Raw genomic sequence first — 144179 nt, 5'->3', positions numbered from 1 at the left:
AATACAGAAGTGTCTAATCTTTCAGATACATGTGTTAATCACTAAGAAGGCTAAGAAGGAGTTTTTTGTACTTCCCTGACACTGGATTTGCTGCTATACCCGTATTTCACTATCCTTGTCAGGAGTGTTTTTCCGGTATCAGCAGCACCTTTTCTTCCCAAACCTTGCTTTCCCTCTGTGGTGTGTGCATGGCTGCAAAGTGCTTGCGTGACAGCAACAATCTGTCTCCTTATTCTTAGATCCTTCTTATCCTGTCATGCACCCAGCAGACATTTCTGCCACTGTACCTTATAGCCATAAAAGATTTGCATTTGGCCTGTCAGCTGCAGTGTCTGTTCCTCTGTCTTTCCCTCCTCTGCCTTTTAGGCCACAAAAGGGCAAGGATAGCAATGAGCAGGACCACAAGTGAAGAGTCAGTGATAGCAGAAGTTATCCTTAGCAACTTTAGAGACATGCCCTAGCAACTTTAGAGACAAGCCTGCACAGTGAAGAGTTTTCCCCAGTCATCCCAGGTCTCAGCCCCTCAATCCTAGTGTAACCCCATGCACCTCTCCTCGTGCCAGCTGTCACAGCTCATTGCTTGCTGATGCATGATCCTGTCCACGAGGTATCTTTCTGTAAACACCAGAGACCACGTAGTAAAACAGTATTTACCATTTCTTTGATTTGTAAGACAGTTCCCATAGGCACTAAGACCTTCTGCTCTTAAGGGTGTTTGTGGTGCAAGGTGTGGACACAAGCTGAAGTTCACTGTTGTTTTTGTTGAAAAGATAAAATAGTTATGGTAGAACTGAGGCAAAACGTGGGAGTTGTGCACATCTATGCTAGAGATGTGATGTTATTTTCTATGTGTTGTATATCTTTATACAACAGAGCTTGTTATTTGTAGCTGCCACTTGAGACAGACTTTACAGTGAAAAAGATAGTACCCCAGCTCCCTCAAACTATTATTCTAATTCTGTATTTATTTTTCATAAGCTGAGGCAAGAGTGAGATCTGCTATGACAACATATGAGAACATAGCTCTCTTAAAACTATAAGGAATGGAATGCTTTATGTAAATACTAATTCTTGCTAGCTCAAAGGGAGAGTTAGGAGGCAGGAACCAGCCCTACATAAAACAGGCTACAGAGACCTGGCTGTGTAAAGTTGAAAGAAATGTCCCAGAAAAAGAAAAGCCAAGAAATGCCTAAATGTTGAATACTAAAAGGAAGAAACCAACAGGAATGAGCATCACAGGGACGGACTCTGAGCTATGAACCTGAATTACTTTGTGAGTGTTGATACCACAGCACTTCCCCTTTATTCATAACACTGTAGATTTAGCTCCTCCCTAGTATTTTTCCATACAACTCATTTGTTTTAAGATTTCATAGTCCCCCCTCTAGTGTGAGATGCAATGAGTGGAACTATTGTATAGGTTTACGGTGCCCAATCAAACAGTTCTTGGTTTTCAATTTACTGGCTGTTTTTCAGAGAGGTGTAAAGCAGTACCTCTGTATTAGATCCTGAAAAGCCCTCTGGTTGATATTATATAAATGCAAAAATATTATATTATTTTAAAGCATGCTAGGACTGGAACCCAGAAGGAAGAAGACATTTTTGTTTTTATTTTCAGTGGAAAAGAAACTGAAGCTGAAAATAAAATATGGTTCCTGGATAGCTAACCTACTGTATACAGAGGATGGGGAAACTAAATGAAACCCATTCACAGTAGGTTAAAGTTGGCCACAGGAGAAGCTGACAGTGGAACATTACTAGAGAGACCATGTTGTTGCGAGTTTATTGATGGCTTCATGAACAGCAGAAACAAACAGAGCACTGGGCTTTAATTTTAGGGTATATTTGTACCCTACTAAACTAAAGACCCCAATGACGTCTGTCTCCAGTAACTGGCACCTGGTCTGTTTTTTTAAACAAAAACTGATAAAAGCTGATTCAGCACTGAGGAGGTGCACCATACAGCATGCATGTTGTCTTCATTTAAGCTATCAAAAAGCACTGCTTTCAAGGGCTGATATAATCTTATTTATACCTATTTTCATTGCATTTCAAATAATTCAGGTTTGAAAGTAAGATGTCCTCTCCTATGATGGCAGTCTAAAGATAGACTGGCTGAATTCTCCAGCTTCCTTAGCACTGTACCCCTGCAAAGGTTAGCACAGCGCTGGTGAGAACTTGGTGCATGGTTATAGCATTTTTAAACCATAATAAAGCAGAGAGTAAGTGTTGAGAGCACTTCACCTGTGCCAGATGGATACCTGTAATCCAGTCAATGCCAATTATGCTTTTTTCCTGAAAGTGCTACCCTTCCTTGGTTACTACAAGGAGTCAGGATGAGGACTTCCCAAGCAAGAGCCTGGCAGCACAGAAGAGTCAAATTGAAGTAAATCTCCTTTGCAAGTGTTTACACAATTCAAACTGATTTCAATCTTTAATTTGAAAAGTAATTGTTAAATAGTCAGTTTCTTGTAGCTTCTCATGCTATTTAATTCCAAACTTGCTGCTTTTGGCTGCTAGGCAGCTAAGTCATACATACAAGGTTAGCCTGTCTCATGGAAGATCTTTATGGATTTATTTTCTTCTACAGACTAGCCACAAAACATGAGTGTTTCACAGTGTGGTCTTCCCCCTGCCCTGGACATATGATCTGGAATACAGCTCATTCAAGTATACTTGGATACCTGGTAAATACTTACCTTAGTAGCTATGGTCTGCTGGGGACAACAACTGATGATCCCTCCCATTCATTCACCACCTCTGTCCTGCATCACCGAACACAATCCCAGAGGGCAGATCTCCATGTGCCAAAGAAGATATTCCCACAGTGGCTGTCCTTGTCTTGACCCATGGAATGCAACTGCATCAGTTTTGATGCATTTCTTTGCTTGAGAAGAGATTAATATCCCTTTTAAGCAAACCTTTTAGGTAGCATCTTCAAGCTACTTGGTTTAACTGGGTTTTGTAACTCAAAGGAATGATAAGAATACTTATAAGCAGTTTATAAACATAAATAAACCATGCATAGTTAGCAGGAGTCAGTGCTAGCAGTATACAAAAACTGATGGTAATGATTCCAGCAAAATTTCTTTTCCATAATGAATTCTTAGCATTATAAATTCAGAAGTAAAATAAACAATTGCTACACAGAGGAGGTACCTAAAGCCAGAGGAGTTACCTAAAGCCAAAGTGGCATGTTTTTGAATAAGGGAACCACATGAACTTCTATAAAGAAGCTGAGGTTCACTTTTTGTATTATGATCTTGATGGGAGAGCATTTACACAGACAGAAAGGTAAGCAACTCAGTATATGCAAAAGGATCAAGTATTATTATTGTATACAATCCCTTTTTTTCCACAGATTGTCTGAAAATATGAACTTGCTTTTTCACAGTTGCCACCTTCTCCAAGCACAGGAGAAAACTATACCTCATGCCTGGTGTACCAGATCTTTTAACAGGAAAAAAATTATTTTAGTGTAAAACTGCCAGAATTAAATTTGTCCACCTGACAAATCTCCTCTCCACAATTCTGTCAGAGATACCTCACTACAGGATATTATCAGACTAAATAAAGACTTTATTAGCTAGAATAGAGTAGAAATGTACTGAAAAATATTTTAGAGAAGGAATAAGGTAAATCATTGCTTTAGACATGGGTTATTCCAACAAGGCCCAGGTGGGATAGTGTTTTTGTTTAGAAATATTCCTCCTCAAACATCCATTTTCCCAAATGAACCATTTACTGTCTCACATACCAAACATATTTTTCTGTTCATCTAGTGTTCATTAGTTAATTGTAATTTCCTTTTCTTATTCATTATTCACCTATACTTCAATTTATTTGACAAGAATTTCCCCACCAGAGATTGATCATTCATTTCAGTCTTAGATAATCCAAATTAATTCTGTGTTGGTTAATTGTAATTATTCTGGTATGTCACATGCTATTTTTCCTGAGTGAATGAATTTAGTGATTTCAATCTGAACAAAGGCTTAAAGAGGTCAGCAGAGTTTGAGTTTCCCAGGAACACGCATTCATTTAATGAGCAGTTACAGATAAAAACTGCATCCTGAGGATGCTGTCATCACTGTCTTAATGGTCCATGTGGGAAGAAGCAGGTCTGTTTCATTCTGGCACCTTGAAGGAAAATAATCACTTACACACCAGGTTGCATTTTAATGTCTATGGACCTCGAAACAGATGGATTAAATTTTTTTTGAACAGGGTAAAATTTCTCACTGAAGCAAAGCAAAGGATGTCAGTATATATAAAGCTGCTTTGAATTATTATATCACAAATTCAAGGCCATAAAACAATTTTGTTTCCTAATTTCATATCTTTTGATTATTTAACTTAGAAGTTCAGCTTCTGAATTGCATTGGATAACTTTTATATTACCTGATTACAATTATATGGTAAAAATCTTTACTTCTAGCTGTAAAAACCTGAGGGGTTTTCTTTTCACACATCTCTTTTTCTGAAAGCTAAACAGGTTGTTCAGAATCTTGGTAGAGTAACCAAAATTATCATGTGGTGGCTGCTACTGTGTTCTGTATGTGTTTTAACCATTTTAGTAACCTACATGCTCAACCCCATCATATTCTAGGCACTTCTGGAATATTAGTCATATTGGCAGGTGATCTTTAATCAATGTTTAGCAGAGAAATAGTGTCTTTCAATTTCTTTTCTCTTTCACATCTAATAAAGGAACTGTAGACTTCTGAGTCCTTTGGTTAAGAGTATTTTTAAGCTTATGGCTGAAGTCTCCTTTACGTCTGACACAATTTAATCCTTAGCACACTGTTAACTTTCTCCACATAATAATAATTTAAGTATATTAATTAACAAAGGATCCAAAAAATTCTTTAGTTAATCTATATTGCTGTCTTCCCAAAATCTACTGCTTAGCTTCTCCAAGAGTGAGAATGAACTTGAAAAAAGAGATATTGACAGGTTATGACAGACTGTTTCTTTCTTTAGCTGTGTGTCAACACAGAAAGAAGGGCTGCTGGCACAGATAATTTTTTTTTTTTTTAATAATTCTTCCAGGATAATCTTTCTTAAATGATCTGTGAACAACTTCTGGATTCTCAGTACATCAGAAGGTTTCTGGGAAATGACAAAGTCACACATTTACACTCAGGAAGCAAGCAAGTCAACAAACACAATGATGTAAAGAAATAAATGCATGCCCAAAATTTAGCTTAATTTTTAGCTGTAAAAGACAAAAAAGTGACAACTCTGCAAAATATGTTACGTGGGGATTTCTGGAAAGGTTAGACTATTGCTCAAATGAAATTGTTTAAAAAACCCTGCTCTGGAATGCACTGAAGATTAGAAGAAATTACTACTCATTCAGACTTTTTTTAAGACTAACTCATAGAAACTGCTGAAGACATTTAGTTACCTTTCAAAAGTTCATTTTTTTCCCTTGCAAAGCTCTCATCTCTGAATTTTCACAAGGAAAAGTCATCCACAGGGTTCCCAGAAGTTTGCAGTAATACTTAAGTTTTCCAAAAGATCTGTGCGCTATCTATTTTTGTGCTAGTAAATTTTTAAAAACTCTTTACAGAGAACCTTGATGAAATGTTTTCACTACGTAGAGAAAAACTAAGCTTTTCTGTTCAATGTTGTCCTTTAATTTTCCAATAGTTCTAATTACGCTGGATGAATGGTGAAAACAACATTAAATTATTAGCCTGAGGCCTAAATGTGTGATTTTCTCCAATTTTTATGCTTTTTTCTGGAACTCCAGTTGTTTTCTGGTTTTCAGATTCCAAGATTTAACATAATTTCCATTTTTTCTGTATTTTGAGTTAGATTTTTTCTGGTCAAAGGAGGAAAAATTATTCTATTGGTTAAAACATAATACCAACAAAAAAAATTCTAAATATAAATCATCAGTGCTCAGCCCCAGGCATATAATAAAAGTTTAATGTTGATGTTCAATATTACTGTGCATAACAAATATTTCCAGAGAGTGCTGTACTTCCTCTTCTTTCTTTCTAAGGAAAGATATGATGTTCTTTGACCAGACAACTAATACCATCTTCTCAAAGTCTTCTTTTAAAATTATTGTCTGGAACAACCCCTCAGTTCCTAAAATAAGTGGTTTTCAAACTATAGCCTAGGGTCCCTGGAGAAATCCCCTGGACCACAAGTGATCCACAGAAGGTAACTAATAAAACTATGCCTACTGAAGGCATTTACCAACTTGAGACCTGCTTCCTCAATGGAAAGATATCTATCCTTCTGATATCTGAGGTTGAGCATGTAGATATCTATCTAGGGTGTGTTTCTTGAAAACAAAATCTATATCTAGGCAACCTAAATTTTTTGTAAATAAATATCTGGATGAAACAAATTTATGGTTTATTTTACAATATATTCCCATAAATATCCTTATATAAAGTACATTAGCAAGAAAACACAAAACAAACACACTGTAAATAAAGACTACATTAAACTTTTGGTTAAGAGTGGATTGAGCCTTACTGGTCAATGTTTATAATGCTGATCTGTGCAGGTAATGAATTCAAAGACAGCTTTTGCAGAATACCTTGCCTAACTAAGCGTAAAGCTTAAGGTCATTTGACCAATATTTGGCTATATGTAAATAAAAGTTCGGATCTTGAAGAGAGAATCCACATCCAGGAATTAACCTGAATATGGGTTCATAAATTAAAGCCACATGACAAAAATTCTAAATTATAAAAAGAAAATTAATCCCATTTTGTAGCCAGTACCACAAAGAATTTCACTGGGTACCTTCTGTGATTCAGTAGTTACGATGTCTCCAGAAGTTCATCTGAGTGCCTCCAGAAATTCAGTGTTAAAAACTGAATCTTAGTCACAGATGACTTAACTTTTGTCATCCCTTGGCAGGATTCTGTTACCACAGAGACAATCAATTTGTCTGAATCAATGCAGTCTGAACAATGGAGTAAATAGAAAACTCTTCACAGCAAGAAATATTCAATTTCATTCCTGAGCGAAGACAACTGAGATTGTCTATTCTGTCTGCCAAGCAATACAATTCCATTGTTTGGGACTTAACAGGCATTGTGGAAAAGGACATGAAAACTCTTTTTGTTTCCAGCAATGCTAGGGCACAACCCTCTGAATCATAAATCTCAATAACTATTTTACATTAAGCCTTGTCAAACTTGGAACATAATATTTTCCATCATGGCTCGGTCGCATCTCTTCACTCCTATTGTGAGAAGTATCTGCGTTTTGATATTTCTGTGCAAAGAAGCTGAGAGTAAAGTATTAATAACATTGAATAAAAAACCAACAATAATTTTCTTTTTAATCACTGAGGAATCTTAGGGCCTGATCAATATTCTTTCTCTGTTAAAAAAAAAAAAAGGAATCCCTGCTTTTATCTTCTTTCCCCTTCTAGCTCTGTCCTTTCACCTATTTCCAAAAGAAATTGTATTTAGATAAGCCACTATTTGCTCCATCCTTAAACACAATTATGTAACAATATTATTTATGAGTAAAAAAACCCCAACATATCAATAAACAAGGATTGTATTTTTTCTTAATAAGCATGAGTTCACTGTTTATAAAATTCATGACAGTCATCCATTTATTTTCAATAACTAAGTTTTAGACTCTATAACTCTATCACTCTTTAACACCAAACAATTTTTTCAGTTACAGTAAATGGATGAAATAATATTGCTTTGGAGTATTAAAGAAAATTGGCGTGAAAACTCTTTTGGGTTATGTTGCTTAGATCTGGCAGAAAGATTTGCATGCTGAAAACAGATTTTCTTTTCTTTTTTGGAAAGCGCTACATTTTCCTTAGATATATAAGTGTATTGGTTAAACTCCATTCCACAGTTTTTGTTCAGTTTGCCTTATTTTTGAAGGCAGATTTTCCTATGAAAAGGCAACTACAAGGCTGAAACGACTAAATAGGTGTCTGAAATATATTCTGGTGGCTTTCATTTTTTGAAAGATACTACGGTGATCCCAATAGAGTTTAACTAATGGGAGCTTTATAGTACAATATTCATCATAGTTATTAAAAGCATAAAGTATTGAAAGACATGAACTTTACCAGAGCAACATTTTTGTGGGGAGTAAATCTTTTACTTTTGAAAAATAAATATTTCTTTAATCACATATTACAGACATGTTAACCGCAGATTTCTGAACAGCACATCTGTTCCTATATCCACAGTGACGCATCATGTGGTAACATCTCCCATCTATTTATGTCAATTAGGCCACTTTACATCAGTAAAACACCATGCTTGAGAGAATAGGGAATTCTTATAATATAAAGGAATATATACATAACTGGGAATATGCATGTTTCTGTGCATCTGCCAAAAAGAAAAAAGAAAGGTCTTGGATCCAATTCTGATTTCAGTGGCAGTTTTGGCCTGTCAGGCGCAGGATGTGGACTCATGAAGGAAAAAATATGTGTATGTGGTATGAATGCAAGGGACTTACTGTATTTTATAATGGAAGTGCAGCAAGTAAAATATCTACACATGGAAGGGGATTGATGTCTTCCTGTCTACATTTAATACTACTGCCCCATTATATGTCTGATTTTGATATCCAAATTGTTCTAGTTTTTCTAAGGGAAAAGCTGAGATTATTTTAAATGTGATCTGCTGTTACTTGTTTCCTATTTGAGATGCTGGATTTTTAAGTGTCTGGTATTTCTGATTTCTTGGAATGTTTTCAAATGGTTTCTGGCTCAAAACCAAAAACCTTGGCCTAAAAATATCAAATTCTTTTGAGTTCAGTCAGTAGTACTGATGGTTAGTATCACTGAAAAGTTTTTAACAATGTGATGGTTTATTCATTGAAAGTCAGACAATACAGAAAAGAGAGACTAAAATCAGCTAAGCCTGTATAATATTAACTACGCACTGCTCAAAATGAAAAATCAATTATACAGATCTAAAGTAGGCAAGAAATTTCTCAGCCTATAAATGAGTGATCAAGAAAGAGAAAAAAGCTTATGGCCTCTTAAAAATTCACCATTTAGTGTTTCGGTCATGGCTTAAATAACAACTTGAAATGCTGTTTTTCAGACAGACATGGCAGAGTAGCCCAAAAGTGAAGTAGCAAGAGGCTTTGATAATACATGCTGTAATCTTCCTTCCAAACTCAAATAACTTTCTCAAATGTAGAAGTGAAAGACTGTTTAAAGCTTTTTTATAAAGTGACATACACAGCAGAAGACAACCTAGCTATATAAAAATGTAATAAAACAAAACTTTTTCACATTGGAGATTAAGCTCAGGAACATCAGCTTATTTTTCTACTTGCTATGTTTATGCATGTTTACCTTCAAAATTACCTCACTGTAAACACACCTAGCTCTTGCAGAGTTCATGAGCAAATTTTAAAATATGCATAAAGTAACTTAAGAACATAAATTCTGCCCTGTAAGACCCTAAAAGTAAACAAAAATATTTTGAGTTTACATCAAAGTTTGCCAGCATAAACAAAATTGGCACTGACAAATTCCATCTCTTCTATTCCGTGAACTTCACTGTCAGAAGAACGGTTCCTTTTGACACTCATTTACTTCATCACAAAGTCACTATAAAACTCTACTTTTCTGATAGTAATGTGCAGGTACTTTGTGCAAAGCAGATACGAGATTATTTGGATTACATTAGGAATGGATTTCCAGATATGCAACCTTTTTCTTCCTAAAGTATAAATTCATTTGTTAAAGTAAAATACAAGATTTTATTGTATTGTATTCTTGAGAGGTACACATTAAGTTCAAATTCAAGCTTAACCAAATCTTTCAGTTTATAATGTACCTGTAAGTCAGCAACTTGTGCTGTATTTGGAGCTTCTCAATTTTTTCTCAATTTCTGTCACAAAGAATTTGGCAGATTTCAAAAGAAAATCTTCTGCTCTTATGTCCTGACTTCTCAAGCTGCCTTTTTTAAGGCTCCATTATTTTCAAAATTTTAACCAGGTGTAAAGTAATTGTAATTATACAGGCAGTAAGAAAGGATCCATTTCCAGCCATAATCACAAGGACCTGTCGTATACCACAAAAAGATGAAAGTTAAATTTTCACTTCAGTGTTTGAAGACTTGACATCTATGCCACAGCTGGGCCCCAGTTATTTCTGCTTTTATCAAAAAAATCCTCAAGCTTTGTTTAATATTCTTCAGCATTTGCTTCTTTCTTTTACAAGCTATGTTAGATGAACTTAGGTGAGTTAGCAGTGGTCTATCTGAATATAGCATCAATGGACTATGAAAGATCTGTTTTCTAATCTAACCCATATCAAAATTTGCCACGTGTATTTTGAAGGGTCCACTGGAATTATTTCTTCTGTGAAGCAAAGACATGGATCAAAGGCACTTCAGAGGTGACAGACAGCCCACACCTGACCATGGAATTGAGAATAGCAAAAACCATTTATGTAGCACAGTCATTCAACCCACAGGCCTGTGTGGCAACAATGAATGCAGCTAACCTGTCATCTACCAGGGAGACACTGTCCCACTTTGGGATGTTCTGAACAATATCTAGAATAGCAAACATAGAAAGCAATTATTGTGTAGAAAGTAGCATTCTTCCAGGAACTGAAACTCAGCAAGTCCTACAAAGTGAAAATTATGTCTAACAACTAAGAATGAGTATTACATGAGTACAACATGAGCATAAATGTAAACAACTCATTGGAATAAGTTTATTGCTAGTCTACTATCAAGCTAGTAGAATATATTCAGAATTCCAACAGTTGTCTGCTCTGGGTGCGGTCTATTTTTCATTAGGGACATAGATGGTGAAATAGAGAGCATATTTGTTCAATTTACAAAAAATACCATGCAAAGACAACCCACAAGCATTTGGCAAGGCAGGATTTGAATTCAAAGTTGTCTCAACAGAAGTGGATTTTAAAAAACAGGATTCAGTTCAATGAGAGAACCAGGGCTACCCCTATGCTGGAATAAATATACAATGAGAAGAAACTAGCTAGTCAGTGACAAAGAGGAGGTTTAGAGGGAGTACTCACTGAACGTGAGACATCAGCACTATATCCACTGTGATAAAGTTATTATCCAAATTCTGTTAAAATAAAATAATGTCTTTTAGAAATTTAATCTACTTCATTAAACTTAAGACATAGTCACCAGATAGGAGAGCCTCAAAGTGGAGTTCAGTTAGCAGCACTAGCAGGAAACTTCTAGAAGAATGGTAAGTTACCTGAAAAATACGGTACATTGACAAAGATACAGCCAAAGAGCAAAAGGCATAGGAGAGACATAAGAAATATCTCCAAATAAAAACGTGACCACCATAGAAAGAAAAGAAATTACTTATTTTCCATGTTCATTGGTTATAAAAGGTAATAGATATAATTTAACAGATGACATAGGACAGCGTAAGAAAGAAAACCAAAACAACTCAAAGAGATGGAAAGAGTAAGCACAGGCAAAAGCTCTTCAGGAATATTGCAATGTCTCTATCAGAAAATGATGTTTACTTGGGTAATCTATCCTGGTTTAAGAAGGGAAAATGGGCTAGACAAGGACTCATGCCATACTGAGAGGGTTCTGTCAACTTTCAAAATATTGCTCAATATCCCCTAAATTCCTAAAATCTTGTGAACAGTATTATATTGCAAATATTGTATTCATAATGGTGGAAATAATCACTAAAAGCAATCTCATAGCAACTTCCTCATTGTGGGCCAATATCTAGCAACAATATCTTTCAAGTTTTTTTATGATAAAAAAGTCCACTCTGAATTTTAGTCTAAGGCTGCTGGTGCATTTACTGCACACATGAAAGATGGTTAGGAGGACAGTAGTAGCTCCCTACCATAATCACAATACAGTTTAAAAAAAAAAAATAGGTGCACTGTGTAGAACTAATTTCTCCAAGCCCTCAATGGTTTCATCTGAGCCTCACTATGCAGCAGTCAGCATCTGAATTCTATTTTCTACCTAGATCAGCTACGTTTGAGACAGAAAGAGATTATGTTGCAATTCTTCAATGGTTTGAAAAGTCTAACTCAAATAACTATTCTGTTTGGAAATGGACCCCAACAAACAGGATAGATCAAAGCTGGAAAAAAAAATTTATACTGATGATTGGAAATGCATCATGTAAACAAGAGTGAATGAATAAATCATAGGTAAAGATATAGAAATTAAATGCTTCTATCAAAATGTGTCAATATTTACCTGGTTTCAAAGACAGAAGAAATACATCCTCGATACTGCTTTTCTTCTATAATATTGGTTTTTTCTATTTTTTCTTCACTAATGTTCAGAACTATAAGCAGGTTAGCAGGTTTTCACTGTCTCTTCAAAATTTTGTGTCACCAAACTGTAAATCCATAGCTAAAATATTTTTAGCCACACCTATAATTTAATAAATCTTCTCGTGCATGCAGTTGTTGAGAAAACTGTGAAGGGAAACATACACTGAAAATGTCCTGTGTCTGTGTTTTCATTCACTATTTATTTGATTTTTGCTAAACCTTACTAATGTTTAATACAAATTGCCATAAAAAAAGTTGTAACTCCAAGTATTTTTTCCATTACAATTTGATATTTTATAGCTTTCAGAATCCCACTTACTTTTTTATATGGAAGTTACATTCAAAATAGTCTATGGTCACGTAATTGAAGTGTTTTCTCTAACCATGGTGGCTAAGCAGTCAAACCCAGATTTGTTTAGTAAATGGATCAAAAGCTCTAGGGGATGTGGCGTGCTATTGAAGCAAGCCAAGAAATGTTGGTTGGACTCTTAGTAAATATTTAAACCACAAAAACTGGATGGGTTAAATGATTTTCCCTTCAGGCCTGTTTTTGCTATTAAACTGAAAGGTAAAAATAAAAACCAGCAATAACAATAGTCAAGAATCCTATTCAGTGCCATTCAAATAAACCCCCTAAGGAAGAAATAATAAAGACTGATCATCTCCTATATGTTATTGCTACATTGTCCTGAGCAATCAAGTATCACTTGGATAAAGATCTCCCCAATTATTCCCCCAAAATTACTGCATTTATAGATTTTTTTAAAGAAACCAAGGCTATGAAAGAAAAATAATTTAAACAGTAATCTTTCAGAAGTAAGATACTAGAAAAAGAAGTAAAACAGAAAACTTCAGACTATATTTTTACCTTTTCTGATTGCTTTCATTAATTGTGAACAATATGAAAACTTTTACCATTACTACTTAAAATATATTTAGTTGTCAATTCCTGTGGCTCCTACTGACCTTGAAACTGAAAGTGCGCTCAAGGAAAGATCATTCCTCAATGGAGACATCTCTGCCTAAGCCATAGTTAATCACAGGCTCCACTGAGGCACACATAGAGCCAAAAAATGCATTAAACTCTCAAAAAAACTGTCCATTTAATTTCTTTGCACAACCAGCAACTGTTGTTACCATGCTTTTTATCAAAACCAGTGAGCAAGCATATGCAGGAACAGATGTCCTAGGAATGAAGTGCAGCTTACTCTAAAACATTATCTTAATTAATCTCAATTTTCTCTAAAGGGGCATTAAAATGTCACTTTATTTTTGGTGTCATTTTACATGATGAATAATTGAAGCTTCTCATCTGAATCTTGCAGAATTTTTACCTTTTATAAAATGGCCCAAAGAATTACGCAGAATATTTTCCAGAGAAAATTATTATTTATCATCCATCAGTTGACAAACCTATCAAGAAGCATTTTCAGAGAAGTTTGCAGTATAATATCTTGGGGATAGTCCGCATTATGTGCATTATCATGAAAAAGTAATCAGATAGATATCACACATTTTCATATTACCATTTCCAAAGCAGCTGTAACTAATCCAAGGTAAGTTAGAGATGAATCAGGACCTCTAATTTTAAATAAGTCATCATCTTGTTTATACATAGCACTTTATAAACTGTACCTTCTTTTATTTATGTCTCACAGATATGCATAATGTGCTAACTTAACATTGCTGTGGGAGTCATAATTTGGTTGATAAGTTTCTGACTTGTGCTGTTAAGTTCTCAACAAATCTCATGACTAATGTTGCATTAACATATTATTTGCACAAAATTCCTTAAAAACTGTGGTAATTGCACATAAAATGGAAAAGCATTCTGTGCCTCTTTTGAGTGTGTGTAATATTAAAATGTTAAAAAAGAGATAAATCCAGCAAGGGGAAAAAACACCCAAACAACTTGCTTGATTGCAAGTTGATATAAATGCATGGAGTAATTTGTTTCAATGTGCAGTGTGAGATTCAAATGTGATAATATGCATCCACATGACATTCTGCTCAATGCTTTCTGAAATGGCTGCACACTGAAATAAACGTGATGAATTTCAACCTAGAGAATAACCTTTCCAGAAAGTTATAAGAGCTTGGAAATTGCTGTTTGGAAAGAATATACCTTCTGAGCCATAGCAGCAGACTAGTTCATCTGAAGTTTCTGAGTTTTATTCAGATCAATCAAGAGCTACAAAGAAAGAACTTATTTTGACTGCTTTTTAAACAACAAATTATTTAAGTTTTTTATACTGAGGAAAGGAATTGAATAAGCAAATAAAAATTACAAAATTCGAAACCAGTTTTTGGGTAGCTATTTGAAATAGTTTGGGGGTTCAAGCAATTAAGTTGCAAAAATATTTCAGAATCCTAAGTTTAGATCTCTGCCAATGCAGATCTCACACTTCAAGCTTCTTTTATTGTGAGGAACTTCCACAGCAAAACATTCATGATTCAATACTAGAGTCAGTTTGCTATAGTCTTTCCAACTATTTTTGCACATTCACCTGAATCTCTTTGCAGAGTTACACTTCACTTCTTAACCAACACAGATGGGGATTCTGAACACAACCTCTCTTAAGAAAGAAAACATAAGAAGGCCCACAGACTCCTCACATCATCATCGTCATTATACTATAGACTTTCCAGAAAATTACTTCCCCTTGCAGAATCCTGAGTAATTCCATCATAGCACTTTATGTTCCACAGATGTCAGGTGTGGTGCTTTTTCTCTCAGAGCTTTTAAATAGTACTTCTCAAATAATTTTCTCCTAGTTTCATCACTGTTAAATGCTAGATGAGCCTTATGGATTTCTCAGTGGAAAGCTGCAAACTTTTATATTGACAAAACAAAAGTAAGGAGAGTTTCATGTGAGGAGAAAAAAAAAAGAAAGAAAATAAAAAAGGCATGCTATACCACCCTGAAATCTTCTTCAGCTTCCTAGCAAACCTAATAGATCATGTTCATAAGATGAACAATTTAACTAAGTAAACAAAGCTATTCTAAAGGCTTCATGTGTTCATTTTTGTTTCAATAGATCCTCTCTGAAGCAGGAACACTTTTTTGAAAGTCTGAAGGAGACAAACTCATTAATGTTCTTTGTGGCAAAATATCTTGAACCTAAAGGTTATGTTGAAGTCTGTGTTTTAACAGCAAAGTAAGTACATGCTTACATGGATTACAAAATGAAAGGTGTTTATGCCCATGCTTAAAGGCAAGTATGCGCATAAACACTGCTGAATGATAATTTTATGATTGCTCATTGTCTAGAATAATTGCTCTTTTAGGGTGTAAGATTCTTATGTAACTCCCATTTGCTTCAGTGGGAGTCTTTTATTAGCTTCAAGGAAAATTGGAAAGAATTTGGTATTTGCATGCAGTTAGACGCTACCACTTCCCTCATCACTTGACACTCAATTTATGCTAGAAGAGTGTTCCTAATGAGGAGAGGAGATACCGTGGAAGGGGAGAAGGAGAAAAACTCCATTAGTTTCCCTGTTAAATCCATGCTTGGAATTTTATGAAAGGACTCAAAGAAATAGTAATGCAATATTATCCGGTCCTCACAGCTATTTGCTCCACAGCCAGTGACAGGTTCAGATGATGTAATGCTTCTAGGACGTACATTGTTACTTAAGTGAGTTGCTAATTAATACCATGCTGAAAGAGATTTGGTTGGGTGTCAAGCTACTCAGAGTTGGTCTCTGCAGCTTAGGGAATGTTTCTGCTTCAGCTCCCTCTGCTCTTAACTGTGCACAGTCTTCTTTAAGCAAGTATTTTGTCCTTTTTCAGGGTTGTGTCGTTTGAGTTCCCTCCCCTCTATTGCCTCAGGGCTCTTAATTGCTACACACACAGCACATTACAAATGCTGTTCCCAAATGATTCTACCAAAATGAAATATCTTGTGTGTCCTGGCAAATTATCATTAATTTATTGACACCAGAAGATCATTCTGGCAGTAGTTTTCTAGGACAGGATCTGGACTGTAAGAAGCAATTTTAAATGGAATGGAAAAGCCATTTGAGAATGATCCTCTTAAAATATCTGTGAGAAAGCATGATGCACACTTCATATGCTCTAGGGATACATGTGATTTTTTTTTACACGCAGCTGTTTTTCAGTATTTGCTGTGGGAAGCAGCTGTAGTGATTAACTCATATGCTAGGAATAAAATATATGTCCAGAGCCTACAATGACCTTGCTAAATAAATTAGACAAGGCCTTCAACCTCAGTGATGTTTAGAGGCCTAACACCTACACACAGTTCCTATTTCCAACTGAAACAATAGAAGTTAAACATATACCTAAGGACCAGTCATACAAATATTTTCAAGAAACTAGTCCTTAGCAGCTTCTTACAGTAGCAATACTTAATTTCTTAGTGGTGCTTCCTGATAGGCAGTGAAAATTAATATTTTGGGGAATGGAACTGGAAATAGAATATACAATGCATATAAATAGAATCTCTTATGTATTTCCAAAAAGAATAATTATTCTCTGAAGTGATGTAAAACCAACTGTGATGCTCAAGCTTTTTACTTACAAACCAGAGACAAGTATATTTATATCTTTCTGCTTTAGGTAGAAGATTTATAAACTTTAGCAAGGATTTTCTTTATTTATTTAAATAAAGACAAAACAATAAAGAATGGACATTGAATTACATACCTACTTCTCATTGCTGAAGTCACTGAGCAGAGTTAATATGAAATAAACCCTTATTAAAATGTATTCACGGAGTTAGAGCTGTCTCTGTCTGGGACTACCTGCTCTCAGAGGTATACAAACACATCAGCATGCCTGCATCAGGGCCACACTTCTGTGCAAGGCCTGGCACTACATCATAGGTTACAAAACAAAGCTTCCAGCACGCACGCAAACTTTTTCACGGATCAGCTCCAGACCGTAATACACCTAACTCACTCATTGAATTAATAATTAGATATATCCATTTGTAGTGCTGGAATTTCATTCAGGAATTCTGCCTTTTTTTGACAGTTCAAAGGAACTGACTAAAACTCTGCTTCAGCTTAGTTCCTATTCTCTTGCAAAATTAGCTGGACCTGGGACACATTTCAATTAATTACTAGAAATTCTAATATTTCACTATAACTACTTCAACATTATTTCAAATAACCCATTCATCCCATGTATTGGGAGAGAGATCATTGCCCCTAAAAGAGAGTAGTGTAAGTTTGGTGAAAGCCAGCTTCTCTGAGAGAGTTATGAAATATTCCCAAATGCCAACCAGATTTTCTACTGGAAGTACAGCACAATACCCTGAATGCCATGCCTATAAAATGGCAACAGAAAAGCTGCTTCACATAGTTAATCTATATGGTGAATTTATGAAGGCTATGAAGGTTAATCTAAGGCAATCACATACAAGCAAACAACCAAAAGTCATACTGTATTTATTGCATTTTTAGCTAAAATTTGGATTGTATAATTCTTGAGCAATAGAGTATGAAGGGTGAAGCAGGGATTGACAGAAGTCCTTGGTCAAAATGCTTGAATGTCTTAATGGTTTACAAAGAGTAAGATTAAAATTATTTCAGTGAAAAAGTATGCCTGTGTCCCTAGCCAGATTTCTTGTTTAGAAATACTATAATTCACTAGGGGGCTTTTTGGCAATATTACTCCTAGAGAGGGCCCTAAATGCATTAGCAATAGGTCCAATCTTGGGAGAAATAGCCAAGTGGCAAAATATCTGAATTAAAACGCATATGTCATTGCATCGTGTCTTGACAGGGTTGCTGTCAGGATGATTTGTTAAATGCAAAATCAACAGGCACTCCATAGAATTACATCTTGGCAAAAGCTCCAGGTAAGGTCTTTGTGTTATATATAATAATGACTTAATCAGTGAAAGAAAGCATAAGGAAGGCTCAGATGAAGTTTTCTTATGTTCAAGCTTTCAGACCTAGAAGATACCAAATGCTGATATCAAGATACTGCTTTTCTCATATTTAAAAAAAATTAATCTTCAGGTACTTAAAGCTAGAAACTTATCCTATTATGCTGGTTTATGACAGTTCAGAAATCCTAAAGCATCTAAAAGCTCCAGACAGGTTTTTCATATGGAAGTTGGCAGAAGTACAGAATTGTCCTTAAGGGCATTAACGGTTTTCAGTACACATGGATAGATTTTTATCCCAAAATCCTCTAGCAGATGACTGGTCCTTCCTCTGGACAGCAATATAGATATGCTGATACATTACACAGATTTTCCTCCATGTCAATTCAATGCTTTTCACTTAATAGCCTAAAAAAACTTGAAGAAAGTGACACCAAGGTTGGACTCGATGATCTCAGAGGTCTTTTCCAACCTCATTATTCTGAAATGGATTCTATGATAACATTAGTTCATCCACAATGAGCATCTAAATCTGACTTCAAAGGCATGAGACATAAATGCAACACTTGCATTAGTAAACTACATATGGACCCAGGTTTAATTCTCTAGCACTGAGGGCATGCTGCACAACTCAGCCTGAGTACAAATACTTTCCTGTGTTTTCTAAATATGTATGTCTTTCCTCCCAAAAGATCTTTTCTCCTTTCTCATTGGGAATAACCTCTGGACAATTATTTTCCCAATATTTTGCCAAGACAGTATCTAAAAAGGTCCTATCAGCTGTTAGGAAGAGCAATGCTAGAGCCCATGACCTGGCCACAGAGTATCTACACCTGTGAAAATAGTACAGCCTTCTAGTAGCATATGCCATCTGGAATATAACAAGCATATAATACTTCTGTAGTTTATATAGTAGGTTACAATGAAAATAGTGGTAGATTCAGGAGTTATGGGAGACTCTCCACCTCCTCTTCAGGATGCCCAGGAAGCCCAAAGTATCCTAAGTGTCACAAAAAGGGAATGACTACACTCCTTGGGAACAAGGCAGTAGGTGTGGCCTTGGGGTGAACTACATCTCTTTCATGGCTTTATTAAACATATTGATGAGTTCTCTGCTGCTTGTAGTGGGACCTGGCATGTATGCAGAAGTCTCCGTATAGACACCTAAGTTCATGTCAGTTTAATTTAATCCAATACAGAATTAGTATAAGGAATATCTGGTTTGTGCCTAAGACATCAGACATGAGGTTGTCCTTCACAAAGTAAGGAAAAACAGAATGATACAGAATCCAAACACTGTTTCATGTCTTTCTTAATGAAAATAGTGAATGCTCTGTTTTTTCCAGCTCTTCAAATCCAGCTGGACAGGTCTGGAAATGAAAACAATCTGCAATCATGCAACACAAAAAAATATTTTTCTCAAGAAAGCATCCATATTTTTTCAAATATCATTGAGTTCCTAGATTTGGCTGTTTCTAACTTTGGGATTTTTTTTTAATTAATATTTACCTGAAAATTATATATATATATAAAATATTGTCTATGATATATATGATATATAAGGTGTAATAATATATAATATGGCAGAAAGCAACACTGATCTAGATGTGCCCCGATTCTTCTAATGAGACAAATTATGCAATATGTTCAGAGGTTATGAACTATCATAACTTTACTGGCTTTTGCAATTTCTTTAAACAGTAGAGATGCTGTGTTTGACCCTGTTTCCCTAGGTTGGAAGTGCTAAACACTTTAAGCATAAGCACAAGATCCTTGGTAGGATAATGCACCACGCCCATCTAAACCTGATGGAGTACCCAGTTTTAGTCCAGCATTTTTTCGTAGAAAATACTTTCACATATCTGGCAGGACAAAGTGATCAAGAAATTAAGCAGTAAAAACCATTGATAGTCTTCTGGTCTAAACGGTGCAAGTTTTTACTATTGATGATTATTCCCTGAATGGGAATAGAATAACTAATGGAAGGCATGTAGTTATGTAGTGATAACAGCCCACAGCTTGTGTGAGACTTTGTGTACAGTTGGCAGCACACAGTAAGATTATTGTTCATAATAGAGACTAGTTATTAAATGGTGTCATAAATTAGAGGACATCCTGAATGGAAAAATGCAGACAATGGGATAGACTGAAGCCACCGTATCAAGCCAGTTTAAAAGGGAATTTGCCAGATGACTGAAGACAAACTTCAAATGGTGGTTTCAAATGGCACAACCATTTGTTCTCCCTGCATATATAGATGTGAAAAGCAAAGGCAGTCTGCAGTTGTCTTAAATCAGCTAGATCCCAAACCTGATCAACTGAGAGAATAGTAAAAGTTCTAATTATTTCAAGTATCATCCAGTTTATCTTTCCCTCTATCAATGAAGACCTTATTGAATAGAAGGATCAACAGACAATTTTTAAATGCTCTATTGTATGACAATGCTGTCTGATTCACTGATTAACCCCTTTTCCATTTTACTGGCTTTTGATTCCACTATTACTTATGAAAAGGCAAAAATAAGTAAGAAAAAGCAAACAAAGAGTCCTATTTTGGTTTTAAAATTTAGGAAATAGTACTGAAAATTTTATTCCTGAAACTTACTAAATTCTCACACAGAGTGCTTCCTAGTAACTGACACCTCTGTTAGTGTGAAAATAAATGCACAAGGCTAAGACTTCTATCTTAACATTCATGATTAATTCCAGGTGGCCTTATGTCCTTAGTCTTTGACAGAGGCATGCCAGCTTTGGGAAGTTTTTGCCCCTGTCCTATCTGCCTCTCAAATCTCTTTGATTCCAGTTCCTTCCCCCGCAATTAAATGCAACTCCCCTTTATGCCAGGAAAGCCTTTCTGTAAGTCTGGGGCATGAATAGAATATTTTTAATGAGACACATTTCAAAAAGATGGTGTTCTGGGGTAAGGGACCTGGAAAAAAATCTAATCAGTATCACTGGGTAGAGTGTACAGCACTGACTTATAGGACATGTCAAACACCTTTTCATGACAAATGGGAGATCTTTCCATGAAGTAAAACAAGCAGGAACATATTAACATAGAGTAAGACAAGATTTGCCAACATATTCTTCTGAAGAGGGGAAACATTTGGTAGATCACCCATCTGGGGAAATTTCTGTCTGAACTACTGTGCTGCTGGATCAAGAAAGGAAGTGGGAGGAATCCATGTCCCTCTGAATCATGTACCTTTGCCACACCTGCCGTGGAGAATTAAATAACCAAATCTATTGTGAACAATCAGCTTCATTGCTTTAACTCTATAGCAACAATGCCATCTAAGGTATTAAAAAAGTGAAAGAAGATATTTTATGCTTGAAAACATGAACAAAGAATTAATTGGAAAAAATTCTTTAAAAATTTGAACAAAACTCTTAAACATTATTAGCTATGTAGAAATAATTTGAAAGAATTTAATATATTTTCAGATAGATTAACTATAGGAAAAGGATGGATTGAAAGGAAACATTTCACTACCATGACACTTTGCTGGTCCTTGAAATCGTTGGGTGGACAAAATGAAACTCAGTCAAATGTGACTGACAAGAGGTGTCAAGCCTCACACTAGCATGTAAATCTAGCCAAGGTTTGGAGAATAGCATAATAAACTGGGAATCAGGAAATGTAGTTCTATTCCTAACTGCACTGCTTTCCATATGTGTCACACTGTAATATGAAAAATTTGCTAATAACCTAATTTGCAAAATCTTTTTATTTCTCTTAATCTCAAAGTTGTCCTTCCCCCTTTCCAAAAAAAAGAAAAAAAAATAAGAAGCTAGGTAGCATTACTGATATTCTTAGGTATTGTTACTAAAATACTTTAGCGAAGTATACTTGCTAGATACTTTTTAAAGTATCATACACAAAGTAATATGTAGGAAATTTTGAGGAAATTCAGATCTAGGAATACCAAACAATCTTTCACATAGTCACTGATCCTTCTTTTTTTTCCCTTCATTTTTCATTCCTTTTTCTTCTTTTTTCATTCTTTTTTCCTTATTTTTGCTTCCTGTTTTGTCTTTCCACCCTAAACACAGACATAAAACTGAATAAAACCTCAAAAAAACAAAAAAAGAAAACAAATCACAAATTATTTGGGGTTTTATTGATTCTGTATGGTATGTTTCCTATTGATATGATGAGCAGTACATAGACATTGCCTTCTGTCAGCTGAAATAAGGAAGAAAGAATAAGACGAAAAATACCCAAACAGTTCTTCTAAAGGAGGCTCTTAAAGATATGGTCTAAGTGTATTAAAAAAATGTAGAAACATATAATCATAGAATGTGTTGGATTGGGAGGGGCCTAAAAGATCATCCAGTTCCAGCCCCCGCTGCCATGGGCAAGGACACCTTCCACTAGACCAGGTTGCTCAAAGCCCCATCGAGCCCGACCTTGAGCACTTCCAGGAATGGCAATATCCAAGCGACTGATACTGATTCTTCGTAGCGGCACAGGCGGCTGCAGCTACTCTTTGTCCTGAGGAGAACAGCTGTGGTGGTCAGCAACCCAAGTTTAGCATGTAACTTTCAGTCATGGTGAGAACTCAAGATTCCCTTGTTTGGTCTTTTGGATGTTTTCCCCTGATTGGTTAATATTTTGTTGCTTTGCTTTATGTATGAAGTTATGTATATTCACTTCCCTTCTTTAATATCTATTCGTTCTAGAAAGTTCCTTGTTCCTCGACACCCCATTGGATCCTTCCCTGAGTCCCTCCTATGTGTTCTTCCCATTGGTTCCCTTCCTGTCAATCCCACCTGCTTGTCTCTATCCCATTGGCTGAGATCCCTTTCCCCACCTATTCCGTACCCAGTATAAGATCCCTGGACCCTCCCACCAATTGGCCTCTTCATCTGTGTCATGTCGGAGGAATAAACCTGTGTGGAATACGTACAGAGAGTCCCCTCTCTTTACTTCTTTGCCTTCGCCTGCGTGCCTGCTTAACAGTGACAGAAGGATGCAGCCCCTTTTGGGTGAGGAGCTCTACCCCTTTTCATTGTGTGTTGGGCACTGAGTGCCGCCTTCCAGAGGGGTTTCAGCGTTGACCTCTGGGCTTCTTTGTGTCAGCACACGAGGGGTAAAACCCCTTCTGCCAGCTCCCAGTGGCTGAAAACCCCTCCATTGTTGATTGATAACATCTGTTTTATGGCAGAGGAAATTGGTAATTGACAATTGTAAAGGACACTTCAAACATTAGATAAACCTCTTAAGCCCTTTTTGCTTACATGTTACTGCAATTCAAACATGATTCTACATCTTGCCTATATGTATCTCGTCCTGCAAAGTTTCATATTTATTCAAATGTTGGTAAAGATGTTCTAAGAACACGCATGTGCAGTTGTTCAGGTGCCTCTTCAGTTGGTTACATGCATGTGCAGCATTCTTCAATTCATCTAGATTTTGTCAGGTTAAGTTTGGGGTTTTTCCCCCACATACTCATTCTGAGTCTCTAAAGAAATAAAATGATACAGCACAATAAACCTTTTTGGGCAGCAGAAATTCTATACCTTTTGTGAAGCTAGATTAAATCAATACCAATCTCAAACCAATTATGTAAAGATTAATAGATTGCCGTATGGGTAACTGCAACAGTTTCAACAGACATAGCAATTATTTCTCTTACTGGGGATACTGAGCACATTTACAAATATGGTATGAGAAGTATGGCTTGCTATACATGTTGCTTTGGGGTTTTTTTAAATTATTTTATGCCCATAATAATGAAAAACTATTTAAGACAATTAATAGATAAACCAGAACTTGTTTAAAAAGTTAATAATTAACTACAAACCTCTGCATTAATTCTCCATTATATGTATGTGGAGACCGTTCTAATATGAAAATAATGACATCTATGTCATACATCAGATCCTTAAACACATTCTTTTTTAATTGCAGTATTTTTTTTATTTCATGGTTAAAACTGTGAACAGTTCGTTACATAAATATTCCTCATAGAAAGCTATTTAAGAATGAAATTTATGGCAATATCATTTTCCCTCTGTATAGAGAAAATGTATGAGGGTGTAGATACACAAAAGAAATTCATCATTTGGAGTTATATCAACATTCATCACTGTACCAAATTAGTCTAAGACCAGTGAAATACTTAAGCCCAGCCTAAGAACAGATAATACAAGGTAAGTGGCTTTGGACACTCACACATTTGTAGATAAGGGCAAATTTCATGCACAAATCTAAATATACACTGATTTTGCCACACAGTCATTTAAAATGTATAATAAATAATCTTCAGAGAATACAGAAAAGAAAACAACTGCAGTGATTTATGAATGGAACTTAAGTCTTTACCAGCAATACAAAATTAGAGACAGAGGCACTCTCCAAGGGAATAGATAGCATAAAAATTCCAGAAACAGACAAATGAAATGATATAAACTAAACGATTCTTTCTTGCTTCCCATACAAAAATAAGAAAAAATGTTTTGAAATAAAAACCTGTTTTAGCTTTGGTTTTTTTGTTTATATAAAGGCTTTCAAACAGGCATGCAAGCAATCACTAGGTAAGGATTTAATAAATGTAAGTCTCACAGAGGGCACTTAAGTTTTAAAAATATATTTCTTACCACTTTTCTTTCCTACCCTAGAATCTGTTTAGTCATAGTCAAAGAAATACATAAAACGATGAAAGACTGCTTTTGTAAAATTGTCCAGTGTTGGGTATTGAATCATAGTATTTGTTATGTCTTTTAACCTTAGCCACAGCACATGAAGAGGCAAAGTAGATTCATGAAGGGAGATTTTTATATTAGTCCTTTCATTCTTCTTATGGAATGAATTAAGATTCCAATGATGTTTTGGTATATACTTCATTATTATAAAAAGGGCAAGAGGCAAAGTTTCATGGTTTGATTGTCCTCTCCAATCAAAATGTTCAATAACTGCAATGAGGTGAATTCTACTAACACTGCTCACCTTTGTTCATGGGACAATAAAAGCACCACAGATGATTGTATTGCTTATTAAGTCCAGTAGTGAAAGTAATGCAGTCTTTACACTTGGTGTCTAAACGGGTGAATTCCACCTGCAGGCAACTTTGGCCTTTTGTACTAGCAATTATATTATTATAAAATATGAATTTTAGAGATGAACTAAATCCCATCTAGAATCTTGACCCATAAAAACCAGCACTGCTGTGCCTTGGTCAAAATTTTTCTATTCCAGAGCTGGCATCCAGGTGTGTACTTGAAAAATATCTTTGATTTTATATTTACAATAAGCATAACACAATTTTAAAGCATAGATGCCACAGAGCTTAATTTAGAAACTGCTGCTTTTATTAAATTTAGCTACTTTCCCCCTGCAGCTTTACATCAATATTGACTTCAAAGTGCTAGTAGCTTTCATTAAATTGAATTACTTTCTCCTGTAATTTGAAAAGTAATGAGGCAGCTACTAAATGAAGCTGTTGACAAGACAAGAACAGAGGCTATAAAAAATTACATGGCAAAGTGTAAGTCATAAACAATGATGGTTAGTGTTCAAGGGTGGTTTCTGAATAAAATTACACAAAGTTCACAAAACAAGCAGTTCTTCTAAGTCATCTCCTCTGTGCATCTGCGAAATGTGATTAATTATTATATTTCTGTTCTGTTTCAAACAGGTTCTATAATGATGTCCTGGTCATTGTATCTGAGTATCTTCCAGTTGTGCATTAAGTGATACAACTGGTATCTGCTATGACTAATTTCTGGTTTGTGTCTGTACTAGTTTGAAAACAAACCAGTGGGAGGCACCAAGTCAGAATAACAATTTAATGGGGAAATTAAAGAAAAGGAAAAAAAACTAAAAGAAAAACACTGGTTCAAACTGAGAGAGTCAAGATACAACCTGAGTCCCTGTTAGTCAGGGTGGTGGTAGCAGTGTGGTAGAAATGATGGCTGCAGTCCTCTGAAGTGGTGATCCTGTAGAAAAAAAAAAAAGGGTCTGCTCTTCCTCCGGTCCAGTGGTGGCTGTGTAGCTCCTGTCCTCTGGAAATCCAGTAGAAGGGATGTCTCTGGTGTTCAGACTCTGAGATTATATCCACGATGGGATGCTTGGTACCTCCTTCTGGGTGGAGCATCTCACAATGGGGTAATGAGTCATGAGGCCAAGTGTTGATTAGGCTCATTAACAGAGGATAGTCCGGAGGGAGTTATCTCTGAGTCATGCACAGGACAATGATGGGCCATTAACAGAAAGATAGTCTGGGGGGAGGAGGTAAGGAAACACTGCCCCACCTGATTTCAACAGCTCATGAGGATGGTAACAGAATACACTGCAACCCAGGACAGTGTCAATAGTTCTTTTACTAAAGGTTGGACTTGATGATCTTAGATGCCTTTTCCAACCTAATGATTCTACAGTTCTGTGATTCTCCCCAGAGAGAGAAGTGGAGTTTGTTACAGAAGCATTTTTTCTTTGGAATTGCCTTTCCCTTTTCCAAGGGAAAGTTTCTCAGATTTACAGACAAACATGTAAATATGATGTTCTATAAAACTGATTAAAAGTACTGCAAGAAATATAGGAAGAGGATGAAGTACAGTGTACCTTCTGTATTCTTCAATGATTTACACATAGCAGCATTCACAATAACTGGAGTTTTCCAAATCCTAAGACCTTCATGTCTGATGATTTTCTTGGATTCTGTAATACTTTCAAAGCTGCAGAAATGGGAAACTGAGTCCTGTTTTACCAGGTCACAAAGAATTGCCCACTCAAAAAGAAATAATCTGAGAAATAATCTTTGATCTTGAATCTTGAGCATATTCTCCTTTGATCTTACTTCTGTCTTGCTTTTTGGTTGCTAATTTAATGCAGAAATTGACTTTATCTTTGCAAGTGGTCACTTGATTGTGGTATAGCAGTCCAGTATGATGGAGCTTTGTACCAGGAGCTCATGATGAATTGAACCAAATGGAGAAATTCCCCATCGGCACTTTGGATGTCTCCCTTTGCAAATGGTGCAGACAACAGGTTTGATTTCCTATGATCTGTAATGGTTTCAAGACCAAATGTCTATATCACATTTTTGCCAGCAGGGAAGTTTCTGTCAGTTCCCAGTTCTATTTCACACCATATATTAATAATGAGAAAACTGATGAAAAACTTTACGTACACATTGGAAGCAGGGCACTCTAGATAGCACTTAGGTAGACGGCTACAACCTTGTTTCCATCAAAAGGTGCATCTTCAGGGCAATACACTTCAGAGTATTCAGAAAGATTCTAAGCCGATATACAAAGCAAATTCACACCAGACATAACCCTTCTCTGCACTCTGTCACTAATATAGGTATGCCTTTTGTGAACATTCCTTTTACAAAAGCTCAATTTTATCATAATATATTGTCTAAATGATTAATTCTGTTTCTGGAGACCCAGCATTCTTCTATAATCAACTCTATAATTAAGTGTGAAAAAGAGGTTTTAGAGATTAAGAGTAAATATTTGCCCTTTTTGCATGGATAAAAAATATATTTGTTGTGGTCAAGAACTACTGTCCCCTGGGCAGGAATTTTGTTTTTGTGAAATTCTAGTGCCTACTATTTCGGTGGCCAGAACTTAGTGGGAACCAATGGAGAATGCTCCTCATGCAAAGCAGGGCAAGGGCAGCAGTGGCCTGACCAGAGCTGGTTTTATTGCCCAATAACTTTAGTGCAACACATCACCTCTCCTGTCCCGAGTGATCAGCATAACTGATGGACCCCAAAGCAGTGAAAAAATTCCTCGTTTTGGTTTGCTTGTGTGGCTTTTGCTGTCCTTACTAAAATGTCTTTATCTCGACCCTCAAGTTGTCTCACTTCCGCTTTTCTGATTCTGTCCCTTATTGCAATGCAGGGGAGTAAGTGGCTGTGTGGTTAAACACAACATATGCAAAACAAACACAAATTACAAAAATCAAAGAAAAATAAATGTTTATTTAGATTTGCTCCCTCTTTATTTGTGTTTCCATAAAAATTTAAATTCACAAAGAACCCCCAGTGCTCAACAGCAGTGAATGTTGAGTTAATCACTCATTTGCCCAAGAATGCATTCAAACACCTCATTTTTGACATTTTCTTTAGAAAAGGTAAGATTCTGTATCTTGCCTTAAGAGTTTAAATTGAGGTCAATGTCTTGCTCAAAAGAAAGGACCATCTGGTGCTTTTCCATTAACTAGTGCTAACTAAAATATCTAAGGGAATCAGCTCCCCACAACTGCCTCCACCCCAAGTATTCACATTACTGTTTAAAGGCCCAGTTTAGTAATGTGACTCCCACCTCAGACCACTCAAAAATATTTGAACTAAAGGCAGTAAATGCTGTACTATTAACTAATGCTGAAGACCTTGTCTGTTAAACAAGAAACCAGTCCATGACTTCTAAATAAACTTATACCACAAAGGGGTCTTACTAGCAGGTATTGCATGCTTGGCATTTGTCTCTTAAAGTTCTCTGAAACGGGCACTGAACACAGTAGTCAGTAAGTATGCTTATTTGCTAGGCTGCATGGAGGAAATGAAAAATGGTTCTTAATTGTATGTTTCATGGGTGATAGCCAACCCCACTATAACTAAATGAATGTATATGATGATATTATTGACTCTTCTTTCCAAAAGACCATGTTAAATGCTTACTGTACAGCCCTGTACCTGTAAAGGGCTATGGATCTGACAGGAATTTCAATGATTTTTCAGTAGCTGGCTTGTTCTGAAGCACAAAGCAATAAAGCTGAACACAACTGGATGCCTGTTCAATGCATGCTCTACAACCTTAGGAAAAAAGTACCAAAGAGGGGAAAAGAAAATGAGTAGTAAAGTGTCTAATCTGTCTCCCAGTTACTTCACCACTTCAGTGTAATTTGATAGTTAGATTTATTTATTTACTGAGGTTTCGTCAGTATTAGAGGGGATTTTAAGTACCAGAACATAAAAGTTTTTTGAGCAACTTTACTAAGAAGAGAAGCTCTACATTCAGTGACAACTCAACAGGCATTTAAAAAACTCCACCTCTTCTGCTAGCTGAACGTGACATCGGCAGTAACTGGTTCTCTTGAAGAAGGGCCTGGTTGAATACTTAACAATTTACATTCCGATGAGTAACTGCATCTCTCAGGGCATAATGCATTCTGCAAAACCTAACTCTTCGTCATATGTATCCTCCCTATTTTTTAATGTTACAAGTCATAGGACGCTAGAGTGTAGATAGAATGAAGAAAAGAGAAAGGAAGGAAGTGTAGCTTTATATATGGAAAAATTTTCTTAGTCTTGCATGAACTACAAGAAGATAGTAGAAGGTAAATATTAATAATATACTTGGTTCAGTTTCAGAACAAAAACACTTTTCAAGGGACTCTGTAGGAAAATGATAACCTGCAGAAGTTGTAGCAGATAGAATGGGAAAAGTCAATCTCCAAAAGCAAAGCACTTACTTTTACTGAGTAATCTTAGGAAATTCCTTATGGCAGAAAAAATAATTAATTCTGTTTTAGAATTGATGCATTTTGAAACTGCTGCAGCCACCCATCAGCTTGTTGCTTCTTTGTGGTCCTCCATCTTAGCATAGCTTTAGGGCACAGCTGAGATCCTTTTGTAGACAGCTTCAAGATCATTGCACCTGCGGTCTGATCACAGCAGATGAAATCTGGCATGGTGCAAGAAGCTGAAGCTTTGCAGCCTCACTGTGACCCTACCCAACAGTCTGAAAGACCAGAAGTTGATGATTTCCTGGTGGTCGGATAAAAGGGAGTGGTTAACATCAGTGGCAGCCTTTTGACCCACCACCAGTGTATGATACCTTTTCTAACCGGAGGAGTTAGGCTCCTATAAGGGAAGGTGTGTCCTCAAATGACACACCTGATGGACATACTTATCCCTGCCCAAGCTTCTTTAAAGGTATTGGTTTTGAAGTTATTGATGGTAATTTTAATTATGCCAAATTCAGGAATCTCATTCTCAGATAAGGGTGGGAAAAATACATTAAGATACTAGTAATTCAAATATATCAAAATAAATGTTTTGTTGTAGCCAATAAAACTTTGCCCAGGCAAGTTTCAGTCGAATGGTAATTTTCATTTCAATAACTTTTCTTCCTCAATAGCAAGTAGTGGTTTATGCAGGAACTGTAGATTTCTTTTCCTTCTGTGTAAAATTTAAGGGGTTTAAAGAGATTATTAAAAAGGCTAGTGTACTTCCTGGCCCCCCCCAAACATTGTTAGAGATTCATCTTACCCCATTTACAAATGATTTTGCCTTCATTCAAATTTGCCTATTTGCTTTTACTTCTCCTATTAATACATCTGCTTTTGCTGTGCATGCAAACTTGGTAGCTCTGATTTTATTTTTACTGAGCCTGGCAACAACAAAGTCAAAATTATATTGGATTATTATGGATTGCTTATGCATTCAAATAAAAAGGAAACACTGCCAGTGGGGATAGAAATAATCACATGCAATTTAAACTACCCCTTCAGGACCCTCCAAATATTGAGGATGTTAATAATGTGTGGACAAAAGACTGTGTGAGTGATGACATTTCAGAAAAAGCAAATGTTGGCATGGGAGTATAGTCAGTAATGGAAAAGGAAATAAGTAAATTCTATTTCAAAGTTGATCATGAGCTCCCACTTATTTCTCAAGCAGGAGAATTTTCAGTTTTGCCCCTTGAAAGTGGTGGTGTGCTGCATATATTGTTTTCCATCGCATGTCTGCGTTAAATGATGGAGCACTGGCACAGGTTGCCCTCAGAAGTTGTGGAGTCTCCATACTTGGAAATATTCAAAAGCTGTCCTGGGCAACAGGCTCTAGATGGCCCTGCTTGAGCAGAGAACCAGAACACCTCCTGAGATTCCTTCTGAGCTCAGCCTTCTGTGATTCTGTGAAATGTGATGTTAATAGTGCTTATATGAATTACAGTATTCCATGTAAAAAGTTATTACTGAAATTTGACAACCATCTCAGCAGATAATAGTATAATATTTTTCCAGAGTTCAAATGGTTTAATTTCAAAGAAGTAAACGCCAGGCCAATTTTTAGCACATTTTACTTACTGTCTGATTAGAAAATGGCTCTGCTTATGCATTCCAACAGAATGCAACAATTGTCACACCTATTTTAATACAGAAATAATTCTTCCAGACTATAAAAGATATATTTCCTGTTTTTCTCTTTTTCTCTTATTCTCTTCCTTTCCCTACTCCTTAATATTTTCTGCATATTTACATACGTATATATGTACACACACATATGCTGGTTTGCTAAAAAGCTGATGGGAAAAACCAAGAAAAATATGACTATCATATTGTTTCATAATGTAGTTTAAATATGTTCATGATTTAGTAGCTATTTTTCCCCAGAATTATGTACTGAAATGATTAGGTTTTCAAAATACCTCTGATCTGATCTAGTGCCTTCTACAACGGATAGATTTTCCAAAAGACTAGCTGCATTAAGTATTGATTTACTCTGATTTTATGTACCTACTTGTAGTTTCTAACCCTGTACTCCAGAAATCAGATTTTTAAGAAAATTTGTCCATAAATGTACAGGTTATATACCAACAAACACATATGAGTACCCCTATGTACCTATTAAATAAAAATCCACCATTGTTACTTCATTCAGTTTCACTTAGGACCCTTTGCATTATTAGATTTTTGCCCTGATAAAGAGAAAAAAAAGAGGTGCATATATTTTGCCCTCTGAGTGTTCCCTGAAGCAATGCTAAGGAGGAAAGGTTTTGGTTCTGCAATACCATACATATTCATAGGATGTAATCTATATTCCACCAAATAATACCAGACTAAATCCACACAACTAATTTAAAGAGGTTCTCGTTCAGTCTCCCTGAGTATTCACTAGATGCAGAGAAAAAAAATGAGAGCACTCCCATGGGATTTGGCACATTTTGGTGCCAGGCAAAATATCATCTGGAACTGGCTCACCAGGACACACTTGTAAAAACAAGTACCTATTAGTTTGTATGAGACTGCTCTAAACACCTGGCTTTCTACATTACCTATTATTTTTACTGTGCTTAGCTTAAATTCTGGGTCTGAGTTCAGCTTGCATAAATAGGTTGTGTGGTGGGGGCTCTGCAGGGGTTGCCAAAGGAGCTTCTCTGTCAGTCAAAGGAAATTAGTGACAGTAAAATTACTTCATGGTGCAGGCTAGAGTTTCTGTCCCATCCATGCAGCAAATCCAATTGTCTCCTGCTTTATTTCCTGAAACCTTCATGCTGGAAGAGATATACTCCATTGTATAACTAGATATTTATGAAACATTTATTTCAACAGCAGTAATTTTTTAAAAATACCATCAATTTAAAGAGAGTTTTGTTTGCTTCCTGCATTACCATTTTGTGATGTTGACCAGGAAGTGAGCCTGGGAACAGGAAATCATGCATGCTCTGTTGTGTAAGTTTATGGAAGTGACAGACTAAGAAACCAATTTAGATGTCCTTTTAAAAAGCTTTGTCAAAGTTTATTTTCTGTTTGTTTTGAAGACTGTAGCTTTAGAATTCTAAACTATACCATTAGCTCAGGTAAATTTGCAAATTTTCCTTGAAGTCAAGATAGCTGGCCTTACTGACACCAGTTGAAAATTTGGCTTGAGATTTCAAAAATCACTGTGAAAAAATGTTGGTGTTGTTTTTCTTGACTAAGATTGTTTGCCAAAGTGGAAAATGAAGCAAAAGCTTCAGGGCTAGAAGAGTTTCAGCTATGCATCTCAAAGACAGCTGGGACAATGGGCCATTACTGGCAGTTGTTTCTTCCACATGACAGTAAAGTTAGTCGATCCTTTTTTTTTTACTAAATCTGTGTCCTTTAAACCAGTAAATCCTGCTCATTATGCCAGGGCATTTACACCCTGGCAGAAAGAGATCAAGGGAGCTGTTAGCTGTTTCAAGCACAGAGATTGTCTGAAAGCCAAAAGAACTGTAACTACATCTCCAAACTTGGCACGCCAAGTTTGAGACCAGCCCACATAAGAGAAGGCAGGGAAGCTCAAGGCTTATCCCGGGCAGACAGGCCTCTTGCAATGAGACCATTCCCCTGCCTGTTTTATACCTTGGGTTGAAGTAAATTGTACCTTGCTTGGAAGAAGATCTTCCTGTGTCTTTGTGTACTATTCTTATTCACAGTAGCAGAGGGTAACAACATTACTCAGCTTGCTGTGCAAAAAAGCTGGCATACAGAGAGATACACCCAACTGGATCATAGCATAGCACCCCAGAAAGACATACAGGGTCTTTAAGAGTGTTGAGAAAATGTGTGTAGTGGAGAGAAAGGAGCAAGATCTAAGATTAAGCCTCCTCATGGAATTATAAACACTTCTACTCAAGCTGTTTGAAGTAAAATGAGAGTTAGTCATTCTCGTGCGATGGAGAAGCAAAGTATTTTGAATAATCTGTACACCTCTTTGTTAATATTTTTTTTCCTCTGAAATAATTTCTTACTGTTTTGAATGTTCTATAATTCATGCTACTTCCTCAAACATTTCTAAACCAAAGTACTTCACTTTCTCTGTTCCACATAGAGCTGTTCTGGTGAAATCAGATAAATAACATTTTTCTTAAATCAGTTCATTCATCACACTCAAATCTCTCTGCTTAATATATGGATATAATGTAGGAAAAACATTTGCTTTTTACAGAGTTTTGTCTTATCTCGTGGTACTGCAACACTTCCCACTTCTACATTGTCTTCTCAGTTGTGCCTTTAGCTGATGCAAATAGGCATGAATAGACTGACACAATGCTTCAAGTTTGAATACATCTGTCAGTGATTAAAAGACTGAGTAACAGCCACCTGAAATAGCAAAACTGGTCATCACTTTCAGCCTATTGTTCCATTTTGTAAAGGACATGTCCTGAGGTGGGTATTTTGGGCTCCTGACAGTGGAAATCTGGGACACAGTTTAGAGCTAGATGAAGATCACAGACATACATCCACCTTGAAGAGTCATATGATGAGACTGAAAGGGTTTTTTAATGGAAAATAGTATGAAAATATGACTGCATGTGTATATATATAAATATAGTGCTTGCCAGTGTCTGTAGACTGCCCCCACCTAAAGAATGAAAAGCATCAACTAATCCCTACTAATCCCTGCATTAAGCTTCCTGATCCTGCAACCACTGGTTGAGCAGATTAATTGCAGACTAGTAAGAAGCACTAGAGGCAAGGCATAAAGAGGATACTTTCTGTCAATAGATCAACACTGCCTCCCTCAAGACCCTTGCAGAGAAGCTTAATGAATTACAGCCTTGATGAGCAGAGTGAGGTAGATTAAAAACTGGATGAATAGCAGCATCCAGAGAGTTATGATCGGCGGCACAAAGTCTCATTGGAGGTCAGTGTTCTCCAGGCATCTGTGCTGGGTCCAAGCCTGCTTAACATCTTTATTAATGATCTAGATGAAGAGGGACAGCATATTCTCAGCAAATTTGCTGATGACACAAACTGGGAGGAGTGGCTGAAGTGCCAGGTCATACTTCATAGTCCTACACTGAAGTGGAACAACTCTATGCACCAATATATACTGGGGGACACCCAGTTGGAAAGCAGCTTTGAAGAAGAGAACCTGGGGGCTCTGGTGGACACCAAGTTGGACATGAGCCAGCAATATGGTAGCTAAGAAGGTTCATTAGGAGAAGTGTTGCCAGCAGATGGAGGGATGTGATCCTGCCCCTCTACTCAGCCCTGGAGAAGCCACATATACAGTGATGGGTCCAGTTCTGGGCTACTCATTGTAGCAGAGACATGGACATACTAAAATACCCAACAAGAGGCCACACAGATAATTAAGGCACTGGAGCTTCTCTCCAATGAAGAACAGCTGAGAGACCTGGGACTCTTCAGCCTGGAGAAGAGAAGGCTCAGAAGGATCTTGTCAATATCTATGAATACCTGAAGGGAGAATGCAAAGAGGACAGAGCCAGGCTATTTTCAGTGGTGCCCAGTGACACACTGAAACACAAGAGGTTCCCTCTGAACATCAGGAAACAAATTTTTACTGTGAAGATGACTGAACACATGGGTGCCCAGGGAGGCTGTGGAGTCCCCATCCTTAGGGACACTCAAAAACTGTCCGGACATGGTTCTCAGCAACCAGCTCTAGGTGGCCCTGCTTGAGCAGGGGTCTGAACTGGATGACCTCAAGAGGTACCTTCCCACCACAGCCATTCCCTGATTCCATGATCATGCTGCACTTGAAGGTCCCAGTGAAATGGATTAGCTACCTTTCTATAAAGGTCTCTTCATATTAAAGCACCTATGTAGTGGTTTGGTCCAAAATACTCATTACTTACTTATTTACCTTCTGTGAGATAAGAATTAGGAGAAAGCAAAGCAGGCACAAAACTTAAAAGAATATAAAGAAGTTTCTTAACAGACCTAAAAGAAGAAAAAAATCAGACCACACCTTCAGAACACTTCTCCTCCCCCCACCTTTCTCCCTTCACCCACTGACAATGTAAAAAGACAACCCTTGAGATTTTCAGTCAGTTTACCACTTCTATAATAACGTTTTTTAGTTCACTTAGGGAGAGGAGTCTCTCTTGCTCATGCTTATGGAGACATCTCCACAAGAAATTCTCTCATGTCTTCAGTATCACAAGACAGCCGCCCATGTTGGTTCTCTGCTCGCATGTGAAAGTCCCTTTCCCCAACTTAGAAAGGTTTTCCCACAACTGTTTTCGAGGGTCCAATCTTGACCTATTGGGGTACCATTTTAAGGTTGAGCTGTTCAAAAACAAAAGTTCTCTTCACCCATCTCAGGGAGCATCTTCATCTCTAGGAATAGAGGCCCTCCCCCTTCCCTGGGAGCAAAAAGGTCCTCATCATCTTCATCTCTAGGACTATCTCTGGGAGCATCTCTAGGAACAGAGGTCTTTCTCCTTCTGATTTGCAGCAAAAGGGTCCTCATCACTTCCATCTCTCCCTGTTCAAACTTCTCATCAAATTACAGCTGCTTCAGCATTTGCTTATTTCAGCACAGGTACTTTTGCTCACAAGTACAGTTTGAACGCTCCAACCCCCCGTGCTTTCATGAAATTACAACGGGTACTCTGATGTATCATAGTCCATCACCACCATAGCTTTACAACAGAATTTCAGCTTTAAGCATCTCCTCTGTCTCCTCCCTCAGGGTTTCAGCTCTTCTTTCTTTACTTAATGTCTGCAGGTTTCATCTGTTCTGGAGGAAGCTTACAGCACTAAAAGGGTTAATCTCACCCGGGCCTTGTAGCTGAAGTTCGCTTATCGCTGTTGCTCACAGGATCTTTGCTGGGCAGCGGGGCGGCTTCAGCTGAATCTTTGGCGGCACTGGAGGCGGGGGAGTGTGGAGCCAGGCTGCGCTGTCTGCATGTAACAGGGATGTGGGGGGGGGGGGAGGGGGGGCTGTGGATGGAATGGGGCCACACAGCTCCAGGATGGCTGTGTCCTGGCCCGCACCCGCTGGGCCCCATACGGGCCCAGCCCAGTTACCTGTCCCAAGGCCGGAAGCAAGAGAGCTTCCTGAGGTTTGTCCATTCTTATATGTGGACCACAGAAGCATGTCAAGCTTTTTAAGTGGCTTAAAAAATTGTCAATATTCAAACTAGCCAGTTGATAGGCTCTGTCAGATCATAGAGGAAGCTGTAAGCACCTCTTTGCAAGAAAATCACTTCCATAGCTATGCTAACCCATGATAACCTAGAACCAACATAAGACATCCTTCAGAAAAGGCAATGCTGACTCTTTTATTAAAGCGCTTGATCACTTCATAATACTTTTTGCTAAATTTCCTAGTGCACAAAAACTATCATTTTTATTACAGTGCTGAAGATACCTTTGTTATCATGCTTCCTTGTACATGTTCCTGCTATGGCAGGACTCCTTCCCTCCCTCCCTCTCTTCCTCTCCCTGTGATTTCTCATGAGCATTTCCAGTGACAGAGCCCTGCACGGAGTCTGCCATCCCTCCAGCCCTGCTGTGCAGAGTGATATCACTACAGACATCCATCCTCTCAAGATCTTCTCATCTTTTGAAACTCTCACCTTTGACTAGGAAGGAAAAGAGGCATTTATGCTCTTGCTGAGATACAAAGCAGCTGGGTTAGGTGGGAGGAGAGACACTGCATCTATGTCACAGTCACTTCTGTCACTAGGCATGAGTTATGAGAGTTGGGTAGCAACTTCAAATGTGCAGATAACTTTTTGTAACTCTGGGGTCAACCCCACAAGTTTGACTAAATAACAAGTCCTTCACTAACACATATCAGTTAGTCAGTAGGTTGAAAGATTTACACTGGCTTTTGGGAGAAACCAACTCCATTCCCCAAAAGCAGATTACTTTCCTTGCACTGTGAGGATAACCCACATATTATTACAACTTTTGTAACTTTTTACCAATGCATATTCTCTGGATTTTCACTCCTAACACACTGCTGCCTAGAAATACCTATATCAGGAGAGTATTTCTGACCAAACTGGCAGATACACAGTGAACTAAAGTTGAGAAGAACAAGCAAAGCACAGAGTTTTGAGTTGAACAGACTACAGGAATATACATTCATTTTTAAGTTCTTGTGAATTATTTAAAATAAAATTATGGTTTGGCACCTTTATATCTACAAATTTAAATAATTAAATATATAACTCTAGAAATTATGGGATTGTTCAGTTTAGAAGACGTGAAGATGTACTTGCTAACTAAGCTAAGCAATTTGGGAAACCTATTATGGCAAAATTATAAAACAAACAATCCTCCATCCCATCTTTGGAATCCATCACCTCCTGACTCTTAGAACAGTTCTTAAAGGTGAAAGATGCACAATAGTCTTTATTTCATCAGAGAATACTGAGAGCTGTAGCTCTGTATTATAAGCAGTTTCAAGGCATAAAGAAATATTTCTGAAATACAATGAAGGATATTTCTTATTTCATCTTACAACTATCACTAAATGACTTTCAGACCCACATTTGTTAAAATTAATTGCAAATCAATTTCTTCTGCCAGTCCTACAAAACAGGGAAATGTAACTCAAATGGATACCCATTTAGGTGTTTTGTTGGCAGAAAGAATAAACCTCACAGGAAAACTGTTTTCAGAGAGTTTGGGTTCCTGTGAGTGGACTTGAAAATTTGCATCAGATTTTTGTGCATCAGTATACCTCACCAAGTTCTTATCCCCCTACCAGTCAAACTACAGAAAAGTTCTCATTCTCAGGCCCCCTGAACTCAGCATGTGCCTAATTTTACAAAAAAAAAAAAAAACAAACCAATGAGCTTTGAGATGTTACTTAATGGTTATTTGGTTTGGAATAGTAAACAGACAGTTTTAAAGTATTGAGATCAATCTTTAGTAATATTTACTCATTGTTTTGTAGTAGCATCTACCAGTTCTACTCATGGATCATGTGATACATGCACATAAGTTCATCTCCTAATACATCAAAGTGTCCTGCTTTCCTTAAGAGGCATTTGTCACATTCTCTGATATCTCAGCTATTCTAGCTTTCACTGCAAATTTGTCTCACCTTTCTTGTTAAACCTTTTTCCATGCCTTTGACTTAAGTAAGAAGCTGGGTTGGAATCTCAGCCTTCTCAGGTGTCATAGACTTGACATTTTTATAGGAGTGGTTCTGAGTTGCTGTTTTGGTGCTGTACTGATGTGAGATAAATAAGAGCTTACTGTCTTCTGAGAGACTTTGGCAGAGATGATGATTTTCCTCAAGGATATTTAGGTGTTTTGATTTGACTGTACTTCTCCAGGAATTGTAATGAAAACTACAAATAGAATTGAAGCATTAGCAGAAAAGAAAGAACAATACTTTTATTGTGCAGTAGATGCAACAGCACAGCTCAGTCAAGGTGTGACTTCCTTATTTCTACAACAAACCTTTACACATTACAAAACAGTAACAAATTAGAAGTTAATTGTGTTTTAACTTTAGAAAACTGCTTTAAAATGCTTTAAAAGCTGCCAGAGAAGTGTCCAAATGTAAATCCTTTTAATACTAGTGCCAAGCAAAAAAAACCACAGCATCTGCACCCTCTGCGTGTCACTGAACATGTTTGGTATAACATGCATAAACCCTCAATCACTTGCAGAAGAGCATGTCTTTATTAATAAGCCACCAAACACATCTGTCTAGCTATTTCTGTTATTTAAAAAGGCAAACTGATCTACTCTACCCCACAACTCTTATTGGATAGGAGAGAGGGGCTCAGAGTATTTCACAAAATTACTCCTTGGCTCAGTTTTATAGCTGTGCTGGAATAGGACTATCACCTCCTGTACAGTAAGTACTAAATCAATTCATACAATGCACTTCTTTGTGTACTGAACTGATCTAAATCCAAAATCTGAGACTAAGTCCTTTTGCATAAAATGATTGCTCTGTTTCTTTGTTCAGTGCAGCCTGCAGCCCCAAAGGTCTTGGACTTGTTCTGACACAATGAAAGAAAAACTTATTCAGAGGACATGATCTTCAGTAAGCAAACAACCACCAACAAGAAACAGATGGATTTCAATGGATAAATACGGAACGAAGATTGAACTGACTACAGGGAAATTTATTTAGCAACTGTTTCCAATTTATCTTTGGGATGTACAGTAGCAGCAATTCATAAGAAGTCAGAGCCAGTGTGATATTTACATTGCATATAAACAAGCCTAAGTGAATAATTAAGCCACTGAAGTACCTGTTTTTCAAACTGTGTAGGTTGTTTGGAAGCCTTACTACCTCCTAGCACTTTTAATTCCTTGAGGATCCTAAAAATAATTAGCATTACTACAAAGTCTTATGAGTTTCTCAGCTTGCAGATATGTGAGCAAATCTAAATGCAAGCTCTTGTATTTATTCTAAGATAATACTCTTAATACAGATACTGTCATAGAAAATCATTCACTCAGAAATAACTGCAAACACATCAAAAAAAGTTTTTTATACTGCATAGCCAGACTCTATATTAAATAGATCTCAAGATTATTGCTAATATTGTTATAAATGCTTATGCTTTAAATTAAATTTGGAGATTTAAAAGCTCAAGAGTTACTGATATTGGCAACTGAAGTCTTTTGTGTGCCTACTAAGACATAGTGTTGTTTGGCCAGCATATCTCAGTTTTTTAACCAACAGCTTTGCTGCCAGCCCTCAGACACTAACCCCGTTGTTAGCAAAGACAAAACCAATATTGGATAGAGCGCTGGGGGCAGATACTGAACTGAGTAACTGGGGTGATTATTGCAGGAATCGATGCAGACAGTAACACAGAGGAGCATCGTGGCTGGCCATTTTTGTTGCATGTTCTTGACTTTCCTCCTTTGGTCTCTTATATTTTCCTATGCTTTATCATACCAAGCTGGTCTGACTGGGGGTCTTTGCTACCTTCTGAATATTTAACAATCATTATTAGCACTTTTTACAAAACACTATGATGGTTTAATGATGTAGGCATCTGTCTCCTAGCAAACAGGCTAAGATGAACAAAACAGTGCAGATCATTGAACAGCTGATGGCAAATTTCAGATGTCACGTTATCATCCTATGCTAACATGGAACAGGAATCACATTTTATTGTATTTTCACTTGTCATGTCAAGGACTTCTGCTTTACTAACAATAATATCAATAATATAAATAATGACCGTATATAAAATACTATTTCCATTATTCATTTCTGACAGCAGAGACAGGCTAAAGCTAAGACTGACAGCATGGCTTCTTTTTCCATATTCACAGTGCATGTTTTTATAAAATCATATGCAATTTTCTGAATGTTAAACTGTGCTGTCATTTGTATATCTAAAGCTCTCTAAGATGCATGTTATACACTGAATGAAACAAAAATCTTCAGGCTTTTCACTCCTTGTATAATTCCCTAGAGTTCCACAGATGCTATAAAAACCCTTAAGCCATAGAAGTGCGACAGTACAGTATTTCATACCGTATTTATATACATTTCTGAACAGAATATTGCACTGTATGAATAATGTTTGCAACATATTCCAAATATTTATGTTTCTAAATCTTGCCCTTTGTATGACTACAGAAATTGCAGGAAATAAACCCTCCCTTGTGTATTCACAGGAATCTGGGTTATCTGACTTTTAAGCCAAATTCAAAACATACTTCAAAAGCAATTGCCACACAGAAGACACTGTTAATGTGAGTAACTTAGTTACATCTCTGCCATGTGAAGTAAAGGCTCATGCATTTTCCTGAACATACATATCAATACATATAAAAAAAGCTGATGTTATTTTCCTCTTTCAAATTCACTGAGAATCCATAGACAGCTGACACTCTTTACATTTACATAAAGCTTGAATCTATGTCTTCAGTTAAAAAACTGTGAACTTACACACAGGTTATCCCAACCTGTGTTTCAGGCTTGATTTCAAAATCAAATGTAAAATTTTTAGATCAGACTGTCCCCTATGCAGAAATCAGACAGAAGGAAGTCTGTGAACCCTTTAACAAAAAATCCTCAGCATCCACATTTTAGGAAATGTTTTTTATGTCCAGCTAGTACTATGAGTCCCAAGTTCCCCAAAGCCAAAGTACCCTCACATAGCTCTCAAAATGGTGAGCAACTGTTGAAAGAGTTGTCAGTTTGGGTCTGACCAGTTTAGTTATGAAATCAGTTACTTTGGCTGGACGGGACGCAGCACAGCAGAACAATTCATCAACTGGTCCTTACTGAACAGCTCACCAGGCAAATGACCTATGCTTGACAAATGCTTGACTCCTCTCCAGATAATTCCTATGCACTTCTTTGGAAAAGATTCCTCATGAAGCAAGTCTTAATGGGAAATACCAGAAGACTGCAGGAAAAGGTGGATATGTACCCTTTGCTGCTCCATACATGCTTTTAAGCAGCTGCTCATATATGCTGCTCATATATGCTACTGTATTGACCAGGCTTACATTTCCTGGAATTTTAGCCCTTTCAAAAATTATAAATGGCAAATATTAGAGTATTAGTGTATTAACACATTAACAATTTGTATCAATGTATTAATACATTTTTGTTACATATAAGTTACATTCTTGTTGGCTATTTCTAGGTCTTCCCTGAGAGGAAAGCTAAATATTACGAATAGCATTAATTAAGCTTTACTCTCTTACTGATTATCCTTTTTATTTCAAGTTCAGACCACAATTTTGTAACCGCTCAGTTAGCCAAAAATTCTTCAGAATTTAAAAATTGACTTTCTTGTATGTTTTTTCATTAGGCAACAAATAAGATTTCCAGTATCGTTAGTTACTCTTTCAGGCTTTCTGTGAATTAGTTGTGAGCATTTGGCCTAAAATTGCTTCTGCTGCAGACAGAAATACCAAAGTGTAGCTCCCACTCTACAATTGTCTGGAAATGTCTACTCATTGACTAATTACTTACAGTAAATACAGAAGAATATTTCTCAAGAAGCCAGTGTTAGCTGAAATATTTAGATAAGAACAGGATAGTCATTGCATGTGGGAAAGCAACAGAACTCCAAAAATCCGGGCAACACAATATGTGAGGAGAAAGGGTGGTGAGTAACTTTCTTCATGTCACTCTGTTGATTAGTAGAGCTGCTCACAGCAATTATTCATACATGGAATGTTGCAGGTATCTCTCTTTCTCCTCACACCAAGCACAAATTTTATTGTTATGGCCCCAAGGGTTCACCCCTGCCTCATTGCACAGGAACTTCCAGGAAATGTAGGCTGGACTTAACAGATGACAGAAAAGAGGAAGCAAAGACACATAGAAGAACAAAAAATGCCACCAGAAAAAAATGGAGGAAAAAGACAGAAATTTGCAATGGCAATTGTGTTTCCATGTATGACTCCATTCACCCACCAACCCAAAGCAAGGAAGTTGTGGTTATGACTGAAGGCCTTGCTTTTTCCTCCCTGCAGGCTCGGCACTGCCCACAGGAAGGGAAATGCTCTCCTGCCTGGTGCATGGACCCAAACTTCACAGCACCCCACAGGCTTACCAGGGGCTCTGAGGAGACTGCTGGGCATCAGATGCCAGGCAGGAGACACGGAGAGCTGCTGGATGGCAAGGCCAGGTTGCAAAGAAGCATCCTGCCTTTTTGGACAGGGACACTACTGTTGCAGTCAAAATGTTTTGTTCTGAATGCCTCCCTCAGTAGTTCTGTGTGTCCTTAATTTCAGGGGTGGCCTTACTGCATTTATGTTCTGATAATCCCAACTGCAGGTACTGCAAGACCTTTCTGTGTTACTGCTTTGGTGCTTTTAAGAAAAGGTGGTGCAAGTCTATCACAAGCCTTTGACTGACTTGGAGATTCATCACAGTCGAAGTCTATTTGCACTTGGGTTTCAATCCTGAGAAATGGTTAATGCCAGTATTGCAAAATTTGTATGAAAGCTTCTTTCAGTGGCCACCATTTACAGAAAAAAAAGGGTTTTATATAAAAGACTCTTTGTCTCTCTCATCGATTTGATCCCGGTCAAAAAATGAGATTTATCCATAAGACTTCTGATGCAATTAGTGGAAGTTTTGTGTCTAAAATGCCTTTACAGCTTTTAGAACCTCAGACTATGGCTGCTTGCAATATTCAGGTCAGAAAACCAAAGAAAGACATACATTTTGGGTGGCTGTTAATTTTTTTCTCTTGAATCAGGACAAACAAAAAATAAAAGCCGTAAAAGGTATTCTTACAATGTAAATTAATTTTATTCAAAACAGATTAAAAAAACTAACAAAGCTTGCCTAACTACATGAGGTAGTACATGTAGCAAAATAGAAGGCAGAATATAGTATTCTGAAAAATGAAGAATATGAATAAGTTTACAAGTTGGAGTGAAATAAATTCAACAACAGAAACAAAATACATCAAAAATAAAGTTTAACAGCTTTTCAGTCTTAAAAGCACCAATATACTTTTCATAGAAAGAAACACAGTATCACCACTACATGTTCTTCATATACCATAATATGGTAAAATTAATGCACCAAGCTGTTCACCATAAATGAATTCTTTAAAATTGTGAAGCAACAAATGACGTAATTGTCATTGGGCTTCATACCACTATACTTCCTGGCCTGCAGGAGTATTTGCCAGGTCACAAGGAGCAAGGTTAGCCTTTGTTACCATTTTCTTTGGTTTTTTTGAACATTTACCTTCATATTAATGTGTAGTATTTTGATAACATTTATAGCTCAAGGCTACAAGCTTGCAAATTTTTATGTATGTGTACAATTCTACATTTTTTCTGGACCCAAATTTAGGTAAATTGAAGTAATCACATGGCAAAAATAAAGCATCTGTATGTGCAGAACTGCAGGCTTATTCCTTAATTTCAGGTTACTGCACTTCTCAATACAACAATTTTATCAGATCCTTCAAGGTTATATATGTCTGTCTCTCACACACCCATCCCAAGACAGTGGAATATCTGTGAAGGACTGAACCATAATGAATTATGGTTATTTGAACTAAAGAGCTTACCAGCATCCAATAAATATTTTATTAATCTATTTAAGAAATAATAGACATGAATGGCCCAGTCTCTTAAAAATATTTTTTGGAGGAAAACATGATAACATGAACCAGGGCTTCTTCCTATATTTTGTATTTCCCATTTTACTTCAAAATAGGTATTTTTACTTGTTATGGTTAGTGTGAAATTGAGAACAATCTAGATCTTCATTTATGCTTGCATGGCTAATGCTACTATAAATCATCAAAAAGTTATATATGTTTTTATTTTACTTTAAGGCATGATTTATTTTATCAAAATATTGGGATGACTTCTTTAATGTACATTGAAAATAAAAACTCAGGCCTCCCTAAGGCATAGTTTTAAGGTTACTGTTAGTGGCATATATAAAGCACCATATAATAATATATTCAGATGAAGAAAACAAGGAACATTTGTGAGCTTTGAATTAACTGTATAGGAGTAACTGCTAAGAAAATATAGCAATATTTAACACAGGATTCAAAGTATTCTTATATATCATTATAGATTTTCAAATGAATTTTTCTCCCATGTTTATTTTTACAGATTTTTTCCATTAAGATTTATACGTAATTTAAACTTTTTGGTGGAAAGCAGTATACATCTTCTGTACAATAATGTTACAGCTTTATACAAATTTTAGGAATTACAAGAAATGGCATGTATTAATCTTTTCCAAGTGCTCTTGTTTCACTTGCCTGTTTTATGTTTTACTTGCTAGATTCAAACAACAGCAAATACTCTGAAAGCCTTGCTTCCTGGAGGATTCTGTAAACTGGAACATAAAAACATTGCTTACGTTATTTTTAAGACTGTAACACTCCAGTAACAACTTTTTTTAAATTTTAATTGTTAATTCTAGTATCCTGCAGCACTTCTTGTGACAACTCATAAATTTAGCTATCTAGGATTTCTTTAAAACTGCTGCAAATAAAAACTACATAAATTTCAGATTTTTTTTTCCCTAACATCTTATTAGGAACAAATCACAATATAAAAAAAATTCAAATAATCCTTTGTGATGAGGGATTCTAGATTCTAGTGTAAGGAATTGAAGCAAAATATAAAAAGTGTTTTGGAAATAGAGAAAACATACATCTTATGCTTACTATTCTAGCAACTGTACTTGGAGAGAACTTGCAGACCCAAGAGATTACTTGTTTGTTAGTTGCTTATACAACGAAGCGTAGATTTCTACAGAGACCTAACATCTAAGAAAAACAAAGGGAATTCCTTCTGAATGGATAAATATCTGGCTTCAAAAGAAAAGAAACAAAAACACCCAACTCCAATGAAATTTTGATAGGATAAGTATTTTTGCCTTAAGTTGGACCAGCATGTCCTATTTAATGGTCCATTGTTTTTTCTTTAGCAAACCCTGTCTGAAGATTATCTGGGAAGGAAAGGGAAATGGAGGTGAAAGCAAGGAAAGGCACAATGGAACAGGTTGGCTGCAACAGCATTAGAATTCATCATCTTCTGCTTCACAGAAAACTTGCATGGGACTCTTCTCCAAACTGCTGACCTCCCAGACTTTACCAAGATGATTTATGTGTAAATATATGTGTATTTATACATATTTTAAAATGTATATTTATAGATATTATATAATACATATATTAGATATAAAGTATAAATAATGATCAAATTTGCAACATTCTTCCTGTCTGCATCTCTACTCGAAAAGATTTATATGGAGAGCAAAAGTGTCAGTAGGGAAGCACTCTAAGGAAACTGGGTGATCACAGAGAAAAGTAAAAAAATATGTGAAATAAGTCATCCATTGAGTAAAGAAAATCTGTATTTTACAAGCTTCCAGATTTGTTGAAAGGTCTGAGAGAAAGAGAGCAGACATTCCCCTACCCCCAATTAAAAGCAAGACAAAAGTACTCAATATTTTCCTATTTCTGGGTTTTCTAAAGAAACTTTTTGAGGTTTTTTCCCACTCAGATTTCTCAGAAAGACTATAGTCTGGGTTAGGTAACAATCATTTTTAGTCTAAGAAACATTCTTAGCTTTAGAGGATGAGAAGAGTGGTACAATGTTTTTAAAGTAATTTCTCTTTCTTCCTTTAGAACTTGGAGAACCCTTTCAGGGATTAAATTTAATCTGCAACATATTAGCCATGTGTTATCATCATACAATGCACAAATACACTCAATACAACTAGTGAACTTTCACAGCATCTCCATGTCTTTCAGAAAAACACTGTTAACAAATTATTAAAATAAAGGTTCAATGATTGTGAATTTTCATGTTTGTGACTATTAAGTATGATTCAGGATCACTGGTTCGATACCATGTAAATCACTAATGAACAGTTCATCAGGAACCAATGAAACTGCATCATTAATGTTAATTTTTAAAAAATCCCTAAGGATGTAAAGGCAATTTTCTTATCAAATATTGTGTTAGTCGCTACAGAACCAGCAAAGCAAACAAGAGGTTTACTTTATTTCATAAGCAGCTTTTCAGGGTACTGTTTTATGAGCTTAGAGGAGGCAGGCAGCTCCACTACCACAGCTTCTCCAAAGTCACCACAGCTGTTACACAAGCTCTGTAAATCACCCCTTGTTGCCTGTTTGTTTGGCTTCTAGCACTGCCTCAGGTACAAACAGACACAATGCAAGACTGTGAACCTTATCGAGGTCAAGAGTAAAGTGTAATCTTTGCAAATGGGCTCTGTACCTTTCTGAATATATCCCATTTTGAAAGGAAGCAACATAGACCTTTCTTTTGTCTACTGGCATAACATCAACATAACCGCCCTGGTTGCGGACCACACCAGCGTGCACTGCTGCCCGGCAGATACTGGAGATCTGAGGAGGGAAGAAAAAGATTAGCTTTGCAGTCATCCTTTTATTCCATAATTTTTAAGAAGAAGACAAATAAAGGTATTTAAACCAAGTTTAGGAAACATAAAATAATTATATTTATTGCACGACTAGTTTTAGTATTTAAATCTGCTTCATAGGAATTAGGCCAATTTACAGGAATACAGACATTGCCTTTCAGGTCACTTTCACCATGATGTAAAAATAATTTATTTCAGGCTATTTCTTTTCAAAGATCAGGAACGTTTGAATTCTTGAGCCTTTCAAAATGAAAGAATCTATCAGCCAAAACATCAAACATCAGTGAAATGATCCATATTCAAAGGGAGAATCACAGTTTCCTATCCAGGCATGGGTAAATACTAAAAGCTAATTAGATGAAAGGTATAATGTGAGCATGAGACTGAAGATAAGAGGTCTAAAATGAAAATTGTCTGTGAAGTTAACAGCACCTGCAGTTTCCTGAAACCTCTATTCTCTGGTCACTAATTCCCCTCATGAACCCATGAAGAATAAACTATATCCACAGAAGCATTCCTCAGTGACAATCTTGTTAATGTTAATTTAAATAAGTGATTTAATCTTGCAGTACTCTGTTACTCTTTCAGCATTTTAAAAATTGTCAGAAGAATGAAACTTTATAAATATTCCAGAAGGTAGATCCCAATCTTTAATACATAGCATAGCAAAGTGCAGTTCCAGCTACAGTGAATCTCTACTTGGAGACAAGCTTTTTGGTGGAAAAAGTCTTAAATGCAATAGGTTTCTCCACAAGCAACCTTAAAAAACTTAGTCAATATAAATATAAATAGCTGGTCAAACAGGCCACTATTTAAACAAAAATTGCATTTTTTCCAGTTATAACTGGAATAATTTATACATGTTATCATAGCCATTTTGCAATCTCAATGCTATATAAAATCAGGAATTTAAAATAGCAATGATTTTCCTACTGTCACTCTAAGTGCAGGACTTGCCGGGTTCACCCGTATTTAGTTAGTCTTTTAATGTTCCAATATTTAAAGGAGTAAAGATCTGAAATACTTCATGCAAGTAATCTTTTGCAAAGATACTTTAGAGGATTTTTTCCACGCTGCTGGGTGCAGTTTTAGAACATGCCAGCAAGAATGCCATTTAAACCCCTCTGTACTTTTCTTCCTCCCAAGGTTGTAAAACTTTTGTTATATCCTGAACACCAACAGATGCATTATTGCTACGATTATAGCATCCCTTATTTATCCATACTGTGGAGTAACTAATCATGTGCAATTTCAAATACCCAGGGGGAAAAGTGGCCTCTGCAATGCAGGATTACAGTCAGAAGAAATAAAAGATGATATTCACAAAGCAGTTAACTACACTCAAGAACTAGAAGAATACTATTCATTCTATTCATTCCTAGTACAATAACACAGCAGTAACTTTGTTTTCAGTTCCCACTAGAGATATAAAAAAAGGCTAGAAGTACAACTGGGGAAAAGAAAGATCAGCTTTTTCACCTCTGTAACAGTAACCAAAATGCTACACTTTTTACACCATGAGATAGGGATGTACCTTCATAATTACAGTTGAGGGTAGCTAAGATACTGGCTGTTCTCATGTTATTTGAAATTTCTAGTCAAGTAAAAAGGAAAGAAAAAGTCAAGGGATGTAGATTTTGACAGAAGAGGCTGACTAGTTGTTGGAAATGATCTCCAGCAAGGGATGGGGCCACTGTTAGGGCTGGTATGACAAGTGGACCAATCAAGTATGGCTGGGCTAATGCTCAACATTTTAAAAGTGAAGGCAAGACATGGAATATGTGAAAAAGGAGAGGTCAGAAGACTGGGGTTGATGAAGCCAGTTCAGAGGCTATTTTCAGATGAAAAATAAACTGATATTCTGATGCTACATTCCAGATGAGACTGGACAACAAATGCACATACTTTTTCAATATATGAACAATTAAATGAGTATAAATTCATAGTTAAGAACTAGTTTGTAAGAATAGCTATGAATATATGTATTTAGTTTTATAAACACATGCAGAATACATTTTTTTCAGAAAGTATTATCTACCCTTATTTCTCAAGAACTTCTTGTCTTGGAATGAGACTATTAGACATTCATTTAAATGGAATCAGATTCCAGAAGTGATGCCACAGTGTTTCCTATGTTCAATATTATGTCATCGAGATCACACTTCCTTGAACCACTAAGGTAAGCCTCCTGTTGATTTAAGCAAAACAGGATTTCACTATGTCTATCACAAATTTCAGCATATTTTTTGTGGTTTACATCAGCACCCTTGTGTCACTTTCTGGAAGACTTCAAAGATTTGGGGTTGTTTCTTTAATTTTGATGAAGAAATTCCAAAGGATATATAAGGTAGTATTTTTAAGTTAGTATAAACACTTCATACAGCATTATATGGCCGTGCTTCATTGCTGTGTTGTGAACACTCCTAAACTTGTTAGTATTTTTAACAGGTCATAGGATCTGAATACCAAGTTGCCCAATTATTTCCGTTCTTTGGGTACTCCACAAATACCAATATCTACCACAGCATATCATTACTCTACAAAGGCATTTAAACCACAAGTGTCTTTAGCATACCATCATAGGAATATGGAGCTATTTAATAGCTTTCTACATCATAGTCTCTATATTTTACCATAGCAGAGAATTATGAATACTCTTGCAAAAGTTTCAGGGAATATTTCCATATACAGTTACTGAAACAAAAATCAGTATGACCAAAGCCCTCAAATGGTATAAAATTATACAACTCCATCAAACTCTTTAAATAAAAGATATTTGTTGCTCTCTAGCCCCCAAAAGAAGTTAGGTAGACACTCTGAAAAAGTAAAATTAATTCTGCTCTGCAGATACCTATTTATCTCCTTTACCACTCTAGTCTCTGTACTACAAACTACTACAAGCATAATCTAGAACAGCACCTTCTGTGTAAATATCTACCCTGACAGCATGTGAAGTTGATAAGATTCCCATCTCTGGATTCCAACCTGTATTTATGTCCATTTTTTCCTAAAAGCACACATTTCTATACAATGGAGATGAATAATGAGATAGTACACCTAAAATAATTTTAAACTAATTAAATTCTAATTTAAACTCTGTAAAACTAATTAAAGTCACCTGGGACTTCTCCTGCCAAAGAAAATACATATTCTGAGATTTCCTCCTGTTAAACACATGCATGTCTTCTTTCTCCTCAACAGTCTCTTCTAACTCACTGGGAAACTTTGTCTGTAGCCCTTAATTGCAACCACAGAGCTGAAAGAAAATCATCTTCCTCAAACTGCACTTGCATTGAGTCTATTTTCACTGCCTCTTTTATACACATTAAGGATCCAGCCAACAAATCAATTATCTTTCTAAAGTGGAAGTACTATTCACACCTGTGACACTACTTATGGACAAGAACGTTTTCAGGACAACACACTCAGGTAATCTAATGGACATTAGTTAGTTTCAAAATACTGATGAGTAAATATTTGCATATTATTTTCACACATTTCAAAGAACTGGAAAGTAGTGAAAATCATCATCTGACCCAGCTGGTTGCCATACTACTCTTTATGGCATCCATAAGACAGTTAAACCATAGAGTTTACTGCCAAAAATGTGAACTGCTTTCTCTGCCACTACATCCTGGCTTCTCCATAGAGAGATGACAAAGGAGGGGCATAAAATAGAAATCTCTTTTCAGGTTTTCTATCCACCTCAGAACTAAACATGTTATAGAAAAGACAGGGAAAAAACTTGACTAGCAAACAGAATGACAAGAAAAAAAGTCTGTTAAAATAACATGACAGTGTGAGATATTTTATACAAAGAGATCAAAACTCTGTTGCAAATATTTAGCTATCCACACAGATAAGAAATATTCAAAGTAAGAAGACTGTGGACATTTATTTTAAGAATAATATTTTTTCGTATAGTCTGACAGAAGTTAAGGCTGCATCAGGATCTAAAGTGAAAAGGTTTAAAAAAGTATACACTGCTAATGTTGAACAGTGGGATTTTTGATAAAAAACTGAAAGTGGGTCCAGAGACCAGTGAAGCCTACAATGAGTTTTCAAATAACTTTCCGTATCTTCAGCAGGTGAGTACTGCTAACTTAAATGGGAACCTCTGAAAAAGAACTTTTGAAAAGATTGTGTGAAAAATCAGCATACAAAAGAAAACTGTATATCAATATTCTTCAATATTCTATCTTATAGTTACATTATAATTTTTTTCATAGAATTTTATATCTCATTATATAACACAATGTAAATCCCTGTACTTACATCAGAATAAATTCGTGTACCAATTACACGAGCGTAGTGTGGATTTGCCTGCATACAGTTGTGAGGACAATACACCCTGAAAGATCAAAAACAAACCACATACAGTTAGGAAGAGTATGAGGATTAATATATCATGTTCAATGACAGCATTAGTAAGTATAAATCAAGTTGATTATCTGTACATATGGGTCTATAATGCTATTTAAAAGCTGTCAGTTTTTAAGGCTTTGACCATACAGTTGAAAGCATTGCTAATGTGTTAAGGTTCAAAATGAAGTGCTTAAAATCATACTTTAACAAGTTTGGTCTTCTTTCCTTTCATAAGCAGATGGTGTTCTTGCTCAGCATGTGAGGCAAGTAGAAAACTCAGTGAGAAGAGAGACTGTTCATTATTCTAGAATATATCTGATTCTAAGCGCCCTATACAAAATGTACAGTCAGATATCTTCACAGAAGAGACAGATCTGAGTGAGGACCTGTTATGATACTGATGACTGGTGACACAAGCCAATTTAGCAACTTATAATGAAGGTGAGCATTGGCATCTGTGGTTAGAATGAAAAACTTTGGAAAGTAGTGAGATTCCTAGCTGATTCTGGGAGATCAGAAACCTACCAAAACAAAGACTGTCTTTATTAACTGCATTTTGTTAACCTTTGAGGAAAACTTCCTCTGTGATTCATGTCTTCTATAGCTTCAAAATGCACAGGAAAACCATGTGGGAAGCTAAGAGTAGTACAAAAGGTGTCAGCATCTTATTTGCTAATTGTGATATGCTTCAAGCAAGAACCATGATTCAACTCTAGGACTAGTCTGAGTTATTTCATTTCAAAAATGGAGCCACCCTACATGGGGCAGCCCTGAGCAAGTGCTATTCTCCAAGATGTTATCCAGGCTCCAATCGGTATTTGGCAAGTCACATCACTTGGGCATACTAGAGTCTTGCCAGATGGGTAACTAAAGCATGTTGATAGAGTCAGGAAACATACTTTTGTCAGAAGGAAGCAAGAAGTCAAAGAAGCCTTTTGAAGACCTGCTGATTTATGAGTCAGGAGTAAGAGGGAAAAATGAGGTTGTATACTCAATGCCATGGCTGATTACTGCTTGTAATTCCTGAGACTACATTTTCAGAATTAAGAGCATGCACAGAATCTTGAATGAATCTCTGCTTTTGTGAATTTCCTTAAGTTGACACATCAGAGTGATGTAATTTTTAACCTTGTACTTATTTTTTAATTTTCCTAAAGACAAAACCTATTTTTCTCTTAATGAAGCTAGCTTTAGTTTTTAATAATGAAGAAAAATAGACAAAGATTGAAGTATGAGCTTGTACCCATCCATTCCTGTGTTCTGCTTCTTACTTTACATCTTCACATCTTCCAGTTAGAAAGCCAGGAGTCATAGCCAAACACCAAGTAAGTCCATGGACCCAAGTGCTGCATGAAAGGATGTTTTACTAGCAGTTTTGGCTTTGTACTTGTTTCCTGTGTTGGCTGTAGGATTGCTATGAAAGTAATCCTGTGGATATCTCCAGCTTAATTTGTGGTAAATCATGCTACAGTGTATTTACCTTTGACTCATCTATGGTTTTAAGAACTGTTGCCGAATTCCTTTGTAAAAATATTGCAGTACAGGCGCCTTTCAAAGAGTTAAAACACAGTCTTCAAAGAAATGGCACAGCTATTTAAAGCCAACCTGCAGACCAGACATATTAACCAGATATATTTCAATTTTATTTTATCGAGTTTCTCCGGAACTTCCAAGCAAATTGGTAACTTCTACAATAAATATCTGAATTTTATCCTCCTATTGTATCTGTTTTACAGGTATATAAATTGAAATAAAGTGTACTTTGCCCAAGGTGCATATATATAAAAATGGACAATGAAAAATAAAAATACACTTTTATTCACAGTCTTTAGTCTAATGATTTCACTAAGATTAGCAAGAGGATCTTAATGAGTAAAAGAAAAAGAGACTTTCCTAATGAAAAATCCTGCAGATCATCTTTACCTCCTTCTACTAAGACCAAAGACTAAATATCACTTGAACATTTCTGACTTCATTTTTACAGCTACCGTTGTCGCCTTTCTCAACAACTTAAGACAACTTAAATTAGTAAATGGCAGAAAATAGAGCAGCACTTTAAATTAATGACATTTTATGAATTTTACCTTGGACAGTGTGAGGCTGGTTTTTGAAATGGGCACAGCTGTTCCACTGTGGTTTCACAGGTGATAGCCTGAACTGAAGAAAATAAAATAGAAACAAGTAAATGTGTGCTATTTAGAAAAAAAAGAGTAGTGCTGAGCTTGTAAGAAATAAATACTAACCTGTTACTTTAGAGACAGTGAAGGAGTTAGCAGATTGGTATTTTCTAAAGAACAAATATTAGAAATTACCAGTAAATAACATATTTCAGTGATTTCTTTTAGCTAGAATAATTTTTATTAGACAATATGGAAATAAACCCAAGACAATGTCCCCAATCAGTTTTTACTCACTGCACCCCCTTCTCCCCAGTTGGGAGTCTGTTTATTGCAATGACACATTTACTTTGTACTCCCAGTGAATCTGTTTCTAAAACAGGAATGTGTGTTAAACTCTTTCAGGAATTTAATTTGCTAACAGAATGTGCGGTAGATACCAATTATGCAACATACTGCTCCCTCATAGTGTAGCATATGGTTGCTCAGAAGCTTTCATCTACCAGAAGAGATCATTCACTTTCTGCTGAAGGTTCATTCATATAAACAGCTCCAACACTGAGAAGAGTTTCTCCTAACAGCCTTTCTGAAACATTTCATTAAATTTTTTTCTTGGATCTTGCATCTCCTCTTATCATGAGCATCATTAAAAACCCAGTATAACATGCAAGAGTAATTTTTTCTCAGTAATTATATGGCACCCAGATGTATCTGCTTCCTGTTGTTATAAAAAATCAGGTATATAGGTTATGTAGCTTCACTACAAATTGATGAACGTTTCTATTTTACTCCCCTTATCTTCTGTTTTCCTCGTCGTTTAACTCCTGGGATATGCCTCTGATTCCGATATTTTTCATCTGTAACAAAGCTGATGATGCTTTTGGCACCATAAAGTTACTTATTAAAAAAAGAAAAACAAACCAAGGAAATGATTCCCTATTCACCTTTGGAGCAAATTGCTCCAGTGGACTCTCACTGTTTGCCTGCATTGGTTTATTTACTTGTATGACCCATCAATTTCACATTGCTCGTTTATTGGATTCCAATTTGTTTTCACTGAGGTAGCTCATACTTCTGTTGCCCTAGCATTGTTGAACACTGATGTAGGAATATGTATTCTATTGCTGACTAGCTTGTTGAGATACTGAGAACAGTACCCTATCCTAAAAAAATCCAACAGCTGAAAAAACATTGTATTAGCAATCCTGATAAGAAATCAAAGGAGCTGAAGATTAGGGCATTTGCTCTATGCTGCACTGACACTTACTTTTCTGTACTCTCTATTCTGTTTTGCAATACACAGAAAAGGTGAGATCCACTTTATTTCATCTATTCTTGAGTAGGTATCTAGTTCATGCAAGGCTCCATCTACAGACACTGGTGAGAGTCAGGTAGCGGCAAGGCATCCCCGGCTTTATTGATGGGCCTTTTTGAAAGTTTGAATCTTTGGTAAATGATCTTTATTTATTCCATAGCTAAAATACCTTGCCCTGAGTTCCAGTTCTCAGAGGATAGGTGCTAAATACACTCTCTAGGCTGGACACTCATACAGTTTTGTCTCATATAGCACAGAAACACAGATTTCAACTCATGGGAAATCAACTGATTCCAGTTTAAAGACTTTTTTACAGGTTATCTACTCCTACATTTGTAAGAAAGCTGGCTCCTAATATGTTAGTATTGATATAATCAAGATTTACTTCCCTGTTTGTATCAAAGTAAGTAAAAAAAGAACTATTTGTCTGTATCTTCATTCTTAGGCAGGTAAGTCAAACCACAGTCAGGTCACTGGATATCCAAAGAAGGTGATTGATATCAATGCCTTAAGTGCTACCCAGGTAGACCAAATTATACACCACTGAATTTAGTCTACCAGGTCAGTGCTCCTCTCTATGCTGGATTAGACATATCTGTAGAAAAGAGAAATTATGACAGGTGTCATAGCCTGTGTCATTTGTTTGCACAGTACAGAGTGAGAGCACAGCCTCTGATGATTACCTATCTCCTTGACTCTTGGGTTTACACCTGAACCAAATATCTCACTCAGAAAAATTCTGTTTTCTTTCAGCTCAATATTACTCCTATGAGCTATACATACACCACTATTACACGTATATTAACTATAGACAGAAATAAGGACAGCAATTTACAGTTCTGAAGAATACATTATGATATAGTGAAGTGTAATTTGCAAATACTAATAATATCTTAGATTCAAATATACTAATACTGATTATCACTGGATAATTACATATGAAACTGCCAAGCATTCTTCACTTCTATGTGTTGCTTTTCTGGGTTTTCCTTTAGCATGTCTACAAGTATTTGGAGCTGTTTTCACATACCAGTCTTAGGGAAGGCACCTCAGCAGTGCAGTACACCTCCAAATGAAGTTTCCACAGTATGGAATATTATTCCATCACTGGCCAATGCAGAAATAGTGCAAAATATTTGTGCAAAATGTAGTATGTAGACTGTGGAACTGTGCTGAAATTACCGAACATACTGGAAGAGATGTATTTCTTCTTGGTTCATATGCACACTAAAAGAGGCTTATTTACAAACACAAACTTGTAATATTATTGCTTTTTTAATTGTCATAGATTGCTCTGCTCATGTCCAAAACACATAAAACAATCTGCCAGTATGTACTAGTTTTCGACAACAAATAGATACTCTTACCAATTAATTAACTGAATACTCTCAATATTAAGATTATTTAACTACAAACACTAACTTACTGCCCAAGTGACTCTGTAAATTATTTAACCTTCTTTTGCATTATTATTGTGCCGACTCTCTGTCCACCGTTAAACGCTGGCTAAAGTTTCAGAATGGATACAATACCTCTATATCCACATGCCTTTTTATAGCATTTTCATATTCTTTATGACTAAAAGCATAGCAAAATGTTATTAAAAATGTGATCTATTTTGTATGAAATAAAAATAAACAGGTGAAAACCTTTTCATACATTTTAATTTTAAGAAAAAGCTTACCCAATTGACTGAACGCCATTTCTGTAAGACTTAATGAAGTAATTTTTCCTGCCTTGCCTAGTGACATCAACCCAACCACCTTCATTGTCTAGGATGCCATAATGTATGGCAGCTTTACAAATACTGGATTGCTGAAAAATAGAGCAGGAAAAGCAGATCCATGTCAGACAAAAAACAGGTTTTAATTACAGTGTGCATTAAAAACTTAGCAGAGAGTCCTTTATGTGTGACTTGGTCTATGTAGGTGTTATTTCAAACAAATAAACCACCACTTTGCCTTACTCAAAGATAAACTATTCTCATTTACAGCATACTTGTTCACAGTAGGTGTCATTTCCTCTACTGTTTTCCAGTTCTACAGAGTAAACGATATACTCTCAGCTAGTATTAAGGTTACACAAGCAGGCCCATCTTACTGAAACAGTTCATGCAAGCATACTCACAAAACGCTGTATTTCTCTTTTAGTTGCACCATCACATATTTGCACGTAAATATGTGGACACAAAAATTCTACTTCTGTGTATGTGTGTGAAGTACATTTGTACAGTACATACAGAAAAGCAGATGCAAATTTAGGTCATCTGATGCTATCTTAAACATTTGGTGTAAGCTTTTACTTTTGGTGAATGCTGACATCCTCAAAATCCATTCTTAATACGATTTTAACTAGTATGCCAATAGAAAAGACATTTCATTAAACACTCTACTGGTACAAAATCTAATTTAAAAGTATTTACCATTTCATAATGTACACTTCCAATAACTTTGGCTTTGCTATCCAAACAGCCAGCAGGACATTCATACCTAAGAGAATTAAATACAACTTGGTCTTAAATCCTGGGATTACAAAAAGGGAAAATATTCCAGCTCACATACAAATATAGCCTTTGAGAAAAATCTCAAAATGACAACTGTAAAATTTACCATACCTATTGCAAGTTGTTCCTTTGCACTGATCTCTTAGCCTTACTTCACATGAAACAATCTGAGCTAAAACAAGCAAAAAGCAAATTCACTGCAATGAATTTGATACTAGATAATTCAATTTTGTTGACAACTTGCAAATCAGGTAAATTCCTTACACATTTGCTGTGTGCTTATTACTTCATTTTTCTCACTGTCGTCAGTGCCTGTGGAGGCTGAAGGTTGATGTGTTCTTGGCCAGCTTTGCACAGTTGCATCCTGGGCTTTGGATCTCTGACGTTCGATCTCATTAGTTTCCTCTTCTGGTTCATGGGGGGAATAAGGTCCTTCTGAATCCTCTGTTTCAGAAAATGGGCAAAAAATAAAAAATCTCAGAAAAAAAAAATCAGTGTGGAATGTAAATCCCTTACCGTGTTTCGGTAATACGGCTTTGTTCTCAAAAAGTGGTGGACAAAATGCAGAAAGCAAGGAAAACTCTCCACAGCTTCATAAGATGGAGAATTCAAGATTAATAAAATACCTCAAGTGTGTTTGTGATAGTGAGCAAAGATATACTCCTTTTTCCCAGCACTCACAGCACAATTGAAGTATGAAACTGCTCTTAACGCTCCTGTTTTAGTATCTTTATGCCATCAGAAAACCAATGGAACAAAGGACAATCTCTCTTACACATGGGCAGAGTTTTACCAAGTTCATAGATAACTTGCAATTAAAGAACCTTATTTCATAGTAACATACACCTGAAAATGAGGCCCTTCTATTCATACATAGTGAAAATAATTCTGAAACACTCATAACTGAATCTACATTTCTTACTTAGGCAAGAACCATAAGGAAGATATTTGGGCACACACATGCAGCTTCCATATGGTCCATACGAAATCTCAGAAGTTATTAACAAAAATTGCTAAATGAGTTGTTCACAGAGTAGAAAAAAAGAAGCAGCAGCTTCATAATATGCTGTGTTTCAATGCTATAAAATATGAATAGCATTCCAAAAATTTCAAGAAGTTAATAATCATCCTAGCTGACATTTTCTTTAATTACTAATGTCTTCTAGCTTTGTTACTGATTTTTCACACACCACATGACAATGTCACTGAGATAATGTTTCCCTATAAACAAATGACTGCATAGAATTCCAGTGTAATTACAGAAAGGCATATAAAGAGCACACAATGAGTCTCCATCTTTGTGTACTAAAATCCCTGAACCAGCACTTACCAGCAGGAGTTCAGTGCACTCCATTCCCTCTGGTGAGGCTCAGCCTCACATATCACAAGTACATGCTCCCATTCATCACAGTAAAGCAGGGCCCTAACTGGTCTTTGGGCACACACATAATATATTCTATTCTACTATGTTAAAGTACAATGAGGAAAGAAATCAAAAGAAAAAAAAAGACATTTCTATTCCCATTTATAGTTGTAACAGTGAAATAGTACATACCTCTGTAACAAAGATTTTCTCTACAACCTCCTCCAAAACTAGGGGGACATGCAGAACAGGGGCGGCCAGGTTTATAAGGAGCATGACCCCACCAGTTTCCTCTTTAAAAAAAAAATTACAAAAAAAAAAAAAAAAAAAAAAAAAAAAAAAAAAAAAAAATCAATCAGTGAGCACATTAACATTAAACAGTACTTAATATGTCAACAAATAAATTATGAAAACCAGAGGCATATAGACCATAACATTTTTCTGATATTCCCAAGTTACAAGCAATAGGATGAGAGGAAATGGCCTAAAGTTGCACTAGTGGAGGTTTAGATTAGAAGCATTTTTTCTCTGAAAGGGTTGCCAAGCACTGGAATAAGCTGCCCAGTGAAGTGGCAGAGTCACCATCCCTGGAGGTATTTAAAAGGTATGTAGATGTGGCACTCAGGGACATGGTTTAGTGGTGGACTTGCCAGCATTAGATTACTGGCTGGAGTCAATGATCTTAATTGTCTTTTACAATCCAAATGATTCTATGATTCTACACCAAATACACAGAATATAGCTGAAAAGTTCATGAAGAAAAAAAATGAAGAACTGACATAAATTGCTGTAAGATCTTTTCAGACTGGCATAGCACATAAGACTAAATTCCTCCACTTCATGAGAGCAGGCTCCACTCTCCTAGATGGAATATCGTACAAAATCTGATCCTAACCATGGGCTTCCTGTTACACATTTCTTTATGTCACAGTGGGGAGATACATTTATTTTTCAGAAAAATATCACACTACAATAAAGATCTCTGATGCTGTATATGTACTAAAACACAGGCCAGAAAACTCAGAAGAATATTTGTGCAGAGAAAGACTGTTTGGGAACAATGCTCTATTTCATAACAGTACAAAAACCAGAAAATCCAGACTGATTTCCTTGCAGATTATTTCCTGGACTATAATAAAGTATCTCGCCCCCTCAAGATATTTTTGGGTGTCAATCTACTTACTTAGGAGAATAATTGCATACAAGATAAACTGCTTTTGGCCAAATCTGCCCCCAGATGTTCATATTATGACACAAATTAATTGCACAACCGATTCTGCTACTTGTAGCCCAAACAACCTACGGAAAAGAGGAAAACATGTGAAAACCAAAGATGATCAACTTAAAATCAAAACTATCTCCAATATAAAAAATTCAAATCACCAAAGCAATGTATTTCCCTCTGTTATAAATGGCTTCAAGTGACCTAATTACAACTGTCAGAAGGCCATTCAGTTATACCCTTATTAGAGAGAAAAGCTTTACCTTGATAGAAAAGATATGTCTCTCATTTTATACAAATGCTCTAAGCATATATTTGAAAGTGTAGCAAAACATTTACTAAACAGGATCTGAAGAACTGGTTCTTAGAATTACAATTAATAGATAATTGTGAGTTAGAAGTTATGTTCCCATGTGCTGGAGTTCCTAAAGTACAGCCTAAAGACCCAGAGGGGTTTGGATTGGTTTGACTGAGACAACAGAATTTTTCAGCAGTAAAAGAGGTAACAAAGGATAAAACCATTAACAAAATCACTCATATAGTGAATAGACCCAAGTCTAACGGATTTTAAATGAATATGCTTTCGTGTCATTGCAATCTAAGGTGGCTGTGCTCCTGTATTCACCTTTCATCGCATATCTCAAAAATAATCAGAATGATGAAGTCTGAATTGTTCAAATGAGACAAATATGACAGGTGTTGAAAATGTATTCATTCAAGGTAAGCCAAATCTGTAGATCCAGCAGGATTTAAAATTTGAAAGAAGCAAGTACTATGAAGAACTAGTACCACAAAAAAGCTGTATATATGTACTGATCTTGCATGTAATAGTAAATGTAATTACAGGTACTTTCATAGAAATGGTAAATAAGAACATAGAGGTAACTCTACTTTAAAATTAGATACAATTGTAAATTATGTCAGTAAACAGAAAATTAGTGTTCAAAGAGCAATAATTTTTAAGTTTTCCATTATTATGTCAAAAATTATATGTGGACTGTAGTATAATCTGAAGATTATGTATTTCCCATACACTGAAAATACGCTGATAGCCTTCAGAAGAAATTCAGTCTGGATACACAGAATTCAGAAGTATGAGGTAAATAATCTCTATGCTATCTTAAAATCTTCCTGAAGTTAAAACAAGGTCTTAAAAACTAGTCTGATCTGAGGAATTCACCTAAGAAAACTTTTTTTTTTTTTTTTAATGAGCTGTTCCTGCAACATATTATGGGAAGGACTATCTGGATTATGCAAAGTGCACTGAGCAGTAACACTCAGTTAACACTGGGGTTTGCGACCTTTTTCCTCATCCTGCTGATATTTATGAGGATGAAATCTAAAGATTTGTATGACAACCCTACTTTGTGACTGATACACCCAGTGGTTGTAACTATGGAGTGTAAATAAGCCCTTGCTGGGCTTTTGTGCTGTGGTATCTACTGCAAGTTTAGTGTGCTCCAAGTGTCAGACAGCAACCTAGCTGGAAGTCTCTGCCATTCTTTCCCATAGCTGATAAAAATCAAGCACACCTACATACCTGTGTGTAATGTGTACAAACAGGACCAGAGCATCTGTATGGACAATATGGGTTGCATTCATGAGGATGAGGATATGTGAAATCTCTCACTTCATCATACCATGCTTGGACATGAAATGTTGGAGGTCTGTACCTAGGGAAGCCAGTAGCAGTGTATTAGATCATTCAAAAGTTGTAGCTTCTACCATTGTTCCTTTAAGTAACAAGCAAATTTTGTTAGATTTTAAAAAATCTCATACATTACATAAAACAGTATCTTAAATTACCTTCCCCAGTGTGCCCCCAGATTCTGTCCAATTGATGGAAGAAGGCTTGCTGGTCCATGTTCCCAGAGACAGGCTTCAGCCCATGACTCTGCAGATCTCTCCAGCTCTGTATCCCATGTCTGAAATTTGAAAGGCAAGAAAGGGAAATTCTTAGAAATATTTGGTATGTATCTTGTTCTTAAAAGAAAAAAAAAATTGTCCTTTTTTCGAATTTTTGAAGTTTCTTTTACTGAGGCAGAAGACTGAAAAGTAAGACTTGAAAAAATGTCTGCTGCATTTGTGTTACGTAAGAAAGAAAAATGTTTTCACCAAGAGAAAAAAAGTTTTAATCCCTTCACAGCATTCCCTTTAGAAACCATGTGCAGCCATGCTGCAGTGAATAAAGCACAAATATGAAACTGAAAGGCTTAGTTCAATTTTCCAAGCGAAATTAAGTGCATTTTCTGTCTCGTGAGCTTTCTTTTTGGTAATGGGCATTTTTCTTAGCCAAAAGGGTATTTTATCCAACCTGCTTTCAAACAAGGCTTTATTTACTCTAAACTAATAGTTTATGTGAAATGAATGCAATTTCCTCTTCCTTTTCTATAACCAGCTTTTGTTGAAATAATGCACAATTCAAACACAAATTATGAAAACTAGAGTAAGGTTGTCGTTCCTTGATTTTATGGCCAGGTTGGCAAAAAAGAGACATTCATGATAGTAAGAGGCATGCTTAGAAAAGTCAAAGAAAGATTATGAACTGTTGTTTATCCTTAATTTTTATTCTTTTAGGGAGATGGAGGAATAAGCTTGCAGCTGAAAGGCAAATCCAAGTTTCTTTCTTTCAAGAGCATACTAAGACACACTCTTCTTGAAAAAAATCATACCATACTGTGTATGCATAGTTTTTACTGCAGTAAGCTGGGATTTGCTCAAAGTGGTCCATGGCTCTAATGCAACGTACCCATACTTCTGCTTGACTTTTGGAATTTCCTGATAGCTGCTGAAATAGTTTCCAGATACTTGACTCTCTAATACCAACACTCAGGTTAGGAAACTAGAATATTTCCAGGAGAGAAACACGTCTTGATAGAACCTCAAGTCTTTCATCATACGTTCAGAGTAAGTTTTATAAAGTGAGACTATGCTATCTAAATAACAGTAATTCAGTATTTCCAGATCCAAATTCCCATGCAGACACTGGAGATCATGTCTACTAATTTTTGGCACAGATAAAAGGTAGAAAAATCCTTAACACAGCCAAAAACTACACAAATATAACAGACAAATTCCACATGCTAATATTTATTTTTCTACTGATTTTGACATGCAGTTTTCAAATTATTAATCAGATAACTCATTAAAAACAAGTATGTCCTTGGTTATACAAGACCATGATTATGTAAAGAGTTTATTATCACTCAATTTAATCCTAGAATATCTGTTCTTGCTTCTCTTCTTCAGAAGTTTCTAACATATTGGACTGCATTTGGTCTGTTATTATTAATATTACCAGCAAGTAAAATACTTACAGGGTACATTTTGGCTCCCGAAATTCAATATTTATTTTGACAGAAATACTCAAAACAGTATAATAATGGCAGAATAAATCTTTTAACCCACCTATGGATACGAAGACCACTGACTTTAGAGAACAGTATGAATTTTCTATTCACCATCCTAGGCCATTATTTCTGTGTCATAAACAACAATTTTTTTTAATCTCCATAAGAAAATATTCAAATCTTAGACCAGGAAGTTTTATATGACAGTTTGTATAATTGTTTTTCTCCTCCCTTTAGTTGTCACACCACCATAAAATGTTCTTCTCGCTATTGTACCCATTGTAAAAACACATGAAGGTTAACATACTTCCTCCATGAGACTTCTACTTTGGTCTTATAGACTTTAGTACAGTTGCTTCATCTTCTACCACAAAATCACAAGACCATAATATTTTAAAATAAAAGCCACTACAGTTTGTCTTTGTTGCATATATTGCATGATATTAAGTCACCTCAAAATCTTACAACATGTAGATTTAGCTCTTGGGATGAACAAATCATAAAGTTAACACATTTGCCAAATAACTGCTATTAAGAATAGTTTTGCCAACTGGACTCTGAAATACAAATTTAGAATAAATTAGACTTATGATGGAGCAAAATTTGGGCACCTGCTCAGTTTTAGAACTTCCTACCTCCAAGGCTAGTTACCATTTCTTATAGCTCTTATAGCTATTCAGAATATCAGAAGATATTCTCTTGTAAAGCTTCCCCCCACATTTTCAACTCTTAAAACAGCAGTCATGGTTAAAGGAATTGTACTGTTTTTCTATTTTTTTCACCACACAAGGTTAAAAATATTTTATGCATATATTTTAACTGAAATAGTGATACTTTAAAAAGTTTAGGGCTAGGCAATCAATAGTAGCTGCTTGAATCAACTCTTCAAGCTTGTGAAGTAGTTACCTTTAACAAAATTTTCTTTAAAGAGTGATGAAAGCTATGCGTGACAGAGCCATCCAGAACTCTGCAAGAACAACTTTTTGATGAAAAACTTAAATTCATCGTTAATCCTCCTGACAGATGGACACCCACACTCCAAGCGCTGTTGAAATTGGATATGGTCTTCAAAAAAAGTTCTGTCTTCTTTAACTGTTTCTCTGCCTTCATCCACAGTATAAAATATTGTCTTTACTCCCTTTACCCTGCCTAGCCAGAGATAAGCACACTTCCCACTTTCTAGGCCTCATCATAATACATCTTCCTTGAAGCAGCTGCATTTATGATTACCAAGATGAAACTTAATTTCTTTCTCATTTTAATCACTAAAGTATATTTTGAGATGTGATGGAGTAAATAGCAAAAGCATTACATATTCAGTTGTAAAAAAAATCAGTCAAGTCTAAATTGCACTATAGGATAAACCCTCCTTAAGTGTAGTATTAATGTTCAATGGGCTCATTTTCTCAAAGCCACCACTTCCTGAAATGTCTTTAATGGAAGTTAAAATTAAAAAAAACCAAAACTCTACTAAAGAACATCAATTTTATGAAACATTCTGGAAGAATTTCCAAATGTCCCAGTTCCAAAGAATTTCCTAGAGATTAACTTTCTTGATTACCACAAACTTCAGAGAAAAAGTAGAAATAAAACACCACTTATCTCCTACAGCCAGTAGATGAAAAAGAGATAGAAGAGCTAGAAGTCACAGTTGCTTGTGTCTCCAAGGCCTACCAAGACAGGAGCCATAAAACACAAACCCAAATCAATGTAGAAATGAAAAGGTTTCCCAATCTCCAGGATCACTCTAATGACCTTTAATAAAAAGAGGGAAACTTCATATTCAAGGACAATCTTCTCCAGGCTCAAGGATGATGCATCCCGATGAGCAAGAAATCAGGCAAAGGCATCAAGAGACCTGTGTGGATGAATAAAGAACTCCTGTCATTACTCAAGCATAGCCAGGAAATACACAGGAGATGGAAACAGGGTCAGACCACTTGGAAAGAATATTGAGAGGCTGTCAGAGTAAATAAAAATGAGACAAGGAAGGCCAGGGCCCTTCAAGAATATGGTGAAGGACAACAGGGACAAAACAAAGGACTTGTTCAAATACATCAATAACAGAAGGAAAACTAAGGATAGTGTGGGCCTGCTACTAAATGGAGAGGGGATCTTGGTAACAGGACACAGAGAAGGCAGTACTGAACACCTTCTTTGCTTTGGGCTTCACTGACAAGACCAGCCCTCAGGGATCTCTGATCAAGGAGAGTACAGTAATGGAATGCTGGAAGGAAGACTTTTCCTCAGTCAAGGAGAACTGAGGAGAACACCTAGCCAAACTTGACATCAACAAGTCACTGGGCCCTAACAGGATGCATCCACAAGTGCTGGGAGACCTGGCAGACACAATAGTGAGGCTGCTCACAATCATGTCTGAAAGCTTGTGGAGATCAGAGTGGTGCCTGAGGACTGAAAGAAAGTAAATGTCACCCCAGTCTTCAAAAAGAACAAGAATGAGGACCCAGGAAATGACCACAGTCAGCCTCATCTCAATCCCTTGAAAGGCAATGGAGCACCCCATTCTGGAGGCCATCTCTACCAACATGAAGGACAAGGTGATCAGGAGTAGTAAGCACAGATTCACTAAAGGTAAATCATGCTTGACCAATCCAATTACCTTCTATGATGAACCAACTACTTGGCTGGATGAGGGGAGAGCAGTGGATATCATCTACCTTGACTTCAGCAAGGCTCTTTACACTGTCTCGCACAGCATCCTCACAGGCAGATTCAGGAAGCGTGGACTGAATGAGTGAACAGTGAGGTGGGCTGAGACCTGGATGAACAGCAGATCCCAGAGGTTTGTAATCAGTGGCACAGGATCTATCTGGAGGCCTGTCACTAGTGGTGACCCCCAAGGTTTAATAATGGCCCCAATATTGTTTAACTTTTTATCAATTACTTGGATGAAGGGGCAGATGTCTCCTCAGGAGTTTCATTGATGACACAAAGCTGGGAGCAGTGGCCGATACCCCAGAGTGCTGTGCAGCCCTTCAGAAGGACCTGGACAGGTTGGAGAGATGGGCAGAAAAGAACCAGCTGAAATTCAACAAAGGTAAAGGCAGGGTCCTTCACCTGGGGAATAATAAGCCCAGGTACAAGGCTGCCAAGAGGCTAGAGCCAGGCTCTTCTCAGTGTGCCAGGCAACAGGACAAGAGGCAATAGGTAGAAACTGATGCACAGGAAGTTTCGCCTGAACACGAAGAAGAACTTCATTGTGGGGGTGACTGAGCATTGGAACAGGTTGCCCAGAAAGGAGGCACAGTCTCCCTCACTGGAGGCATTCAAGAATCATCTGGATGCAATCCTGTGTCATGTGCTCCAGGATGACCCTGCTTGAGCAGGGAGGTTGGACCAGATGACCCACTGTGGTCCCTTCCAACCTTACCAATTCTGTGTTTCTATAAATGGTATCCTAATCCTTGATGCAACCACTTGGAAAATGATCTTAAATATATATCTGACTACTCCAGTTATGCAAAAATTATACAAAAGTGCTAATAAAATTATGAATAAATATGAAATTTCTGAAAACAAATTAAAAGTTTGTACAAGAAATCTGTACGATTGCAATGCCATATCACAGCTCACTCACAGAAAATTAAGCTTTAAGGTATTTTTAAAGGCCAATTCTACAGCTACATGTAGTTGGAATTTGAAGAATTCAAAAGATTTTCTACTGAATTATCAACATGCCTAATCATTGCTTCAGAGATGGGATCAGAAACAGGAAGGAGCCTCTTTACATTTTTGATACCACCTTGAATTTTGTCCTTCTCTTTCAGTAGTTAAAACAGGAGATCCAAATTTCTCTCCTAAACTAATTATTCTAACTGAACTTATATGAAAAAAAACGGTGTATCTTCATTCTAAGGATTAAAAGACTGTTTATTTTGAAGTTTTTTCGTACCAATCCTGTCAGATTAGTTCTAAATATAGTGCATTTTGTTCACAAAGCAGGCTAAATGAAACAAACATGTAAAATAATCTGCCTAAGTATTTAAAACATACCTCTTTACTGGAATAGGAATTTTATTCCTGTGCTTTTAATAGCACTCCCTTGTTTCACTCACATGATGGCAAGCTTTTGGCTTCAAACAATGAAAGCATCTTCATATACAAAGAAAGATAAACACCTATGTTTTCATGTTCACTCAGATCAAGTTACACAATGAAGAACTTCAAACAAATAAAAAACTAATTAGTGATCTTTAAAATGCCAAGATGCTTGGCATTTTAAAAGAAGCCAGAATAAAAATAGAAGAATATGAAGAGTCACAGCAACCTATTTATTTTACATCCTACCAGAACTAAGCATTTCTCAAATTTTAACCACAGTGTCTTTAGTGATATTAAAATCTGGCTACTGAAATATATACTGATCTGACCTGAATTAAGCTTTAAGCTTAACTCAAAAAGTTCTCCCATAATACTCAGAAGCAGTTGGCATTTTACAGATTTAAACTAAGGACACTTTTAAAACAACTCTTTGAAACAAATGGTAAAGTTAAAAAGAAATCGCTGCATAGCTATAGGCAAGGGTTTTTTTGTTTGACAAAGGATGAATTAAATCTTCAAACACCATTACTTAAAAATATAGGATATTTCTTTTCATAAAAAGGGAGACTATAATTTTTTGAAATGTAGGTGTGCACAGCATCTGATATCTCATCCACTAGTTCCCTCATCCATGCTCTGACATGACCAGGTTTCAACAACTTTGCTCTATCAGATTTCTTTGGTCAATACAGGGTACTGAAAGGAGCACAAGAAGATGAAAGTGCAACAAGGCAGCTGATTCCCAGGTCTGACAAGCACTTTGACTGGGAATTGTTTGGTACTACATGCAACGTAATTCAACTTGTTTAATCAAGAAAAAGTATTGCCCACATTGTCAGAAAACTACATGATGCCTACCTTTTGGATAAGGGCTCATCATCAGGGTTGGCTTTCTACATTGAGACAGGCACACACTGAAAATACCACAAACTGCTCAGAAGTATGAACCTCCTTGAAACTATTCCTTTTGTTTTGCAGAACACTGCTAGAGTGCACTTTGAAGTTGTCCATGGGTATTCATTCCACACAGAAAGACCCAGCAGAAAATAACCCCCCTGAAAAGCAATTAGCATGAATGTCAGGTTCTCAGCATCAATTCTTTTGCTCTACAAACCTGTTTCAATGGCACCACAACACTTGTCAACACAGGCACTTCTTTCATCAGTATCCTGTTAAAACTAGTGCACCATCAAAGACACACAGATATGGCACTATTAGTGTTTCACAAATGTTCTCAAACACTACCCTGGCTGAAGCCAAAATCCAGCTGTGCAGGTTAAACTGAATGGTAGCAGCAGTTACTGCTTCCAGACACTGACTCTTCCTCTATCCCAGAAGATTGCAAGACATTTTGCAGCAGGTATGTTGCAGACAATATGGATCTGACTGCTTCTGGGTTACAACATATCATATTAAAATAAACCACAGCTAATGCCAGTTTAGTTTTATAGACTAGACAACAAATTTGGAATTTAACCTCTCTCAACATGGGGTTCAGGTAGAGTGTAGACCTAAACCCATGTTCTGTTTATTGGAGGAGCTTCTGTTTCAGTGAGGCTATCTACCACATCTTAAAATTCATCAACAGCCAAACAAATTACATGGGGTGGGATTAACCTCCCCTGAATTTATACAGCCTCAAAACAGATACCAACATCTGAGCTGTTATCTAAATAACTTTTGCAGTTACATACACAAATAAGCATCTATAGGGGAAGATAATTTTAGCTACCCACCTTTAAGTGAGATAAACTGGGTGTTGGAGATTCTCATTTTTCTCTACTAATTATAAAGGAGACTGGCTCAAATGCAGACATCTACACCACAGACATCAGAAGCTCAGAGAGATGAATCCCACCATTTGTGTTGTGTAAGTGTTAAATCAAAAGTGTACATTCTCATCCAAGCCACAGCAGCATGAGTCCACCTACTACACCAAAAGGTATTGCAATAGAACTGCAAAGGCCAGTAGCTCAAAAAACATTTTCCAGTAAAAATAATTTTTAAATGCCCTCAACAGTGGTTACATTTTAATTGGAGATACTTTCTCCAATACATATGTTGGAAGGCAGAAAAAAATCATATGGACTGGGACTATATGGAAATTAAAGAAGAGCTAAAATTTAAGCTCAGTAAAGATGGAAAAGTAAGTACAGTGGGCACCACTGAAAGTAAACATTTACCATGGCATAGTATAAATACCTCATTGCTGTATACATTCTAAATATAGGGAAAGAGTGGTAAAGTAAATACCACAGTACAGTATGGGTATTTATTTACTTTTTAAAAGAATCCACTGTATTACGACTAATGACACTGAGATGGAAAAAAAAAATGAAAGATGAAACACAGAATGAGAAATGCCATGAGCAAATATGCCAGAAATACAGTTGAAAACTAGAAATCACCTGCACAGCACCAGCACGGAAAGACAGAAAGGTACAGTTAAAAGTTACTTCAAGAGACTGATCCTGACTATACCTAGCCTTTTCTACTTAGACAAATATATGTGTATTATCCAAATTTTTGTAACTTAAAATTAGTAATAGTATTTTCAGAATAATATTTACTTTCATTTTCTTCTGGATTTTAATGATTGTAAGAGTAAAGAGGATCTCCTTGTTATGCAACCTAAACCTCCTGCTCTACAAATGCTATCTGACGTTTTATTGCCACAAAAAAAGAAATCTCTCTCATCTGTAACTACCCTTTTTATTTCCCAGATTAACCAAATTCAGCTGCTTCATTCTTTCAAACATCTCATAAATCACATATTCTGTCTTAATAATCAACCTCATTAATCTCTTTCATTATCTCTAGAATGGGTAGACCATTCTTTAAAAATTACCAAAAATGGATGTTGTATTTCAGACAAGTTCTCATCCATTTCACACACAAAAGTCTCCCTTCACACACTGGTGCCGCATATTATTTTTTAAGTCAGTAGAACTCCTGCATCTTTTTACTGCATTTTTACCTCTACATTTTATCCCTTGCATTTTACCTGTTTGATTTCTGCCTTATTCCATACCTTGCAGTTTAGTTTCATCATGTTGATCCCCGACCATTATTTCTACTTCTCAAGTTCTAATTTTGATCGTGTTCTCTAAAACAATCCCATCCTGTGCCCACATTATATAGTATATATATATATATATACATATACACACACACACACACACACACACACACACTGCAGTTTTCAGGTGTACTCTTTGCTCACACAAGTCATAACATAAATGTTTAACCAAAACAGAAGAGGCTCCAACACATCAACACCTTCAACCTTCCACCTATTTAAAAGGAGGTTATGTCAATTTTCCCTCTCTCACAAAAACGTCAGGGTAGAGAGTGTCAAGAACTTTCCAGAGTCAAAATATGGCACCTAATACTTCCCTAATTACTGGGTCATTCAAAAATAAAATGGATTGGTTTGACAAGATCTCTTCTTGATGAACAGACATTGGCAGTTTTCATCAGCTTGTCTTTCAGCCTTGCTTCAGCGAGGCAATCTCATCAGTACAAAGTTGCTGAAGGAAGTCCATGAAAACTATTGATAATTAGCACATCTGAAAAGTAAGTAAGTTGCACTCAACTGAGATGCTTACCTCCAGTCATTTGAGTCAGAAAAAAATGTGGCCTCCCCATAGCCTGAGGTCCCTCACACAGCAGTGACCACAAAACCTCAGGAGTACTGTAACACCAGGCAAAATTCCCTTGAAGATAAAAACCCAACAATACTAACTAGTAGTGATATAGTCTTTAAGCACAAAGAGAATAGCTAAAACTGCCAAACTTTCCTCTACTGAGAAAGTTAAGACAGGCATTTTCTGCTGGAAAACTACTACCTGGCTAGAAATGAAATGGTAAGGAACTTACATGCTACCGTGTGGCAGACTGGAGTTTATAGAGCTTTAAACCGGGCAGAGATCCCTGAATAGACCTTGAGGTTTCGGCTACTCTTTTGGAAAAGAGTGAAAAGCAGGAAAACTGTGGCTTTTGCCTGGAAACAGGAAAGTAGTATAAGGCCAAAAATATTGTTCCCAAACACTGAAAAAATTGCACCAATATTTAGAAGTATCTCCCTATTACAGCTTCATGTGTTTGAGCTTTTTGTGTTCAAGAAGTAAAACCAGGAATAGGAACCAGCAGACATGACTAATCACGTTTAATTCTCTGTGTACTCTAAGCATATTAAAAAAACCTTGCTGGAATATTCAGCTTTCCAAGGTGTTTTTAAACAGTTCATTTACTTAGCTGCTTTTAAAAAGCAGTGCATTAAGACTTTCGAATAGAACATGACTAAAAATCATCTATTCACTTCTATATTCTAACAGGAATGGAAGCGAAGCAACAGCACGAAAGCCGATCTTGATTTCTCCAGTTTGTCCATTGTCAAATCATGAATTGCACACATTCATTACAAATAGCATTCATGAATATTTATAGCTAATCACAAACTGACCAGAGCACAAGTCCTTACCTCAAATCCTAATAGTGATTAGCGGGTTAAACTCACTGTAACTGATTGCTTTCGTACAGCAGTTTTAGAGATGCTACAGAATTTCCTGGACTTTGAACAGGAATTAGCCGTGGTATGTCAAATATGTGTCAAACTAAATGCTTTTTAAAGATGACCACTGTGATTTGACATAACTGAATTGAACTTACTGCCAGAGAGCATCCATTGATCATATGTGACCTGGCATTACTGTCAGAAATATTTTCAAACAAAATCTCAAAAAAGCATTGAAAAAATGTATTGAAGGAATTCCTGACCATTTGAAGATCCAACAGGGAATTCAGGACAAATCTATTGTGATATTTATCAGGCAGCCAAATTCTGGATTTAACAGCCTCATTTTAAGAAACTGTTATCTTCTTTCATAATGAAGTGACATTTGTCCATCTTTAAATGGACAGAGGATAGTCTTTTGAATGAATCACACTTTTCCTATGACAGTCACTCTACCTACGCCAAATCTAAGGCTGATTATATTTACATATAACAGAATAAATTCATATCTAGCATTTCAATGAAATAATATTAAGAAATAAGGTTTTTTTCTCAATTAAAAGTAAAAAAATAAGGAATATTTCGAGGCAAACATCATGAAGATGACAGGCAACAGGGAGCTACTTTTATAAATCTCATTGATCCTTTCTGTGTTCTGTTCATATTTTGTACTTAAGCTTAGATTCTCCTACTAGTGATTAATATTTAATGGTCTTTTTTTATATGAGGACAAAGAAGTTCTCTGACAGCAAAACTAAAAGATGAACAGTGTCTGTCCTGTGTTGCTAATTATTTTATTTTGGGAAGGCTCCCTTAAACTTTGAGACAGTGAGCCTTTTTGCTACTTTACACTTTCAGTTTCTTTACTTGGAGTTGCTTAGTTGTTGTTGGCATTACATCAATAGAAGTCATACCACTTTTTTTTCTTGGCCACTTCACATTGCACAATCCTTTGCTAGAACTGCCAGGGAGAATAAGAGGATAAGTCAACGTCACTGTGTTCTTTGATGCAGAGTCAGTAGCCTTTGAGCACAGGCAAAGGAGCTGAAGCACTTCTACCAATCTTTGAAGAGGAGCAGAAAAGTGGAAAACCAGAGGGAAAGCAGGCAGGTTCACTCTGAATAGAGCTGCTCTGTTCTTGGCACCCAAAGTGCTCTTCAGCCACTTAGGGAATTCCATAAACCAAAGCCCTCTGCTCAAAAGGAACAGGAATTTTTTCTAATCAGGCATCCCTGAAGAGTTTTGGCAAGATGGGTAAAATACACTAAACAGAGACATCAAAAAGTTTTGTCAGAAAGGTCCAGGAAATTTAACAGGGCACTTGGGAGCAGAAAAATTCACCAAAACATGTATGTCCACTACAAGGTCTTCCTTTATGTTTCCTAATGCTGTTTCAACTCTCCTAGTAATACTATAAAAAAAAAAAAATAAAACCTCAGCTGGGAACTTACAGATACCCATAGAAAAAACTGCTACTCCCAGACTTAAACTGATCATAGGACCTACATGCATCACAAAATAGCAACAAAATTTACTTCAATCCTTATTCAGTCACTATGATGCCATGAATGACTTTTTACTATCATGCAAGAGCTATATCCACTAATGGGTTCATATAATCCGAAGTCCAATGGCTTCAATTTAAATATAACAGAAGATTGCCTACTGAAAAAAAATTTAGAAAAATCTAAATGAGCAATATTTCTTAATTTTTTTCTTCTGAAGTGCTCCTGAAGCTACTGAAATGGAGAGGCAAATCTTCAAGCCTCCCAAAATATAAGGTCCCATAGAAGTTATGAATTAGTCATGGTTTTGAAAGGAATTATATGGTATCAGCACTTTCAACACATCACTGTCAAGGTTTTCAAAGACCTTCAGAGGTAATACACCAACACAAACTAAGAATAAAAATATTTCTTTTTTCCCCCCCTCTGTAAACAAAATACAGGTCCAATACTGCTGCCAGATACCCATCCACAATTTTCCTGAACAACCACACAGCTATACCAAATAAATATTCTAATCTGAACTGTTTTAAAAGCACCTCTAGAACTTGGTATTTTCCTCACTAGTTTTCCAATATAAAACTTTATAGAAGGAAGGTATGGGCTTTGCAATGACACCCCTAGTATTTATTGGCAGGATCTGTCCAAAAGAGTAGAGATACCAAAATAAGCAAAGACTTCCTTGCCCTAGAAGACACTGGTGTCTCCAATTACAATAATTATAAAATGCAGTGCCTGGCTCAGGGCCAAGAAATACCAGGTTGAAATGCTCTGCTATCTATCAAGCTGGAAACCTGAATACTCTTAAGTACAGCAAAGGCACATGCATGGAATGAGGATCTCACATGAACCATTTGACTTCTTTGTTTGGGAAAATAAGTATGAGATCAAGGAATGAATACTAAAAGAATGGTTTAAAATAGAGTGCATTATGAATTCATTAATCAAAATTACTTTTGTGAATATTATCCTTGATGAATCATTTCATTTTGCAAACTACAACTGTTTGCAATATAGAGGAATTAACAACTTCCATTATCCAAATAATAATGACTATTTTTAAAGTCTTGACTGCAATAATCATTAAGAAAATCTCAGTTTTCATTAACATATTCAGATTTACTAAGGTGCAATGTTACCAATTAAATTACTGGGAAAAAAGTTTTTGAAATTTCAGTTCATGACACACAACCAACACTTCCAAAGGAAAAAAAAAAAAAAGATTAGGAGTTCAGGAAGTTTCAGGGTTATGGTGTGGTGCCAAAAACAAATAATTTATTAATATGCAGCAAACCCTTTCTAACTGAATAAGAGAATAAGGGGACTATTTCACATAAATCCCCAACAAACCATTGACAAATATATGACAATGCACGATGGTTCCCATTTTTTCCTTAAAGGATAGGCCTTTGGCAAGAAAAGCTGGGCAGGCACAGGCAGCTCCAGCACAGTAGAGGACCAGACAAGGACACCTGAGCAGCTGCAGAGCAGCTGAGCCACAGCTCACAGACCTGATCTGGTCAGACTGAATATGGCCAGCAGCACTTGGCTGCAGTTTCCAGTACTCGCTCAAGCATCTCTTTCATATGGATGTACCCCAAGCGCATACATGGCGTGAGGGCCACGGGGGGACATTTCACACAATGCTCTTAGCTCTGTTCAGGTGCTTTAGAAGGGGAGCAGGGAAACCTCATTCCTCTCTCCTCTCCTTCCAGTGCTGTTAAATTCATGTGCGCAGCAAAAATGTTCCTTACACCTTTCTTTAAAAGGAAACAATACAGGTAAAAAAGTATACAACACTCATTTGCTGTGCATTTTCATAACACACTGTTCATCATAACCTCAAAAAAAGATTTTTCTTTTTCCATTTAAGTCCTCATGTCAACAACCCAAAAACTATTTCAGCTTTGAAGGAAGAAGTCTAGGAAAGAATGATCCAACATGCAGTCATAAGGTCATATAAAGCCATTGCAGAGGAGTTTAATGAATTTTTGCAATACTGTTCCCCACAGAGGAGCTTATGCATGTTCTCACACCAGAATTCTTCTATACAGAAAAAGAGACAGAAGATGAGGTGGAGGATCCATAACAGCCTCAAGAAACAATAGCCAAAACTGAAAATATTGAGAGTAACAAATTGCCAGGGCCAAATAATATCCTTCAAGAACCTGAAAAAACTGGTTCATAAAACTTCTGATTACTGTGCATTACACTGTCTCTCTTAAAATGACCTTGTTACCACATTAACAAAACCCAGCACATTGTTGATAATATTTTTAAAAGTTTCTAGAACATCCTGAGAAACTGCAGACTAAAAACTGACTTCCACCAGGATGATTTTATAGGAGAAGTTAAAAAAATATGAAATACAGAGGTAATTACTCCCGAATATATTACACCCTGAAGGTGTCAACATGTGGAAAATAGTTAAGTGCAGTTAGGTTTTCCACAGAGTTCCTAAGTTACTTAAAAATCAACACACAAAATTAAGATATCATAAGGTAAAGAGAGAAGTGACAAATGACAAAAAAAGGTTTAGGAATACAAAATAATTTTTCAGATTCCCGCAATACGTTTCCATGGTCTCTGCAGAATACCTTCTTCACAACAGCCCAAGGAAAGAGAATGCACTTTACCTAACTTAAGCAGGATTCACTACTTAAGGTAGGTAAAAACAGGATAGGAAAAATAAAACATAAAGACAGGAGATTCACTAATCATAAGTGATTAGAAGACAAAATGATTGATAGCACTGAATGTGAATACATACAAAGTAATAAGGACATTGCTGGAGATAATAGCCAACTCTATATACACAGTAGTGTATATAACATCTCAGTAGTAAATGACAGCACATTAAGAAGATCTTGAAGTCATTGTGAATAGCTCTATGAAACATGTCAGCTATAGGTCACTAAGTCAAAAAGTAAAAGAATGTTAGAAATTATTAGGAAGTGAAGAAAATAAATACAATTGTAACAATTTGCAGTATACCATGGCTATACTTTCTTTGTTCCCTTTGCATTAAAAGGCAAACAGGAGAATCATAGCAGATAAAGACCAAAATTCAGACAGAATAGTTTTCAAGTAAAGGAATTAGGATTCTTCAGCTGAAAGCCTTGTGATCACGAGGAAATTATTATTTCTCACAATAAAGAAAAACAAGGCATCAAATAGAAGAACAAGTTTAAAGCCAAACAAATACACTTTTTTACCCACTGCATAATTTAATTTATAGAGCTCTGCAAATTGATGCCATGGATTCAAAAAATATAAGTGGACTCAGAAGCGTTCAGATTCATAAAGAAAATTCCCTCTGAGACTTTTCTATCTGATGAAAAAAGTGCAACGGCAGATTCAGGAAGTCTCTAAGCTGCTGTTTGCTGAAAGCTGGGGTGCTTCATTGCAGAAGTTTCTCTTTTTACATGCTCTATTCTTATCCTCTTATCTTAGGAATTCATTACTGCTTACCACCAGAGCTACAATACTTGGGAAGATGAACTTTTCATCCAGTAAGTTCAGCCAGACAACCATGAGAATACTTTGTTCATTAGACCTATCTACTGTGAATCTTACTGCACTGTAACTTTAGGTCTCTGAACTATGACAGCCCAGTAATGTTTTCTTTTTCAAAGCATATGGTAAGAATATACAGCTCAGTAAAGCAACTTTTTAGTTTTCCTTGGGGTTTTTTTTTGTTTGTTTGTTTGTTTGTTTTTTTGCTTTTAATACAACCAAGATCTTATATGCTGGAGAGCTTATCTCAAAGGTAAGGCTGGACTTTTTAAGGAGTAATAAAACCAATAGCTCCTACCCAATGTGGTTCTCCATCCCACCCATTCCTTATTTATGCGTTCCAATGTTCTTTTATCAGCACTGATACTCATCTGATTCTGCTATGTAGGGAGAGTGTCATGTCTCAGAATGAAAAAAAACCCTAAAATTACATTGTTTAAAATAAAATCTGATTCTTTAACTACTTGGATCAGTCTCATCATCAACTCAGGTACATTCCATTGGTAGGAGCAGGTAACCTAAGGTAACCTAACAGTGCAGTGAGAGCATGCAGCCCCCACGCACCTTCTCCCAGCTCCAAGCACTCCTGGAGATCTTAAACTTCTCAACTATACAACAGATATATAGAGACACAGGTGTATCAGTGAGGCATGTGGACCTTGATCATCTCCATTCAGGTTCAGTGAGACATACATCTTCACTCCCCCAAGCAGGACTAGCTCTAATCACAAGGAAAGGGTTTACTAACACAAAGGGCAGTTTATAGGGACATGACTGTGCCCATAGCACAGCATGTCTATATTAATAAACCAGCGTGTGTATATTAATAAACCACAACAAAAGTGGACAAGGTATTTCAGCTGCCCTTACCTAGCTTCCTAAACATCAGGCAAGCATTTAGAGGGATTTTTTCCCTCTTCTGGAGCACTGATAATCATCTTTGGTAAGGCGTTGAAAGGAAAAATCTCTAAGAGTACCATAAAAATATATGTGCAAACAATCAGAAATCCTGTCCTTTCCTCCTTCTGTTCAAGCAGCGTGTGGTTCCTACTGTCTTCTAAACCATCCTGTCTCCATTCCCAATACTGACTCTCACCTGATTCCTCCAGATACAATCTTCCTCCCTACTTACAGGCTTAGATTTTCAAATAGCCTCTCTTCACAAATTTCTGTGCTCTTAACCTCCTTCCATAAACTTCTGATCCAAATCACAGTCACAGGTCTTACCCTAACCACATCTATTCATCGAATGCTCTTTCTCTCCATAACACTGATTTCTCAACATCTTCTTGACCACTCAAGCTCTCTCCATGCCCTTCTCATGGATCCCCGTCCCTCCACAGGTAACTGTCCCTGACCACATGCTTTACACAGACCCTTTACCTTCACAAATCTCAAACTCTTGCCTATCCTAATCCCTGATTCCCTTGGATATTATGCCAGAATTGAGTTCCACCCGCTTGAAAGCTGCTGCCCTATTCTGAGTAACATCCTTGATGTTAAAACTGGGTAATTGCTTTTCCATGCTACTTGTACTCTGGCTCAGGCATCATTGGAGAGCATGGAAAAAACAACAACAAAACCAAAAAAACTTGTTCCAGATGTAGACCTAACACAGAGTCCAAGCCCAAGTGTGTGCAGTGCTGGAGGAATCTTTGAGTAAAGCTGTCAAAAACCTTACTTCTTTGAGTATATCCAAATTCTTCTTTCCAAGATATGTAAGACAGACAAATTTAGTATGGCATTAGGAATGGAAAAAAGTGCGTAACTACAAATCAGCTAGGCTTTCACAGAATCTCAAGAAAAAGGCTTGTGGTATTTGAACCTGGGAATACAACAGTCTTCCCGATTCTTCTTTTAAAAAAAGACTTAATAGCTTTTTCTTGAGCTTTCCAGAAAAAAATCAACCTGAGTGACTGGGAACAAAATGTTGACCTCTACTATAACAAGGTCAGAAAAAGTCACAACAGAAAACAAAGTTTAAGGATATATGCAGACAATTGTAACTGAACGGGTTGAAGGGGTTTCAGGTATTATCATCCCTTTTTTTGGAGATGATGTGTGGCAACATATCCTGTGATTCTCTGAACTAATTCTCTGATGGCTCTAATATACTCTAATACAGTAACACTCACATAGATAAGTTAAACTGCCTTTAATGGGGCGTGGACTAGAGAACCTTTAAAGGTCCCCTCCAACCCACACCATCCTATGATTCTACTGATGGTTTAAGCAAGCATGGTTTTTCCAGGACATATATATGCTCAGTTCAATTAGATCTCCAAGCTGAGAGACACCACTCCAGTCTGGGAAAAATATTTTCATCTGGAAATGTGTTAATATAAACCTCTGTCATGGCAAGTATCATGAAACGTGTGCAATATTTGATATAAACAGCTCTATCTATACCAATGCTATTTCTCTGGTGCATGAACAGATAAATCAACAATACACCATGTGAACACAGGAAGAAGGTGCAGAAAAAAGAAAAGTTGCCCGTTCTTATCAAACCTCTAGACTTCTTAAAAGCTCTAGTGACCTGATTTCATCTACATAGCAAGGAGAGGTAGAATTTGCCTCGAATTATGGCAAAAAAACAAAGTTCAGAAACATGGGACTTAATGCCACTAATAATAGTCCAAATATTAGAGGCTTCTTAAGGAAAAAGAAAATAAACAGAAATTATGCATTACATTATTAATCTGAACACAGAAATATACAGCCCTCTAGTAATACATGCCAACTTAAACAGAAGGCTTTCTTGTTGTAAGACCCTCATTTTGCTTGGAAATTCCATCCAACCTAGAAGCATGGGAAAGAATACATGCATGCTATTTTGAAACTTCATAGTTCAGTACTCTTCTTAGACAGTAACATTTTAGGCCACGGTTACAATCAACTTTATTGAGTACTGCAATTTTGGAAGTTCGCCCCTAACACTGAGGAACTGCCACTTAAAGGTAGGAAAGCTATGAGAAATTAAACACATTAATATTAGTAGAGCATGACACTTGATCCACAAACAGGCATTTTTATCTCACAGCTCATACCTGTACAAAAAAAAAAAAGACAAACAAGTGACAAGTTCTGTAAGTGAGAAAACAAGCAAGCTAAGACTGAAAGTATGCTGTTTTATAAAGTGATAGCAACTATTCTAAGAACATTTTTTTCTGCATGTCACTATCCGTTTTTTCTTACCATATATTCCATATTGGAAGCTGGTGGATACACCTGACCCCGTAATTTATTATGAAGATCCAAGATACTCTGCATATCACTGTCTGTGATAGCCCTTTTCCCTCTCTGCTTGGCGATCCACCACTCACCATCTTCATCCATGTACTTTTCCAAAAGTTCCTCTAAGAGCGTGGCATTGGGAAGAACCATTGCAGAAACTGCTTGAGCTATGAATAGCAAGGTAGTTACTCTGAGCCATTCCTGTACTACATACTTCATGATGAATGATCTCAAAATGCTCAGGAGTTAGCTCCAAGACAAAGTCTTTCTTCCAGGTTTGTTGGCTGTAAATGCATAAGAGAGAGTAATGTAATTTGTAGACTGAAGGACTGGCCTGTATGAACTTACTAAGCAACAAAAACTCTAGTTCATACAGAGTTTGTAACTGTTGTTCTAGGGGGAGAAAGCAGATGCTGCATTTTTTACTCTGGTAAGTGCATACTGTTGATTTGGGAAGATAGCTTATCTTCAACCTTATGAACTTCAGTTTGTTCAAGTGGTTTTATATATTACATTGGCATGCACATTTCAGTGCCTGCATGCAGAAAGCATGCTTTTCATATCTACATAAAAGGAGCCAGACATCAATGAAGATTAGATTGTAGATAAGGTCTTCCAGTATTGGAACTTAAGAACAAAAGAAGGTTAGAGGCTTGCACTCATTGCCAAAATGTAAACTGAAATACACTATTAACTTGATACAATATATCCCCTCTTGGTGCATTTCAAAATATGACCTTGATTAAAGCTTTTGTTTCATGATTTCCAAAACCCTCATGAAACTAAAGGTATTCAACTCGGACACGAAAACGGGGCAGACGGGGTTATTCTAGTCAGCAAACAAAGGAAAGCACTGAAAACTCTCAGAAAAAGTAGTACCACTTCCAAGAATGCGGTGTTTTAACAACTCCTGCTACATGACTGAGTGCTTTAGGTAGGAAAGCCGAGGTCAGTCCTTCACCCTGGGTGAGCACGCGCGAATCCCGCCACACCGGACCCAGCCGCTGGGAGGGAAACACAAAGAGGCGCACGGGCAGAACCGAGTCCTCCCCAGCGCGCCGCCACCGCCCGCACCCGGCGCCCCGGCCCGGCCCCGCTCTCTGAGGGGCAGCCGACCCGGCCGGAGCGCACCGGCCGCCGGGCCTGCCGCCGCCGCCCGTCCCCCGCCGCCGCGGGGAGGATGCTGCGGGGAGGATGCTACCCCCCGCCAGTGCCCTTACCCCTCCGGCGGCGGCTGCCTGCTCTCCCCGCAGCCAGCTTCGCTCCGCCGCCCGCCTCCTCGCCACGCCCGCGTCGGGCCGGGGGCACAGGCACGGCCTCGCCCCGCTGGCTGCGGCGAGGAGCCGCGCTCGGAGCCGCGCGGCGGGCGCGGACGTGTCCAGCAGCGGAGCCGCGGCGCGGGGCTGCCGCCGAGCTCAGCCGCCGCGTCCCCCGCCCGCCTCCGGGTCGCCACTACCGCCCCGAAGAGCTTCACGCTTCTCCTGGCGGCCCCCGCCCCGCCGGGCATTTATCGCGGGCGCCGGTGACGTGCGGCGGACACCCCTCCCCGGCACCCCGCGGGGCGGGACGGCCGCGCTCCGGGCACCGCGCCCGGCCCCGGCACCCGTGCGCTCCCTGGGGGCGGTGGAACCCGCACCAGCTCCCGGGGCGATACCTGGAGTCCGGCGGGCAGCAAGGGCTCGCTGGGACCGCAGCCTCAGCCAGAAGCTGGCCTCGGTCCTGCAAAAGTTATGGCCCAGAAAAGGTCGAGGGGGGCCCCGTCGCCAACCGCCTCCATCCCTGGCAGGAGGCAAGAGGATGCTAAGCCGGCCTGCTCCTGCTGAGACACAGCAAAGAGAAAAAGCTGTGAGCTCCGCAAGAGTCCAGAACATGTGAATATGGCTGGAGGTATCAGGACAGGAATTTTATTGTGGATTCAAACCAGCCACATGAGACTTCTCTTTACAAAGTAGGATTCAAAAGTGTGTAACCACTCATTTCTGTGCCAGGCAAGAATAGGCATCAGATACGTACTTTTTGTTGTCTTCTAGCCTGAAATTTTTTTGCGAGCTGATGGGGTTGACGTTTCATTTACTTAGTATAATTTGTTACATTGAGCTACCGGCAAGATTGACTAACTTCCAGTCTTCATAGGACTGCTGTATCAGCTTCCAAAAGTTTTCTGTATTTTCATTTTCTGAAACTGAGAGGCTGAGGTTAAAATCCATCAGCATCCAGCTGGCTTCAGACTGGCTCTATAAATGCTTCCAAATTTCATGGGCCCAAGAGAAACAATGCCATGCAAGTAACACACTGCTGCTTCTTGTGCTCTCTCTTTCTTGGTTTTAGTTATAATTTCCCTAAAGACTTTGGAACTAAGTGCAAGATGCTATAGGTACTTTGTTACTTACACGCTGTGATATGAAAAAATTCTCATGTTCTATATTGGTTGATCTTTATAACTTTTTTCCTTGCAGTGCTGGAATTGGATTTCTGCACTCAAGTATTGGGCAGTAAACATTATTTATGACAAAACTATGTGAGGTAAAATGCTACTGTGCAGCTGGATACACAGACTACATGCAAGTTTTTCAGTGTTTATGCACCAGGATGACTTATCACTTGTTATTTTGGGTACAGAAGAATGAGCCATAGCTACAGACTGGCCATGCAGAATAGTTGGAAGAAACAAGAAGGAAACAAAAAGTTAGAAGAACTTGCTGGAGTCTATGTCAGATCTGGATTTTTTTAATACTCACATCACTTTTGTATTGCTGTACCTTGCTTCTATCCTCTTTAGGCCTCCGGAGGCTAAGATGCAGACTCCGTGCCATCAAGGCATACCTTTGCATTATCACGTAGTAAAGAGGATGTGTCATTTATTCTGTGTACAGGCACAAGTGTTATTTCATTATAAAGCAGCCGAATAGCTTTATTATTAGACCCAGTAATGGTTGCACACAAAGAACTGAAAAGTTTTGAAAGAGTGAGGATATTTATGGGGTTCACATCAACTGGAAATTGCAGTATTTACCCCTTTCCATCAGCACTGGATACTTGCTGGGCTTCAAACAGAATATACATCAAACATCACCTACTGTCTTTCATTTTGAGTATTCATCATTCTTTTAGAAAGCACTTGATCATATTTGGTCTTTGTCAAATTGAAGACATTGTTTTATGATGCAAGTTTAGATCATTAAAATAAATATTCATACAAAAAGAGATAGGCCCATTGAAATTGATTTTTTTTTTGTTATCAATGAATTTTTCAGCAAATGAATAAACCCTTTGCACTCCATGACTGTGCCTTTTGCGTTTGGTTTATGGCTGTCTGGTTTGTGGCCACATAAAAGTGTTACAATTTTGACAAATGATATTTTGACACATCCACTAATTTTTGTGTATTAATATGATTAAATATTGCTGGATCTCTTTACTTAATTAGCTTGGGGGAGGCCATTTTCTCTTTTTTTTTTTGTTTTTCTGGATTGGTTTAGACCTTTGCCACTGGAGATGTAACTGCCACCCATAATTTAAAATTATTATAATAAACAGTTAAGTACCATTGCATCTCTTGAAACAAAAATTAAGTATCCTTCCTTACCAAAGGCACATGAAGAGAGTGCATATGCAAACTGATGGACTGAGTAACTGTTTTCTGAATAGCTGTAGCAGCAACAACAAAAATTGCAACCAAAAACCCACTTGAAAGAAATAAGTAAGAGGTCACCAGGTACGTGCTGCACAAGCACAGAGAATATGGCACTAAGAAAATCCTGAAAAGGAAGATTTTAGCCTGAATTTTGGCTAAAAGAGATTTAAAGTGTGAAGGAAAAAAGCATCTTCTGCTGTTTGAATCTTCCTGCATTTGATGAGAGGAAGTTCCAGCAGTCATTATAAATAAACAAGAGTATGAATAAAAGATATTTTACTTCATCATCAATTTTTTTTCCTAATAGAAAAAATACGTGGGGTATGCAAATATGGATAATTGGGCTAAGAAAGAGTGACACCACCAATTAAGGAAGACAGACTGTAATACATATAAAGCATATTTAACAAATCTGCTAAATTATAAGAGCTGGGCTTTTAATTGAAAACTAAAGGGAGAATCGAAATCCAGGCTATTTTTGTGTTGATTTTAAATGTTCTTAGTTAATCCACCTTGTGGTTTGCTGCTTGATGTTATAACATCACAGCACTGTATTGACCAAAAGTAGCCATTAAAAAGTCTGATCCATTACAGCAATTTGGGAACATCTTACTTTTTCTCCAAAAATGAGACTCGCAAAAGCAGTATTTAGTTGTTACCTGGTCCTTTCGGTGACTAAAAGGCAACTAATAATCATGGGAACGTTTTTTGCCAGAAAAACCTGCTGTACACCTGAAGTTCAGCCCCTGGAGGTGTACATTACTGCGTATATCACAAATCTGCTGTCAGACACATGAACTTCAGTGACTCCCAAATCAGGACCCCCATCTGCCTGTGTCTACTAACAATGTGGCCAATTTCTTCAGACTCATACAAAAATGGCCAAGCAGGAGACTTTTCAGGAGAATTGTCTGTGAGGTGGGAGACCACTTTTCAGATATAATCTCTTCCTGACCTGGAGTAGGTTCCTGAATTCTCCTTTGTTGAGATCTAATATGCCTGCCATGTTGCTGAGTGGTCTGAATTGATTTTGCTTTTGGTGTCTTTTGTTTAATCTGTTCTTGTTCTTTTTTTTTTTTTTTTCCCCACAATTAAGTATACTTAGAGTTAGAGAAGGTAAATATATCCATGTGAAAGTTGGTGACTAAAATGAATGAACTCTGCTCAAAGCCTTGCTTTAAGCCTTTGCCCAAACAGTCCCAAACTGTGGGTTTTTTTTATTTTCTGCTCAGATTCAAAAAAAAAAAAAAAGCAAAAGACTTACGGAAAGGACAACAAATGAAGAAAAGAGATGATGGGTGTCAGTATTCCTGCTCTTCTGGGTGTAGTTACAATAATGTGCAAGATTATTCCAATGCTGCAAAATCTTTTGATAGATGGATTCTTTCAGACGAAAATGTCTTGGCCACATCCATTGTTGAGGACTTTATGAGCTGTTTTCTTCTTGAGAAGCACAACTATATTGGTAATTCAGAGACAGAACTCAGGGGAAAAAAACAAAAAACCACACACACACACAAAAAAAAAAAAAAAGAAAACAAAGCCAAACAAACAAAAAAAAACCCTATAAAATAATAGGGCATAGCTTTCCTTTGGCTAGGTTTATCAGAATAAAAGATTCCTTAAGATGCCATACCATCTATCAGCAGTTGTGCAAGTGCCTGGACATATTCCATGTACCAGGTAGCATTTCCTTGCATTTTCCTTTATCTTCCATGCTTTTCCTTTTGGTATTACTGCACGTTCCCTAATAAAGTTTGTGCTACATGATGTTCATTCAAGTGGTGTAGCATCATAGAGAAAATTTCGTATCCATTTCTTTTGGTATTGTACCAGAAGAGTTCACAAAGATCAGGTTTCCCATCAGTCTCTCAGAAAAATATTTAAAAGAACAGCATTTAACAGATACTTGTAGCACTTCACAGTTCCTGGCCTTCAGGAAAAGGAGCTATATCTAGTACCACATACTATCCATTGCTAAGGTAAAGAGCGAGATTGGCAGGAATGTTTTTCTGCACCATTCTCAGCAGCTATTTCACAAAAGTAACTGAAAAAGTAATCATAAAATTCTGTAAAAGTGAATAGTCAAATATAAATTGTTATATAAAGATACATGAAATCTATGAAAGATAGTCATGCAATGATTCCTAGAACAATAGTTAAACAACTTTTTTATACTTGTTATGAATAGATGGCATTAAGCTTTTGTATTTTTGTTACTAGTTTAAAATTTTCATTTAAAAATTTTAATACAGTGATTGCATGAGTACAGAACTATTATTTTATATCATTGTATTACTTTGAAAAAGGCATTCTTGTGTATTTAGAGGGATTGGAAGCAATTATTTCTGCTAAGGGGAGGTACTCCTCTGCTTCTAATTGAGACTAAGAAGAATTTATTTTTCTAGTTTCATTTTGTCTAAGATCAACAATGAATGAAAGTTATCATCAATTAACATTCTTCAAGTGGTATGAAATCCAATAAAGGTTTTAACCAATGGAGAAATGTCAGAGCTGCAGGCCACTGGGGAGCTGGGGCGAATGGAAGGCAGGATATCATTAAAAAGAAAAATGTCATTATTTAAATTACTTTGAAGATACATTTTAAATGAAAGATACAGGAAATTTTTCTGATTTCTGAACTGCAATTTATTGTAAAACTGGTTAATTTGCTCCACTTGCCTCTTAAGTGCATCAAGATCAAAAAGTATTTTGTTTACCAAACAAAAAGCTCCTGAAATAAAGAACAACTGGACTCTTTTGAAATAGTCTCTGACATTATATTTTAGCACATAGAATCATTATTTCAATATGCTTGTTCATAAAATATAACAAATAAATACTGCCTTTTCCTTTACACAGTATCACAAGAGATAACCAGCCAGCATCTGAAGGAGTAGGTTTCCATTTCCACCCCTCTCTAAAAGAATTTGAACCTGAGTGCCCATGATTAATTTCCCCAACCTGTACATTATAGTGAGTCAGAAGAACATTCTCTCTGTCACTTCTATTGCATAAAATAATCAAGTATACTTTGAGCCAGAAAGATGTGTAGTAACACTTCTGTAACCCAGTGATGAGGGCACTTCTGGTAAAATGAAGTCACACTGAAAACCAATATTTACATTTAATGTGTCTGAAATAAAGTACTAATTGGGGGAGGTTTATGGTACTGTATATATCTTCTTGGTGTAGTCTCACTTTTATGCTCACTCTCAAGCTTACAACCATATGCTTTTTTTGTTTGGGGGGAATAGGGGACTTATGAGCATGTTGTGTTTTTCTGCCTAGACAGATATATCCAGACAGTTCCAATAAATTCAAGCCTTAAGCTCAGAAACACTTTGTTCTAAATCCCTTTGCCGCTGATTGATTTGGAATACAACTGAGAGCTTTGTTGGAGGTTATTGTCTCCAGCTATTTGTCCTGTAAAATTAACTGAATTAAATGTTGCTCTTGTGCCCAGTGTTGCAGCAGAGAGAGGACTGGAGCATTTTGCCCAAAACTAACTTGTATTCCAGGAGAGGAGTTTTGTCATAATAAGTTTGGAACAAAACCTAATATTAAATTTCATTATTTTTCTTATCTTTTATATGAAATGTGGATGAAAATTTAATTACATATTCATAAGTATTACTCACTTGACTTGCATGTATGAGGAAGCAAACTGAAGTTTGAATCCCTTCCTGCCAGTTAGAACACAGCATTTAACGATGCTGTGGGATAACAGTTTAGCAGTTTAATTGTAATTGCCCAGTCTTGTCCAGTTTGACCCTGTGAGTTTCATTAATTACTTGTTTACTCTCTGGAAAAGAAATGGCTTGTTTTAGCCATATCAGACTTACTAAAGTAAGGTAGAAATATCAGTAATTTTTCAATACCCCTGTTGAAAACAGAATCTTTATCAATGTATGAATTACAGCCAGGAGTCAAAATAAAAAGGGAGAAAAAATGTTTACAAATGAGAGTTTGTGGAGAAGCATGTCACTGGACCAAGATTTTTGCAATGAAAGCTCTCAAGGTTGGGGTTTTTTTCCATTGTTTGGGTTTGGGTTTTTTGTCCCCACCAAGCAGTGAATTCCTTCTCCCCAGGCATCCTAATTGCTTGTCTGAGTTGGCTGGCACAGAAGCAGTATTGCAGAGATGCTGTCCCTCTAGCCCTGTACCCTGAATCCAATGCCAGCCACAGAGGAGGCTGTGCAGGGAGGTGTAGGTGTAGGCTGTGTAGGTGAGCCAACCACTTTCTGCTGTGTTTCTCTTGCAGACTGAGGTGCCAGACAGGGGTGAAGGACAAGCGCTGCCCCACCGCCTGTCTTCACAGCATGGCCTTCATGGCAGCACCTACTGCCTTGCAGGGGCCTGAAGGGGGAATCAAACATTTACCATCTTAGCTGCTGCAACCACTGTCACTATTGCCAGGAGTGATATCTCCTGCTGCACCCAGACTCCTCAGTTTATGTGCCCTTGAAAAGGAAATGACAGAGAAAAATCCTTCCTGTTGGCTTCTGTCTTTTTCCCACCTTGCTTCATCTTTCTCCTTTGTTCCTTCTGAGTATCTCAATAAATTTAGTTTGTTTGATTGCTTGTTTGGGGGGAGGTGATGTTTAAAGCAAATTTTTACCCTCATTTATCCTGTTTTCTTGCCCCAACCTAAGACTCGCACAGACATTGAGGAGTAGATGTGGTGATAATTCTCTAAAATAAAAAAGAAGATGGTCTTCTTTGTGTTGGGGAATAAGACCCTGACATCAGTGGAGAAGGAAATTTCAGCATATACTATCACAACCTCCTTCGAGTTTCTATGGTAATAAGTAGTCTTCATCCCTCTTCTGCCTTTCCTCTTCTCCCTCCTCCATGAGGCCCTTGCCTTCTACCACATGCTCTCCTTTTGTTGGCAAAACATCATCAAAGGCCAGTGGTAGCACACAGTGTGACAGAGCGAAATAAGAATATTGTCACCCTTTATCAAAGAGAACTATCACTCAACCCAGTGAACGGTTCTGCAAGAGCAACTTGCCAGAAAGAGATGTGGTCTCTTTGGGGAGACTTCCAGCATGGCCTGTACAGCTCAATCTGTGCACAGCTGTGGCACACACAGTCTGCAAGTATGAGCCTCACACGTGTTACCCATGGTGATGTCTGCAGGGCCTCGTCTCTATTCTGTTTTGAAAATTATTGGGAATATTGGAGGACAAATGACTGGTGATCTTTACTGCATGGGAAAAATGATACAGGTCTCTGTACCGAGCTACTTTGGCCACTGAACAAACTAGAGGGTCCGACTGACAGTGAAGAAGATGCTGTGGGTATCTAGAAGCCACCATCTTGGGATTCCAAATATTATACTGCGAGCAATTCCATGCTGACCTTTACTGTGTGACTGCATATGAATTATGCATTTTGCTATCTGGAAGAAAGGTGAAGATGCATTGGTGTCAGACTAGATGTCCTATTAATGCTTGTGTGCTTTGTCCTTCACAGTAGCAGTAAGGCAGATGGTGACAAACTGTAACTTCATGTGAAATTGTCAGATTTCAGCAGCACTATTACCCTGTCTCTGGGAAAAGCAGAAGTTACACAGCACTGGAATGACCAGCACTATGAGGTACCTTGAACTAATATCAGTGCTCCAAATCCTGCAGGTTCAGAGCTCTTGTAAGTAAGCTGGGAGAGATGCATGGGTGAGGTGATGAGAAGTATAGGAAATATCACTGCCCTGCCCCAGAGCTAGAAATGGTGCAAGGCATAAATATTTCCTGCTGACAGAAATGCTTGGGTCTGTTTTGTCCCTGTTATGTACATACTTATAGAATCATAGAATCATTGGTTGGAGATAACCCTTAAGATCATCGAGTCAACCGTTAACATTGCGCTGCCAATTCTACCATTAGAACATGTCCCTCAGTGTCATTTGTTTGGTTTTTAAATCAAACACGTATGGAAAAGGACCTATGGAACTGCTTCTACATAGGCTGCTCTTCTTTACTCACAGTTTCCTGCAGCATGATTGGAGGATTTCAGATGTCTTGACTGGTCTGGAGTAATCTGTCTCTAAAGAACATATTTTTGCCCTGGGAGAGACTCTGCCATGTTTGTGCCCCTATCTTGGATTCATCTTCTTCTTCCCACGTCATCCTGGTTCTTAAAATCTGTGTGCCATGGTGAGGATAGGAAGTGGAGAAGAACCAGCCTACTTACTTAGGTCAAACTTATGACTAGAGGAGAACAACAAACTAGGCTGACGGTGACACCAGTAGAGCCTCTTCCTGTGAGAAACATGTTCAGGTGCCAATACAGAATCATCAGCATTGGCACCTATAACATCTTACACCATCCATGCCACCCTAGTAAGCGTCTCTTTGGCAGCAGCCTTTCTCCTAGAGATCTCATACATCCAGCACCTCTGTGTAGGTACAGATATTCATTATCAGATCAGGCAGTGAAAAACAGTCTGATTTACAAGTCTCAGGCCTTGCTTGATCTGAATTACATGTCTTTTCAATGTGGGCAAAATCAGTAAGAATATTTAATTCTGATTTTAAGTTGCCATGGATAAACATGCTAAGTCTTCTATTACAGGTTTTTAGTAATGCTTTTTTTTCCTTCTATATAAAGCACTCATACCCTGCTGTGCAAAAGAGGGTCTTTATAAATTATACCAGTATGGGCAGTTATGGGCAATTTATTAAGAATTAATTTATGTCATCCTACATATCACCTCAGTTTCCAATACCAACTCATTCTAAATGACAAAAATCAACACAATGTTTAAAACAAAGATTTTAATATTACTAATTTTTGTTATTATTGTATTCCCTGTAAATTTCCAGATAAGTGTAATTAAATATAAGTTTCCACAAGCTCATGAGAGGAAGGAATGGTTTAAAAATTGATTCATAAAGGAAGTTTTAATTAGAATTATGAAGGACAATGAAAGCAATGAACTTTGTCAGTAGGAATATGCCTGTTTCATAAGTAGATCTTTGAAGAAGGTGGTCATTAGCATATTTCTATATTTTGCCCAGGAGCACTTCAGCCAGACTTAGTCAAGTTTCATTAATATTTTAAAATTTGTGGCAAAAATGTAACTTTAATTATGGGGTTGGATTATTTGAAAATTAAAATACTGCCTTTAGCTGTACTAAAAGAGCACTCAAAAGAGACCTTGTGAGAATCTTATTTCTCCTTAAATCCCACAAGATGGAATCAATTTCTATTTTAATTAATAGCTTATTTGCCAGTCATTTACAATTCAGTGCGTAGCCTTGACTGTTAGCACCTCTAAATACTCATTCCTCATGCCGGGTAAATTATTTTCCAGCATCAGGAAAAGGTCTCTGCTGCAGTGTCTTTTTTGAGGCAATGATGGCTTTGGGAATTGATCCATGTGGCACATTTGGTTGTATTAAGGAGTTACAGATATGAACATGGAAGAATAAAACCATTGCAAGGATACCATGATGTGGATGGGCTGCCACCCTCAGCAGCAGCAGCTTTCAGCTCTGTGCCTCCAGTGCAGGTGGTGCAGGAAGAACAATTTTTCCCTCATTTCTTCTTTAAACTAAACAGTGTCAAATGTTAATTGAAAAAAATCAGTCAGTTCTCCTCTCTACTTCCTTCTGTCCCAGTCCCACACTTCCCCCACCCTCCACATGTCTGCTGTGTCCTTCCACCCACAAGCAACCAAACTCTGTACTCTCTCACAACAAGACCCAACCCTTTATTTTATGCCTCTTCAACTTTGTTACTGCCTTTACTTACCTGCTTCATATTGGGAAATCTCACTACTCCTCAGGAGCAATGTCTTTACAATTCCTTAACTTCCTACCTCACCACTCAGAATAACTGCGCACGTTTCTAAATAGATATTCCATTTGTTTACCACCTTTTCTACCTGTATAGCAAGGCTGTGCTCTAAAAAATCCTACATTTGGCAGCAGTATGGGCCTGGATATACAAGTGGCTGAAAAATATAAAGGGATGTTTATTGGAAAACTGCTTTTTCCTAAGAATCTTTCATTTCATCAGTCTTCCATATTCTGCTGTTCTGCATCCCGTAATCCAAACTTCCTCTTTCCTCTAACCCACTGTTAAAACAGAGCACCACAGCCAAGGACTGGGAAAAATGCTGCATCCACAGCTGCTGCAGTGGAAGGCAAATCCACAAAACTACTGCTACAGCTACAGAGGGTATGTGAGGATTTGAGTGCTGCTTTGAAGGAATAGCACCTTTAAAAGAGTGCAGGATATACACATCAAAATACTGACCTGTTTATGTTATAAAACATAATTAGTTGCTTACAGAATGTGGGGCCCCAGCAGAGAAAGTTCAGGCAAGCAGTATAGTATAAGCTTTGCAAAGAAGCTTTCAGGTTTGCAAAGTCTATTGGTGCTTTCCAAAACAGCGTCGCCAACGTCAGCCAGGTAGGTGCCACTGCAAACACCACCAGGGTAAATACTGAAAGGTCAGCTCCCCTTTTGTGCCAGTTGTGTGTGCCTGTTCTTCAGCTTTTTCACTCTAAACAGACTGATATCTGTATGTGTGCAAATATTAAAACATACATTCTTACACTGGTGCCAGTGTCTGTTTTTCTTAAAGAAGCAGTATTCATATGTGCAAACAAGACAGTTACAGAGGGCATGGGCTGCAATATTTACACACCACAGTTCCTTCTTGCTTTGAAAAAAAGGGGAAAAGGGACAGGTCTTTCCTGATGAGGAGAGCTTTGGGATCTTGGCATCTTTGCAGTAGTACCTGACCAATCTGAGGAAAAACTTCATGAGCCATATGGTCTTTTGCAACTGATCTTTCAAAGGATGCTATAAAATTCAGTGCAGCCAAGTGGAAGCAACATAACAACATTTACTCGAAGTCCCCTTCCTTTGGGAAAGTAATTTGATGTGGCTTTATTTTAATTAGTTTGTACTATTTGAGAGAGGATGTGTGAAATGTTCAAACTGTGGCTGGACTGCCGGAATCACAGTCTGGATCCTGCAGGAGACAGAGGTTTCTAAGGCTTCCTCACATCATCCTTTTGGCACACATCAAAGAGGTTGCCGAGGTGTCTGTGCCTGTCACAGTATGATTGTGCTATGGAGATGTGGTAATATCAAGGAGCTGAACATTTGGGCTACTTGGGGAAGAGATCACAGTCTGCTGCTGTTACCACTAATGAACCAGATCTGCAACTTCCTCTCATGTGAGTGCATGGCTAGAAAGGGGAAGGTTTGATTTCTTTTTTTCCTCTGTGCAAATCATATTGACTTACTAACACAGGAAAAAAAGGAGCTATCCCTCACATGTTGTTGATAGTATCTCCTTTGCAGTTAGCAAATCAAAATTCCGCTGTGTTTGTGTTCCTTGCTATTGCTTGTCAGTCTCAGAATAGCACAAAATTTCTGGTCTCTGGTCAGTTTTTAGGAAGGTGAAGTTTTAATACTTCGGGGTTTGTAATATATTCTGCAAGAAGTGTACAGCAGTTTGGTTTGGGTTTGTGCTTTTTTGAGTCTCATCATAACACTTTGAAAAATAGTAAAATGGTAAAATACTGCCACTTACGTGCAAAGTTGTCAGGGTGCATATTATATTAAGGAGGTTTTCTTAAAAGGTGCTTATGCCTGGGTTAAATACTTCTCAGAAAATTCTCAGAAGTTAAAAGTTATTTCGGAAGATTGTGAAAACTGATCCTTGTGGTTTTGGTGAAAACTTGTGGATGACATTTTTTATGTATTGTGGTCTTTTTCTCCTAAATAATTAACATCACATGAATTTACAATGGAATTACTATGTAGGAATGATAGCGTATCACATACTCAGAATAATACTATCATAATAAAAAGCCATACAGCATTAATGTGGTGACCCACCTGCCTCTGGGCAGATTTTAACTCTACATGTTTTCTCACTTCAGCCAGGTTTCCCTTCGCAATCACTTCCTGACATCAGGACCACCCACTCATTGACATATGATAAGGTTTTGAAAAATGACCTGTCAGCAAGACTCACATCTATACTTAACAAATCATGATAAAAATAACTGAAATTTCTAAGGTTCCCAAAATACACACTAGAAAAAATGTTCTGAGGGAGGTATATAATGCATTATTTCCAGATGTATAATAAATATCATGCTTCTTTAAAAAATGCTAGGAAAGCAGTTTCTTCCAACATTTAAGACAGCTTAAGGTACAAAGGCACATAAAGTAAACAGCATTAAGTGCAGAAAGATGTTTTGGAATTAGTAATGTCTGTAGGGATTTCTGTAAAGAAACTAAAGCCCAAAGTCCTCCTAATTTTAAAGCTTGTAATAAGTAGCTTTAATTATAATGTATATATTCCCATGTGTAGAAGAGTTATTTAAAATATAGTGAAAATATTTCTATTATATTTCACATTTCCCACAACCAACTGCTTATTCAACTTTCATACCCTTCCAGGCTGCTGCTCTCAGTACAGTGCCTTTGTCAGTTCTTAGAGGTGCCTCCATGCCTACTCACAGCCTTTTCTTCTGCATGAGATGCTACTCCCAAATCTCTTTGGGAAGCCTTGATTCTTTCTTGGACTGTAGATATACTTGAAACCGAGCTTTGGACCTCTGCTGGTTCAACATTTTCCTTAATCTCAGGGTACATTTGGTACATTGGTACAAGCTAAGGCAAGCTGCACATTACCAACTGCAACTGCACCTCCTATGAAGGGGAAAAGTATCAAGTTGACATGGAGAACGCTCAGGAAGGCAAGCTCCAGTTCAGATCTTATGGACAACCATCTATCCTTGATAGAGCCTAAAATATGTCTAACCAGGACTGATACATTTTGAAACCTTTCCAGAGGACTTGTTTGAATAACACATAAACAGCTACATACCATCTACTGAATACAAAGAATCCACTAAGTTTTACTGGAATGCATTGATTGTTTTGTGTGTGCAGCATTTGATACTATACCCTATACTTTGTGTGCTTACAACTGTCTTTTTTCATGTTCTGTATTTTGATCCAGTTAGCCCTTTTAAAAATATTTCCCACAATATTGTTCCACCTAGTTCTTGCCTGCTAGAAGGAATTTTCTCAGTCTCTTTCATTCCATAGTTTTGTTTTACGAGCCTGAACTCTTCCATGTTGCCTTTCTTATGCTCACTGTCTTTTCTTTTCATTCTTGGAACAGGGCAGGCATTTGGTTTTTTGTCTCCCTTCCTTCAACTCCTCAACAACTGTTTTCCCTTTCCTTGACTTTATTTTTTCATCTTCTCTCCATCTGTCTTTTCCTTATACTCCACCAGCCTGACATGGTAGGTCAGGCTACACCATTGGATAAGACCAGGAAAACATGTCTTCTCCTGCTGTAAATGCCAAATACATCAATGACAGAAGACAGCTGGCTTCTGTTCCACAGATAAGATTTTCAGAAAAAGTTTGATCATTAAATGGCAAGTGCCTGTGTTTTCTTTTCCAATGTCTGCTTTTATCTATACCCTTAAAGTAGCAATGCAGTACAATATCAATTTAATATCACTGCTACAAAATAGTTAATAGAACAGAAATAGAAGCTGCGTAGCATGGAGGGAGGATATGGAGCTGAACCAGAGACTGGGGCAAAATGGCTCTCCTTGGATTAACTCCGTTCATTATAAACTAATTGTTAGACTCACACACACCTCCATCCCAAATTACCTGCCTTCAAGGTACAACCGCCCTTCCCTGATGTTGGGGTTTTTAAGAGTTCTCCTAGATTTTTTTTCTGTTAAAGGAATTTTCCCCCCATACTGTTTCTAAGAGGACAAATCGCTGGATAGTTCAGGAAAAGAAAAGAGCTACCCACTGAGGGTGGGGTGCAACTGGCTACTCTTTTGTTTCACCTGGGTGTGTGGGCAGTTCAGTTCCGAATGCTGGAGAGAGAAGCTGTTTTTCATCGGCTGCTTTTTCCCTCCCTGCTGGAGAAGCCCTGGGATCCCAAGCCCGCCTTCCCTGCCACACTCGGAGCCGGACCACGGCCACCCTGCCCCGCCGTTGCTTCGAGCCTTTGCTACGTTGTAACCCTGCTCGACCTGCCTGCCCCGACCTCCGGGGGGTTCCCTGTTTGGATACACCTCGTCTGCCATCCGAGATTTGTGCTCGTCCCTGCTGTTCCAGCCTGCCGTTCCAGCCTGCTGTTCCCGAGGGTCCGGCGGACACCGGGATCGGCTGCCCAGGGGTTTGTGAAGCCTTTGTTCCATCCCTTCCCGGGATCCCAGGGCACCGGTGCCGCGTGCTCCCCGAGCTCGCTCCGGAGCGCCCCCTGCAGCCGCGGGGGAACCATCGCACCTGCCCTGCTCACCGGGAGCCGCCAGCGCCCCTGCCGGCTGCGAGCGGAACTGCACCCGAGGGGAAAGGGCCTGACAGCTGAGAAGGCTGGGACTGGGTTTGTGATTGTTCGCTGTTACTGCCAGAGTTATTGGTGTTTGTTTGACTGGTTATATATATAATAGTAAAGAACTGTTATTCCTATTTCCCACATCTTTGCCTAAAAGCCCCCTTGATTTCAAAATTATAATAACTTGGAGGGAAGGGGGTTGCATTTGCCATTCCAAGGGAGGCTTCTGCCTTCCTTAGCAGACACCAGTCTTTCAAACCAAGACACCTGAGCATGTGCTCTACATTTTATTGACTGTATCTTTAAGAGTGAAATGAGATAATTTTACACCACTCAGTAAAAAAGGTATGTATGACTAGAGCCACTCAACCTCCAACTAAACATAAAGAAATAGTATAAGAGTAAGTTAAGAATGGGGAGAAGTTAGGGAAGACTCCATCATAACTTCTGGGATCAGTTGACAGGCTGAACCTGTCTTCTCCCCAATTGGGATGTCTATCGGGTGAGAACCATATTCTATGCTTGCTAAATTATTACCTCCAGCTAACTTTTATTGGTGATTAGAGCATGTATTTCTATTGCTTTGAATACATTTTTGCAGTCAGATGCTATCACTGGCAGTTTTGAAACCTTAGCCAGTCACACTTTTCTATTAACAATGTGTACATAAATAAAGGTGTTATTCCACACACCGTGGGTGTTCACGGCTGTCGCTGGCTGTGGCTGACATACTCACTAAGAGGGGAGATTCTGGAGGGAGTGCCTCTTATGCTGTCGGGTGTGTGTCCCTGAACATGTTAGTCAAACCACCCTCTGATCCAGCAGTGGAGCGTGCCCATAACGGGACACAGACAGACTGGTCAGGCACAAAGGTCTCAGCTTTCCTGGGGCGCTAACAGACCAAACAAACAAAAAGGATTTTAGGAAGGTGCCCCCCTTTCATGTGACAGTCCCATCTCTTCAGTCTCTCACTTGGCTACAGAATATAATATGGACCCTGACTTCAATGTCCTTGATTGATTGATTGATTGATGGTTATTAGACATACTATGGAATATCAGTGAGTGAAGAACTACAGCAAGCATTTAACTTTTCTGCAAGGAGCTGAAAAATGTAGTCTACCTTGGTTTTTTCACAAGTTTTCTCTTCCTTGTCTGAAAGTATCTTCAGTGATTGTACACAGATAGTAGCAAACTGGTATGCTTGTTATAATATTTCTACTGTTTTGAGTTTCAGGTGTGCCATTTAATTGTAACCATTTCAAAGCTGATTTGTCTTTGAAGAAAATCCCTAGATGTCTGACTAAGCTCTGAAAACATGACTGATAAAAAATAAATTCTTTGGTAAGCATTTCAATCCCCTAAAAGAAATGTTGATGTGGCACAGGTAAATTGATGATCTGATGGAAAAAAAAGCTGATGAAAACAACCCATAATGAATTAAATTACATTATTTGTAAGCCAAGATCTCCTGGTGAGGAAAGTGACTTTAATGCACCTCATTTTTTTCCCCATTAAAAGAAAATCTGTAATAATATTTTGTTAGTGAAATAACCCTCCTTACTTAAAAGACTATCCTAGATCTCTGCAGATCTAGTTTCAGACAGATACTTGCTTTTGGGAATTAATTGTATGCATCAGAAAACTATTAATAGAATCTGGACTTACAATTTGCCATTTTTTAAGTGATTTAATGGAGAGCTCTGATTTGCATCCTCATCTTATTTTCATAGCTACAACAAAAAATATTTTAGTCCATGTCAGGGCGGTACTATAGTTGGTAATTCTTTGTAGTTGAAAATAAGAGAAGCACTCGTCTCTGTCTGTCTCTTTTCCTTCCTGGGCTGCTGAATACACCACCTCATTTGTATTTATTAGTTAGCGCTACTTCTCTGTCTTTTCATTCTGCCTTTCTGCCTTCTTTTATATGCCTTTTTAATTAAATCTTATTCTGTCCTTTCATTACTTATTAATGTTTTCATTGGCAAGCATGGTTTTCACGCTCCTCACACAGCAGAGTCAATTTATTTCAATAACCTTATTTAGACCTAGTTATCAGCAATAACACAAATAATCCATTTGTTAATTATGGGAATTGAAGTGACAATTTCAGAACACATATTCCTAACACAAGGTCAAATGGTCATACCTGGAACGTGGCTTCTGCTTCATTAGCAAATGTGCTGACTATTAATGTGACAGCATCTGATAGAAATTGTTTACAACTTCTTACTAGGAATACTTGAGGTAGGTATCTAAAGATGTTTTCCCTCTATGTCCATTATGAAGGAGACTTTGAACATCAAAGTTAACCTCCTCATTTTGGCCAGCCCTCTAAAGCAGCCTACATTGACTGTACGGGAGCTCAGTCTCCCAGTTTAGGTGCCTGAAGTCAAGCAGTGCAAATAACCTCTTCTCAATGTCTCTGCAAATCGCCATTTCTCGTTTTAAAAAGTATTGACAAAGATACTTTAACTGCACCTCTTCTTTTAGCCATGTTCTCATGGAGAAGTTTCCTGATGAGACTTCCAAACTTCTGCTGTCTGTAGACCTCCATGCACATTTTATCTTGACTGCTACATTTCTTGTAAATTTGCCTTCATTGAGTAATGGTTTGAAGAAAAGGCTCTCATTTTTTGTTCTTTGTCCTGGTTTCTCATCTTCTTACCTTGTCAGTGGACTAATTTCTAGCATTTTCACTCCTACCCTTATAAATACCAGTATATTTTACTATCTACAATTTCCTCCAGAAAATATTTAACAAATAAAATGTGAAAGCACCTCATTTTGTATACTTTCTTCCATTTTCTGATAGCTTCTGTATGCAGTGAGCAGTTTAAGCAACATTGTTTCTTCTTTCTGGTATTGGCAAAGACATAGCTTACTTCTAGTTCTTCATTATGCCATAATGCAGAAGAGTACAGGTAAAAGATTGCTACCTTTCTCTTGGCTTCAATCATGTGGCCTAGTTAAGGTTATAGGAAATCTCAGTGGGCTGACATCTGTCACATGGCTATGGATAAGCTATGGTTCCAGTGGCTGCCAGGACCACCATGGCTTGCTGGGTAACATCAGTCCAAAAGGAAAGAGCACACACAAGATAATTTACAAGTAAGAACCTCTTGCTTTCAGAGAGACTGCAACATGAGCCCGAGGGGCTCTGTGTGGAAGGCATGGACACACTTCTGCCAAACAAACATTGAGTTCAAGTACCATCAGAAGCTTTACAGTTGTAATCCAAACCCAAACAGTCTGTAGAGTAAGGTGAAAAAGTAGCTCACACCAGTGAAAAGTTGCTGAGTAGCAAGTGGATGGGTATACAAAAGGAAATGATTTGGAAAACAACCTATTTCAGTGCTTGCACGAGGGGAAAGGTGAACTTTTTCAGAGGTTATTGGAGCTTTGAAATATCCTTTCCATCTGACTCAATGCTCTGTTTCAAGCTTCTCTTCTTCTGTAGCGTACTGGCTCTGGACTAATTATAGGTTAATACGTTAAGAAGCAGTTACACAGAATTGCCTTCTGTGTATTGGATGTTACACACCAGCCTTTGGCTGCTATCCCCACCGCAACATCAGGCTGCTTGTGTAAGTGGTAAAATAGACACACTGGACAGTGAGGACAAACAGGCATCACCACGGCAGCCACAGCCCCACAGTGGCACAACCACAAAAGTAGCATTCATAAAATAAAGAACTACATACAAAAAGCTGCCTACACTGAAAAAATAGACTTTTCAGATGCTGGAGTTGTTAAATAGAATTGAGAGCACATTTTCACCCTGGTTCCACAGGAGTTAGCAGTGATATCTCTGCAGCTAAAATACTGTGATGACATGATATTCTATGGCATACAGACAGCATTAGAAGACAATCCTTTTAATGCATTGACATCCACTCAAAAACTGATGTAGAAAACTGAGTATTGGGAAGACACATTGTATTTAATTGCTGTGTCTGAGAAAAACGAAGTTTCCCAGAGAAGCAGCTGCACTTTCCTTATTGATTCTGTAGTGTTATCACTCTCCCAGAGGTTCCTATGCATAAGACTGAACACATAGGGTCGTGTATCAGTAACAATTACATGAACACAGGGTCCTCCAAGTCCCTCGGCTGCATATAATGTCATGCATGCTTTAGCATCACATTGTCACTTATACTGAGGCACCGTCTCTGGGAATGAACATTGCAGAAGACAAACATGAGAAGAAAATCAGACAGGTGTTTCTCACACAGAAAATCAGTGGTTTTCATTATTTTGTCCATTGTCACAGTGGCATGTGCTTTTCAAGAAGATAAGACACATTATTAAACATAGCCATTAATTTTTCAGTGTAACTTTTTCTCATGCCCAAAGCATGTTGCATAGTCATCATGTAAGCAAGTAAGATTTCTTAATACCTTTTTCTCTTTCTAATATATATATATATATCCATGTAGAGAATTTCCGACAAAGGAATAGAGCAATAAGCCTTTGATGCAGAGCCTACTAACTTGGTAAATGTTTTGATCTTTATTTCTAGTCTTCTGTTGTTTTAATTTGTGGTTACAAAAATTATCTCTTGGTAAGAATATTTTCCTGTATTATTTTGGTGTTTTGGTTACTTAGTCTGTAAATATACAAAGCATTTAACCTGAGCTTTAAGAGTTGCTGTGTGGGTACGATGGGAATATGGAGGGTACTGAAGTAAAAATACATATACAGATGTTACATTTTTCTTGTGTCCATCAGCATTTGTAACTGATAAACACGAAGTACAGTGTTAAACTTCTGGATTTTTCATTGCACCAAAATAATATTTCCATTTCTTAATTTCCTAATAAAACTGCAAATGCAAACACAGAATTGCATCAGTTTTGAAAATACTTTAAATATTCCTTTACCAGAACTATCAAGCAATAGACTTACTGTTATACCTTAACCAAACTTCCTTACTTGATGATACAGCTTAGTAGCAACTAGTTATTTTTTTAATATTTTCTTGCATTGATAAAGGCATGCCTCTCTCTGATTCATATTTTTTTTCTCAATCTGTACCGTGAACTTGTATATATGTATTTATACAAGCTGAACTTGTATATATGTATTTTCTTTATAGTCAGAAGAAAATGGCACACTCTGCCCTGAAGAACCACCATCATCATAAGAAAAAAAAAAAAGTTAAAATTAAAATGCCCAGACAAGTGTTGTTATGGGCTCAAAAAGTGAGTTGACAAATTCACAGAGGAAACTAATATCAAAAGAGATCAAACACAAGTACATGTCTCATGCCTGAGGAAGCCCATCAGCCACAGATGGGCAAAACCTGGGAAATTATATTGAGAAGTATATACAGGTGCTTTGCTCTTTTGTTCCTCCTGAAGCACCCATGCTGGCTATTTACAGAGAGGCAGTAATGAAGTAGATCTATCTCTCTGTTCTTTATGTTCTGCATAGTATGCAATAAAGTTTAGATACCTACAATGTAGGAGAAAAAAATAGAGAAAGTAATTGTATCATAAAAATATAATGTAATGCTAATTTCTGAAAAGCACTCCAGGAATCATACAACAAGGCAATGAGCCATATGGTACTCACTGTTTGAGATCAAAACCCACTCCCTGAAATGTTAAAAGCTAATCATGTAGATTATTTGCTGTTGGCTCTTGATGGTGATTTGGCATTTGACCAGTGAGTAATTCACAGATCAGGAGGGAGGTTTGCTTCCTGATTAAATGGATAACAAACATTTTAAACAGATGCTCAACATGAATGCAAACCAATAATAATGTACGTCCACGTGAAGTTTTGAAATTTATGGATAATTTCACAGATACTGCATAGCAGCCAAAATGCTTGCTGGCAATAACTGATTAGATCACATAGATAAACAGCCATTCTAGTTTTATGCTTAAGGGTATACGTATATCCCTTTCATTGTCAGGGTTCTCATTAGGTCCTTCCCACTCTGGAGTAGCCTGATAACGTGTAGCAAAACCCATAGGTATAAATTTAGGACATGAGTTACTTTCACCATTTCCCCTGAGAAAAGACACTAGTTTTATAGACAATGTTTCCAACTTGTCCTCCACAGAGTACCATGTATTATCTGCAAGAGTTCTTATAGAAAACATGCCTGAATGGAGATAGTTAATATATCTCTTACAGCACCAGCATTTTAGGACTTGTTTTGCCTTGGGCAAGATTGTCCCTGAGATTTCAGTGTGGCTCATGAGCTTGTAGCAGAGAATCCAAACTGCATAATCTATGAATTCTTTTTTTTTTTGTTCGTATTAAGTCTCAGAATTTTTCACATAATTAATATTTCTCTTCTATCTAATTGGACCTGACGACATAATTTCTAAAATTCACTGAAGACCTTATTAAGCAAAAATGGGAATGATACAGATTACATGGTTTACAATGAGTATTGTTACAGAAACTAAGATACATAGGTAATTTGGCAATTCAGTGATATGTTAATGCCAGAAAAAATTTCAGGGTCGGTGATAAAGGAAGGGACAGTTTCAAATAATCAGAGCTGCTGATGGCTTCTGCATTGAGTACAGCCACTCAAATATAAAGTCCTAAAAAATTTTCTCCCAAACTGAAAATATGAAATGATTTTTATATGAAAGAACAAGCTCTGACAAGACAAGCACTTACGATAACCAATATTTAGAAGGAGATTGCCTAAATGTGTTTAAATTATTTCACAATGAAAGGGCATAGGAACATCTAAATTTTTTTTAAATGTAACAGTTAAAATTAAGGAGAAGAATGTGTTTACAGGCATAGTTTGGCATCACTGACAAAAGCCAAATATGTAGGCAAGGAAAACAGGTAAAGAATATTCAAGTAAAGGTACTATTGCTTCCTTCTAGCATAGTCAAATCAATTCACAAGGTGTTCTAAACCTAAAACATTGTCCAAATCAGACATTGAAAAGAAATTTGGAGGATGCTGGACTCCTAGTTATTCTATTAAATTTAAAACTCTGTTTTTAAAAAGCATGGGAAGAGCATTAATGCAGAACTACTGAAGTTTCAAAAAGGACATTTAGCCAAGATTAACTGCAATTAAAAAAACAACAGGATGTATATCAAGAAAAATAAAGTCCCCATTGAGGAAAAAACAAGATCAAATCGATAGCAATATAATTATTACATAGACGCCAAGGAGATAATTTTAAATTTTAAAAAGGAGCAGGAATGTAATAATGAAATAATAAGGAATTCAACCAAGAAAATTCAGAAAATATTCCAAATAATTTATAGGAATGCAAAAGGAATGACAGTTTTACGGACAATAACACGAGCCAGTATGCTCTTGTGGCCAAGAGGGCCAATGATATCCTGGGCTGCAGTAGGAAGAATGTTGCCAGCAGGTGGAGGAAGGTGATCCTGCCCCTCTACTTGGCCCTGGTGAGGCCACACCTGGAGTGATGGGTCCCATTCTGGACCTCCTGATATACGAGAAACACAGATATACTAGAGAGAATCCAGTGAAGAGCCATTAAGGTCATTAAGGGACTGGACCACCTCTCCCATGCGAAAATGCAGAGAGAGTTGGGACTGTTGAGCCTGGAGAAGAAAAGTCTCCAGGAGGACCTTTACTAATGTCTATAAACACCTGAAATGAGGGGGCAAAGAGGACAGATCCAGGCTATTTTCAGTGGTGCCCATGACCAAGGAAAATGGACACAAACTAAACACAGGAGATTCCTGCTGAACAAGAGGAAGCATCTTTTCACTGTGAGTATGACTGAGCACTGACACAAGGTGTCCAGGGAGGTTGTGGAGCCTTCCTTCTTAGGGATATTCAAAAGCCTTCTGGACATGGTCCTGGGCTACTGTCTCTAGGTGGCTCTGCTTGCAGCAGGAAGGTTTATCAGGTTCCTTCCCTCCTGACATATTTTGGGATTTTGAGTAAGGAGAGGTGTTGGAATCATGAAAAAGTGGGAGGTATTCACCAAACAGGAAATAGCATCCACCTGATTACTTGGACCATGGAACTTTTGCTATCAAGAAGGGAACTATTGATAAAAAGATCTGTTAATGAAGTAGGATACATTTGGTAGACACTTGCATGAATTCGGTCTTGGGTTTAGTTCACAGCTGAAGAGAGGAAGATCAGGTGAACGGAGGTACTTAAGAGTGAGAGACAGCTGAGGAATATGTGTCCTAAAATTAATAACAAGAGCAATGCATTTACTGAGAGTAATATATCTTACACAGCTAGAAATAAATGAAGCCAAAAATCGACAAAAATCCTTGAAATTTTTATATAACAATAAGCTCTAGCAATAAGAATTACACTCAATCACACATCAGATGAAACTAGATACAATAGAAATAACATAAACCTGTGTGGCATACTCGCTTAAATGCCTTATCCCATGTAATGTAGAGGACTTCTCATTTACAGTTCTGCAGCTGGCTTATGATTTCCAGTTCTCCAGTTGCTCAGGTTGCCCTGGCCAGTATTTTCCACAGCTTCACTGAAAGTAATTTTCTCTTGCTCTGGTTCTGTTGCACCTCCAATCTTACACCAGCAGATTTCATAACTATTGTTAGTGCAGGTTCCAATGGGAAGTCACCCTGCAAATGCATCTCATCTCTTTGTGTACCAAATGGACTCTCATGACTCTTGGGAAGGTGTGTCCAAACAATCACCATGAATGCTGCTGATGACTCACGTCCATGTGGGACTCTGCTGAACTGGGAAGCGAAGGAAACTGGTCAAAAGCCCTAGAGATCTTGTGTTTGTCTGTGAAGGCTTTCTGGAGCTTGTAGGCAAGCAAAAAATTGAAGAAGAATCGTGAAGCCTGAGAGGCGCATGTTAAGATTAATCATATGGCAGAGATGTCAGCAAAGAGACCTCTGCCTAGAAAGCCAAGATATACTGAGATTAATTGAGGATTTTTGAAAGCTAAACTAAGCTGTATATTTAAAGAAAACAAAAAAAAAAAACCAAGTTAAAACAGATAATGGACTTCCCAGACCCATATCTGTGTGGGAAAAGAGGTCAAGGAATAAAGAATCACTATGCCATGCTGTGATGACTAGGTACAGTTTAAAGATAATCAAAATATAGTCTCAGAGTAGATTAATATTTTGCTTTCCTTCTCAGTAAGAATAATTATACTGAACATAAGGGCAAAGACAGGATGGAAAATGGGAAATGAGAGCATGGAAGCAAATAGGACTTCAACCAAAAGTATAATCAAACTTTAAGATGGCCTGCTGTGTTGCAGTGTGCTTTATGAGAAACTAGTATTTGAGCCGGATAAGGAAGAGATTAGAACAAAAGTTGAATGACCTTGAGGACCCAAGTATTACAAATGGAAAGGAATTCAAGACTGCAAAGTGTAGGGTCATGCACTTAGAGACTAGTAATAGGAATCTCTGTTATAAATTTGGGAGCTCATCATTGAGAATGACAGAGGAGGGGGAAAGCTTGTATATGCTGATCCATCACAAGAAATCTGGATGATGTGATGTGTCTGTGAAAAAGGTAAGGAAGGATATATCCACACAGAGGGAATGAAACAATAGTGCCTTTATATGAATCATTGGTAGGGCTCCATGTATAACAGTAGTTGCTCATGTCTAGGGAAGCAGGATTCAGAATGAAACAAAGGCACAGAAGGTCTGTTAGGAAGACCACAAGAATAAAGTCCTTTTGTATAATAAGTGACAGCAACTGTATTTTTTTAACAAATCAAAGGTTGAGATACTCTCTCTAAAAATGTATTTAGGGTGTTTTTTCATTCAAAATCAGGAAGATACTACAGCTGTTGAAACTAAAGGACAGAGGTGAAAAAAGACGAAGTTATAAATAAACTGTGACAGTACAGAGGCTGCAAATTAAAAGATTTTTAACCACAAATATGAGACAATAAAGTAGACTTTTAGTAAAAGTTCTTAGGGCAAAGCATAAATGCTTTTAGTAAGAGTTTCTGAAATTTATGAAAGGAATTATATGAACTTGCACTATTCCAGGCCTTTTGTGGTCAATCATCTTGGAAGTCCTTTCAGTCTTTTTAGGTAAGATCCAAGTTATCTAAACAAAGGGTATTGTTTGCCCTCATTGCCTTCTGTGAAAGATCACAGCTAATCATGGTATCAGTGAAGTTCTGTCAGAACAGATCTCTGTGTACAAATATTTTGCAAATTCTGCTGAGTAGTTATTTCTCAGTAAGCTGTTGTGGGGATGAGGACAGCAGCAAAATCTGAACAGAAACATTAAATGTAGCAAGTGCCTCAAACTATAGCTATGGATAATACATGGGCATCTTTCCTTCAAAGCATGGAGCTTTCTCTATCCTTTTGGAAAAAGTTCAACAGTGTTGAACTATGGTCCATGAAGGAAATCTATTAGGCACAGAAACAGTTCAATTAGCAAGTTGTACAGATTTGAAAGCCATAGATTTTTCTTCAATCCAAAGTTGTAATAAGTAATTCCTTTATCTGTGTGACTGTGTATCTATCAAAAGGATATTCTACTGTTCTGGTTACCACATGGTTAAGTGTGGCCCAAGACTGTGGTAAAAGCTGAGTGGCATCCTAAAGAAATTGTTCTTGACTATGGATACATAATAGCAGAGAGGATATGGACGATGCAGACTTTACACAATCACATGCATGCACATGCAACATGCACAAACATTTACACACACCCCAGACAGCACATATATCACCTACTTGAACAGTTCCAGTGCTTGAAACATGTACTCTGTCTTTGGTCTCCAGGTAGTAATGTGTCATATAGCTCATAGGACCAAGAAGAAAACATGGAAAACACAAGAAACACAAAGATCCAATATAAATGTGTTTACTTCTTTCTTTTAACCCTAACAGAAGATAGACCTCCTCATTTATGATCCCTATGGGACCCTTCCAATTTGAGATATTATACAATTCCATGATTCTGTGATCTATATATACCTTTAATTTATCTAAAATCTGTATACTATTTCAAAGAATTTGATTTTTATTTGTATAGAAAAATACATTTTGTGCTTTTCATATTGGAAAAATACAACACCCAGCCCATTCCCTTGGTAGATCTGATTCCTGTGTCAGTCTTTGTCTCAGCTGCCAGAATTGTGGTGGGAAAGGATAATAAACTTTCACTCAGGCTGGGCTGACTAAAAGGCATCTTATCTAAATGAGTGCAATTACAGCTTCATTTTAAGCTCTCTCCTGATCCCATGTCTGAGTGCTGTTGTATTTGGCTTGGTTATACAGACTCTTATGGCACATATTAACATTCAAAGAGCTGGCTTGTCAGAGAATTTAGGCATTTTTCTAATTTTAGGAAGAGACTTCAGTGGGGCATCTCTAGTTAGACCTGTGTGTCAGTATCAGGCTGAATCAGAGCCAAGGTGTTTGTGAGCGTAATTCTTGCCTCTTTTCTATGTCTGCCCAAACCTGTCCTGCTGAGTTCAAAGACAGATTACACATTCCTTATCTTTTGTAAATTCCTTTGGGTCACCTTATTCCTCAAAGTCTATCACAAGTTCTTTTTGGTTTTTAAGACAAGTTGTTGGCAAAGACATTCTTCCTGAGGAGGCGTCCCTGGAGCAACCAGCTGTGTACTTTTTCAAAATGATGGCTGATTTTAATAAGTAAGCAATAAAATATATCTGTATGTTTACAGAATCATATAATTTATCCAGCTGGAAGGGACCCATTCTGAAATACATTTCAATATATTTGAAATTTGAAATATGATATCAACTATTTAATATAAGTTAAAAAATAATATAGTATGATAAAATGAACAGGAACCTGGCAACCAAGTGGCATTGAAGAGCTGCAAGTAGATATCAGGTCTCCCAGGTCACATCTCAATGATTAGATTTTTAAGTTAAGAAAATGGATTGGTGTGTAGATTATTTTCTGAGCATAACAGGTTTTCTGAGAGAAGAGGGAATAGTAAGCAAAGGGTCCCTCTCTTTTTAACACTAGCCATCTCAAAATGCACTGAGGGGATTAAGGTTACTTATCTTTTTGTGGTGTCTTTTTCTAAATTTTAGTCACCATCCTACAGGACATATAACACATTTCCACATTAATTCATTAACTGACCTTACTGGCTCTGTACCTGACTTTTTTGGTTCAGTGTTCCTGGCCTTTTTTTCACCCATCATCATCTGCTTTAGAACTCCACTTTCTGGTTTCTAATTTTGCCTCCTCTGCTTTCTGGTGTTGCTGCATCTGGAAAAAGCACAGGGAGAGGTTGTGAAGGGTGAGCAGCCAGTGCTGTATTTCTACTTGGCAGAAGCTACAACTCCTTCTGCCTTGGGCTGTTCTGATGGCAGAAGGCAACAGAGCATGAGAAGCATTTAGCACAGTCTTGACCCGGCTAGCAAGGTGTAAATCAATTAGCTGTTGAGCTAGCAGCCCAAGGCTGTAGAATGAGGGAGAAGAAAATTATGGCTACCCTGAATTGGATTTTAGGATGTTGTTTTGTTATGATTTGTTTGGGGGGGGAGGGGTGCTTCGTTGTTTGTTTGTTGGTTGGTTAGTTAGTTTGGTTTGGTTTTGGTTTGGCTTGGTTTGGGTTTTGATTGTTGATATTTTTTTATTTACCCCACAGGGAAAGCTCTCCTGGGCAGCAAGCTATCAATTTTCAGTCCTAGTTAATTGTATCAATGCATCTGATACGTAAATGTTTTCAAATGAGAGGCTAATTCTGCACAGCAGCAAATTCCTTCAGCTGCCAGCAATTAAGATGGATAGATTCAACGCTTCAGAGGTCTTATTTTATGAAAGTATGAGTTATCTCATCTGCACAGATTAATTAAGATCCACCGAGGATAAAGTTCTGAATGCTCTCACTTTTCAAAGTACTCCCTATGCTGAGTAATGACTATTTTCCTGGATAAACTTCACCAAGACTGGGAACTTAATAAAGAATTTAGGGTTCTAAAAGGCAGCATTTACTCGTATGAATTATGCCATTTTACAGCAAAAGTTTCAGACTGCTACTCACATGAGTAAGAATTGCAGTTCATTCATCATTAGGAAAGCCACAATAAATAAATGTTAAAATAAAATGACATGGCCATATCCTCAATACTGCAAAGAGGACCATTTTAAAGTGTACTAATAATTTAGCCTGCCAATAAACGTTCTTAATGAAGCCCTTCAGACTAGTGTTGGAATAATTTTGCTTGGTACAAGTGGAAAAATTGGGCATATTAACCTGATGGGGGGTCACTTGAGGCAATGTGCTTGCATGTGTGTTTGAGAGGATCTTCATGTAAAAGAGAAATATTCAGTAACAGAAAAATACAAATATCACAACATAAAAAATATCAAATAAGGAAAGATAATTAAAAGATTTGTGATTATGATCATCTTATGGTTTTTACACATTTCTTTTATGTGAAGAGTGCTGCTTTTGAAGAACAGAGAGTCTGTATGTGATTAAATTTAAAATGCTTTTGTATTTAATGCCCAGGTATATTGTGAAACATATTCAAATGCAAAGAAAAATGCTCATTACTTTCCTCTTGCCCTTAAATTTGGAAATGATGTTGCCATTATTCATACAAGGGCAATTTTTCTACTCCACGCAAGAATTTTGTGCAAGAAACTTGCCAAGACAAGACGGGTTTTTGTTATGTTTAGCATGACCTTATAAACCGGATTGTAAAACGTTTAGAGGGTTGTCTCCAGAAAACCGTGAAGCCTCTGCTCCTACTAATTTCAGCTTTGCCTGCCAGGCCTCTCACCCTTCAAGACTGCAATTGCTGCAAACTTTTCTTCAGGATAGAATTGAAAATTACTTCACAAGCTGTTTTCTTCACCTGTGTAAAGATTTCCTGCTTCTCTTCCTTCTATGTTCCTGCTGTTAGACACCAAGGAAACTGTAACAAGTGCCACATTTCTGAAAGAAAGAGAAGACCAATTCCTGCCTCAGTTGTTAAATAAGATGGGTTTTAAAACCCAAGCAAGGATGGTGAAATGCTGCAAGTCCATGGGTAGATTGCTCCCTCTCCTGACAGCCTTCAATATTGCAGAACAGTTTTTTAACCAGCTAAAATTGAGGCCTATTTAATACATCTGCTTTACTATTGATTATTATTTTTGATCACGTCTTATTAAAAATTCATAAAATTTGAAAAAATATTTCATTATAGTATCTGATCTCTATTACTGCACCTTACTGGCTACAATAAGGAAAAGTTGATTGCTAAACATATCTACTAAACACATCTGATGGTATTTCTCAAGGCCTGCCTACAACTAAACCTGCCATTTTTTGTGGAGAAGGTTCTGAAGCAGGCATGCAAGATTTTTTACATGCTTCTACAGAAGAGAAGAAAGGAAGCTTATCTAGGGTCACGGATACTGGAATATCACTTTACGAGGACATCTATTATGTGCTCCATTTCATAATTTCAACCAACCCAAGGTCATATTTGGTTCTCAGACTTTGCTATGCCCTGTTTCTAATCAAATCTGAGGCTTCCTTTTGCCTTACATAAAATCTAAAACTAGTCAGAAACCTCTAGTTCTCCAGAATTTCCAGTCAATAATGCACCAGTAGCAAAAGAGACAGTGTTTTCAATGTAGCCAGATTTTATTATGAAGCTCAGAATACACTTTTCTTTGCCCTGAAAGCTGTAAAGCTAGGAGTAAAAGCCATCTATAGTCAATTTTTAAGTTAATACCATGTGTGAGGGTTTGATTTATGAGGGTTTTGTTTGTTTTCTAAAGTTTAGAACTGATATTATTATCTGAAATCTTTTACTTCCGATAGAGTGAGGCTAGCTATTTTTTGGCTAGTTTTGAAAATAATAAAAATAATCCCAAAATTCCCAACATAACCAAAAAATATAAAATATCATGAGTCAGACTCATTCATTCATTTTGCCCCTTTAGAACCATGGGGCCTAGAGATGCTCTTTTCTTTATATGTTAAAAGCTGAGATCTTGTGGCAAATAATTAATTTTCAAGTTTCAGAACACAAATAAAAAATATTTTAAGAAAGACAATAAGCCCATATTTTAGTGTTAGCTGAACATATAGAGGATGTCTGTGCCACTCAAAGGCATAGACACTAGCAAAGAAGGAAAAAGTTGATCATCTTCTCTCTGGAAGGGGTTTTCAGACAGAGGATGCCCTCGAAGGGAGCATGTGACAAACTGGGTCTGGTGGGTCAGGCTGCAGCCAGGAGTCTCATCCATGTGAGATGGTGTGAACAGCACTGCTGGGGAAAGGCAGATGGACACATGCCCAAAAGCACCTTCTACTGCCAGAACCTGATGTTGGTAACTGGCTGAGCACCATGCCGACCCCCAAGGTCAGGGGGAAATGTCTGCTAATGTTAATGGAGGAATGTTTTTGTGAGAAAGGGATGTTTAATATATTTTTCTTTACAGTTAAATACATCCTGAGGAGACCATTTCTCTTCCTATTTCGAATTTGGTCATCACAATTTCTGTGGCAGTTCAGTTCTCCTGGGTGCATAAGAATGGGTCACATCTACATGCAAACCTCTGAGTTTAGAAAAGATCTCACCTGAATAAGGCATTCGCCTGCATTTAAAATATGCAACAAAATTATATTAAGAAAAAAAAGTACTTAATTGCCATTCAGAAATTTGATTAATATTTTACTCCCAAGAAAATAAAGCACCTAAATGGTGCAGATTTTATGATACTTTATGAGAATTGGGAGAAACTGAGAAAGTTTTTTCAAAAGCTCTTAAATGAATCATCCATCCTTGATTACAGATCAGACACTGTGGCCAGTTCTATTGTAGGAGACCAGAAAGTGTTTGGAGATAGGGGTTCAAAGATGAGCAAAAACCTGTTGGAAGATGTAAATTTGTCTTTGTGAATGATCTATCAAGATGCATATATCTCTCTAGACAGAATGAAAGATATCATGATGGAAATCAAAAGGGAAAGAAAACAGGAGGTGGTCACACCAAACAGGCTAACAGGAAAGAAAACTTGAACAGGAAAGGATACAGAAAAGGACTTAGAACAAATTAGAGGGAGAAATATATTGCAAAGCCACAGATTATTATGAGATAACAACACAAGGAAAACCTGATATCCAACATTCACAGCAATATCTGAGAAATGCTTCTCAGAAAATAGAGATTCTGAGTGACTCACTGAAAATTTGTGGTTAGTTACCCATGATTTCTGTAAGTAAATAAAAGTTCCAACACTCAGTAATTTTCTGTCAAAAAAAAGAAAAAATAGCCTAGAAAGATAAGGAATTGCACACAGCTATCAGACAAGTAGAACTACTGTAATACCAAGTTCTATTACAACTTGTTGAAGGTCTCTTTATGAAAACTAAACACCATGAGACAGAATGTTCAAAATTAAACATTCTTGTTGTGAGAAAAACTGATTTTTTGTAATGCAACTTTTGTTTCCAGGGTATCATAGGCAACAATACAATGTCAAACATTGCAGAACTGAAACCTAAGTTCACATAGTAGTGCCACTTTTTGCCAGGAGCTAAGAGAGCTCAAATGCATTGGGCTTCTATGGAAACTCTGACCATCATCTCAATTAAAAAAAAAAAAAAACCAAAAATCCCAGCATCTTATGCCTGAGTTTCCACTCTGCTGGGAAAGGTTTTGCTCAAGGGAAATTTTGCATTTGATATAAAATGTCTAACAAGTCTATCACTGTTAAGAACTTTTAGAACTAGATGAAATATTAAAAACAAAGAAACTTCTGATAAACATGTCTTTTTTTAATATGCCTTAATCTATTTTCTGCAAGACAGTTGGGATAAGATTGATTTTGATTCTGTGGTTTTAACATTTTTTTCTTTCATTCTCATGGGTCCTCCAAGTCAAAATCAAAACCAGACTTGTTGTCTTTTATAATTAGATTGAAATAGATTAAGATAAATATGTACTTCATGCAGGTTGTTTTAAATAGTTGGCATTAAAGTGATCAGAGGTAGTCTTTGAAGTTCATACCACTTCAGAGGAAGTGATGAAATTTCACTCTGGTATTGGTACTAAAGGTTCCATGGGCAGACTGGCAATAACTTCATAGCATTAAGACAGTGAGCACTAGAAAGTAGGAGGATCAAGACACATTTAAATGAAAATTTAACATCTGGCAGACTCAGTAAAATCTCTGCCACTAGGTTTTCAATGTAAGAATACATTTAGGATGTCTTTCTTACAAGTTTTTGAAAAAGAAACTTGATTATTTTCCTTCCTTCCTTCCTTCCTTCCTTCCTTCCTTCCTTCCTTCCTTCCTTCCTTCCTTCCTTCCTTCCTTCCTTCCTTCCTTCCTTCCTTCCTTCCTTCCTTCCGAATTCCTTCCGAATTCCTTCCTTCCTTCCGAATTCCTTCCTTCCGAATTCCTTCCTTCCGAATTCCTTCCTTCCTTCCAAATTCCTCCTGAATTCCTTCCTTCCTTCTGAATTCCTTCCTTCCGAATTCCTTCCTTCCTTCCTTCCTTCCTTCCCTGTCCTAAAATGGAAAGCGTTGCTGAAAATATTATCACAGCTGTAATTAGTGCTGCATAAAAATAGACAGTTTCCTTTTTAAAGACTTGATTTTTTTTTTTTGTTTGCATAGACATTTAGAAAACCATATCAGCATCTGCATGAGATACAGTAGAAAATTTATCAGAATTGTCTCAAATGTTTCTTTATATCACACCTGGACTATACATGAAAAATTTCAAAATCAGTGAGTGTCATTCAAGAAAAAGAACTAAATTATTTCTCAACTCTATTTGTTTAATGAACAATTAGTTGCTTCCATGGTTTAAATAAACAACAATATAAGCTTTGTGTGGTATATTTTTGTTCCTGTGCCATGTTGAATTTCCCACTCTTGATTTCTGGATTGTTGTTCAAAGCTTTTTCAGACACAGTCTGGAGCAGTTCCTGATCTTCTAGTCTCAAACAGCTTCTTTTACTTCTGAGTATATATTGCATGTCACTGCAGTGAGACCTGCAGCAGAGCACCTGCTTACTGCTACTGTGAGTGAGCCATGTCTGTCCCATGCTGCTGTCAGCAATCCAAATCTTGGTATTGACCACTCTTGCTCCTAGCCCTCAGCACATAAGTACCATTCATCAAGATGAAGAAGTAGTCACTGTATTAGGAAATCTTTATGGTCCCTGTCCTGTTGCTGCCTGTTCCGAGCTTCCCTTCCCCCTCCCCGAGACAAGCCAGGACTTGCCTCTGCCATGTGTTCTGAACCCCTTTGTTCCAAGCGCAGGCAAAACCAAATGTAACTCAAACTCTTTAGCAGTGTTTGATTGGCCGGTCACCCCGGGTCCGCCCCCAGTCCTCCCCTTTCCCCTTCTCTGAATAAAAGAGAGGACCAAGGCGGGGCCCACCTTCTTTGGCGTTGCAACTCTTTCTGCGAGCATCTCTTGTCGTCTGTTTCTTTTTGAAAGCTCTAATTGCGGAAATTAGGTGAACCAAAAGCTATATTTCTCCCTCTTTGTTTCTGCTGGTGATATCAGCTTTGCAGCTACCATTTTGCCGCTTTTAGAGCTACTGAAATGCTGGATTGCCCATGCTACCTCTCTAGGCTGCCCAAGGTTTTCTAAAGTGTTGAACTACGAGCCTAGCTGGTAAAAAGCTGTAAGTGTATCTCTGCACTGTCCCAGTTCCACTCCCTGGTGGTTTTCCAGCATTCTTTTTCTTCTTTTTTTCTTCATTGCAAACTGGCTGTGCCATTTCTTCACATGCTCACACCCAAACAACTCTCCTCATCCTTGTCTAACATCCAAACCAAGTGTCATTGGAATTCATCCTCACTCTTATGCTTGGAGAAATGTCAGTTCTCAGTTAAATTTTGTTACATTTCCGAGTAAGAAACCTGCAATCACTGAAAATAAACAGCAGCATTTACTCTAAATAATTCCTTATCCACAAATGAAAAGGCTCCAGTGGACTTCTTTAATGGTAAAATTGAGCACATATGAAGGGCATATGATATATAAATTAAAAACTTGCTGTAGGTTCAAAAATCTCATGGAACAGAGGCTCTAGACTTTGAAAAACAAGAAAAATCCATTTTGAAGAGAATTCTATATTCTCTGCTGGTAGCTCTCCTTGCTTATTCCATCTGTTTAATCTTCTTACAAACAGGGTCTTGATGTAGGTGTAAACTATGTTCATTCCTGTGCTATATTTTGTATGTTTTTCCTTGAACAGATGATCATAATATAGCCAAGCCTGCCTACCTAGTTGCTATGTGACCAGCAGTTTCTAATTGTTTATGTTATTGGTTGACTTTTCTGCATTAAATTATTCTTTGCTTTGTTTCTCTCTTGGGTTAAGGTAAGTTATTGTGAAGGGAGAACTATTTTCAGCAAAAACATGGAGTATTTTAACAGCAGCAGTGTAGACATTGCCGTGTAGACAAATGATAAGGAAGGTGTCTGCCCTATAAAGAAAAATCTGATCACTTGAGAACTCAGTTTACCCTCTTAGGCTAAAACTGAAAAGTGCTTAGTTTTCCTTCTGATGAGCCACGGAAACTGCTCTTTGCAAAGAGTAGAAAAGTTATGGGTCTGTTAAATAATTATTTGCAGGCTCTTTTTAACTTCCCTGTTAATGCAGTTGTCTATTCTTCCCTGCTCCATTAAAGCAGATGACTGAAGTGGGAATGTAGAAGAATTCTGAAAAATCACAACAGTCATAAAAAGGATATATATGAATCAGCTGTTGACTCTCACTTCCTGGATAAGATCTGAGTAAGGAGGAGCATTAAATGAAGCCATATACCTGGAGCTGCTTGTATGAAGAAATGTATGTCCATTATCTTTGCTGAGCTCTCAACGTAACTTTGTGACTTCTGTGCTTCAACATCCAGGTTATCCATACCTGAGATAGCTATTTAACATTGTCTACATCTGTTGTAGAGTAGATATGGCTTAAGAATCAATTTTTGTTTCCCTACATCAGTTAAAAAATAGGCCTATCACAAAACTAACGGAAAATACATATGTGTAAAGTGGATGCTATCTTTCCTTATAGAGGGGGGCTTATGGACATATGCCCTCATTTCTTCATGTAGCCACTAGATTTTATTTCATAAGGGGAATATGCTGCCAGCCTTACCTACTCCATGAATATGGTATTCATCATGATCTAGAACATCCAGATGCAGTCCTAAATTGGTATGTAAAGATTTAATTAACTGAGTAGTCCAACAAAGAGGAAGACTAAGAATATAAATGGCAGTTCTGTGCTTTCCTTCTTAAAAGACAGAGTATAAAACATCATAAAATGCCTGTGAGCCATTTACTCAATCCAGAAGAAATTTTGTAGGAACCAAAAGGAAACCTACCTTGAGAAACTGTGCTGGTCCTGTTCCAGCCTCCAACACATGTAAATAGAAAAAACCTCACTGTCAGGAGAACACAGGCAATGAGGCTGTTATGTTTAATCCTTTTGAATGAGCTATTTAAAGAGGGCCAAAGTATCATAAAAACAATTAGGGGCTGTTTACCCCTTGGTTAGTGAAATCTTTGCATCTGTGGGTTTTGCTGTAATGGGAAAGGAGGAAGTGGCCATCTCTACCACCAAAGACTGATAGCTTCTCTTCTGGATGTAAAGAATCATTTTTTAAAATATATTTTCCAAGTATGAATATTGTCTGAGCAAAACATTTTCAAAAGTTTTCTTTGGGTATTTTGAAAATGCATGGTCCAAAAAAAATAGTTATTTTGGAATTATGTTTTCTGTTCAACAGTGTAGATGCATGTATGAATGTGATAGTTCTGAAGGTAAGTATTTCTGCTGGGAGTGAATCTATTGGCTCTAGATTGATGTGTAGAGATGAGGTGTTGGGTTCCCACAAATACACCATGAGAAAGAAGTCTTTTACTTTTTTTGCATGAAAGACAGACCAAATGTATGAGTTTATTATTCAGTGCACAGGACTCAATGGCTCTTGTTTCTGTCTAGGCTTTAAGAGCTTAAAGTTCTGTCACTAGGAGTGCTCTAGCCTGGTCAACAACTGATGTACATTCTTTGCAAGTACCGTGCTCACTGTGTAGGCCTGTCTAGTAGGTGCCAGGGTGGTGGGGTGTTCTCCATCTTGTAACACAGTGAGCTGTCCCAAAAGCCCTCCTGGTAGGCTGTGGTAAATTATCAGACTTGCTACAGAGTTGCCTTCAGTTGGTGAAGAATTGATAAGGCTTCTTGAGAACATGAGCTAAGGCTTATCTTGCACTAGGCTGGAGCGAGGCTTAACAACTGAATGATGCTTGGGGTGACAGAAAAGTCTCAGAGCCAAGACCCTCATTAAGCCCTATTTGCATATTAACTTTCCTACTCCTAAGAATGCAAACGAAGAGAAAAGAGAGCATGCTTACCTGTATGATGACAGTCACCAAACCCCACCTGTAACATGCAGTTGTTCCATCTCTGCAAAGGGACAGAAGTTATTGCATAAGAAGTGGGTTTTAGGGGAAAAACAAGGAAAAGCTTAATTTATGTTATCTTTTTGACAGCCATACTTATGCAAATACAATGGAAATGGATTGTCTATCTGCTTGTCAACCAGTCCTATTCAACCCTATTTCTTTTTCCTTTATAAGTCTGAAAATGAAAAAGATATTTGAAAAGATATGTGAAAGAATCACATTAAATTACTTAAATTTTTAGGACAGGAAAATGCTGGAAATTTACATTTAAAATTCTGAAAAGAAAAATTGTTGCCTTTTGGTTTGCTTCCAAAACAGATGAAAGTACCTCGAAGTACCTCACAGTTTTCTTCCTTGACCTGGGGAGTATTTGGGTGACTCAATGACTCCTTCAGATCTTCTCAGGAATGTTTAGGCATCTACTAGATGGGTTTAATAAAAATAATGTTCAAAAATCTTCACTAAACTTTTTCTTAGAAAATGTGGGAATGCTGAATAGGATGTTGCTTTTCCCAGAAGTCTTTCCATTTACCTCATTTCACCACATTATTTTGCTGTCTTCTACTGATGCCAATTGGATTGACCTATCTTAAAAGGCAAGCTTAATTATTGTTTAACAGCAAAGAAATGTTTTAACAAAAAAAGAAGAATATTTTAATGCTTATAATATTTTACTTTTGAAGGGTGGGGGTGTGGTTGGGTGTATTTTTCCATAATATTTGTGGAGTTGTCATTAGTCAGGAAATTATTTTATAGCAGATAACCTCTTTAATGAATGTGTTAAAGTAAGGATTAAACGTAGATAGTTAAGATATAATGGGGATAAACTTAAGCTCTGTTATTCATCTATTTTGTCAGAAATAAAATTTCTTCACTACTTTAGGCACAATACTCAAATCAAGGCAGAGTCACTGTGAACCCCACAAAATACTACAAGAATAAATTTTTGAAACCGTCATCAAAATGCAGCAAAACTCAAGGGAAAGACAATATGTGTATTTCTGTACTTAACATCTTCAACCTTCATCTAGTAATTTAGTGACAACTCAAGTCTAGGGAAACCTAGAGTTGGGGTAAATGCTAAAATAAAATGTAACTCTTTGCTGAGCTAAATTTAGGAGGCACTTAGTTTCCATGAGTTGAGAGTCATGCACCAGATATCAGTATTGTTCCCAGTTGATATTTATAGATGAAGAATATCTAAATCTATTGTGCCTGGATAAGGAGTGATTTAGGCAGAATACTCACAAAATTAGAGTTGCAAGATAGAATAAAATAAAAGTAACTTAAACATCTATTACTGTTATTTTGAGGGAAGGAATATGACTTCTGCAAGATTCAAGGATACCTAACATAATGAAAGCATAAATATAACTATGTCTATAAATATTTTCATACTTTTATACTTCAGAACGAAAACAGAAATGGGATGTACTCTCTCCGCTCTGAGGGAAATCTGTGAAAAACAGGAAGTTTGTGTTTGGTTTTTAGAAAGCTTTTCTTTTAAGCAATGCAATAAAAACCTAAATAAATAAGCATATAAATAAACCCCACTGCTTTTATTGTATTTTATTGCTTTGATCTCTTTGTAAATCGGAAAACCCCGTGTTGCCTGTCTTAACAGGAAGAGAGACTATTCAAGGATATCCCACTTTGCCATTCTCCTGAGGCTCCTTCAGCTGACCTTTTTCTTGACTTACTAACATAACGATTTCAGATATAAGTTTTTCCCTTTCATTTCCTACAAGATCATCACAGTTTGGTGGGGTGGGAGGTCGGTGGTCCCACTTTGTGAAGAATTCATCTTCTCTCATGGATGAAGTTGACACAGAATCACTAATATGAAGTTGCTTTGCTCATTAGCTTCCTTTGATTTCTAAGAACACTCAATACACTTTATGCCCAATAGATGGCAGTGAAGCACTGAAAAATCCACCAGATTTGTTTATGATTTTATTTTTAAATATCTTCTGCAGTGAAAATAACCAGCTACAGCCTAATGCTCCTCCTGAAGAGCAGGCACAATTTACAATTCCCTCTACATTCTGAGCTGATGTTTCATAAGAATCTGAAATTTTCATATGCATCATAATCCAGACTTTGCTTTCTGATACTTTTTTTTGTGACTGTTTCTGCTTCTGTTCCTCCTTTCTTAACTCTTAAAATACTTTCTTAAGGTTCACAAAAGTCTGTGCCTCTTTTCTCATTAGATGTCACTCATTGTTGACAAGGTGATGATAAATTCCAGTGCTTATCTCTTCATTAAAATAGCATAATGTCTTCCGTGTCTCCAGTATAGTGGCCAATTGAACCTGCTAAATATATGCAGAAGATCTTTATGTGTTCACACTTCTGAGAAATATGGAATATTTTTCTGAATCACTTGAAGTTTTTGTATCAACTACATAAAAAGAGTAGGCTTTGCAGCAATCCAGAGAAGTTGTGTTTGGAGTTTAGAGGAGGAAAGTTGTTTTCCACTGTATGTAATATTCCAAGTTTCATTAGATAGCAGTAGGATTTTTCAGAAAATCTCAGAGCAAAAATTTCTCATGTCTTTGACTGATTGTTCCTAAGGGCCTTGCTGCCTTTTCACTATTAGGCTTCAAGCTAAAACTGGTAATTTATTTGCACTTCAGAAAAATGTGAGCTACAAAAAATGGTGATGCCCTATTTTATGATTGTGCTTTCAGTCTAGCAAGATCTTCAAAGAAAAGTACCTGCAAAGCAATATTTGCTATTTAAGAACTATCTGAAAGGACAGAAGATGTGAATTATTTACAGAATGATGCACATAACATCTGATAGTCATAAAAATTACACACCCACTTTATAAACACGATTTATTCTTCCAAACACATGTCTTCCGCTCCCCTCCCCTTCCGTGGAAAAAATCCTTCCTTAATAAAGAATTTGGATTTATAATTCCATTTACTGAGAGAGTTGCTTTATAGCTTCTTGCAAAAGTATGCAACTACTTCTCTAAAATTTCAAGATTTTGTCCTCACTTTTTCAGGTGGTCAGCCAACTTTATAAGATGGTGTACATACACAAAAGAGATCTTGACAAGACCAGTATGAGACAGAAAAAGAAGCAAAGTACAAAAATAACAATGGAAGGTTCCTAAGCAATGATTTTACCTGTCAGATGATGAAATTCTTTGCAAGAGAAGATTTCTACCCAGCTAATTTCACTGGTTGACCTCTGTTGTCCCCATAAGGACAAAATTTAACATCTGTCTTGGGATATGGACTACCTTTACTGTAGGCAAAGATGTTGGGGGCTTGCCACTGGTGGTAGGTTTCATTGCTGCCTTTCTGGCAGTAAAAGCCCAAAATACAGGCCTGCCGTTTTGTGCTCCCTGCAGTGAAGCAGCTATTCCACACAGTCCATAAAAAGTGCAGTTTGCAAAAGAGATTCAACTTTTCTGCTTTGGCAGTAGAAAATTAAAAAAACTGATCAATTTTTTTGGGTTGCTGTTTTTTTTCACCATCAGTTACTATGCAGTAATTTTTTCCTAACTTCAATATTCATATCATTTTGGCTCACACCTCTTTCCTGTAACAACATTGTAATAGCTCAGTGGTTTGGATGGAGATGATACATCTTTGAATATCATGTCAAAAATCAGCCTAAATAGTCCAAAGAACTGTTTTGGCATTGGATCAAAATTCACTCAAAAAGAAAAAGTAAGCTTGTATTTATACAAAAAACTGTGCTAAACAATGTAATTATGTTTCATCATGTCCACTTGAATAAAGTTGAAAGTTTTCACTATTTTTAATGCCATTGTAAAAATGTACCAAAAGTGAAAAACTGAATACTGTGTATTTTTTATTGAACCACAAAAGAAGTCTAAGTCCAGATAATACTAAGGGTCTCATTTGAAAACCACAAACTCCTGAGAATTTAGAGTTAAGACTAAAAATACAGTCTTAACTTATTTTGTTGCATTTAGGTACTGAAGAGGTGGAACTACCTAGGCAGAACGGGGTTAGTTAAGGATCCTAAACAGAGTTTGAAAATATCCACAGACACAGCATTATATGTCGCCAGTCCCATTTATGGATACTGCTATATTAATGACACAATATTTGTTTTAGAGGCCACCAAATATCTTTGCCAGATTAAACATTTGTAATCTGGATCCAGCTTTAATATACTCTTTCAAATGGGAAAGCCACAAACAGCTATAGGCAACATCAACATAGTCTCCCTCAATCTGTTAATTTGTCAGAATTACAGACAAGGTAGAGCCAATAATAATAAGCACCTTCCATGAGGACATTAATTAGAATTTTAAAATAATGCGACTCCTTGCTATAAACAAATCTGAGTTTAATGTGTTGGAAGAAAAATCCTACACTATTTCAACAAAAGATTGGCAGTGAACAGATCAGTCCAGAGAAATGAGAGCAGTGTATAAACTTCCTTCCCTCTCTTTATCCAAAGATGCTCATGATCTGCAACTTTTGAATACACCTGACCATCTTCTCTTTTTATGACTTGGTCCTTGCTTACCATTTTAGGCATGTCTGCACAGTTATCTGCTCACTTAAGCATAGAATGTAACTCTCTTAGAAATGTCCACTTCACTTCCTTAGGTGGAACCAAAGGGATTATCCTGTATTTTCTCTACAGCCACTGGATTTGCTTTTTCAATTCCATGGGCTTTCAATGACGTGGCAATAAGGCAAATGGAGAAGAAAGAGGAAAAACAGTATGAAATACATTAATCTGTAGCAACTTCAGCAGTGGAAACATTTTTCTGGACAAGGGCTGTGTTCTAGACTAGTGGACTAGATTAGTGACACAAATATGGGGCATCTGGCCATGATACTGATCTCAATGGTAATACAACTCATTTTCTGTGAAACTCTTCCTTATTCCCTCCCCTCCAGTTCTGGCATTTCTGTCCTCTGCTCTTAAAGAGGAATTCTTCTACAAAGGCAAAACATTTTCAGTGAAAAATAGTCTTTGTAATGATGATGCCATAAGGAGTTTTTGCCTTTTCTTTTATACCCCTGTTATACCTTTTTTACAACTTCTGTATTCCTAGTGCTTTTTGCCTACATTCTTGGACTTGTTTGTCAAGCTGAAAGACTAAACATTTTAGAAGCTTTGTAGCTAGGGATCGGTGTGCCCCAGACCCCAAGGTCCTCTCCAGAACACATTCTGTAAACTAAGGTAGAACCATCCAGGGGAAGGCTCCTTGGGGAGGGGGGCCCATTCCAGCCTCTCATTGGGGAATTTTTGATAGGTATGCTAATTAATAAAACCTATAATTTTATACCCGATCTTTTGGGGTGGGCGTTTTGCGGGGTGCATTTGGGTGCATTTGACCTGGATGTGTGCACCTAAGGATCCTTAAAATAAATACCAAGGTAAAATCTCTCTTCCCCTTCTAACCGTGCATGACTCTTGATTTTAAGACTAAGACCAGGAAAAGGCATCAATGAAAGGCTAATTGTTGAAAGGTTTGATCAGTTTTAAGGTTGAAAAATGGATATGCATTTGGGCTCTATGCATATTATGGCTAAAAGTGTCTATGCGGCAGTGTAGCAATTCTTTATGTGTCTGGTACCTGCATCACCAGGTATAAATATTCAAAAGCCACTGAGACAACCTTTCACAAAAGGCAAAGAGCAAACTAACAGCAGATAATATGCTTCTGTTTTCCATAAAAATTTGCACTGAGATTGCATAGAAATAAAAGAGAAACTCAATCTGTAAGGGGTATTTGCTTTCAGTCTGCTTACCCAATATACTATAGCCCAAAATGGAGTCTCTGTATGTTTTTGATTGCTATTTTGTCTTTTCTGTTTATCTCTGCATTGCCTGATGAATGGGTTTTGCATGGCCTGTTTTTTTGTAGTGGGGAGGCTGCAGGGATAGCTTCTCTGAGAAGCTGCTAGAAGCTTCTTCCATGTCCAGCAGAGCCAATCACTGGTGACTCCAAAGACAGACATGCCACTGGCCAAGGCAATGAAATCAAATCAAAAAGCTGGTGTGCAGTTTTAATTGTGGCCAGAGAAGAGTGGGGTGGGAATACGTGAGATGAACAGCTCTGCATACACCAAGGTCAGTGCAGAAGGAGGGGGAGGAGGTGCTCCAGGCACCAGAGCTGACATTCCTCTGCAGCCTGTGGTGCAGACCGTGGTGAGGCAGCTGTGTCCCTGCAGCCCATGCAGGGCCATGGGGATACAGAGATCCACCTGCAGCCTGTGGAGGAGCCCCACACCGGAGCAGGTGGGTGCCTGTGAGGAGGCTGTGACTCCACAGGAGACCTGTAGAGAGAGGGGCCCTGTTCCCATGCAAGAGCAGCCTGTCCTTGAAGGACTGCACCCCATGGAAGAGTGACCCATGCTGCAAGAGTCTGAGGAGGACTGTTGCCCATGGGATGGATTCACACTGCAGCAGGTCACAGGGAGCTGTTGTTCATGAGATGGACTCACGTTGGAGAAGCTCATGGAGAGCTGTCTCCTGTGGGAGGGACCCCATGGTGCAGCAGGGGAACAACTCCTCTTCCTGAGCAGCAGGAGAAGTCAGGAGTGATGAACTGACCATAACCCACACTCCCTGTGTCCTTGTTCTGCTGGGGTAGGAGGTAGAGCTGAAAGGAGGGAGGGGTGGCAGTAAGGTGCTTTTTAAGGGCTTAATTTAATTCTCATTATCCTGCTCCGATTTTATTAGTAATAAATTCATTTCATATCTCTAAGTTGAACCAGTTTTGCCCATGATGGTATTTGATGAGCAATCTCTCCCAGTCCTTATCTCAACCCACGAACCCTTTGTTATATTGTCTCTCCCATTGCCGAGGGGGGTGAGTGAGCAGCTTGGGCGGGTGCCTGGCATCAGGCCAGCATCAACACACAATACCTGACAATGCAGTCATTATTATTTTTAGAAAGTACATATTGACAGTCAGGGACATGTTTTAGTGGTATACTTGGCAGGGCAGGGTTGACCGTTGCACCTGATGATCTTAAGGGTCCTCTCCAACCTAATTGGTTCTGTGATCTTCAAAATCCTGTCAGTCAGAGATGGCTAGAGAGAACAAAGGGCTGGGAGGTTGCAATGGATTAAGATGCTTGAACGGATGGATAAAAAAAGAAAATGAGTTGGAGAAGAGGCTGGTGGGACTGAATGCTAGGAAATAAAGATCGACGTTTGACAAGTGCAGCATTTTTTAACATACTGAGAAAGAGCGAGGAAGAAGACAACAGGGAAAGAGGAAACCTACTTGCAGAGCACCACAAGGGAAGCATTAATTCTGCCTTATTTAGCCCACCTATAGAAATTGGTGGAAACTGTGTGTGGTGTAATGTCACACAAAATACCTGCAAGCATAGTGAAGCATTTTCAGATTTATTTGGAAAAAAACTCCTGACGACCACAGTAATAGTTTGCCTGTCTCCAAATTAAGCAAAGCAATGCCTGTATCTGCAAAATCAGTTTGGCTGCTCTGATTAAGAGCTTTGTGGTTGGGGCCCATGTCTTACCAAACAGGGTGCCCTGTATTTCATGGAGGTTTTAAATCATATTTACAGTGTTTAATTTTTTTCATGATTTGATGTTAAAATAAACTTGCAGTCCACTTCCTTATCTTTTAGATAGCATAAGATCCATAAATCCTCCCTTTTCTGCCTCACTCTGTAACATCTGTATAAGGATGCCTGTGTTCTGTCAGTTCTCCAGAAGGCATTGAACATGCTCCAACACTGAACATGCTCCAAGCAGGGCAATTGAGTCCAGCAACTCAGAGCTGACATACCCAGATGTGGGGACACTCTGTGAGTGATGGTATAATTATTTGCCTCCGTTTTTAAACTACAGCTTCCTGAGCTGCTCCAGGCTGCATGATGAAGTGGAGCATCTGGAAGAGCTCAGGATAGGCAGGTGCCTGAACAATACCAAACTAAACACTAAGAAATGGGGGATAACAGTTAAGAACATTCAGAAGTAAAAGTGGATTTAGACACATCCAGATGGAGAGACACAGGGCTTCCTAAGACTGAAGAGAGATTTACTTCCTTCCTTACTCCCCGGCCAGGGAATTGTGTACATTGGGTCATATTGGAAATGATCAGCACAATAAGCAGCAGCAAAACAACCGGGATAATTACCTGCATTCGAATATTAAAATATGCAAATTCTAGTAAGGTTCTTTTCCATATGGGAGACAGTGCTGCTAAAATAATGGCTCCTGCCAAAAAGCCCAGCTTGTAAACAGAAGAGCTACAAACACAACTCCCTAATAAAACTTCTTAACCTTAAAATGAACAAAATTTGGAAAAAATGGAGTTTCTTCTATCTAAGACAATGTTAGAGGCCTGTTTGTGTTGTTTGCTAGAAAGCAGTTAAGTTTGGAAAAAATCTTATGTGTGGAAGTCACTTAGTAGTGAACTCATTAAAACTGTTCAAATTTGTCTTTTTGGAGTTGAGACATGTTCTTATTGTGTATAATAGTCTGCAAGCACACAGTCCAAAATATGTTGGCACTGAAGTACCCGGGTTTTTTGTGTTGCTGCTTGGTTGTTTTACTGTGGTTACTTTATTAGTAGATCCATACCATGTGTAACATATGCACCTTGAAAGATCATAGCTGGAGGGAGTGACATTGAATTATAAAATTAGTTTTGAGTGCTGTTATTGATATCTCTTCCAGAACATAGGTTTAAAGGAAGGTGCTCCTGAGAATCCTGGTAAATTGGGAAATAAATCAACTAGTTTACAGGTGTGCATCACATTTTTTCTACTTTTTCAGGAGTTCAGATAGCCAAAAGATTTGCAAAATCAAACTCTGTTAAAGTGCTTTGAGCTCCAACACATATATTTGCATCCAGTGGTTAAAATTGCATATTGAAAAGTATTTTTAGAAGACTCTCTAAGGAAAGAAGGTCTTCATATTCTGTCTTATTTCCTCATCTATGAAAGAAGCTGGTTAGTGTTCTCACATATGCCAGGCCATTTTTAACCAACATTTGTACATATGCAGCCAGCAATTACAGAAAGTTGCAGGACATCCAGAGACACATAAGAAAGCCTCTGCCTCTTCTGGTAAAGCAGAAATGGACTCCAACAAACAAATATTTATTCAGATCTGTGAGTCACAGATGCTTTAACGTCAGGTTACAGCTTCGTCTTCAAGCCTGCAAAGTTCATCCAGTTCATATTTGCCAACTGCAGCACTCTGCTGTGAGTGCTCTTTTGCTTTACTCCAAAAGCAGAAGCTCTATGACCTGATTCCATGTCTCTTTTACGTAAAGATATATAAATCACTTTTGTAGAGAATTTGATGATCATTTAAGAATGTAGTTAGTTTTTCCAATATACAAGATGAGGAAAAAAAGAAAGATTTGGCCTAGTTGTTATTTTTGTGCCTGATCTGAATTTGACATATTCTTTCAGGAACTTATCCAATACCTACTGAAGGTAGTGGAAGGATTGTGTTCTTTTTCCATAATAGATGCTCTCAAATTACTTTATTTATGATGTGCTAATGTAAAATATTTTTTCTTGTGTTCATCAACAAACAAGAAAATTACTATACATGGAAACAAAATTCTTAAAATGTGACAAAATTTAAAATTCATAAACCCCATCTTTTCCAAGGCAATTTGTCTACACAACCTTCAAAAAATTAGTCATTTAAAATACTCAGATGGTTCAGAAGACATGACTGTGTTCACAGGGTATAATTTTTGGTGATGTGGTATGAGAGTTGCTGTCTACGGGGTGTAATGATCTGTGACCATAGACAAACTGACCCCAGGATCATCAGCCAGCCACAAACACAACACTGGGATTTAAATGTGGCTTCCAAAGCCACAGACCTCCACCCAGTGGGCTAAAACAGCAACTCTACTAGATCAGCTAATAGAGGACTGATGAGCAAACACACGAGGAGATGCATCATGTTTTCACTGCAGCACATGTGTACTTCAGTGATCACATCATTAACAGGTACCAGAAGGTTAAGGAAAATAAAAGCTTCTCACACAGAGACAGAGGCTGTACAGAGGAAGATCTATATTTGACAGCAGCCTTGGGATATGCTTGGTCCCTTTTGAAATAGATGAGCATTCTTCCTGGCTAATGGCTCCTTTGGAGTCTTTTCTCAGCCCTGCCTAATTCATAATGGTTCAGTGTTTTCTGTCTCTGTAACTAGAGGTGGAGTACAGTGAGAGCCAAATAAACAGGAAAGCAATGGGTGTACTGTAGAAAACTGAAGATTCAAAGGGCAAAGCAGCAATGCTGCTAAACCCATGACTCTTATCTGAGGGAAGAAGGAAAGAAAAAAAACTAACAAGGGACAAAGGTTATAATTTTCAGTATGTTGTACAACATTATCAGCTCCAACAAAGAACTCCTCCCCTGACAGGTTTCCATAAGAGCATATTAAAACTGGAGAAAGCAAAATGCTTCATCTGGGCAGCCTTCATCAAGAGCCTTTGTCAGACTTAACTCACTTCTGGAACTATTATAATCAAGTTACCCAAAGACAATATTTACAAATATTCAACATCAACCTTAAATATGAAGTGAGAACGAAGGTGAAAAACAAATCCTCTTTGTTGGAAACTTTGAAAGACTAAAAGTAAATTATGCCATGATATTGCAGAAATGTGACTGGCTGGAAATTTAAAAATATGAAAAATGTACTCACATTCTCCCTTGATATTTACGTTAAAAGCTCTAATCCCAAAGGATTTGCAATGAGTCTGTTCATCTTGTTCAATTAGCTCTGTGCTTAGTTTTATTGAGACATCTGTGTTCCTTAGACACATTATTTCAGAAAGCTTTCAAGTAATTTCAGTGAAAAACATATAAAATCAACAAGTAATAGCCAGATCTTCAATGGTATAAGATCAGAACTCCATTGATCTTGTCATTCTGGATCAGGCAGAACTACTATTAAAAAAATAAAAACAACTCTAGTTGTTTTTTCTCCACTCATCCCAGTCTTTTGACTGCCTGTTAAATTGTTATCTGACCATTAGACATTCAATGGCTACTTAAGCATCTAAGTTCTAGAAAAACTTTTTTTCAAGTCAATTCTGGCAATCACAAACCTAGGACTACCAAAACTTTCTTATTTGGAGCCTGTATTTCCATTGCTAATGTTGCTATGGTACCAAACCCCTTTCTACTTGGTATGTACATATCTGCCTGCAATCTGACAGCAGTAAACTTGAGTTCTTCTCTCATAGCTCAACTCCTTCAGGGCTCATAAAATGCGCATTCCTCCACTTCTCCCAAAATACCATTTGATTTGGTAGATGATCATACTTATCAACACTTGCCCGTGTCCCCCCTTCCCACACATTCCCAAGCTAGCTGAAAGAGTAATTCCTGTTTTACCCAAGAGGCCAGTCATAAAGGTTCTGAGTGATTTTAACATTTTTCATCCCTCCTTCACCTGAAGTTTCTTCCCAGCCTATAAACAGCCAGGCTGTGGTATATTCTAGGGTTATCTGTGTGTCACTATGGCAGAGCCTTGCACTAAATTCTTGAATTACCACAGCATCCTGGAGCTGAGGTTTTAATTGCCATTCAGGCAGGGGCAGGGACTAGACTTTGAAGCCAGTCACAAAACAAGGATACTGAGAAGTGACATAGATATCTATTACTAAAACCATATCCTGATCTGGTGTTTTGGAAAGGACTGATCTGTTCACATTATCCACATGGATTAAATATCAACCAGAAAAGTCTTGAGCATTTATAACTTTGCCTCCAGTTTATATTTAGAGTCAAGTAATTTATTCCAGTAATAATAATTTTTTTTCTGGCTTATGGAGTTAAAAAAGGCTATTTTTTCTGATTTGAACCTTTATAAAAATAGTCAACTTATTAATTTATTTTGGATTTTGTTTTTGAATAAAAGCTTCTAAATCAATCACTGAAAAATATGCACTAATATTTTATATACATAGAGTAATATACTTAATGTGTGTATATTGTAACAAAATAGTTCTCTAAAGCATTATACACAGGAGGAGCAAAGGAAGAATTATTTTTACATAGAAACGTAAGTTTTCCTACTGAAATAGTTTGGGCCATACTTTGCTTCTGGGTTAGCAGAGGAAATAACAACAAAAACATTCCTTTGGAAGTTTTGAATGATACCTGAGAAGTTCCAGGAATTTGCTATCAAACACATTCAGTATCTTCTGAAAGAAATTAGTAACATAACTCCGAGATCAAAAGTCTTTCTCCCTCAGGAATGGTCACTGCCTAGTCTTAAAAGGCTAATAATTGTGCTAAATTCTGCTTTTCCACCTGTTAAGCCACAAAAACATGACCATAAAACTCTTCACTAACACCGCTGTAATGAGACACAGTAGTTCAATGCCATGGAAGGTTTGATACCACTGATGGTTTCCTGCCCCTACAAAAAGGTTTAGAGTTTTTTCAGTTGATGGAAATTTTTTCCCCTTTAATGAACATCATGTTTATGATGTCCTTCTGCTAGCTCCAGGGAATGTAACAGCTACAAATTAATATCATGTTCTCCAACAGAGGTGCTGGAGTAATATTAAAAGAAGCTGTCTCCTATTCACCACTATAAATGAAGTTACATGATAGAACTGCTGGGCCTTTTCCATATCTTGACTTCCTGGAGTTCTCTTCAGTCTTGTGGTGAGGGTATAAGGCAATTGCCAAGGAGCTAATGATCTTGAATACAAGGGGAAGGGCCAGTAAAAAAAAAATAATAAAAAAAAAAAGGAAGTGTTGAATTAACACCTATTTAGCTTTTATAATAATTCTCAGACATAATTATACTGCCTGGTGATAGACATACGTGTCTCATTAACAGCATTATATATATTTATGTATGTTTTGGCAAGAGAGACTGAATCCTAGAATTTTTCATAATGACAACCTTGCTGTTGTTAACTTCACCCTACATTCTTGTGATGGCACTTCATTCCAATATTTTCATACTTTTTTTCCTACAAATAACTCGGTTGGAAATACAAGACTGTTTTGAAACCAACTGCTATTTTCTGTTGAAAATAAACATCTCTTTGCATTTCTCAGTAGGAGTCATGCTTTGAACTTACTCATGGTTTTCAAACTATTCCTTCAGAGTGCCTCAGGTCCAAGCTTTCTCTGCCTGCAGCTTGATCCTCAAAAAATGGAGCACTTTACGAGCTACACCAAAAACATGCAGTTTCGGATTCCTACTGCAACTGCTATGGTACGGCAAATTTTCCCTACAAATCCACATGTGCTCATATGCAATGACTTCTTGACAGAGCTGAGCTGATGCTAAAACGTCCTTATGATGCTTTTACAGTGATTTCCTAATTCTGTCCCTCGTGACTTCAACAAGCCACTCATGTAACAAGCAACCATGAGAGCAAACTTTCAGGATAAAGTTTAGTGTAGAACACTGGTGTCAAAGAAAGAATTATCCTTGCTCATTTTTTCTCAAAGGTCCTATAATTAGTCGGATGGAATGTGATGGGTGAGAATTTCATTTACACTGCCTGCTTAAGGAATTTCAACCCTGACTAAGCTCTTCTGTTCCTTAATGTTCTAGGATGGGTTTTTTGCCTCTTATGTTAACATTTCTGGAGGACGTGGTTTAGCAGTAACATGGTAGTTTTGGAACAATAGTTAGATTTGATGATCTTAGAGGTCTTTTCCAACCTTAGAGATTCTATGATTCTCTTCTCAGTGAGTATTTTGGTTCCTCACCCAGTACAAGCCGTTTCACACTCTCCATGCACCTCCTCAAATGACTGAAACCAAGGCCAAAATTTTTTCAGGCAGGACGTTAAAAACGCTGCAGTGCCCATAATCAATACAACTCAACTATTCTAGTGGGTTCTCAGTAAATGGGAGCACAGGGTCAAGAGTCCAAGGATGTGAAATATTCCAGCAGTAATTCCCATATTATGTGGGAAGAGAGTAGAGAAACAACCAGAAAACTCCATTCCTCCACCCATCTGTGGTGGCACACAGATAGGTCTAGTAGTGGGCAGCAGCAACCATTACACTGTTACACTTCTCCTACTTCCTCACTGCCAACCTCAACGTGCTTCTACACTGCAGAAGGGAGTTGGAGCCAAGGTCCTGCTGCTTCAAGGAGGCCACACTGCCCTCTTTGAGAATAGCACAGCTTTGTCTTTTCACTCACACATGGCCCTTGGCAGGTAAAAGCCTGACAGCTAGCAGTGTTACAGCTGCAGGGTAGACAGGGGAAGCAAGAGTTCCCACATGCTAACAGACTGTGGCTGTCTTCTCTGCTGCAGAGTAGAAGGACTTTGACAGATTGGAGAGATGGGCAGAGAATTACTGTCACAAATTCAACAAAGCCAAATGTAGGGTCCTGCCCCTGGGGAGGAATAACCCCAGGCACCAGCACAGGCTGGGGGCTGATCTGCTGAAAAGCAGCTCTGCCAGGAGGGACCTGGGGATCCTGGTGGACCATAACCTCTCCATGAGCCAGCAGTGTGTCCTTGTGGCCAAGAAGGACAATGATATCCTGGGGTACATTAGGAAGAGCACTCCCTAGTGCTCAAGGGAGGTGATCCTGCCCTCTACTTAGCCCTAGTGAGGCCACATCTGGAGTGCTGTGTCCAGTTCTGGGCTCCTCAGGACAGGAGAGACATGGAGCTTCTGGAGTGGGTTCAGCAAAGAGTGACAAATATGACCAAGGGGCTGTTATAATGAAAGGCTGAGAGAGTTGGGCCTGTTCAGTCTTGAGAAGGATTGACGGAGAGAGGACTCCATCAATGCCTGTGAGTATCTGACGGGAAGGTGTCAAGAGGATGGAACCAGACTCTGCTCAGTGGTTCCAGGCAACAGGACAAGAGGCAGTGGGCAGACTGATGCACAGGAAGTTCCCCCTGAATGTGAGGAAGAACTTCTTTACTGTATGGGTGACTGAGCACTGGAACAGGCTGCCCAGAGAGGTTGTAGAGGGTCCCTCAGTGAAGATATTCAAGAAGCATCTGGATACCAGTCCTGTGCCACATGCTCTAGGATGATCCTGCTTGAGCAGGGAGGTTGGACCAGACGACCCACTGTGGTCCCTTTCAAACTTATTCATTCGATGATTCTTGACTTCTGTTTGACTGCTTCTGTCAGAAGGATCACCTGGACTTTCACAAAGGGCTGGCAGATAAATTGTTCCTGTAAGGTGTTGGCAGGGAATTTCAAACCAGACTGCTAAAGCTACTCTCATATCTCTTTACTCTTCCTCCCTGTTAACAGAAATTCTGGATTTATTTCATGAAGAATGATATTGTTCTTACAGAATAAGTATTAGGAGTTTTACAGTCTGCTTTTTTATAGGATTTTGCAATACTTGATTATAAGATATGTTAATAAATAATGAGAGGAAATTTAAACTAGTGAAATTTGAAAATTGCAAAACTACAGTGACATAGTCAGAAGATACTCAATCATTAACACTGCAGGAGTAGTACAAAGTAAAATACATTGCATAATCTCAACCTTTTGTTAGTCCAAAACAAATATCGCACAATTACACAGCAATAAAAAATAAATAATATATATCTTGGCTAATACAGCTTCTGAAAAGATAATTCATATATTGTCTGACTTGATGTGATGACAGCTGTAGTACTCTATTTACACATAGTTGTCTAGAACACCTTGTTTTAAGGAAGAAGAGTGGGTGGTGAAATTACCTTTGTTTAGTCATACTGATTTCCACATGATCTTCAAGATACTCACCTCTCATTAAGTTGAGAACAAGAAGGCTCATTATGTGGTGAAACCTTAGTTTAGATACTTTGGGATTATTGTCTTCACATTTTCAACTCATATGAATGTGATAAACACTGTTCACTAGAGATACAGCATGAGAAACTGGCCAGAATGCACAAAAATGGACTTAAAAACCTTTCAATAAATAGCTGTTTTGTTTAAAAGCAGCACATGCATATAAAATAAAATATCAATGTATGCCACACAGATTTTAGTGACACTTGTTTCAAACGTGTCCATGTCCACTTCTCCAACATTATGGCTCTCTTCTTCTCATTCCTATAGTTCCCCCAAAAACTTGAATCTGGCTTTTTAAATCAATTGACTGAATTCAGATTGCAGTGGTTTACAGGGACTAACTCTCCGTGTGCCAGATATAGCTCCTTCTGTCTATACAAAATGGATCTTTTTGCTTTCACTTTTCTCTACATGAATGCAGACAGTGGAGGGAAGGTTATATGTAGCAGACCATGTCTGGATGTCACTGTAATATTGATGACAAAGCTGTCAGCTTCTGCCCTCTGCTTCAAACAAAGCACAGGAATATCACATGGTGAAACTGTAGGATTATGAATTTTCCTCCTTCCCTGAAAATGTTCTTTGGTAGCCCAAACATCTGAAAGTTCAGGTTTGACCTATCTTTTGTTTTCTAAAATAAGGATCCATTGATTCCCTGAAATACTGCTTGAGAGAATGAATCAATCATCTCCTCAATAAAACTCCTTTGACTGCAAATTGCTGTAACTCATATAAGATGTTGAATAAAAGCTGGAACTTGTTTCTATTTACCACTGTCAGTTTCTGAAGGTTGGCCATAAGGAGTTTCTTTGTCCTACCAAGGACATTGACAAAGCCCACTCCAGTACTGATAGAGACGTGAGAAATAAAAAATGTAAGAGGATAATAATGAGAAGTACTGGGATGAACAAGATATCCCAGACTATAAAAAACATAGTGGTTTTGTTATTTTAAAGTGTTTAATTTTTCAATAATGAGTAACAACAGAGTGGCATTCTCCATGCCCATGAGGCAGGAGAGAATCAGTCAGGACCAGGGGCAGGATACATGTATACTTGAGGCAATGTTCCAGCTGTGGGAATGAGTGGCAACTACTTCCTGCAGCAGGAAAAATGGGTGTATGAGGCTTGACCAAGATGCTGAATATCCTCAGGCCCCAGAAATATGTGCTGACACTGAATTCTGCAGCAAGAAGATCAGTAAGCAGAGATGCAGACAAAATACCTAGATCTTCTCATTTTCTTCTTCTACAGGTGTGGAAACCAGGGACCTTTGTGCTGAAAGGAGGAGAGGAGCAATTAGTGGTATAAAAGTAGTGTAAGATGAGAAAAATATGAAATGAGAATGCCAAAGTTCCCCTACATTCCCTTTAACAGGAGCTGGTTTTAGGGGAAGGAAGCATGCCAACTGCCTGGGAAAAAGGTGAGATGTCTTAAAGATAAAATTAAGCAGCAATACTGTTGTCCAACATGCATGTTGAAGGAAGCAGAAGCAACGCCTTGTCCTTTTCCCTAGGGGGAGTGGGTATACATTGCAGTCCTACTTTGTCTTCATTTTCACCCTTAGATTTTTTTTCTCACTCCTAGAAGAGGTATATAGAGTAGAAGTTAGAACTCTCTCCCAGCCCAGGCAGGACCAGTCTAAACACTATATAACTTTTTTTCTTTTGTTCAGTACTGTCATGTGCTTCATGTGACCAACTTGTCTTGTACCTTCACTACATTTGGAAAAAGTGTTGTGTGTTGGAACTACTCTGCTGCACTTTTCTTCAGTGCAGTTTGGCTTCTATGATCACTTTTTTTTTAAAAAAGGATGAAATAAATCTCCTTTCCCTGACTGGCTATTAGAGGGCTGAATGTTTTTTGAAAGGAAAAGTTGAAATAACAGTTGTAATGACAGAGTGATATAGAATGTGGGAGAAAGTTTATTTTGGTATGCAAAAGTGGGCCATAGAATTACAAGTTACAGGGATTAAAAATGATTTTACCAAAAATGGTTTATCTTTGCCAGAAGATAATATAAGCTAGAGGTTTCTTTTAACTGTCACTCCAGTTAAATCTAATGTGCATGTTTCTATCATCTTTGTGTTTATTCTGCCTCTTACTTTTTCTGACATTCCTCCTTCTCTCACTTTCTCTGATTTCTGCCTTCTCTTGGCTTTCTGGCTATATATCTTCTTCATTCTCATCCTTCTTTATTGATCAATTCCTGCAAATCTTTACTTCTTACTTCTCTTTACTCATATTGACCTACCAGATTCATTTTTTATGCAAAATCTATCAGCAATTTCATCTATGTACAAACAATTCCCAAACCATATTTTTTTTATTTCTTCCTCGGATTCTAATCCCTATATCCAGTCAGGTTTATACCTTTTATTTTGCCTTTAAAAACACCTTCTGGTTCAGGGACCAAGTAAGAGAAATCACAGAAAAAAATCAGTAGAATCTTGCTTTCCCTTTTTCAGAATATGTATAATATATGATGACATATGCAGATCTTAAGCTTCTGAAATATAAAGGGAAGCTACTTGCTGAAGGAAGTGGCAGGTGAGTTTTTGATACATATCTGAGCATGCACATGTGAAGTCTCAGAACTGATACAAAAAATATGAACAATAAGATTCCTTCTACTAAGTGAGCTAGTTTCTCTTCTCAAATGATGCACAACCCAAAAAGATATTTCTGTCTTGGTGAAGGAGCAGGAAACCAGTTATGAAAAAATCTGACCTAAAGATTTTTTGGTAGAGCTTTGTCTGTTTAATTTTCAGTGGACCATGTCAAGAATGAGACCAGCCAGATGCTAGGAACTGTCATCTATTACCTCTTTATCTATGTAAGTTATTTATCCAACAGTATTTCACCCAGGTTGGTTTTTTTAATGCTTTCTTAATGAATGTTCTTCTTTGCAAACTATTTCAGCTGCTAATACTGCCATTATGTCATTAACTGTAGCTACAGTCAGCTTCTACCCTAATTCAAAGGGAAATGACTGATACAAAATTGATTTTTTAAGTCGAGCAAATATACCATCCCATGGTTATGACTAGAAGGAAGAGTAAGAGCACAAGACAGAGAATTGGGTTTGGATCCTGTCTCTTCTAGCCTGCCTTTCTCTCTGTCTCACACAGTTTAGTAGAGAGTAACTTTCTTTCTTCATTACCCCTGAATATAATTGTTTCCTCAGGATATAGACCCCCTGGCTTTTTGTACAAAATAGTTTTCAAAAACTTTGATTCTGCCTAATGATTAATTCTGGTGGTCAGCAGTTATTTTTGCTGTCAGAGATAAACTGGCAAATTTTTCATCTTCTTCACAATGTCAGATGTGCTGGTTTTATTACCAGCAGGAAATGAAACACCAAATCAGCCACTCCCATACCCCCACCCCTTCCGATAATGGAGGGACAAAAAGGAGTGATTATGGGTTGAGACAACAGTTTACTTACTATAAGCAAAAAGCAATGGAATATGGGCAGGAAAGAAGTGTTAGAGACTGAAAAAGGTACTTTGTGACTACACAGTAGCAAGATGGTGGCCTTGCTCTGGACCTCCTCAGATATCGTTAGTGTTTCATTAATGAAATTTTGGCCTTCTCCAACTATGCTCTGTCTTCTTATCAGCTTTCACATGCCGCAGCCATGGTGGCATGACATGACAGGAAAAGGAGAAGTCTGCAGTGCTGCTCCCACCACACAAACTGTTGGGCAGAGCTGAACTGACTTCTACTGGAATCACTGGCAAACTTTGCTGCCTGGGATAGTGCCAGATCAGATCTATGGAGCCGAGCTTAATTGAAAGCCATTTAATTTAAAGGATGGGATGGAACAAGAAAGAACACCTCTGGTTATTAAAGCACAAGCAGAAGAAAACTCAGCTGGTGCTATAAATCAAATGGCAAAGAATGAGAATTTGTGTTTTAACTGCAGGAAAACCAAAATCATCCTGTCCCAATAGCTGTTTTAAGAACAATGCTGATAGCACTTGCACTTAGATTTTCTGACGGCGCATTCTCTTCAACATAAACCCTCGTCATGTGTCTGCAGCTTTCATAAACCTAGGTGTCAAGAGTAACAATGGAACAAGCTTCAGTGCTTTCACTGGACAGCTTATGGGTAGGTAGAGACAGACAGAATTATTTTCTTCGGGTTTATCAGACCATGCTTTCATTTGCCATCATTTACAGAAATGGTTCTCAAAGTGTAGCATGCAGAACACTCACTGGTGGTCCACGAAGAATTAGCTCATCACATAATGCACATTTTGCTGCCTTTCTTTTCCTTTCTTCTCCTTTCTAAAAAGGCAGCTAGTGCTTTGCTAGCACTCCTTCTCAGGGCAAGAAAATGCTGTACTACTTGCTGGAATGTTACAGGTTTCTGAATGCACTGGTTTAAAAAAGTTTATCAGTCCTCTCCTGGCATCTCCTGAAAGCTAACAGCTGGACCTCCTTAGCTATCTGGCAATCACCTGGTGCACAGTAATAAGAAATTATAATACTTGTGTTCTTTTTTTGAAACATGACATGGAGGCAATACAAAAACAAATCACAGTAATGCACAATTATTCCAGCCTTGGTTTGTGCACAGTCAGCATGCTGAGGTATTCCAAGCCAAGAGGATTTTTTCCTTGCTTTTAAAGAAAGATTTATTCATAAGGGTGAAGAGGGCAAATTCCCAACATTTCAGCCCTTAGCTGGCTTTTGTCAAGGGTTTCTAATGCACGCACATGGTGAAGCTTGGCTAAGGTGCAGGGGAAAAAAGTTATTAAGTAAATTGTATGGATTAATATATACTCTTTGTAGTAATGGTCAGGTTTGCCAAACTTTTCATGGATGAGGAATGTGAAAGCTTAGGAATATATGCAGATCTGACTATACTTTTACACACACAGATAAATAGCATAGTCTTTGTTTTTCTACAATGACTTTACCATTGTATTATCTTACTTTGCCATTAATCCCACTACATAAAGTCAGTAACCCTTTCAACTACACAGCTGGAATAAAAGTAGCAAAATCTGACCTTCTGGGACCCTAGCACTACATAGCTAACATCCCTCCCTCCCCCACCCTATCTGTAGGGTAAGATCCATGCTTATCAGATGAGGCTTTCCTTCACATTAAGTTTAGAAAACATCCAAGGGAGTGCACTCAATATGTTTAAAAATCATTTGGATTTATGTCTACTTCCTTTTTTGAATTTTTTCTGCATGAAATAACACACACTTCAGAGTTTGCTTCTACCTAGTGATTTTGGGGACTTGCCCAGCCTGTGTAAGGCTTTGAGATAAAGTGATAGCCCTATCCTCAGGTAAGACATATACTATTCCATAGCAGATGGTGGATTCTAGTCTGTGTTCCTTGAAGTGATGCATTTTACATTCTGTGTTTGAAAATAAATGCATAATATTAGACATTTTTGCATTGCATAGTGTTAGACATTTTGCATGCCAAAATCACTGTCTTCAGCAGCCACAGTCCTGTGAGCGGGGGCTGAGATTTGTAACTCCTCTAGTTAGGTGTCCAAACCACCACTTTTGTTTCCCCTTGGGACTCTTACATGACTCTTGTACACCTGGCTGCACAGCAGTAGATCGTTGCCTACCTACTTTTTGACAATGCTCTTCTGCACTTAAACAAGGCTTTATTTGGGAGTCTACTGGAAGTGTGAGAAAGGGCTTGAATCCCCTCTGGTCAAGGATGAAAGTAACTCTGAGGCTCCTACTTCTCGTATGGGTTATCTAAAAAATAATAGACAGTATGTAAAAAATCTAAACATTTATATAAGCAGCACTTGCTTCCAAAATTTTATCCTCTTTTCTTCTTCCTAGAGAGCAAAAGGAACAAACTCCATGCTCTGTATCTCTTCTCAGCCCTCTGTTTCTTCCCAGGAAGAAGGCTCTAGCCTTCAATACGTAGGATGTCAAAATCCAGTTTCCCTTTTACCACTGAAAACAGGTGAACATGCTCTGCTTCTATGCAATGTCCTCTATATTATGACATTGTTGGTAGAAAGAAAGAATTAGTAATCACTTTCTTAGATGTAGAGACTTATAGTCTGTCTAAGTAGCTCTTTAAATAAACACATGACTTTCTGGAATTTTGCCTTTTTTACCCAGCTGTTGTACCATGTGGTGCATAGACTTGTTTCAGTACCTCTCACTCTTTGTGAGGAAGTATGAGATTTTTCTTAATATAATGGTGAGAAATTTTGAAAATATATATCATATCAACAGCATTCTGAACTTCTGGTTAAAACTAATTTAATACATATTGTTTTGAAAGCACATAATTTCTATGAAAATAGAGAGCAAAACATGTACTGCAGTTTTAAGGACCAGTATTTTCTGATTGGCAAAGACCCCAAAGACTGTTTTAACATTGAAAAGGACATACCATAACACTAGTTAAAGTAGAAGAAAATATTTTAAAGTAAAGTTAAAATGTAATTGGAGAAAATTTGTTGAATAAATCTAACACAATTGTAAGAATTTAGAGTAGAAAGTAATTTCTGATATCACTGGGTTTACAGTAAATAACCAGCATTGTTTACCTTTAGAAAATAAGGGCCCTTGAAGAAGAAGTTAATTTTTTACCCAAATCAGATATTTTATTTACATCATCCTTTTTAGTTTAAGGACTTTTATTGGTTCTGTTTCTTCTTAAAATGCAGCTGTCAGAAATAAAACTATTTACATTTAAAGTGAGTTCCACAGTATGACATCTTCAATGCACAAAACCAGCACGTGCTAAAGTAGAAATTTTCAAAGACTCTGAGTTTAAATTATCTTTTCCATTTACCTTGTTTCATTCAGCTGGGGTTTTACTCCTTCTGATGGATTTTCTCCTTTTTCTAACCCTGACCTCTCTGTTATATGCTCATGCACCTTTTGGAGAACAGGTTAAAGCTTGCAGGTATTTTTAAAGTTTCTTCACTGCTGAGGGGAAGTGACACTTCTTAGGATTGTCTATGTGCTGGTTTTGGCTGGAATAATTTCTTCATAGTAGCTGGTATGGGGCTATGTTTTGGATTTGTGCTGGAAATGGTGTTGATAATATATGGTCATTTTTATTATTGTTAATCAGTGATTACACAGCATCAAGGCCTTCTCTGCTTCTCATCCCATCCCTCCAGCAAGCAGTTGGGTGTGTACAAGGAGTTGGATGGGAACACAGCTGGGACAGCTGACCACAACTCACCAAAGGGATATTCTATACTGTTTGGTGTCGTGATGAGCATTTATAGCTGGGGGAAGGAGTAAGGGCAGATGTCGGGAGTGATGGTGTTTGTCTTTCCAAATCCCTGTTATGTACAATGGAGTCCTGCTTTCCTGGGGATGGTTGTGGAGTCTCCCTCACTGGAGATATTCTAGGACCATCTGGATACAATCCTGTGTGATGTGCTCTAGGATGATTGTGCTAGAGCAGGGAGGTCAAACCAGATGACCTACTGTGGTCTCTTCCAACCTTGCCTATTCCGTAACTCTTGACTTCAAAAGATTGCTGTTAGAGTCCATAGCTCTATATCTGTATAGCAGCACGTGCACCTAAATGGCACTATCTCAGAGGAGAGTTCCTTAGAAAGTATCACTACATGGGTCTCTGTGAAAAAGTTATTAGCATCCATAGATACTAGGATACTAGCTCAGAAGAAGAAAAAGAGAAAAAAATCAGATAACATGATCTCTTTCAAGCAGCAGGGAGAAAGTTATCCAATAATATCAGCAAGGTTCAATAATATCACCATCCACAGTGCATGAGCAACAAGCTGTAAAGATGACTCGAAAAAGAGAGGATGTTTGAGGGCAAATTGGTAAGCCAGTTGTGAGAGTGGGGAATTATCTGCCTCAAAAGCTGTATTGGCCACCATAAACCTCTGGAAAACACCTGAAGAAGAGAGTGGCATAAAGATAAGATATTAAAATACCTTTTATGGAGGAATAAAAAGCTGAAAAGAGCCAACAAAGTTGAAAACCTATGCATATATCAGTGACTCCAGATCATAGTTAAAACATTTTTCTCTCACAGAAAGATAATAAATGGATAAAAATAGAAGGAAAGAAAATTTTAAAAATTAGCTTCCATTTTTCCTCAAACATTCCTCACATTTTTCTCAGAGGAGCTTCAAGCAATAGAAGATGAGTGGACACAATTCAAGTTGAGTTTATTCCCACAAAAGCATTACATGCCTGGGTGACTAAATTATGGCAATTACAGAAACTTTAATAAAAACTGAGTAAAACATGGCATTTTTTTAAATTAAAAGTATGTCACCCCATTGGTCTTATGAAGAAACTTCATGCTTTAGAAAGAAAAGAAGCCAAGCAGGTAAGGAATTTGACACTTTCAAAGAGGGAAGGATCCTTCACTGCTGTGCATTCCCATCAGGCTGTCCCAGCAATATAACAGATGCTTCCCACCTATGGCTCCAGAGTTGCCATAGGAATTACATTGAGACCTTTAGCTGGAGCTTTATCATACAAACAAGGCTACTTTGGTGCGATGGTTTCATGATATGGCTTATGGAAGGCAGTGAACAGACTCTGGAGATGGAAATGTCACAATGTCATCATGAAATCCAGCTGTGGGGCCCATGTAGACTTGTTTAGTAAGGAAATAAAAGTATTCTATGACTGCCAAAGACATCTTCTGTTCCTGCATCACTCTTGGAGTATTCCTTGCCCTCAGCTCACTGCTCTGTACTGTTCTCAGGCATTAGATTTTGGTATACAGCTCCAGGTGACTACACTGGGATTAGAAGAATGGATAAAACAGATACACTCACTTAAAACCAGTGTGTTTATTTTTGCTTTTGGACATACCCAAAATAATCAAACAGATATGTAGAAGAGGAATATTTTCCACTACCTGTGAGGGGAACAATCCTTCAGGAGATGGCTAATGACAAACATTTTTCCATGTCTGATATATCAGCAGGATTCTGGCATTGCCCATAGGAAAAAACCCCACATGTCTGTGCACATTCAACACACCCATAGGAAGACACTGGTTTTTTGCAGACTGCAATCTCAGTTATGTTTGGCACATATGTTTTTCATTGAAATATAGAAAATGTTGGTGGTATACAGCACACTAAACAGTACAATTTCTACTGGGAGGAGAATGAGATGAGAATGACAACAAGATCATGTAGCTGTGGGAAAAGCTGGAGCTTTTGAGTAAAGCTAAAAAAGTAAAATCCACTTCTGCGTAATAAAAATAGCAAACATGGGGAGAAGTTTACATGGCAAGATCTGCAGGTAGATCACAGTAAGTATGAAGAATTTATCAGCACATCTGATCGTGCAAACAAGGAGGAAATACATAGACTCTTTGAAGAATGGTGCAGAAAAAATGGGGCCAAAATAAAATCCAACTTAAAGCAGCCAGCCAAGGGTCCTACAGTGCCTGAACAGATGCAGAGATGTCAAAAGTTTACAGAACACAGAATGTTACTTAAATAACACAAATTATTTAGTCGCCTTCTACATATATTTTAGCACACGCCTCTGTGTGTTCTGTTCTACGTTCTAATACAGCCATATGATCAAGTACAGACTCAGCTGCCATGGCTGCTAATGAAAGTGAATTTAAATACATTCAGTTAAAGAGGAGACTTTGGATGTTACCTGGGTGAAAAAAATCTCCCATCATTATTCAGGGTCCTTGTTGGCTGAAAATACCATCACCTTAGTGTTGCCAATGTCTACAAAATACTGTAAAACAGCACTCCAAGGCTGTAGCTGCAGATGTATGGACTGCAAATTGACAAAACCTCAGAGAGTTTTGGGCTTACAGACATACTTTCAAACTTTTTTGACAAAAAAAATGCAGTGGAGCAAGTCCAGTGCTAGATTTCACAGACCAAATCAAATAAACCTGTCCTGCCTCGGATGAAAAGAGGATTCAAAATGATGGAGTTACAGCTCAGGATGAAATCCCACAGAAAATGATAAAAGCTGTAAGCACTGCCAAGTTCAGAAAACACACTCTCAATTGCTATTATCTGTTAAGAGCTCTTTATGTTGTTTTTCATGATGTTTTCATGATGTTTCTGTAAAGGTCTGTCATATGTGTAAGGAATGCAACTACTACAATGGTCCCCCACTGAAACACAAAGCAGTATATCAAAGATATAAGAAAAATTCGTCTGGAGGAAGAAAATGTTCAGGTTATTGTTTTACTAATATGAAAAAAAAAACAACCTAACAGGAAAAAAATCACCAAATTATAATAATATTAACATCTTTGTTGTCAAAGTCACTGGGGATTTTGGGAATTAGAGATTAAGGCAAAACTTGTTTTAAGTGGGCTCTCAGGCACTGCATGATTGCACAAGAAGGAAGTTGTCTGCCTCTCTCCTAGGCTGTAAATGGCTAGGATGCCACAGTGACTATCTGTGGATACACGGGGTTATTACCCTGTGGACATAAACCCTGTTGGCATGGTAGACACTTTCTCAAAAAACTTAAAGAGAACGCAATCTCCTAGTTTACATGAGAGGTTCTCAGCCTGGCCATAATCATTGTGC

General features: G+C 37.6%; 1 protein-coding gene across 5 annotated transcripts; it reads right to left on the bottom strand.

The window, feature by feature from the left end:
* Positions 1-44588: 44588 nt before the first annotated feature.
* Positions 44589-81854, bottom strand: CRISPLD1 (cysteine rich secretory protein LCCL domain containing 1). Of its 5 annotated transcripts, XM_039549745.1 has the most exons (15): positions 81742-81826; positions 80483-80805; positions 62142-62260; positions 61876-62008; positions 60297-60412; positions 59306-59406; positions 58015-58194; positions 57862-57922; positions 57670-57736; positions 56932-57062; positions 54059-54102; positions 53900-53972; positions 51726-51801; positions 47285-47415; positions 44589-45371 (listed from the first exon to the last, which is right to left on the bottom strand). In XM_039549745.1, exons 2-15 carry the CDS (start codon positions 80738-80740, stop codon positions 45320-45322), a joined length of 1542 nt encoding a protein of 513 aa, XP_039405679.1. In that variant the 5' UTR covers positions 80741-80805; positions 81742-81826; the 3' UTR covers positions 44589-45319. The 5 variants fall into 5 exon arrangements, with proteins under 5 accessions (XP_039405679.1, XP_039405678.1, XP_019144894.1 ...); XM_039549744.1 differs by lacking the exon at positions 44589-45371 and having other exon boundaries at positions 47032-47415; XM_019289349.2 differs by lacking the exons at positions 44589-45371; positions 81742-81826 and adding an exon at positions 81401-81518 and having other exon boundaries at positions 47032-47415.
* Between the last annotated feature and the right edge of the window lie 62325 nt (positions 81855-144179).

Source organism: Corvus cornix, chromosome 2 (genome assembly GCF_000738735.6).
Source record: "Corvus cornix cornix isolate S_Up_H32 chromosome 2, ASM73873v5, whole genome shotgun sequence".
NCBI lineage: Eukaryota > Metazoa > Chordata > Aves > Passeriformes > Corvidae > Corvus > Corvus cornix.
Note: the sequence above shows the minus strand (reverse complement) of the source record. Positions and strands in the feature narration are given on the sequence as shown.

Bases quoted from the DNA above. Each gene is read 5' to 3' on its own strand.
- CRISPLD1 (XM_039549744.1), bottom strand. From the start codon at position 80,740: ATGAAGTATGTAGTACAGGAATGGCTCAGAGTAACTACCTTGCTATTC. The intron at 57,923-58,014 runs GTAAGGAATTTA...TGCTTGTTTTAG, and splicing joins AATAAGCACACAGCAAATGT to CTCAGATTGTTTCATGTGAA. The intron at 54,103-56,931 runs GTAAGCTTTTTC...TTTGTTCTTTAG, and splicing joins AATGGCGTTCAGTCAATTGG to AAAATACCAATCTGCTAACT.